General features: G+C 38.8%; 1 pseudogene; it reads left to right on the top strand.

Moving 5' to 3' along the window:
- The first annotated feature begins 40791 nt into the window (after window positions 1–40791).
- Window positions 40792–101525, top strand: LOC149770725 (all-trans-retinol 13,14-reductase-like; annotated as a pseudogene).
- The last annotated feature ends 3448 nt before the right edge of the window (window positions 101526–104973 follow it).

The raw sequence follows: 104973 nt of genomic DNA, 5'->3' as shown, positions 1-104973 counted from the left end.
CACACGCAGACTAGAGCTGGGTACTATGGAGTACTGATATTAGTACCCCTACTTCGTGGACGGGGCACTAATATGAGCATATGCATATCAACAGAAGTAGTGAAAGGGGACAATATAGGGTCTATGGGAATTAGCATTACAGACCCCCCCCCCCCGGGACACTATAGGGTCTATGTAAATTTAACATGGAGAAAAACCCTGGGACACTATAGGGTCTAGGGGAATTAGCATTACAGACCTTTCCTGGGACTGTATAGGGTCTATGTAAATTTAACATTAACACCCCCTGGGACTGTATAGGGTTTATGTAAATTTAACATTAACACCCCCTGGGACTGTATATGGTCTATGTAAAATTGAAACAGGAAGGGGTCTCTATTTTTTTATTTAAAATAAATAGAAAAAAAAATAAAAAAAAAATAAAAAATAGAAATAGGGTAGGCAACGGAAAGTCAATCACTTTTCGAGACCTATGAGTGGCCCTGAAAAGGGTCTTTGGGTTTCTTCTTCTTCTTCTATTTCCTCCACTTCTTCATCCATCCCCTTATCTTGTCTAATAATCCTTTCTTCTTCTTTTTTATATCTGACTCTGGTAACCAGTCAGGATGACCCAACTCTCTAAACTTGGTCTGTATCTTCATCCAATTGTTGTTAAGTCTCTCAAACTCTTCCTTTTTCTTTTTTCATTTCCTCATCTTTTCTTTCTTCCCTCCATCTCTCCTTAATCTTCTCTACTTCTTCCTCCATTACTTTTCTCATCAGATCTTCCCCTTTCTTCATCTTGTCCAACCCCCATTTTACATTCCTCCACTCTGTCCAGTACAATATCTTTTCTAGGAAGCACCGGACTTGGATGACATGATCCAGTGCTTCCTTCAAACTTCCCACTCTGAAGTAAGGTGGGTTAATGAAGCCTCTTGACTTATTGACTTCTTCTTCTATCATCCCTGCTATGATATCTCTTGCTTTCTTTAGGCCTTGAACTTGACTGGTTACCAAGTCTTTCATATCTCCATGCCTCCATTCCTCTTCTATTCTTCCTACAACATATTCTACATCCATTATCCAAATATAGATGTCTCTCAATAGATTAAATAAAACTGTTACTTGAGTCATTTTGTCTCAGTTATTCCTTAGAATGGTGCGAACGACGAACTTTGTGGGTTCTTATAGCTAAAGCGCGGACGTGATGGAAAACATCCCCCAAAACAAAATTGATATTACCTAGATTATCACTTAAAACGCGCGGACGTGAAGGAAAACATCCCCTACTTTTCTCATTTCATATGATCTACTATTCACTTACGTGAAACAGCAATAAACAATTCCCAAATCTACTATACACACACGCAAAGCATTAAAATGAAACCCAAATCTACTATTCACACTAACCAGCGCTTACAAACACAAACACACACACACACACGCACACACACACATAAAAACACACACTCACACAAATAAAAAGAGTCAGTGTTTATATTCACACTACTCTACATACACACACACACACACACACACACACACACATTGGCAAATTGATTACTATTTCTTTTCTAAAGGTTTGGGTAGCCCTGAAAAGGGCTGTTTGTTTTTGAACTCCAGGACACCTGGTTAATGCTGGCACCTTCCTGGCCTGGCACCACACACACATCTTCTACTCCAATCTTTCCAGTTGAGTCGTTTGACTGGGAGCGCAGAGGGAGGATGATTAGCTTCATTACCCCAGTCCTCTGTCTCTGGTATCTTGTAAGCCATCCTCTCTCCTATTTTCTTTTCCTCCTCTTCCTTTTGTCTTCTCTCCTCCTCTTCTTTCTTTATCCTTGCCTCTTCTACTATGGCCTCCGCGGCCAGTTCATTTACTATGCGCTTGGCATAGTCCAGGTGCATCTGGAGTTCTAGCAGTTTCACAATTCTGGTATTCATAGTTTTGTCAACGAATGAACAGGGTAGCTAGACTGCCCAGTGATTTTCAATTTATAGTAAAAGCGCGGACGTGATTGAAAACATCCCTAAAACAAAATTTATATTACCTAGCTCATGACCAAACAACGCGCGGACCTAAAAGAAACACTCACTCACTTTTTTACTATCCATTACTAATTTAAAAATGTTCATTAATCACTTCAATATACTATTCACATACGCAAAGCAATCCAATCAAACCCCAAATCTACTCTCCACGCACGTCAAAAAAAACATGATCATAATCTACTATCCACACAAACCTACTTGAGCACTTACAAACACACAATCATATACACAAACACATACACTCACACTATAAAAAAGAGTCAGTGTTTATATTCACACTACTCTACCTACACACATTGGCAAATCGATTGTTATTTCTTTTCTAGAGTTTGGGGTAGCCCTGAAAATGGCTGTTTTTTTTGTTTGCTATGGCAATCTTTTAGTTTCTAAGAATGCGACGTCCTCTGAGGATAGACTTTCTGACGATAGGTCTGCTTCTTCGGAAAGAGAAGAAGAACTCTTTGGTGTCGATACGACAATCGACAAAGCCTCTGTCAGGTTCAGGTTCCTGCTGCTGCTGCTGCTTTTGTTGCTGCTGCTGTCTCTGAAGTCTGTACTTCTCTGTCCATTCTTCTTTCTCCCTGTTCACTTCTTCTCTGAAGAGCTCTTCTATCAGGTCTACAGTGACTTTTAACATTCTCACATTCTCTATCTCTTCAGCTTTCGGTATAAGACTGTGTCTGACCCTATGCAAATTCACGTAGGCTTCGTTTAGCTTAGCTAGTTTGGAACACATCTTCGTAGCAGGATGAGTCGACAATGGATGGTTTGACTGGAAACTGCCCCGGTTCTTAAAGTCAAAGCGCGGACGTGAAGGAAAACATCCCTCCATGGTTTTCGAGCCGGAACGATCAATGAGTGTCATGAGAGAGATAGAGAGAAGTCAAAGAGCATGAATCAACATTCTTATAGATAAACAAAAGACAAAGGCATTTTTTCAAAACACAACATTTTTTATTCAAAAATCACTTAACACTAACAAACAACTCTAACATTTTTTAACAATAATCCAACAATATAACATCAAACATTTTTTTTCAAATGACAAACATTTTTTTCAAATAACACACTACTTTAAACAGGGCTGACAACGTTGTGAATGAAATTGTGATTTCCACTGATGGAAGTCATTAAGCCATTGATGGACACTACGTTTCCTAGCTTGAGACAAAAGATAAGCATAATGGTCACAAAACCATCGATCTACTTTCACACATCGTTTCTAGAAGAAGAACGAGGACCAAAATGAGTCACTAAATGATCTAAGGAATAGCCCAGGCTGCGATGATGCAGAAAATACACACAATATTGTCCACACACCAAGGAATCTGTGCCTTGTAATTTCACATTATTGAATCGGGTAGTCTGAGCATTTCTTCTCATAAAGTCGATGATATCGTCTTCCAAAGGGGTCAATCCGTACAAATCAAAATATTCCACACATCCTTCTTGAGGAAAGTAGACGGCTACCCAGTGAGTTCCTGGGAGATGACTGTCGTCCGTGTTGATCACATAAGCTAGATGGTCTTGAGGTTTGCGATGAGGGAGATCATCTTTAGCACAGACGACAGGATTCCAAGAAGACGTGTACGAACTGTGGTTCAAAAGGTAATAAAGTTCCCAGGTATCCATGTTTTGTTCTTTTTTCTTCTTCACAGGTAATAATAAGTCATCAAGTCGATCCTGACTTTTTGCTTGAAAATGTCTGACAAGTAAAAGGCATTTAGCTTCGTCTCCCCACTCTGATTCAGGACAGCTTCGATACGATGAATCTCTTGAGTGGTTAATGGTGGACAAGAATGTTCACGCAAGTCTTTATACATCTGATGCAACACGACTTCGTCCGAGATAAGACTCCAAGCTTCGTCCAGATACTCGTCCAATTTTTCTTCTTGACTCAGCATCAGGCATTTATCGTGTTGAATTTGACTGTGAGGATCGTTTTGACATCCATAGCAATCTTTCTTGATCAATTCCGTCATTTTTTTCGACCAAGTGTTTGGCAAAACAGGAGACTAAATGGGCTTCTTGTTCTGGCCATCTTGACTTCATCATGATAACTTCTTCTTCTTTCACAGTCTCCTCACATTCCATGTCTAAAGTTTCTCCACTAGGTAAAGAGGGATAACAGTCTTCCATGGTTTCTAGTAATCTAGAATGACTTCTCTCAAACTGTTGATTTCTATCGTATTATCGAATTCTGCATACAGGATGACGTTCACCGTTTCATCAAGGACTCGGTTTGCAAACTGAATTTCCACACGAATCTGGCCGGATTTTATAGGGTGGAAATGTCCCTCGTCGCTGCCTTGGTCAGGAGTGAAATCGAAAGCCCACAAAGCATAGCCGCCTGCATAATCCTCGTACCAAATACCGTGACTGGTGTTGGTTCCTAACTGTCCCGTGGCTTCGTACAGGGACAAGTACGATCTCAAGTAGTTGTTCTGGGTAAAGTTAGGATCGAAAGGTCGGGTACACAAGGTCTTGCCATCGCGACTGACTTCAATCTTGGACACGCCAAAGTGTCGAAAGTTGAAAGGATTTTTATCGACAATTCTGTTGAAGGCTGTATTCTCGACGATACCAAGGATCAAACGTTTGGGTAGCTGTCCTTGGAACAGATGATCTTCGATCATGGATCGCTGTCCCCTAGGAATGGTGAAGGTTTTCACTTCCACTCGTCGGATCGGATACTTGGCGGTCGTTCTGCTCAACGTCTGACTGATGTCGTTACCTACTTTAGGTAACACTTCCACACGTCGCACGTAGAGTCTGGCTTCTTGGATGACAGTTTTGTAATCGTTAGCATTAGACAACAGATGGAAAGCGGCACTGCTGCGATTGAGTCTCAGGCGGACATCCACTCCGTTCAGCAAATACTTTTCTTGCAACCACATGTCCAAATGTAAACGATCCATCAGTTCTAAACTACGACTTAGTGCAATTTTCTTTCTTCGTTCTATAAATCCCGATACATTTTGACCATCCCCATCAATTGTAGTGCTGTCGAACTTTGCACCTAATGGGTCAGGCTTCCATACCACGCAAGCATCCAGATGAGTGTTTTTGGCTTCTTTTCCGTACGTCAAGAGATTTTCCAGGTAGGCACGATAAGGGTAAGTATCCATGCTGCTGACCAGTTTGTTATTCAAATACAAGTCCACTCCACTGAACAAGGAATGCATGAAATTGTTGACGGGAGCTACTCTGGACGTATCAATGAGAGGGTCACCGTCCACTTCGGTTACTTTGACTTTCAAGTACAAGTAACTGCTATTCAGATCGATGTAATCTTCGGGCTGTCCTTTGATTTCAAACTCGATGGGAGCGGAATCCGTCAAAGAGGAGACGGGATGAAATTCCACCCATTGGGATTCTTGCATCGTCATCATGGTGGGGGGCATGGCAAACAGATCCAGTTCCGACTTGGAACAGGCGCAAGACTCTCGGTGCATCATTTTTTCCGTGTCTCAATACTTTAATAATCGAAAACGTCTAAGTCTCGAACGGTTCTTCTTTTCTTTGTCTTTCTAGCTCTAGAAGTGTGAAGTCTGGCGAAAGGGTGTTTTCTTCGTTGTCTCTTTCTGCCTTGTCCTTTCTGTGGCGTCAGGGAAGTAGGAATGCCTGACTCGGTAGCGTGCAGGGCATTTATAGGTGTGTCTCGTCGGCCCAAAAGGTCTTTGCCCGTTTGCAACCAGACATTTTTGCCTGCCCTCATGAAGGCTTCTTTGGGGTTTTGTTTGTCGATGATGAGATTTTGGAGAAATTCTTTGCTTTGCGTCAGTGCCGCATCTTTCAAGACGTGCAATCCTCGTGTCACCATCGGTTTCAACACCGGGGCCTCCGAACGAAAGGCCGATTTCAACATATCTCCTAAACCGTGTCCTCGCTCTCGAGCAACCTCTTGGTACACTGGATACATGACTTACGAGTCGTGAGAGAACCGTTTTCGAAAATGGAGTTTCACCGTGACTTTTCCTTTGGTGAATGAAATATTTTGTCCCAGATCTCCTTTTATAGCAATGTTGACCGTGTCCAAATAAGACTTACTGACAGGCAAATAGTGAGGATGTACAAATTCGCGGTGGACGTGATAAGTGTTTCCACCTTCCTCGTCAGCGTTCGTGGCAGAATCCACTTTGAAAGGAATGACACGCAGTAACGGCACAGAGGTGTGTCCCACCACGTTGTACTCCACCACATCAGAATACACGAACATCAAATTCAGTCCTTGGTTCAGTTCTACCGGGGCACGAAATAACTTGCTAAAAGACTCGTTGTCGTAAATGATTGGTAATTCCTTTTTCTTGATCATGGCCATTCTCATGTCCATGTCTCCGCCCAACATGTCAAACAATTCAGGACAAAATAAAATGGACAGGATTTTACTCCCGTCAAATTTCATCAAGAAGCGACGAGCTACTTTGTGGTATTCCATGGTGACACTTTTTTTGACACTTTCCAAAGCTTTAAGAAACACAACATTAAACCTGGAGGCTATGGTGCTGACCAAATGTTGACCACTAAAATAATAGCCTGGAGGAATGAACAAGTGATAGGTGGTCCACTTTTGATTTTTTGTGCCAGGGGTTTTCTTGTCATATTTGCCATAGGTATCCAAGTACTGTTGCAATGGTTCGTCATGAACTTCCACATCAAAAAAATTTTGATTGGGAAGGGCATTGAGGACTTGGGTCGGGTGAATGATTTCTACTAAAGCCACTTCCCAATGGGCTTCGTGATCTAATGGGATGGCCTGAGGTAATTTGGCCGTGTAACAGCACAACGTGTTGTTGGGAAACACCTCCATGGAACTGTCACTGGGTAAGGTTAAGTAAAATTGGTTTTGGTGACTCATAATTCCAGAGTTCTGTGGCTGTCCGAGGGGTTACTGGACGTCAGAGGCGTGTCTCCGCCTAAAATGGGGTCGTTGTTATTGTTATTGGAGTGGTGACTGGCACTGGCACTGGACACAAGGTTCCCCTGGTTCCCGTTCGAGGAGAATTTCAGGGAGGGATTGGGAAGCAGGTAACCGATGCAACTGCTCAATAAAATGGTCCGCAATTGTTTGTCTCCTTGTTGCAAACTCAAATTGGCAATGGCTGCCCCGATGACACAATACACCACGAAGATTTGGCAGAAAAAGACGATTTGCGTTTTAGGCACACGTTCTCCGCACCACACCCACAAGGTTTGTTTTTGCAAATCTTGCAGAGAAGAACTGGGTGAAGGATTGGTAGCGTAGTAGCTGCGTCTGTGTGAAAGGGCATGATGGTCACTTCTTTTTATAGTCGATGACTTGCGAAGCGTCGATCCAAGAATCAAAACTGGGTGAATATCCTTTCCAACGTACTTTGACTTCTTTGACACGTCGTTTGCCCACTTTACGGGTTCTGCGTTCGAGAATGCTTTCGATGTCGTACACGTCGTCTTCTTTTTTGGTGACACGTTGTAACTCGGGTAAGTAAAACGTTCCTTTGAGCACTTCTCCGTTCATGTCTTCCAATTTATAGATGGCAAGATGACGGCCATGCACTCGTCCAGTGACACAAAACAATTCGGTCGTCCAGTTAGGTAAGTAACCTTTATCGAAAGTGCGTTTGGTTTTGCCAATGCGCACCCAATCTCCTACGGCCAACATTCCACTTTCTTGGGGACAGGTCTCGTCGGGGACGTACCAAACAGGCGCTCAAACACCAACACTTCGTTCTCGGGAGTCACTTATTGCGGGGCACTTCCGATGCTTCGATGGTAAGATTGGTTGTACGCTTGCACCAGGTGCGGTAAGATGTCGATGTACTTCAGAGTGTGGTGATGCGTAAAATATTTCCACATGCGTTCTTTCAAAGTGCGTTGAAAACGTTCCACGATGCCGGCTTTGGTTTCAGGATTCTCGGTGGTAAAAAAAATGAATGTCACGTTTCTTTAATTCTTTTTGGAAAGCTTGGTTCAGAAATTTGGTACCTTTGTCCGTTTGCCATCGAAGAGGGTGACGATCACTTTGTTTCAACACCCGTTGCAGGGCTCGCACTAACTCGCTGCTCGATTTGGAAGTCAAGGGCACGATCCAGGCAAATTTGGAAAAGACGTCGATGACACAAAACAAATATTTGTAGTCACGATTGTAGCTGGCCAAATGAGAGACATCGGCTAAATCGGCTTGCCATTGATGATCGATGCCTTCCACTTGGGTGCGACTTCTGGAAAACTTGCGTCGAATGGGTTTGTGTAAAGTGTAGGTAGCTTGTTCTTGTAACCATCGTTGCACTTGAGGTAAATGGAGACTTTTCAGTGGAGTTTTGGCAGCACGATACAATTTTTGAACTCCTGCGTAACCTGCTGGATGGGAGGGATCGTAGTAAATGCTGGCTAAGACTTTTTCCATTTTTTGTATTTATTTGTGTGTTAATAAGTCACCCACTCTTCGGTGATGCTACTTTGGGTGGGTCGAAAGGGTGGTTTAGAAACGGATTTACGTGTCCGATGGGCTACGGGAGTAGAAGTCGAAGGTAGTGGTGGTGGAGGTGGCAATGGAATGGCTTTGGTCTTCTTTTCTTTTTTCACTTCTGGTTTCCCTTCTTTTTTCACTTCTGTCGAAGGAGGAGTGGACATCATCTTTTTAACCCAAGCTTTCATTTCTTCTCGTTGGGGTGTGAGGGACGGGGTCGACAAGGATGCTGCAATCTTACTTGAAATGGGATCTGCTGACGGTGTTTGAAACACTTCTCGCATCTCTTCTTCCTCAGGTCTTCGTGGGGTAGCATCTCTGGTGACCCCTGGGGATGGTAGTAGTGGTGGTGGTGGTGGTAGTGATGATGGTGCTGGACTTTTTATCAAGGTCTTAAAATCTTTCAGAGTGGGTAGAGCTGTTTCGTCTAAAGCTTTCTGGTGAAAGAGTTGCAGTCGTTGCAAGAGTTGACCGTACTTTTGCGATTTTTCTGTTTTGGACAAATCTTGGCGATCCATCAAGGACTGCAATTCGTGTTGTAACTGGGACATCTCGCTCAAATTGGGACTGGGAGGTAAATGCGGGGTGCGTTGTTCTTGCCAACGATGGTATTCCATCCATCGTTTGTAAGGCACTAAAGGTAGTTTTCGTCCTTCCATGGGGTTGTCAGGGGTCGATTCTGAGATCTTGGGACTTCCGAGGGCCTTTTTATCTTGCTCCCACCAGTCCTCGCAACATGGTTCCCAAGACTCCTTTCAGTAAGGGGCCTAACAAGAGGGGTAAAATGCCTCCACGTTGGACCAACATCTTCTTCTTTTGACGAATGGGAATTTTCTTTTGAACCATTTGGCGAAGAACGTGACGATATTTGCCTAAGCATTGTTTCTGGTGTTTGGACAAAGGGATCGTGCCTTTCAAGACGTTCAAACAACATTCACATACGGTATCGATGACCTTTTTGGAGGCCGATTGAATGAGTTTTTTCGTAGCGGTGGAGAAGCTTTGGACAGGACAGATAACATGTCCCCATGTTTGACTAAACGAGTAGGCAGTCCTTTCCTTTTCTTTCCTTGTGGTTGTTTAGAAGAGGGATGTTTTCTGGAGGGTGACATCTTTGAGTCTTCAGCACCAAAAACACTGATACCCCGACTTGGTCACACACCTTTTTTACACTGGAACGCGTCGCCACTGATTGTCTTTACGTCGTATCAACTTCAGGACAGGCATAACACGTCGTGCAGGGGTGCGCAACGGACTGAATCGAGCCAGTTCTTGCTTGGACTAATCCAGTAAACCTTGTAACATGCCCGATCTTTCTTGAACTTTAATTTTGCAAGAAGGTACTTTGTGAGCAGCAGCCACTGCCACTAAATTGGAGGGTCCTGCCACTGGGGATGTTCTTGGGGTCATCAACGGAGAAGTTCTTGGTGTGATCAACGTCTCCAAGTACTCTTCAGTTCTTGGTGTCATCAACGGAGAAGTGGATGAACGTGAGGCTGCCGGAGACGCGGTCACAGCCTTTGCAGGTCGTGGTTTGCGAGTGTAAGGTTGCGTCCTGGCCGAAGTGCCTCTCTTGCGACTAGTTTTCTTCTGTGGACTTTTCTTTTTCTGGGGACTTTTTCTCTGTTTCTTTTGCTGAGGGCCTCTTTTCTTTTTCCGTGGTGGTGTCTGGTAAGAGGAGGGTCCCGCCACTGGAGAAGTTCTCCTTGGGGACCTGGTGTTTGTCTTCTTCTTGGAGCTTCGTTTGACTTTTTTCTTGGGGAGAAGTTTGGGGGCATTAGGATCCCGTCTTAAGAGAGAGCGAATGATGACCCCTCCTAGAGTACCGCTCCCTCCAGGTTTCAAAATGATTTGTTTTTTGGTTTGAGTGTCGATGCTGAGATCGGCCAGTTGGTTCAAAGCGACTTTGTTTCGATCAAAAAAGCGTTTGGTGTGATGAGGAATCTGAATGATCCCTTGGAGTAATTGACGTGCTGTCACCGTGAACCATCGTAAGACTTCATTGAGACTAGCTTCTAAGACACGAGCTCGTGTTTGTGGATTTTTTTCTCGACTGATGACATACAAGGCACGAATCAATTTGACGGGAAGATGCGACTGAAGGGACGTCATGTTCAAAATGTGTGTGAGACAGACGAAAATGGTCTGAGGTTTTTATAGATTTTTTGTGGAGTGAAATTAAGTCGAGGACGGAGACGTGTACAGGACAGACCCTCCGTCTTGGCACCAGTGATGAAACAAGTGGGTACGAAATCGCAAATCCTCGGGGTCGTATGTTTCAAATCGACGAGCAAATAGGCGTGTGGAGTTTGAGTGGCATCGTCGTACGCCTGAGTCAGCCAAGGCGTTCCTAACTGTTTGGCTTGCACTTGCGATTTATCTCGAGGGCTTTTAAACAAGACCACGTAATGCGCATTGAGACTGATGGTGCGATGGGCTTTACTTTGCTGAAACAAATTTTGGGTGATGTAAACGACACTGGCATTACGGTGATGCTCTTTGCGCGTGAACCACAGTTTAATTTCTTCTTCGTCTTCTCCTAACATGTCGTCAAAAATGACCAAATGGGTTTGACGGAAGTCAGAGACGATGCCGTCGTCTTCTTTAGGAATGCCTTCCACAAACACGATGGAATCGCCTTGACTTTCTCGCAAGAGGCTGTACGCCGATTGCCACTCTTTGTAACACCACACGATCCGCTGAGGTGGCCGATCGATCAAATGATGTTTATGCTCGATCAAAATTTTGACGAATTCGGTTTTGCCTGAACCGCTAGGTCCAGCAATGAGCATGTTAAAGGGATGGGGAAGATACAAAGCCTCCCAACTGGCACGATCTATGTGTTCGTCGATGACTTTGACAGTAGAGGAAGAGGGAGCAGAGACAGCAGAGGTAGCCATAGTGTTAGGAATGTCACTTGTGACACGAAAACAAACAAGGCAAGAGTTTATATACTTTTTCAGAACACGTTTATTGAATGTTTTAAACATGAATACGAAAGACAAAAATACATAAAAGCCAAAGGCTTAAGTACAATGATAAAAGGCACATGATAACCATCAACGTGGAATAAACACAAGTGTCTGTAGAACATGTTTTGGGTAATGTTCTGACCAGTTCTATAGGGGGTAAGGTCACACAAGTGTCCTCCCGAAAGGGTCTTTCAGGCCTGTCCACGACAGTCCTGTCCTGGGTGACGGGTTCTTCTGGCACAGTCACTAACACAGGTTGAAAAGTAACTTTTTTCCTTGAACAGCTCTCGTGCATACTGGGCCACTTCCTGGGTCCAAGCCTCAAAATCCCATTCTTTCCAGGCACGGACATCTGTCCAATGGGGGTGTAAGTCACAAGCTACACACACATCGTCATACACGTCTTGGGTAGCTAAAAGTTGACGAATCTATTTTTCCCGTAGAGGTCGAGAAGTATCCAGATGAAAACGCAAGGCTTTGAGCAAAAGGAGTCTTTCGTGACCATTTAAGGCCATTGGGGTGGTAAGTACTGTTCGTAAAGAGTCCACAAAGAATCGGCTGGTAAACGAAATCCCAGAAAACAAGTCACTAAGACACACACCACTTGTCGACCCAAATTGAATGGATACAGTTCCTGTAATAATCGATGGTAATGATCCACGGTTTGAATATGGTCATTGAATTCCTTCCACGGAATCTGCTCAATAACATGTGACATAATCCGTGGCATGGTAGCCTGATTTTATAGTCTCTTTGTTTCGGAAGCAATAAAGGTAATTTCTAACTAGACATCTTCATTCTCCAGTAGGGAATCTAAGTCTTGAATACTGTAACCGAAACGTCAGAGTTTGTCTAGATGTTTCGTCTTCCGCTAAGCAGATTCCACGTAAAATATGTTGGTAATCCTTTAACGCGTATTCCTTAATGCGTTGCAGTAGGTGAATCTCGAAGTAACCAAAATTACGAACGTTTAGTTCATTCACTAACTGAAAGTGTTCAGCAAGGTCTGACCACTGAAACAATTTCTGACGAATCAGTCCTCTTATACCATTCAGGTACCAGTGGTTAAAGATCTGGTGACGTAACGGATGCAATTGTTCTTTACGTTTGACTTGTATTTTGACCAGCTCTCGGTAAATGCGTTCTCTCAACTCCACAGGCAAGCCCAAAATGTTCTCTTGTAAAGTATCCATAAGTATATACACTGTTTTTGGAATCCTTGGGTGGTGGCCAATAGCTTCGTTTACCTTTGTGGCTGATGTAATATCCACTCATAATCAGTCTTCTTATACTTTGGAACAGAGCATAATTTAAAAACGGACGAATAACTTTGCGTTTGCGTTTCACTTGTATTTTGATCAGTTCTCGGTAAATGCGTTCTCTCAACTCCACAGGCAAAGCACGAATGTTCTCTAGCAAAGTATCCATGAATAGGTCAGTCCGTACAATTCACAATCTTCTCCTAGAGCAAAAGTAATCCACATAGTGAGTAATTTCTGGCCACTGCCATTCAGGGTAACGTCCAAGAATCTCATTGAACTCTTTTGATGTAAACGGTCTAGAGTGATATAATAGGACGAATGCACACTTGACCCAGAGAAATCTAACACACTGATTGACTTTTTTCACTTTCCTCTTGTGAATTTCTCGGCACAAAAGTTCTACAGTTACCCATTGAGATTTCACTCTGGCAAATCCCTGCCAAACTTCCTTGTAAATCTTCTCTTGCAGTTCTTTAGGTAATGATTCAATATCGTTTTTGAAATGAAGTTTAAATACTGGTCTCGGTGATGTCCAACATTTGATTACTAACCAATCTGGTTTCTTCTTCTTCAACGACATGGTAAGTTACTTCAATGTCTCGGTCCCACTAAGGGTAAGTAATGACAATTCGGTGACCATCGAGTATGTTCTACGTAGGCCGAATCTTGTGGTTCCCAGTGGTGAAGTGACACACCGCAACTGAAGCACTTGACTTTATCTCCTTCGCCCAAGTAGAACAATCCGGCTCTGGCTAATTCTTCCGGGGTCGGTCCTCCCAGATACTTAGGCCATTTTCCTTTGAACGATTGAAGACGATTTTCAAAGTCGCAGTATTCCGACAAACGCACAGGAAACGATTATTCGTCTTTCACATGTTCGTTTCGATGAGGGTTGGGTGACATGGACAGGAGTTTGCTCAGGGCTGGATGACATCCGTAGGGAGGTAAACGTGAAGGTCTACATTCTCCTTTAAAACGAAACCCAGTAAAATGTCCAAGAGGACGAGTGGCATCGCTTTCGCATCCCTCAGGTTTGACACGCACAGCATCACTTTCCATGATAGAGGGAGTGAGAACAAAGTTCCCACGATGCTTTACGGCATCGCTAAGGTCACAGCGTACAGCATCGTTCCCATCGCAAGGCTCACAATCGCACTCGTCTGCAAAACATCGTTACGCAGTTACAATGGTAACCACATGGACAATCGCAGTTTCCTTCCGGACATTTTTCGTCGCAATGCCTGGGTCTTATCCATCCAATATTAGTCACACTAGAGGAAGATACAACTTTTTTTACAATCCCCAAACTGGAATGATGGGTCTTTCAAAGTATTCATCTTGTTCGCTTGGTCTTGGTAGTCACAATGAACTATCGATCTTGCCTAGAGTTACTTTTTATATACAGACCAATACCGACGTGTCCATACGGTAAAGTGAAATGATTGGGAAGTCGCACTCGCTTCTGGTACACGATTTGATAGACTTTTTCCAAGGGTCGACTGACGATGTGGTGAGTGGGTAAACGTACAATCTTGTTGGGTTGATAGGTGGTCACTTTAAAGTGTTCGTCTTCTCCAGATTGCAAGGCTTCTTTCAATACCCCAAAGTTGACCACACGACTGGTACGATAATTCAGAGTCAATCCTTTCACTTTACACGTCGTGTGCACTTCTCCTTGTGGGTCCCGGTATTCGTAGCCGTAATTTTTTGACCGCCACTGACGAAACTTAGAATCTTGTCGTCGGGATGTTCGTCTATCCAGGCTCCTAAACGGTCTCCTTCGATGTTAGGGTGCTGTTGACTCGGGTGATTGATGTAAATGCAACTGTCCGTGTCAAAGTACAGGACGCGTTCCCCTAACAGTTCTAAAGCTTCGTACAATTTTAAGCGAGCATGAGCTGTTACGTAAGCCGCAATGATGACATTTCCAAAAGGGTCGTCTTGTACAAAGTCCAGATCTTCTTCGTAATTGACCAAGATCAAATTCTCTCGAACGACGTCCACGTGTTTCATGAATTTGGTTTTGTCATGAATCATCTGGAAATAGCGGGAAGGTTCTGTCAAATATTCCGTCTTGGGTAAACACGGTCGTTGTGCCATTTTACCCCACTATCAATTTAACATCACTTTGTCAAACGATCGCCTGCCTTCGTTTTTCTCGATGTGATCTAAAGTAATGCCTTCTTGTCCCGGTATTTCTCTTTGAATGTCTTTTGGTCTTCGGGAGTGTGATACCAGGAAGAATAGCCGCTGGCCTCTTGCTTCAGTTTCAAAAAGGCATCCACGTAGTCTGCAAAAATGCCTTTCTGAGTGGGGTCACCCTTGTGGTATTGTTGTGTCTTGGGAAAGTGGCAAATTTCGTACACTTCTAACAGTTGGTATCCCATGTCCAGAGCTTTGAACAATTCTACGCTGACCCAGGTTCTCGTCAAGGCCCGTTCTTCCTGGGTGTGCTGGCAAGGTTGATCTTGGTTGCACGTTTCGGCACGAGTACGGCACAAAGGAAACATCAGTTTGCCTTGACAATGGTGAGGTAAGACGGGATGGTAGAGGTTCGTGGGAGGCAAAACTTTACACTTGATCAAGCCTTCGTATTGTCGAATGTTTTTCAGGTCAATGTGTTCCGTGAACAACTGCGGTTGCCCTGTAGGAAAGCGACGATATTTGCACACGTAGGGATACAGCAAACACACGTCCAAGTATTTGATTTCTTCTCCTTTCTCTTCGTCGGCTTGGTACAGCAAACAGGTGGCATTGGTTCTTCCTCCGTACAAACTATCCCTCGGGTTCAGCGGGTCCATGAACTGATAACTTTCCACGAGGCGTTTAAACTCGGGATCGGTTTTCAAACGGTGATCGTACTCGTGTTCCCACATTTCCACCACTCGGTATCCTTCCTGTTCTAACTTTAGGCGTAGCTGACAAGTGTCCTGGTACAAGTCTTCCATGGTTCGTTGTAAAAACTGATTTTTAGTGTCGCGGTCAGGGTAACAGACGGGACATCCGTGAAATAAGCAACCGTTAAACTCTTACACGATCTTGGGGTTTTCTAAGTCCCAACCATCGACCGAATGCGTTCCGATGGTCTTTTCGCCTCCTCCGTTGCGGGCATGCTGAATCCATTTGTCTTCCTTGTCGCACAAATAATGTAACCAGCGTAGGGCTTTGACCGAGTATTGACGTTTGACATAGTTGGTCGTTTGAGGACTGATGACAGCCACGGTGTTTTCAGGCATGAGTCGTTGCCGGTACACTAAGGAACACGCTTTGGCAATGGTGCAAGCGTAGAAAGCTTCTCGTTGTTCGGTACGCATGTTGTCGGGGTCGTAATAGTGAGCCTCAGGCAAATGGGGTAGAACGGCGTGTTGATTGGCTTCCGTATTGAAAAAGTATGAAAAGTACCCTTTAGCCATTTCTGTCATTCCAAACGTTTTAGACATTCGACTCAAAGGCATGGCCAAATAGCTCATCGAATCTTTAAACTGTACTTGTCCCGCTTGCATGAAAATGATTTTGGCTTCGTTCAAAGTCACTTTGGGACGTTCGGTGCCTTGTTCAGGATATTGTATCTGAGAAGAAACTGTCCATCGTATCCGGAGAAATTGTGAGCCATCACTGTGGCATGACGATGACAGTCTCCGTAACGTTCGATATCCTCTTGGCTCCACGTGTTGTCGATGGGGTCTAAGACCCATTGTGCAAAATCGGCTAGCGTGTTCGGTCCCCGAAAGATTTTTTCACGCCCTCCGGGAATCTTGCTGCAGTGAGGGCAATGACTGAAGTTAGGTTCCTGAATGCACTTCTCGCCCGCTCGATGAGCCACGCAGAAATTAGGAATGTGAATGCCGGTCTCTTGCATGCATTCGAAATCGAAAAAGATGAAATCGCCTTTCTTCTTGTGACCATCCTCTTTCTCTGGTGGGGGTTGGTATTTTTGTACGTAGCATTGGTGTTCCAAGTCCACAATGTGGTGACAAATGTGACATTTTTTCTTTCCTGAACATAAGTGTGCCTTGGTATTATTGGTACGTATGCCTTGTCCACACGTAGGGCACAATCTCAGGAGATGACGAGCACATTTCTGCTGTGAACCTTGCGTCTTCAGATGTTGTTGGTAACAGGTAGGACTGACAAACGTGCGCAGACAAGCTGGACAATGCACTGGTTTTTGCCCTTCGTTCAGACAGGGTGGAGAGGCCAACATCCTGGGCATCTCGATCCGCAATGTTTGTGTTGCTCTCGATTGTTATAGCCATAGTCACATTTCTCTCAGTAATAACCGTATCCCAGGAATGTAGTGATACCGGTAATGGTATCGAAATGTTCATCGTGATAATAGACATGAATGTATTTTCCGTCCTTAAAGTCTTGGCCTCGAAACAACAGAGGTCCGCTCACGTTTTGAGGGTGTACTTTCAAGGTGTAGCGTGGAGCTAGGGCATCTTGCAATTTTTGCATCTCAGGAATGCCGCAGGGTGTGTCTTTGGATAGGCTAGCTTGTTGTAATAGGAGTTCTGCTTCACTTCGTTGTTTGGCTCGGTCCTATTGTCGAATGTTCTCCCAGGCTCTTTTCCATTCTACCGTGTCGTTCTTGTTGGCATAGATTCGTCCCACCACGATGGCTCGGGCTAAACACATCTGGTCATGAGAATTGTGAATTTGGACGAGGCTACGCTTAATGCTGCGAAGGTCGTTCACCAATAAGACCTTATTACGTTGTCCGGTCCCTTGAGGAGGAGAGACGTGGGTCATGTCCAGTGTGGCTTTTCCATCGGTGATGTCAAACTGGTCATTGGATTGTTGTACGTGTTGAATTTTGTCCATGACTTTGGAAGCGGTCAATTCTGCAGGGGTGCTAAACTCGATCCAAACAGGGGATTTCAAGCCGTCGTGTTGTATGGAGAGTCTCAAGCGATCGTCTTCTTTGGGTTGACACTGTCGCTTGAGTGTAGTGAGCAAAGAATCCCACACCCCGGTGATGAACCCTTCTGCTTTCTCTAACGGTACTTCGGCCTTGAAATCTTTAAACTTCACCGTGTATTTGTAAGCCATGGTTCTAAATTTTCTAGAAGAGCGCTTTTCGGTCTCTCGAATGGAATAGTATTTTTCAGGGTTGACTAAGGTTGGTGAACTTTGTTTAGAGGGTTTGGATTCTGGTTCATTCATGTCCTCTTCAAAATCACTTGCATGAATTTGTGCCAAGACTTCAGCTCTGATACGAGGCGATAGATCACGTTTCTGCCTCTTACTTTCTTCTTCTTTCTTCTCAAACGAATTGGATCGTTTCATCTTGAGTGTAAAACGTCAAATGACTCAAGTTTAAACACCATAGACTAATTTATAGTCATGACATACCAGGGTATATAAAAGGGTGTGTGTCTTGTCCTTTCACTATTCATTCACTCTCTAACTGAGCACAACGATGGAAGAGACTACCAAATCGAACGTTTCGTCAGAGCTTTGCGAGGGGTCATTAGAAAATTTTCTTCAGACCAGCCGACGGACTATTCTCCTTTCTTTCGAGATAAAAGTCAAGATACTTGCTATATCTGTCAGAAGAAAGGGCATTGGTCTTCAGAGTGTCCAGACCGTCAAAAAAGAAAAACAGAGGCTAGAAAAGACAAAAGTCAAGATACTTGTTATTATTGTCAAGAAAAAGGACATCGGTCTCCAGATTGCCCAAAAAAGAAACAAGAGGAGTCAAAAGAAGAGAGGGAGTCTTCAGAGGAAGAAGAGAAGGAAGATAGCAGACAGGTGAAGGAAAAGAAACAGGAGAAGAAAAGAAGAAGGGAAGAAAGTGAGGAGGAAGTAGAGGAAAAGACTGTGACAGTGAAGAAATTGAAAAAACAGAGAGACTTAACAGTGAGATAGAAGAAGTCTATGAACTTTTTAAAGTGCTCTGTTGTGAATTGTGAATTGGATTGTAACTATTGATAAAAGAATAAATTAAATATATAAGGTAAGTGTCTTTGGGTTTTGATTTTAAAATAAGAACGTACACTCACGCACTCATACACAGACACGTACTATAGGGGTAAAATGGTTCTTTTTCTTTTTTTGAGTTATTGGCAATTGAAAGTCGATCTCATTTCGAGAGACGTGGGTGGCATGGAAAAGGGCCTTTTGTTGGTGCAGGGGTGAGTTTAAGCAATCAACTTTAACTGCCTTAAGCCTTTGCCACGGCCAAGGCTACTTCTGGACTGCGTACTGTTGATGATGATGATTTGGTTGAAATCACTAAGGGTGGTACGGCAGGCTTAGTCACAGGGTTGACGTGTTTAGCTCGGGAAGGTCGTATTCTCTTCGGTCGTAATAAAGAAGTCTGATACATTTGTTTCAGACTCCTTAACTCCGCTAAAATGTCCAACAGTACCGTGACCGTTTGATTTTCACCCTCTTGTTTCTTTGCTGCTACTTCTTCTTGTTGTTGTTTTTCTCTTACCTCTTCTTCTTGCTGCTGTTGCTGTAGGAGAAAAGCTTGTTCCGCTTCCTTTTGTCGTTGTATAAATTTCTCCAATTCTTCTTTCTGTCTCTGTCTAAAATTCTCCACTTGCGGTAATGAAGGTGACGAAGATTCCGGAACAAATTCTTGTGAGGTAAGAAAATCCACAAAATCACAATTTACCTCTTCTGAAAGTAAGTCCGGGTTCCCTTGGGCGGTCTCCACTGCTTGTGCACCCCAATGGATCATTTTCTGAGTTTCCGTCATGTTGAATCACTGTCGCATAGATTGACTGCACACAGGCGCTAGCGAATCTATATAGACCACGTGACGTCACAGACTGCTCTCTTCGGTTTGGATGCGGGGTGACTGAATTGTGTAACGCGTGTTTGGATTGGTCAACAAACTCAATCCGTTTCAATCCTACCTCTACCTATAAATAAGCGCAGTTCACTGAATTGATTCACCTGTTCTCGGCGCCTCAAGATGATGACCGATGTGCAATCTTCTACGCTTGTGTCTTCAATGATGTTCCGGACGGACATACCCATGTATGTCCGATCCAAGTGGACAGTTGTCCACAGGACAGACACCAGTCTGTGGATACGTAGGATCTACGTAGAAAGACAAAGATGCCTCAAAAGAGTCCTGATTTACGGTCCTACAGTGAGACGCAGCCTAAGGACAAGAAGAAGACCAATGCGGTGCCCTTTATGTTAATGGATACATTAACATAAAACCCAAAGGCCCTTTTCAGGGCCACTCATAGGTCTCGAAAAGAGATTGACTTTTCGTTGCCTACCCTATTTCTATTTTTTATTTTTTAAAATTTTTTTCCTATTTTTTTTTTTAAATAAAAAAATATAGAGACCCCTTCCTGTTTCAATTTTACATAGACCCTATACAGTCCCAGGGGGTGTTAATGTTAAATTTACATAGACCCTATACAGTCCCAGGAAAGGTCTGTAATGTTAATTCCCCTAGACCCTATAGTGTCCCAGGGTTTTTCTCTATGTTAAATTTACATAGACCCTATAGTATCCCGGGGGGGGGGTCTGTAATGCTAATTCACTCCCGACGCTTTTTCAGCCTACTATCTAATTTTTTGAACATGTCCTTACATATGCTGAAAGACGTTAAATAGTTCAATTATTTCATAACCGCATTGCTGCATATCATTGTAAAAACGCCTGTAAACTATTGTTTACTTTCTTTATCCGATACTTTATTTTAGATCGTCCACCATGTTAGTTAAACTGATAACTACTTCCGTTTCAGCCTCCTTTTTCGTGTGCCATATAAAGATATATCATCTTTATTTGGCAATGTAAATGGATCGTATTAAACATAGGATAACCTATCGTAGAATATCCGTATATGGCATAACACGCCTTGTTTGGAAACGAATTACCGTGAGCTTGTTTGGAAACGAATTACAGCGAGCAGCTCGTGTTATCTATCATGGTGGACAAACAAACGTCGCAAGTTCCGTTTTTTTATATATATAAAAAAACCGATCACTTCTATTTAGGCATTATGCAATTGCGAACTGCAAGCCAGATTTACTTACCTCCGAAAATGAAGAGCTTAACAACGAGGAAAACTACGCACCTCCGAAAATGAAGATTTTACAATCGAAGTGCTCCAATAAGCATCGTCAATTTTAGGCTTTGCAAACAACCATATTAATACACCTTTTTGAAAGAGTTGTGATTAGTTCAGAATTTCATTCAAGAGATTATTGGATTAACTTGAGTAAGTCATGAAAATTAACAAAGTAATGGGACTTGACGTTTGGAACTAATTTGTTGCTTTTAACATACAGACGTGACCTCATAGTTGTGGCATGGAGATAATATTACAGATTGGAAAGTATAACGGTACCAATTGTAATTAACAAAGTAATGGGACCACACGTTTGGAACTAATTTGTTGCTTTTAACATACAGACGTGACCTCATAGTTGTGGCATGGAGATAATATTACAGATTGGAAAGTATAAAGGTACCAATTGTACAACCACAGGTGGGCGGAGCTTAAGGTGGAGGAAACACTGTAATCAGAAATAAACAACAAAACTATCTGTGATTATAAGATTTGTACTTTCTGTTAGGCTTAAAAAAGTTGAGCCTCTTGGCGATATGTGAGATTATGTTAATTCATATCTAGATTATATTTTGTATTTTGTATGATTTTTTTTTTAAAATGTGGTGCACATGACTGAAAATGTGTCTGGTGTGACTAGATAACTCTTACCCCTGTTTAATTCCAGCAGAGTTATCTGTCTTAAATGCAGCGGAGTAGCTAGTTCCGTCCTTGTCAAATTGACAATCTAACATTGGTCTCTATGACAGTGTGTGACATGCATGCTGAGGTAGGATATAATGTATATTTATTTCACAAAACATTAGCATTGACGTCTATGGAAAAGCAATTGATACCGTGATACCTATAGGGAAGAACAGCCTCAAAGTGTATCCATAAAAACACATAAACGTGGGCGGTATTTATGAACTGTACTAGTTTGATGAATGCTGAACATGTTTGATCAAATATTGAGTCTTTCAGGAATAAAATGTATGAAATCTACAGAAAATAGTACAAGTTGACTTTGGATGGGGGCTTTTGATAACTGTAGCTATGACAGACATATACTTGTATCAGGCTTTATGTCTGTGTAGTCAGCACCAAGACTGGCAAACATGAAACAAAATGAGTTATGTAAACATAATATAGCTTATTTTGGTCAAATATTGACAAATGTACCAGCTTTAAACAATGATAAATCACGTATAAAACAACAACTATGTTGTTTTCGTAAGGCATGTCATCAACCAGGATAGAGAACACTCCAGGTTCACTTGTAGATAGATCACTTGTATCATATATTTATTTAGTTAAGTTCTCTTGCACTCCCTTTTGTTGAAGCAGCAGGGAATACCAACAGACAAGAGCAGTTTCTTTAAGTCAGCATTTCCTATTGACATTTGTTCAGGTCCAATTATAACCTACTACTGACTTTCAATTAAATATATTTATTTCTGTCCATGTGTTTCTTGTGGAATTTAGGTCAAACATTACTGTGTGATAACCATTTTAGTCACATATTGCCCATTCTTTCCATTCAAGTCCACACTGTTCTTCAAACTTTGCATCCCATCGCAAGAATCCAAATTGGCATTGGATCATATCTGCGTCTTTGTGGAAGGCTGCACTCCACATGCTAGCATTGTAGAGAACATGAACTTTGTGAAATAAAACAGCCGACTTATCACAAAAAAAAAAAAAAAAAAAAAAAAAAAAAAATACATCGCTCTTGAATTATAGGATCTCACTTTATCAAAAATGTATTTTTGGATCATTTAATTGCATTGAAGTTAATGCATGTCGTTCATGAACTCATCTATGTTACATGGATAATATATTGGAGGAAATGAAAATACCACACCTTATGCATATCATTCAGTTATATCCCTTACACCAGACAAAACATTTCAAGCAAAAAAAAAAAACTCACATTTTCAGTGATTGATTATTTAAAAAAGGGAAGGTTTGTGAAATATTAAATTAGCCCTCAATCTTGATGCAAATGTAATTAGAAGCAATTTAATAATTTCTCACAGTAAAGTTTACAAGTTTAAAAACTGATAAAGTATGTGATGTTTGGTTTAGATATTTTCTGCCCAACTGAGGCCCATTAATGTTAATTTCTTATGTAGAAGAAATATAAATTATGTGCATCTATATTATCAGAATTATTCATCCTTTATATCGGATGGGAATGAACACCACTTCACCTGAAAGTTTGGTGCCTGTAAGGGATGTTATAGCACAGGTGTCTTCGGACTGTCCTTGGACCTATGAGGCACTGCCTCCATATATTTGCCCAAGGTAAGGTCATCAAACTTTTATTTCTCATTTTTCTCGTTGCTGCTTTTGTCTTCTTTAATTCCTTTATCATAAGATACATCTCCTTTTTAGATACACACTTTTCTCCTGTTTTTAACTCTATTTGACACACTGTACTTATTGTTTATCTTTGGCATTTTTCTGTATTTTATTCCCCAAATTTCACCTCCAATCTACCATAACCACTTAGAAGCGGTGATCTTTTTGGTGACATATTGGCTTATTGCATCAATTTTATTCACAAAGGAGGGAAGCTTTCTATTTGTGTTACAAAGAGGATGGGCAAGTTGACTTTTGTGTGAGGACTGGGGGTTAGTACATCTGCAGATAGAGTAAAGTGTTCAAAGCTTATACTTTATATTAAGATTGGGTCATATCCACCTGTCTCTGATGTTAAGTTCTGCATGTACCAAACAAATATTAAGTCATTTATATTAGGTGAATTGTACTTTATGAAGTTGAAGAGGTACATACTATTTGGTATATTGACCTTTGACCTTATAAAGTTCAATAAATGCCACTATGAATAAAACATAACTCATAGTTAAAACAATTCATTTTATTCCCAAAATGTAATTTGGTAGTAAAGCACAAATATGAAAATGGCAGCTGAAATAGTTCAAAGACCATTGCATACACATTAATATAAGACACAGCTTGGTACCTCATAAAATTGTTTTTGATAAGCGAGACAAAGTACACTTGTTACTTGTACAGTCCCAAGCTATATCACAGATTATTAAAATAATTAGGATTGGCTGTAGGTATAACGGCACCACTTGTACAACCCCAGGTGGGCGGAGCTTAAGGTGTAGGGAAAATTGTATTCAAAAATAAACAACAATAATTGGTGCATTATGTAAGTGTTGTACTTTCTGTTAGGCTTAAAAAAGTTGAGCCTCTTCGCATTAAGTGAGATTATATTAATTCATATCTAGATCATATTTTGAATTTTTGTGATTTTTTTTTAATGTGGTACACGTAACTGAAATTGCGTCTGGTGTGACTAGATAACTCTTACCCATGTCTAGTTCCAGAGTTATCTTTTGTTAAATGCAGTCAAGTACCTAGTTCTGCCTTTGTCACATTGACAATCGAACATTGTTCTCCATGACAGTGTGTGACATTTATGCTGAGGTAGGACATACAGTATATTTATTTCACAAAAGATTGGTATTGGTGTCGATGGAAAAACAATTGATACCGTGATACGAGTAAATCGGAAGAGAGTCGAGTTGCTTTTTTATAGACTGCGGCGCAGAGTGGAAGGACAAAGTGCTGTTAGCTTAAATATACTAATATAATTTATCTGATATTGGCCTGATAACTATATAATTGGCCAAACTTGAAAAACATAATTCTACTTAGGTATTAGATTAACTAGAGTCATCTACCATAAACAAAATAAAGGGAATTAAAGGTTATTTGAGCAATATCTCAGATGTACAAGGTCTTTTTAAATAGTTAGTAAAACCAGTGGGAAAACCGGGACATTTTTATTTATTAAAATTTCAAACCCTATGCAAAATACGAAACTGTTGAGCGTCACCTATACTGGCCGCCATATATAACATATCATGTGCTAAAAATGTCCGGGTGGCCGATTGGTCTAAAGCGTTCGCCATTACAGACCAATAGCATCTCATATCTGTCCGCGTGGGTTCGTATCTCAGGCTCAGTCAACGTGGGTATGTGAAAGCTTGCCGGTAACATACCGTGGGTTGGTGATTCTACCCGGGTTCTTCCTCCTCCTTGAGTATACATGTCTTGCCATATGTGTCTGATAACGCTCGAGTCTTGATCTCAATGAAAATGAAAGTTATTTGTACATTAAATGTATACTTTTAAAGCCAAGGATAGGTTTAAATATTGTTTAAAATGACCTATATGTTATTTCAAAAGTCTATTATATCGTTTGTATGTTTGATAGTTTTTATATACCTCTGATAGAACCACACTCATATAACAAAAGTTGGTCACCTTGACCTATAGTTTGTGTTTTACTATCTTAGGTTATGTTTTATATTTAGTGCATGACCATGTAGCTTTTATCACCAGCATACACACTTTTATACCTAAATTTACAAAACCTGGCGACTTATGCATCTTGACGAGTACAGTACCATCAACATAAAATTATGCAAACATGACCCATTTGTCACTGCTTTGTTGACTGGTTAAATTCTATTTTTTGAGATTATGTATTGAACTCTGTTCATGCAAGAATCATCAAACTAGATGAATAGATGTAATTCTATAAGTACTCACCCGTGCAAGAAATAAATTTAACTTTCATCTATATTTTACATTTGACTTGGTTAGGTTAAAATTTTACTTTTTGTTCATTGTCAACTAGGTTTTATGCTCCCTGAACATTTAATCTTGTTCTTACAATGAAGAAACTGAGTGGAGAAATAGATTTCGATAAGCACTACACATTCACTACAAAAGAAGGTCAATGTGATCCATATTTAACATTTCACTGACTTGAACCTTAATTTCATGCATTGGTGATGCCATAATCATCAAACTAGATGAGAGCATCCAGCTCTGGTATTACCACACAACAAAGATTTGGTTTGGATTTTTTTAACGTAGCTTTAACAATGTTTCAGTCATACAGCTACGATGTCTGCAGGAAGGCAGTTTATAGTGATGTCTAGCATTGGGGCATCATGCCGCAGACATGTAGCATGATGTTCCACCCAGTCACATTATTCTGACACCATGCCAACCATTCCTAACACTTGCCACTTAATGCTGAGCGCCAAGCGAGGCAGCTGTTAGTACCATTTTTGTATGACTTTGGTTTGATTCGGTCGGGGATCGAACCCACGAACTCTCGCATCCGAGGCAGACGCTCTAACCAATGGGCCACCGGAACGGTACCACACAACAAAGAGGTTCACACTGACACATGTTTCATCTATTACTGCTTAGGTGCCATTTATTTATCAATATTTTGAATGCATTTATATCCAATGAAAAACGAAACAGTGACAGTGCTGATCAGAGCTAATAACCCGACATACCGGACAACTAAGTTTTTGAAGTCAGACAAGTAACATTTTCCAGGGGAAAAGTACTTTTTCCGTATTTCAAAATAAGTAGTGCAAGCCTTAAGTTAAATTTTGTATCTACCTATGTCTGGCAAACCATGCCCTCCCGGCATTCTGAATGTTCACATTTAACCTCTGTTCCTTTATCCATTCACGCCATGTGATTCTACGGAGAGTGGTCATTGACACCTGTCCAGTGTGCCCAAACTCTTTTATTGCTATTTTTGCTTGACTGTATATTGAGCCATATGAACAAATTATCAAAGTACTTCAAGCAAAACAAATCTGGCTCTATTAATTAAAGGTGTTTTAAATTACCTTGTATATACGCAACGCAGATATGCTCGAATGGATCACCATGTGATATCAATTCAACCAGTTCATGCAATGAAATGCAATTATTGAAAGCCATTTTACCGACACTAGTGTCCATTTCCTTTATGAACTGAATTTAAATTGATTATGCAGAAGATGAAGTTCTATGTATGGTAATGTGTTTGAAGCGAATATGCTAATTAAACTGTGTGTGTGTGTTTTTTGTGTGTGTGTGTAATTTAGACTTTTAACGTAGCCCTAACAATTTTAGTCATATTGCTAAGATGTCCGCAGTTTATAGTGATGTCTAGCACTTGGGCATCATGCAGTAGATATGTTGCATCATGTCCCACCAGTCACACCATGCTGACACCTGGCCAACCAGACCTGACACTAACAGCGTAATGCTGAGCGCCTAGCGAGGCAGACGCTTGTACCATTTTTATAAGGCTTTAGAAAGACTTGACTGGGGTTCGAACACGCGACCTTCCACATCCGAGGCAAACGCTCCAAACACTTTGGCCACAGGAGCAGTCGTTAATTAAGGAAAGGTTGGGTTTGAATTTAAATAATCAAATGCATGTTATGATCACTATAGTAGAAGTAGTTGTCAAATGGGATGATCTTTTCTATTTTAGATAAAATGAGTTTACGCAATTATTTTTGCAAGGATGGTCATAAGGAAAATGTACGGAAAGGACAATTTATGGAAAAACAGAGACTAAACGTAATACAGTTTGAGGTAACTATTTCTCCAAAGAAACATAAGCCAGACTCTCTGGTAGCAAAAACAAAGAAAATACGAATTTTTCATTGGGTTGGTAATTAACCATGGCATTGTTTCACTGACTAAGAAGGGAAGATGTTTTATAGCTATTTTCGGTAATAGTCACATTCACAAATTTTATCTACAGTAGGGCTAAAGCCAGAATGAGCTTAGACACAGTGAACATATGATTAGCATTCTGTAAATTCCCATACCTGATCAAGGTAAATACATAAATTATGACACACACACACACACATACATCAATGTATGTATGTATGTATGTATGTATGTATGTATGTATGTATGTATGTATGTATATGTATGCGCAGCGAAACAATGTTTTCTTTTTCATAACAATTCCAGCAGTCTGATTGGCGAGAACATTTTGAATTCCATTGGTTCACAACTGTATATTTTATTTGCTTTAATCGAGTATGTATTTATCATCCGTGGACTTCATTTTGTTTAAATTGACTTAAACTGCCTGATAGATGCCGTATATATGGTGAATTCATTTAAGAGTACATGTATTCAATGTAAAGCCGCCACTCTGAGATGACTTTGTCTTAAGAGACATAAACAAGACTTAATGGCAGCAAAACATGTCAAATACTATACAACTAAGAGTCAAAGAATCTTCAGACACATTGGGTTGGTAATTATCAATAACTTAGTTCTGCTGATTCTGAAAGAAAGATGTTTTGCAGCTAATGCAAACAATATCCCAAACTGATATGAGTTAGATATTCGACTAGCGTATTTGTGAATGGAACATAAATGCAGGATTTAATCAAGCAGGTTTCACGACAGCTTTGGGCCTCATAAAGGCGTTGATGCACAGTATCAGCATGACACCAGTTAGCACGTGCAGAAAATCCCTAGAGATGTTAAAACTCCTCTAGGAAAGGACATCTTAAAATTAAATTAGAATAAAAATGAAAAATAAAATTAAAAGAGAACTCCTTTTAACACAATATACAATGCAGGTCAAAATGGAAAACCATTTCTTGATATAGAAATAATGTTTGCCCTCCACCAGGAGAATATCATTAAAATGTGTGCTAATTATAATTATATATTATATAATTATAACAGAATGAGTGCAAGAAACACTCTATAAATGTATAAAGTCTCGAATGACGAAGTTAGAGAACGTCTAAATTCCAGTATATGAACTTTAAGTTCTTTCTAATGGAATTGTGCATGCTGCCATATTTGACCAAGAAATTGTTTCTGTAAGATGTCCTGACAATAAAAGTTAAGCCATTTGAAGAAACACATTTGTTACGTTTTTCTATGGATTAAAAGCATATATATATCATCAAAACTGGGTAGGAGAATGAACTGTTGAGACAAGTGAAAATGTTGATCGGACAAGTGCAATTTATGAAAACAGCTTGTTCTGGACAAATTGGTGAGACAAAACTTCGATCAGCCTTGGGTGATCACAGTAAATGTATTGAATGCATTTTGTAAGTGAATTACCTTTATTCAGTAAATTGAAGTGTACAATTGATTTGTAAGAAACCTTAAGTAATTCTGAGGTTACCAAGAGGTTTGATGTAAAATAAATCTACTAAGAATTTATAACAATATCACTTACGTGGCTAAAATAAACACAATATGTTGTTAGTTTGAATTTGCTTTTCATATTTATCCCTAGATGAGTTTTGTTACTGTTTGTTTAATGTTATTTGTTGCTGAAATGAGTGTCTAATAATATATATTTTTAACGTGTATGTTTCCCACACAGGAGGTTATTGTCAGAAATATTTTCATGGAATGACAACTATTTAACTCTACCATCATATATTTTATTTATAAAATTTTATTTGCAAAGTTTTCTTGTTTACCTTCTCCTCTTTTGGTTAGACTTTATGCAAAGTAAACAGTAATTTACACATGAGTATGATATCTTTGAATATTCTCTATATATACTTGTTCATTTTCTTTTGACCTCAATCAGTCAAGGACATTGTGGGAAAATTAGTAACTACGGTTCTTATGCTTGTTATTTTACTATTGTTTTCTGCATCATAGAGGAATAATACGATTTACGATGTTACTGTTGTGGGTTTAATACCATTTTTCAGCACATGATAGGATAGATACGGTGGCTATTGCAACTGAAGGACGATGAATCCAAGAAATCCCCAGTAAGAACCACCAACCCACTGAAAGGCACTACCTAACTTTCTCACATATCCACATCGGCCGAGCCTGAGACTCAAACCCAAGTGGACAGAGGTGAGATGGCAGTGAACGGTAGATGCAAGAGCTTTAGACTATTAGGCCATCAGGGAACACACAAAATGTATGATCAATAAAAGTGAATAATTAATTTTATATAATGAATTACAATTATGAGGGTCCATGGGATCTTGCGATTTATTGCTCCAACTCAGGCCCTCTGCGTTGAAGTTAGGTCTACTAAGCAGCTCCTAACCTGATGGTATATATGGCTGACTACAGTACAGAGGATCTTGTTCAATCCTCAAACGTGGCAATGCTTTGTCCTTCCTTGTTAAATAATCTTAGAGTATGATGAGAACAAAAAGGCATCAAGATCAGAACATGGCATCAGTCCATAACATTTTAGTTTGAAATCTTGCCATGGTAATCTCCTTTGACCTTGTAGATCGTTTCTTTGTGTCATTGGGTGTTGTGCGATATATCAGGATTGTGTCAGAAGTGACCTTTACATTTCCAGCATGCACACATTTAAATAAGACACTCGTACACAGGTCTGGATAATGTCATACAATTGTGAAGACATGGTTAGTAAATATATCCGAAGAAACAACTGTTAAATGGTGTAGAGGGGGATGACATTAATTTAATTGGATATAAATGTTTAGCTGAACAATATGTGCCTCATTTTCATCTCAGAAAATTGAAGTCTGCAGATAAACAGATTTTGCATCATAGATCACCTGGCCATAAGTTCAAGTGAGCCAGTGGTATGGTCTTTCAACCCTTCTGCATCATCCATGTATTGTCTCTCACATGTTGTCTGCTCGCGGCAGATATTTGCAGATTTCTCTCAAAAACAACTCACCAGAATTCAAAGCAAATGTGAAAAGAGCGTCTGACATAAGGCTCTGTCCGATTTGTTCCATCTGCTTTACTATAGAATAAAGAAAAAAGGTTGTAAGAGACTTCTAAGAAACAGATTATTAGTATGCATCAAACTTTATAGGAATCATCTTGGCTTATAGGGCTTCAAACCTTTTACAACCACAAGAAATTCTGCTTTGTTATCAAATGTGGCAATGATTACTAACTTATAGAAACGCCTTTGAAAGACTGCTCAAATATTCGATGAACACAATTTGATTATATTTTACAGAAAATATTAGGAGCCCCGAGTGACCGAGTGGTCTAAAGCGCTCTCCGTTACGGATCACTGCCATCTCACCTCCGTCTGCGTGGGTTCGAGTCTCAGATTCAGCCAATGTGAGTATGTGAGAAAGCTTGCCATTAGCTTCTCGTGGGTCGGTGGTTCTTTCCGGGGTTTTCCCGGGTTCTTCCTCCACCATTAATACTGGCCACCATGTATAGCCTATCGTGTGCTGAAAATGGCATTAAACCCTACAACAACAACAGAAAATATATATCCGGGCATCAAGCCCTTTATATCTGTACAAACTGTGCTGATCCACCACTATATAAGGCAACAAATAAAAAATAATAATATAAAAACCTTGATTTTGAACAAGTTTTTGTCATGAACTATATTGGTTTAAGGTTATTTCAGCTTTGAACAAATGATTATGATGTATCATCAAATACGGATGAAACAACTAAAAATAGAATCTTTACACAAATTGTTTTGGCGATATGTACAGTCAACAGCACTGAAAGACATTTCAACATAAAGCAACCTACAGGTCCTGATTTCATCAGCCAAAGAGCTTCAAGGTTTCGTATTAATAAATCGTTCTTTTCGATAAACGGAGTTATCATTTTGAAATATATAGCCACGCCACCTCCAATTCCATTACGATCAAGTCTGTATTTAGAAATGTTCTGTTAGAATTAATCCATCTAACCACATCTCACCGACAGTAATAATATAGAATTTATTTAACTATATATTTCTTAATAATAGCTTGTGTTCCAAACTGTACGTGACAAATAGTGAGGCCTCTTTGTGAATTAGGGTCGATGACTGGACCTGGATTATTTTCAATATCTTGAGCAAGTAAAGGTAACGAGCGTAAAAAAAGGCTATACCCCCCTTAATAATTCTGTAACTTCTGCTCATGCAGTCTTGTTCTGTCGTTGATAAAAACTGTGAAAAGAACAACTTGCTACATGTGGCAATATGTACGAAGAGGACGATAAAAATAATATATTAGTAAAAGACAAATTATTTCATGACATCTGATCATCATTTTACTCATCAGCCTTGCATGGTAACACCTAACCAGAACTCTATACTGCTTTAGAAAAGTATTCATGGATCAGGTGACAAAGGTGAGAATTTATGGTTGGCTTGGTAGAGTGCTGTATCGATTTATGATAAGCGAGGAGACTCGGTGCAGTCTAGAGGTTAAATATTTTAAAAGTCCAATTAGGATTAAATTCATATTTTCACCGACCAGTTTATATATACGTAATCACACTTCAAAAAAGAACGTATCCAGCCCAAGCCAGAAAGATCAGTAAACATCCCTGTTAACCTAGGCAGAAGCTATGAGAAGGTAATTATTATTATATTAATAATTAATAATTTGTACGTGCATTCCTGCTGCAAGTATAATTGAGGAAAAAGAAGCGCATGAAATAAATTAAATCCTGGTGAGTATTACTTATGTAATCGAACCATAGGATGATAAATGCCTGGTAAAGAAAAAAAAATATCCGTACACGACTGAATATATCGAGTTCAAATTAGTGTCTTTTATAATATTGGCATTCATTAATGATGTTAAAATGGATTAGGTTGTGGTGAACAGGACTTTATAATCAAGGATTTGGACGTATATGCTACACATGAACAAGAATACATACATTCACGACCAGATCACACAAATATGCAAGCTCACAATGTTCAGTGTATGTCCTGTACCAGGGGTCCCGAAAATACAAGCTCACGAACGGCGTGGAAATAAGGCGTAAAGTTAAGGATAATAAACGAACATCAGATAACACAAAACTGGAACAAAAATACTTATGAAGAAAAGCAGAATCCTGGCTATGTTATGGGCAGATTTTTCTCCTAATTTGTATGCAATGATTTGGGCCGGTAATTTCAGGCACATTGTGATGATTGATGGTAAGAGTCCTCTTCATCATGTCCAGTTTTTTGTCGGGCACTATTAAATAGATAGAGATAACAAACAGTTCGAGCCTCCTTTACGAAAAGTGTCACTGCTGACGACAAGGACGCTAGTTTACATCGTTGAGCTGAGGAGCGAGAGGTACTGGGTTCGAACTGTAAAGAAAAGGCAAGCTATTTGTCAAGAAGTTCAACGGATCACTGTTTTTACTGAAATTATCGAACAACGTGTAAAAAATCACAATCCGAATATAGAAATAAGTATATATGTGTTACATTTTACATATAAATATACAGCTAAAATTTAAATATCCCTTCAAACTTTCCATTTTCATACAAATCTACGATTTCTGTCTTTTAAAATATGATGTAAATAAAAAATGAAAAATTAACGATAGCCACAATGCTTAAAAATACAATATTTCAGACTAATACGAGTTTCACTTTGTAGAAAAGTACTTTACTGAATGTTTTAATACGAGAATATTATGTTCTGTAACTTAAAGAATGTTTTATATCTAAATTATTACTCAGTATGATGTTCGTAGCGAACTCGTCTTAATATAGTCTATTCTATGATTACAAATACATTTTGAAACAATCCATTACATGCAGAATTTAAAGATTCATATTTCATTAAGAAAATACAACAAAAAAATGTGTCAAAGCTTCGAACAAGACTTGAATCCGATTGTCTCCAAACATTTAAATCTGCAACATTGCTATCCTAAAGAAAATGTTTAAAATATAGTGTGTGACGCTGTTCTTACCTGTGAAGAAAATGTTTAAAATCTAGTGTGTAGCTCTGTTCTTGCCTGTAAAATAAATGTTTAAAATATTGCGTGTTTCTCTGTTCTTACCTATAACAAAATGTTTAAAATATAGCGTGTAGCTCTGTTCTTACCTTTAAGAAAATGTTTAAAATCTAGTGTGTAGCTCTGTTCTTACCTGTAAAGAAAAAATTTAAATTTAATTTGTAGCTCTGTTCTTACCTGTAACAAAATGTTTAAAATATAGCGTGTAGCTCTGTTCTTACCTGTGTAGAAAATGTTTAAAATATAGTGTGTAGCTCTGTTCTTACCTGTAAGGAAAATGTTTAAAATATAGCGTGTAGCTCTGTTCTTACCTTTAAGAAAATGTTTAACATATAGTGTGTAGCTCTGTTCTTTCCTGTCACAAAATGTTTAAAATATTCTTACCTGTGAAGAAAATGTTTAAAATATAGTATGTAGCTCTGTTCTAACCTGCAAGGAAAATGTTTCAAATATAGCGTGTAGCTCTGTTCTTACCTTTAAGAAAATGTTTAAAATCTAGTGTGTAGCTCTGTTCTCACCTTTAAGAAAATGTTTAAAATCTAGAGTGTAGCTCTGTTCTTACCTGGAAAGAAATGTTTAAAATATTGTGTGTAGCTCTGTTCTTACCTGTATAAAATGTTTAAAATATTGTGTGTAGCTCTGTTCTTACCTTTAAGAAAATGTTTAAAATATAGTGTGTAGCTCTGTTCTTACCTGTAACAAAATGTTTAAAATATACCGTGTAGCTCTGTTCTTACCTTTAAGAAAATGTTTAAAATCTAGTGTGTAGCTCTGTTTTTACATGTAAAGAAAATGCTTAAAATATAGCGTGTAGCTCTGTTCTTACCTGTAAAACAATGTTTAAAATATTGTATGTAGCTCTGTTTTTACCTGTAAAAATGTTTAATATATAGCGTAGCTCTGCTCTTTTCTTACCTGTAAATAAAATGTTTATAATATAGATTGTGTAGTTTTGTTCTTACCTGTGCATAAAACGTTTAAAATATAGTGTGTAGTTCTATTCTTACCTTTAAGAAAATGTTTTAAATATAGCGTGTAACTCTGTTCTTACCTGTAAAAAATGTTTAAAATATAGTGTGTAGCTCTGTTCTTACCTTTAAGAAAATGTTGTTCAATTATTCAAGTAATGATTGAACAACTATTGCATTATTCAAAAGCAAAAGCAACAAGCCACTTGAAATGTACCGTACAGGAAAATGAGCCAGCACCACAAAAGCCTGCTATATCTAAGCCAAACCGTAAGCGGACCCTTACCCAAGCCCACCCCAATCCAACAAACCAGCTGACAATAGGACCACCCACCCACGCCATCAAGCAATAATAAGAAACAGGTATAACACAAATTAAAACAAGACATTAATGATAATGGTAACACTATCAACCCAACTAAATCTAATATATATACCAGCGTTCGGGAGGTTCGAAATCAACCAAAAACAGAAAATGCAGACCCACCATTATCGAGCAATGCAAGTAACAAGGGCGTAAGCAATGAAGGTAACATAAGTGCGCCCCTACACGAGGAATTCTCACATGCCACCATTACCCACTACCTAAAAGACCTCATGATGGTGGGAATCACAGACATCTCTCAAAATTATCACAGACCTTGTATTCCATTCTTTAAATTACTATCTGACTTATTGGAAAAACACATTGAAACGAAACGCTTATTTGACCTTTATAATCTACTAGAATCAAATAATTATAACACCAAGAATGGATAAAACCAGGAAAAAGAATCTTATAATCTGGCAATGGAATAGCCGGGGATTAAATATGAATAAACCGGAACTAATGATTAAACTACAACAATCCAAACTCAAGGTCGTGCAGTATTTACATCCGAAAAAACTCGTTCATATTTTCCCATACAATAACCTATAAGTAATAGACAATTCTTATTAGGGATTCGTCAAAATATATACAGATGAGTCTAAATCAAACAACCCAGACAGAACAGCTGCAGCACTCACTATCCAGGAATTGAATAAGGAAATATGAAGCAGACTCCCGGATAAATGTTCAATATACGCAGCAGAATTCTAGGCCATAAGTGAAGCAGTGAAGACAACATATCAACAGAAATTCCAAAAAGCATTAATAATAAGCGACTCATTGAGTGTGCCTAAAACGTAGACGGATGTGGGAAGGCAGTGATGCGAAAACGGTGAGCGCCTTAGACCACTCGCCACTTGGGGCCCCGTAAAATAATGCTAGAATGGAACTGATACACTCGCATTGCAGTGTCACGAAATTAACACATTCACAATCACGATACTGCATGCTCTTGTTCAGATGTATATATCAAAGCTAATCCGAAGCTCTGTACCTTTCATAACGGATGTGTACCACTAATATTTCAGAATATATTGTAAATTGTGACATACGTATGACAAATATATAAATTTATAGCAACTCTTAAACCCGGGAAACGTGATCTAGTATCACATATCGCTTGATAAATTAATGCTCATAAATTACCACTTGTTTCAATGGAAATATTGGCATGAATGGTATAAATGGTGATTTTTTTTTTTTATCTTCTAAATTTAATGTACATAACCTGAATTGCCAGGTCACATGTTACTGCTTGAATTCTTGATATTTAGCAGATCGTGAAACCACTAGTGAAAATATGAAAGGCTAAACCCAAATAGCCGAGTGGGTAATTAAGCAACACTGTGATTAACTCTCGGTATAAAATAGACGCATGCAAGGTTCACACTTCGCTGAATATAGCCTAAACAATGACATTTTATATGATCAATAGAGGCAGGGTGTGTGTTTATACCAAGCGCTTCGCTTTCCCTTACGAAAGTTGAGATAAAGATGAATATATCAGTATTGGAGATGTGCCACTATTTCAAAGCGCAAAAATAAGTGTAAAGGACTGCATGATGATAAAGTGCTGAGGCTTAAATATAACGAAGATAACGAATAATCAATGTAATACCTGTATATCACCCCCACCCCTAACCCATGACCCCATCTCTCAGCCCCACTCCCACCAAACTCCGTAGAATGGCAGAAAACGGTGCACATTACATTGTCAAACTAGATATGCAAGGAGTCTATCTTTGTCGTGTCAAGTCTGCTTCGAACGGAAGATAGTTGTATTCGCATGCTCTTTCCCATTCGCACATATACATTCAAAAACATACACACATTAACGCAGACTAAGGTCAGGTATCTCTGGCCAGGTGTATAAATAGGTGGACAAAACTGATTAAGTAGTATGACCAGGCTCGACGGAGTTTCATTAAACCAAACGGCCCGCTGACCAAGGGACTGGTCATTTAACTTCCTTTGGGTGGGAGATTTATGATTTATTTTAGTTTATAGCCTGGATATTTTGCCTCAGGATTCATTTTGTCCTTAAATCCGAGGAAGAACTATTTTTTCAAGATATTTAAGGGTTAGATGTTTTTTTTCCAGAAAAATCTCAGCATGCCATCCCTATCCATACCTATACCCCATCAGAAAATTAAATGGTCGATCTCAAACAATAGAGATAATTTTGCCGTTGTCAGTATATGAGCTTACTGCTATTGAAAACGGGCATTAATTTTAAAAAGGGCAGTCTTTACATTGCCACTTAACGTTGGACAAGAAAGAAGATATTTAAGGTTATGTCCGAATACAACTATGCTCCACCCCCACAAAGAAAGACGCTTCTTAGAATGACGGGTAATGGTGCAAGTTTCAGTGTCAGACTATGTGCAGAGATCACAGTCGTGTAAAGTTAGTCCGAAAACTCTTCTTTCCCCCTCACCCAGGTAAGCGTGAACACAAGTAACGACAAAATAATTGATAAGTGGATATATCGTAACTATTTCCATGATGGGTTACCGCTTCATGTGAAAGATGCTTCCTGCCATATTATATAACTGAATTCACATGCGTAGATTGATGCGGAGACCGGTTTTAGAATAGCTATCCTGAAGTCTGAGCGACATGGAACTTAAAGCTTCTACTACCTAGAAGTGAACGAGTCTCGGAATGCACAAGGAGAAATAGTTCCATATGCACTACCAAGCAGAGGCAAAGAGAGGAGAAAAAGTACGGTGATGACCAGAAATGTGGAGAGAGAGAGAGAGAGAGAGAGAGAGAGAGAGGGAGAGAGAGTTGGGGGGAATATGTCGACTCGTAACCTGTCACCAACATTGAATTTGGAAGGACCGGCAAGCAACCAGTTTATGTAAGCATGCTGGACAATTTTAGTTCTATCATTCGCGAGATTCCATTATGAAATTTGCTTTATTGATACAAACAGAAAGCTTAAGTGCACTTTAAAAAATAAATTTCGTAAATTTTATTTCTATGAGAAAGTGTAGGCCTACCATTCAGATATCATGTTCAACTTAATTTTGTTTATAACTGATTAAATTGTTAGATCTGCATGCGGAGGCTCATGTTATATTTTATATCTATACTCAGGTCTCTGATTATTCCACCCATTGATTTCCAGTTTTATTTGTATTATTTACTCGATCCTGGCAATACTAGGTAAAGATAACCAAACCACCACGTAGTACTCTTGGAATCGGGTCGCAATTAATACTTCCAGTTCAGTACCCACGAATGTAGTTCTAGTCTATTTTTAGAACATTTTTCCCTCTCTCATTTTGGTGGTGGTAGAAGAGTTTTATTTATGCCTTTTTGGTAGGGATTTAAAGGTAATTGTTTATTCTTGAGAATATGAGCTCAGGGTATTGTTGTCTGTGTGTATTTCGGCGACAGTGCACAGTGAGTAATAAGACCTTGGTGATGATCCGGAAGTGAAATCTGTGTTCTGTTTACATGCTGCTATGTTGACAGTCCACCATCTAAAAAATGAGCAGGTCAACCTTTGACGAGAACTTCACCGTGAAGTCATCTTTGAAGGTATTTTAGATTAACGTATGATTTGTATTGATTGTCACACAGTGGAAAGGTCAGTACTGAGAAACAAATGTAGAGAACATATAGTAAAATTGTGTTCTATGTCCTCTTGTGCAACTGCCGGTCCGTCTGTATATGCGCATGTCCAATTATCTATACACGTGACACACACGATTTTGAAACAATAGGTTTCCACAATTACCATCTCACCGACCCTAGCAATGTTAACTATATTCGTATGAAAATATTCATTAATTTGACAAAACGCACGGATTGAAATATATGTACAATCGAAATTTTCAAAACCATGCTGTGCTAAAATTGTAGTTAAATTTCGTCGTCCAAATCAACTCGATTGGTTAATAAGCGGACACACACACATGCTTATAATTTGTCGGAGAAAACTGCCACTGACCGTATCACTATTATCAAACTGGGTGACAACCTTTTTTCGAATTTTACATTTGAGGTCAAAACGCAGTGGTCTCCGCAATAAAACGCAGGAGACACAATGTGCGGATAGACTTCTTGGTTTAGTTGATAAATGTCTTTAAAGGACCCGAACTTCTAATTCAGTTCCCATAGTAAACCTATGCAAACACCATATTAAAATGTCCATAACTTAAAATTGAATGCGCATGATGAAAACTATATTTATTAGAATAGACACATCCTTGGTGACATCTGTGTTAAGAAAACCATATGATCACAATGTGTTAGAAACACGCGCTTTCATTAGCACACACAAGAGTCAGGTGCTGATTTATTAATCAGTCGTCCAAACTCTGGTCTGTAAATGGACTGAAATTCTATAAAATACTGTCTTTGGGGTTTTCCCAGTTACAGTTCGGATAAGCTATCAAAAGATTCTTTTTACTAAAATCTTTTAGTATCAACCAATCCTGGCCAGCCAAACCCGTATATATATATATATATATATATATATATATATATATATATATATATATATATATATATATTCTACCTTATCGTCACCCTTCCTAGACTTTGTCTCATTCTTTAATATCATTAGTCCCGTAAGTCGTAATGTACGAATCTCTCTCTCTCTCTGGGCCCCGAGTGGCCGAGTGGTCTAAAGCGCTCTCTGTCACGGATCACTGCCATCTCACTTCTGTCTGCGTGGGTTCGAGTCTCGGGCTCGGCCAATGTGGATATGTGAGAAAGCTTACCGGTAGCTTCTCGTGGGTCGGTGGTTCTTTCTGGGGTTTTCCCGGGTTTTTCCTCCACCATAAATACTGGCCGCCATGTATAGCCTATCTTGTGCTGAAAAATGGCGTTAAACCCTATAACAACAACAACAACAACTCTCTCTCTCTCTCCACCAATTTGCATTTAACTCGGTCTTTCTATCTGATGGTGTTCCCGCAAAATCTGTATGTTTGTATGACGCAATGTAAATTTCGCTATGCCTGTCTGCACGCATATCTTTCCCTTCTCTCTACTACTCGTACGTCAATCATTCTATCATTTTCGTATGGGACATACACGTATATTCTTTATTGTTTTCGTCGTCAGACAGATTGTATGTACTGTAATCGCAAGAATTATTAAATGAAAAACGTGTTGCATTTAATTTGTGTTACATGTATAGTATAGTACGCAGAATACATGTTGTGTGTGATCTCCACAAGAGAATTGGATAATGATTAATTTTTTTTATATAAAATATATATTGGTAAAGAAACTCTATTATCACTTTAACTGTCGGCCTCCGTTAGAGATTCACCGTGACGTTGAGATATCAGCTGCATTGGTTATTCTTGTTACTTTTAAGTCAGACAGTTTTAATGTTGAAACTAAAAATAGAAACTGATGATTATAATTTTCGCATGACTTATTTACTTTCATACGATAGTTCCTGCTACCACATGATCACATTCATCGTGTTCACTCGGTTGGAAATCGTTACAAACTCAGGTCCTCGTTGGCAAGAAAAAAGTCACAGTGGGATTAAAGGCAAAAACACTCGAAGATTAGTTTAGTTAAATATTTGATTTTGTTTCGAAGTGTACATAGCATTGCAGTGAACACGCATCGGTCTCGTGACGCATCCTCCGATGCTTTTGCCATTCTTACATTTTATCTCTGCATTATGGCAGTACCGAAAACGCTGTAGAAACGCGGGATTTTAAGACGTTTCAACTAAACTTATTTCAATGAGCACGGGATTTTCCGAATTTTATTTGCATTTCCCTTTTTAATGAATTTAACATTTGTGAAGCTTTTCACAAGCTTTCCTACACGAAAACAAGCGAAAAAGGTCTGACAATGTGCTAATTTGATACCTCTCTCATACTATCCAAAATATTTGTTCTTACCATACTTCCAGATAAGAGACTCAATTATCTTGACGATTACGATTTTTGGAGACAACCTACATAAATAGGACAAATTCTTACAGAGGACATTTTCATACCGAACAACTGCACTGAGAGGAGGTCATCTTCACAGAGAGAACAACTGCACTGAGAGGAGGTCATCTTCATACAGAGAACAACTGCTAAGAAAAAAAGCAACATCATTAGAGGAGTAACTACGTAAACAGGACACCTGCACGGAGTTGCTGATAGGAAAGAAATGGTCTTGATACACATCCAGTATCTGTTGGACAATCCACTACTGTGGGTATGTCTACTAGTGGGCATTTTAATCTACCTCCTGTCGTTGATAGTTGGAAATCCATGGCGAGAACCGGTAATCTTTTCTAAGGATTTTGTGAGGCCTCCACAACCTCTCGTCACAGACCATGCAGCGCGGAAGAGGGTTCTTAAGCAACGTAAGTTTTCTATCATGCCCTTCACACAGATGTCTGTTGAACTGAGAGAGAGAGAGAGAGAGAGAGAGAGAGAGAGAGAGAGAGAGAATAATGGCAACATCGAAAAAGAAACTCTTTCTTTCTTTCTCTCTCTCTCTCTCTCTCTCTCTCTCTCTCTCTCTCTCTCTCTCTCTCTCTGTGACGTTTTTGTGATGACAATGTGAACAAATGTGTAGATTAGTAGTTATGTGAGGATGGATATGTAATTGGTCCGTACAAGATAAACTCCATCCAGGAAATCAGTTCGTTCTTAGAGAATCCCTTGTGTTAGGAAATGGGGAGGTGGGGTGGGGTGGGGGTGGTGTAGGGGTGGTGTGGGGGACTTAGCGATACTAATACAGCTACCGTAAAGTCTCGCCAGTTCTTAACATTATGATGTCTGGGCCTAGAAAGTGGCTAATTAATCTGAAAAATATTTTCCCAACACCGACTTGCTTTAAACAAAAAAATAATTAATAAAATCTAACAAAGCTATAAGCAGATAAATAAATACAAATATCACATACCCTAGATTTATTACAATATAATAACTTATGTAGTCGGTGTATTAAATTAGTCCCCACTACGAAAATGAATGTATTGATTTTATTTATTACATGCCCATTTAAAATGACATAGTTATTCTAGCGCTTTATTAAGATGTTCGATCCCTTTTTTAGTATCACATACCCACCCCATATGTACTGTTTATGTATTTTTACTGACGTTCGCGGGTCAATATTTTATACATAGCGAATCGAACTTTTTTAAATTCCGATTCTCTTTTTATTTCATTCACACTGCAAATGTAATTATGTTTGGAAAGTAACCAAATACGTAATAAATAGAAAACCAATCTCTGTTCCCAGTCGGGGGAAAGAAATCGTTTGAGATGGCTTGACGGCTTCAGACTCCCTGCGTCATATTAAACTCGTTGTTTCCGCATACTCTATGTTCATATCATAAACACTACTTACGTTATTATATTATATCATAGGGTTTAATGCGAGACGAGTTCCCGAAAACCTGGACGCCGTTATTATAGGGAGTGGTGTCGGAGCTCTGACGACAGTGTCCTTCTTGGCCGAGAGGGGAAGAAGGTTTTGGTGCTAGAGCAACATGACCAGGCAGGAGGGTGCTGTCACACCTTTGTGGAGAAAGGATTCGAGTTCGACACAGGTAAGTTGAAGATATATAGAAAGTATACTATGAAATTATCTTTCCCTAATGGTATTCCAACTTCGTTTGTCATGCTTATTGCACGGATTGCAATTCTCGTTGCAATCATCATTATGGTTTCGAGCGATTTTTCTCATCGTTATATCCAGTTTTCCGATGTATCGATTTGGGAATTATATTTGGCACAGTTTATATCTCATATTAGACTGCACGCATCAACAAATTCAGCACCCTAAAACAATTTGTCTTTAAATTTTGAGAGAGCACATTAATCAGCAACTAGTCGTTTGTTTCCTAAGGACGTGGATGTGGGTCATAGCGAGATAGATTGATAATGGAGTATAGTGGCGTGGAGTGGAGTGGGTGCGATGGGGAGCGTTATATGTATTATGGAAATAATAAAGGAGGAATCTTGCCAGCACGATATATTCTATGCAATCTGATTAAATTCAGATCTCCACTGTCTTACGTGAAGATCTGACAGCGACCGCTTAGGGTCACGTTCAGGCGACCTATGCTATTACCAACATCGTTAATTTTATCAGCCAGTCAGATGAAGCCTTATATCTTCAGATTTGGGAGACTGAGCAGTATAGCTGAAGAGCATCTGTATTTGATTATCGATTGATTAACTTTCAAATTTCTGAAAGCTGCATTTCCGTTGGCTAACTCAAAGGTCACCAGAACATGACCCCTAAGCGGTCGCTGTCAGATCTTCACACAGGACAGCGGAGATCTGATTTTAATCAGATCGTATTCTATGTATATTCAAGCGTCAGTAACAAAAAGTTCGCTTTCAAGAACCTGGCAAGACATCATTTTCACCAACTGATTTGTCTATCTATTCCACTCGCTAACATCTGAATCAGGTATGTAAGGTTTAGTATTTACCTTATTACTCCGAGTTGACTTCCGGTACTTAAGTTTCAGCATGCCCGCAAATAAGCTCCAGTCACAGCTAATCCGACTGGTCAGTTAAATGATTAATAAGTAGTCTTTACTGTTAAAAGTCGCCAAGAAAAGACGTAAAATCATACATTTTTGGAAATATTTTAACATGATTCTTTCATTGTTTAGCTCGTTTGCTTTTTGTAACCGGTAAATCAGATTAGATGTGGGCGATGCTCTGATGTGGGCGTGCTTGACCGCGCATGCTACACGAAGATTACAACAGGTTCGCCTAAGAGGCGCCGTAACGGACAATAGCTGTCCAATGAGAGCTCTGCAGTTGAAAGTTAAATGTCATATGTCGAGAATTACAATTTTACGTGTTGAATCAAATTGCGTATCCTGAAAGTTCCATCTTCTAGGTCGAGATTTTAGATTGTATGTGTTGAATTGTGCAGCGGTGGTTGAAATTTCAATGTCCTATGTCTAGAATTCCACACGTTGAATCTAACGGTTGGTAATGAAAGTTCCATTTGATACGTCGAGTATTTAGATTTCAACTGTTGAATTACACGGGGTTGGTTGAAACTTGGGTATCAGATGCTGACTTTTTAACATTTAATCTAAGCTGGTCCAATGAGAACTTTGCAGTTGGAATTTCAATGTCGTATGTCGGGAAATCAAATTTCACATGTTTTATCGAACTGTTTTTCCTTAAAATTCCGTTGTCTAGGTCGAGATTTTAGATTTTATCAGTTGGATTGTACAGCGGTGGCTGGAAGTGTTATTTCATATGTCGAGTATTTAGATTTCATCTAATGAATTACACGTTGTCGATTGAAACTTCTATGTATAATGTAGAGCTTTTACATTTTAGCGGTTGATACAACCTGAAATCTCGATCTAGACAATAAAATGGAACTTTAATGACAAGCATTTTGATTCAACACGTGAAATTGGAATTCTCGACATGAGATTAACATTCCAACAACCGCTGTGTAATTCAAAAGGTATATTCTTAAAACTCAACATTGGATATCAAATTTTCAACAAACGCTGTGTAATTGAGCAAATGAAATCTCAGTACTCGACATATCAAATCGAACTTTCAACACAAACAGTTTGATTCAACAAGTGAATTTAGAATTCTTGACCTATGACATTGAAATTTCAACCGCTAATGTGTAATTCAAACAAAACAATCTAAAGTCTCAATCTGCAAAATAAAATAGAACTTTAAGGACAAGTAATTTGATTCAACATGTGAAATTGGAATCTCGACATATGATATTAAAATTTAAACTCCAACGTTCTGAGTGGAGCAGCTTTTGTCCGCTACAGCGTCTCATAGTCGCGTTTATAACCTTAAAAAACTGGCCTTTTTACGAAGTTTTCTGTAGACACCACATCTGATCAGTTTTCTCGTGCAAACCGAAGTATGTACACTGGCCGAACACATGAAAATAGAAGTGATTTGTCATCAGGAAATTTGTTTTCTTGAGTGTTGTCTCTTCAAGAAAGAATCACAAGTATTCTTAAAGACTAACTTTTTTCTTGAAGCATTTTTTTTCGTGAAGAGTTAACTTTTTCACAACAAATGTAGCTTACATGCTTTAAAACTTGCACTGACGAGGAAATGCACTTTTTGTGAATAAAGTGACATTTTCGTGAAAATTACATCTTTTTGTGAAAGGCTTGCACTGACATGCACTTTTAAGATGTGACATTCTTGAATATCATCATTTTTTCTCGATAAAAGATATTATTTTTCGAGAAAAAGTATAGTTGTCATGAATAATCCCCAAATTAATGAAACATGTGTCTTATGCCATCGATGCAAAATGTTAAAAAAAGAAACAAAATTTCATGAAAAGGTCTTTCTTTCGTGGACAAAAGTCAATTTTTCGTAAACAAAGTGCAGTTTTCACGAAGGCTGTAACTTTCTTTCAGGGAAACAGTGCCCAAAGAAAGTGAAGCTGTTCGTGAAAGGGTGTTATCTTCTTAAGAAAACGTATATTTTTCACAATGGAAGTTTTAATTTTCATCAAGATTGGTGATATTTTTCGCGAATGAAGGACTCTTCAGAGCATGTTTCTTTAGATGATAACATATTCTTTAAGAAATGAAAGACCTTTGATAATTTTACTATTGTTAACTAGTAAAATCTCATGTTTATTGAGACTCGTACGTATGTCGAACTTCATAAAACAGTCAGGTGTTATGTATATCTACATTTTTGTAACTCTTAGTACAAGATTATGTCTATAGAATGTGTAGCTTGTATTCATGATTACAATTTGTAATGATCATCTTTAATCAAGATATTAGATAACTTTTATACAGAGGTATACAATTCTGCTTTAAGATATTAAGATTGTAGATTGCGATTGATCTATAAATAGTTATTGGCCTATGTGTTTTCGAGAAATAATAATAATACTATGTTACGTGCATAGGCTCTCATAAACAGTAACAAGAAATGCGTGAGGACAACAAGCTTTGTAAAATTTAACAAGGTAAAAATGAGGAACAGAACTTGCGGTTTTAAGAATCAAATCCAAAAATAATCCAAGAATAATCCAAGAATTAAAACTAAGAAGTCCTAGTAATAAAATGTTTTAATGAATTTGAGTTCGAATCCCTACGAAAATCCAAAATGGAAGGTGATGACGTATACTGTATCCAGTATAGGACTGATGTGTCAACAGTTCTTTGTTGAAGCACAGAATATAATCCGATGTTTGAATTCCGAATATAATTTCAGTAAATGTCTTTGTCTAAGAATTCTGTATGAGCACTTAAACATATTTTCCAGGGAAACAATTAATCTTTTAGAATCCAAATAATCTGAAATTTGTTTAAAATATAACTCCAACTGGTCACAACAGATAGAAACAAACACTTTAAAGTCGAAGTCTTTGAAACCCCAACTCCGATTATTTTTCAAAACATCGGTATCAAACCTAGCTACTGCACAAAACGGATGCCGGTATGGAGGTCACGTGATCACTTTCCAGAAACAAATAGAAGCTTTAAATCACGTACTTCCAGTAAGCATCGATCTCACTCTTATCAATCCCATATTACGAATGAATTAAAAAAAGAAGTTGTTTACTTGAAGGTCAGGAACTAGGTCAGCATAAATATACAGAGCTCTATTATTAAGCGTTTACGAAAATAACAGTCAGGTCAAACTAATTTCTGGAAAATATAAAATTCCAGTAAATAAAATTGCATTACTATAATATGTAATGGAATAAAGCAATTAAAACTTTCAAACAATTCGATGAAATCAAATATAAATTAAATCAAATATACATAACAATTATGAAGAAAATACCTGTTTACTAATTTGGGATTATTTCCCACTGGATGGGTCATGTCAGGTGGGTCTTTGGAAGAATTAAGTAATTTCCCATTTGATGGGTTACATCACATGAATATATATTTTGAAATATTAGATTGAGTAGTAAGATCTGTCACGTGGGGAACAGTGCGATATGTAATCGTAATATACTCTTCAAGCTGTATATTTAGGAGAGAACAGGGCAATCAGATTCATTCATATTTTGGATTCATACCTATTTTGGATTATTATTTTTTGTGTTCTTATTGTAACAACCAGTCTGCAGACGTAGTTTATGCTGTATTTAGATATTATTTGAGAGGAAAGTTTTGTTTGGATTATTCATTGGAAATAGAATGTACTCATTGCATTAAAATATGATTCTGGGACCATTGTGAAGTACTCAAAGGAGTTTGGACAGCGCCATTTTGACACGTCAGGATTGTTGGCGGATCTTAACATTATACGGAACGTTCCATTCTTTGGGACCTAATAAATTTTTTTAGGATTATTTGGGATTCAATTAATAATACTCTAAGTTCATATTAAATTTTCATTTAATAACAGTCATAATTAAATTGTTTGTAAAGTTTCACAAAACTTGTTGGATTTGCTTCTGTTTGTTGCTTAGTTTATGACCATAGATTCGTAACACATGGACTTCACTAATTGCCATCCATTCCATGCTGTTGCTCGCATAGTTAGCATAAACATTCGGGTCCAAGGTTTTGCCAAAGCAACATGAACGAGAATCGGCCATTGACGGGCGGTCAAAGTATATTTACCCCCGAGACATTTGCACATAGTGTCAAACTAATTAAGTTTTTTTTTGGTCCAATTATTCGCCGCAAACACATAATGTTGCTAATTGTGAACTTTTTTTCAGTTGATTAAAGAAGCCTATTTGGATTGGGGGGTGGGGGCTATACATATCTCTGGATCGTAATACATTAATTGCTGCTAAAGCTATTATCTCCCCTCTGTCACTGCTGTCAATCCAAACCAACAATACAAATCAAAATTATTAACAGGAGTACTCGGCGTGTTGTGCCCACTTCGTTAAAATATGGATTCTAATGTAGGTCAGAAATTATGATTGATTATTGGTACTATTAGAATCGCAATTATCTTGTGCTCATTGGATATCCGGCTTTGGTCGGTGCCGTTTTAGCATGTATGGGTAATCAATGTCAGTGTCGGAACTGGAATATTGCGTTGTAGCATCAGATTTACTAACGTATACGTTCTTTTTGTCCGATGTTTGGACATTAAGTTAATATTTCTTTTTTAAACAATGGCGTTGCAACGAATGATAGCTACACTAGTTTTTGCAGCAATTATGTTCTGAAGTTTCCACGTATCTTGACCGTATGACTTCGAATCAGCAAAGCAAAAACTAAGTTGGAATTAATTCTACATGCAAGGAGTATTGAAATTATATTTTGCTAATTCCTAATAGACAAAATATATACTAAACTTCCTGGGGCACAACCATTCTAACCTTTGCTAATTTGTAAAACTTCACCAACACTCAAATTCAGGTTTGAACTGACCACTTCAACATGTTGTTCTACAGATGAGGTTAGTCACCCATAACATCAGCGACCACTATGGTCTGTCTACATGACCACTATAATATGAAGGTATTTGTGCATTGACACTGGTGTTTCAAAACATTGTCAACATGTTTTGGACTTGACAATTTTAAGTGAAGCTTCACACTGTTATCTCCCCTAAGAACGCATCTCGCGAGAATGAAAACTTACGTTGCATTTGCATTCATCCTGTGAATTTCGTTGAGTAAACGAGTAGAATTAATTAATAAACGTTTCAAACAAATGTTTTTGTTAAAAAATGCAACGAAATGGAGATTACTGGATGAAATAAATTGTTCAAGTGAAATTATATTTAAACCAGCAATTATGCGATCAAAATCAGTTTTTAAAAATACAGTTTTATATTTTTCACCTACTTAGGTTTAACTGAGATAATCATTTTTCATCTCCTCTTAACATAAAATAAGGTTTAAAAAAATCACGAACTACTCATCTGATGATCGGTATGACTACTCCTACAGAAAACTTTAAGCAAATTCTGCTTTTGTTTTGAATACTTATTGCATGTATAAGAAAATGTCTTAAGAACGTTTGACCATATTGCCTTCCATGCTTGAATAAGGAATATTTTAAAAGTCACGCGACCACGATTTGCAGTAGATTAATATTCTTCAAAGAGAATAATAAAGCCTCCCTAAATATAAATAAAATATAACATTTTTTAATAATCTTCAGCAATTTGTTGATGACGGCCATCTAATTAAGATCACGACGTAATGTTTTAAGACTTTTCTGGCGATTTGTTTTTGAGACGTCCATTAATCTAGATAATTTTGTTTCCGATCTTCGCAAGTCAGTTAAATAATTAAAAATAATATGCAAAGTAAAAAGACATAAACGAAGTAGATGCAGATAGGTGAATAAGTAAAGAATAAATGTAAGAATGAATGAATGAATTAAGGAATGGTTTTGTTTTGTGATTTTAATGGCAATTTTAACACATTACTAGTATTAGCCATATGATGCCGAGGAAATGGAATCAAAGAGACTTTCCTAAGGGATATAACAAAACAGCTGACTAGGGCTCGCCTGGATGCATGGCAAACCCGCCTTTGGGATAAGAATTCGATGCACTGCAAACGAACGAAAAGTAACACAAATATAATATTTATGAAATAGGCGACTTTACACACGAATGTTAATAAACGAGAGGACAAATAAATGACCTTTACAAGATTGTAAGATAGCAAGATTATACGGAAAACTTTCCTTACCCACATTGACATGTGCAAATCTTCATAATTTATTTAAATCATTGACAATTCTCAGATGACAAAAAAATAGCTATTTTGGGTTAAAGCTACCTTCGATAAATCAAAACTTATTTATCCATTATAAATTTATTTTTGTGGATCTATATTCTTATTTATATATTCGGACGAAATAAAACGTGTTGCTGTCTAAATCATAAGATTAAGACGTTGCAAACTTCCATTGTCCTTCGCTAACAATGTTATAGGGTAGTTGACAAGTTTGCCCCTTTAAGTAAAATCCCTCAAGTTCTCGCATCACTTAAAGGATTCTAGGAATGCGCACAGACCAGTGCCGGATTAAGGCCTTCCAGGGCCTAAAGCACTGAAAATATTACGGTGCCTCCCCCCATGTGACCCCACCCCCAAATAAAATAAAAACAACAACAAACAAACCAGTATCAAAAACTAAAAAGGTAGTAAAATACCAGTGTTGCCATCATTCCAAATCAAAATACTCGTACGTGCAGATCGAAATGGTCAAATGTAATTCATTTGATTTTATCATCAGTAATTAATTTGACTTTTTTTCAGGTGCCCCTGTTGTGCCGGTGCCCTAAGCACGTGCGTAGCGTGCTTAATGGGTAATCTGGCACTAGTACAGCCATTATTGAACTCTTTTATTAAAATACGTCAGCATATACTTGAATAGTTGCTGGGTACCCTATCCCTCTAAACTATTCTTACTTCAAACAATAATTCAGTGGGATTGAGTACCGTGCAATGGTACAGAGTTACCTCTATAACTAACTGTTCATGTACTGCAGGAATTCACTATGTCGGAGAAATGGGGAACGGAGAGGATCCCAGGGTATTAATAGATCAAGTTACAGAGGGCCAAGTCGTCTGGATTCCCATGGACGAAGCCTATGATACGGTAGGTCTAAGAGTTTCCTTTGTATACAGTAGGCAAAATGTGTATGAATTGCGATTTGCCAATCAACTGATCTTACATTGTTAGAAAACAACGCTACTTATTCATTTTTCTCTTGCTGAAAATAATTTTGAGGTAATATTGACTTCATAAAAAGTGGCACGGGCACTAGAATGAAAAGAAAATGTAAACTTTTCACTATATATAAGTACTATTACTTGTACCGTTTATACTCCCACACAAGTCGGATTCAAATGCATACAAGACTGACAGAGATCACGTTATGTGATGGCAGATCTGGGTCGACGTCGTGGGTTTGGAATAATCAGTAGAACCAACAGACCATGATCTACATTCAAATTATGCGTCGGAATATCAGGGTCTATGTCATTTGCAGGTGCATCTGACTTGCATGCGTGTGTATATATATATATATATATATATATATATATATATATATATATATATATATATATATATGGCTTTTCTTTTTTCCTCCTTTGACTGGTTTGCGAAACGCCTCATAGATGCACAATGATGCACAATTCACAATTTTGAAAATGTCTTTGTTTTCTTTCCACCGATTCTACCGTTGCAAAATTCACAACTGTATTGTGAGTCAAGTTACGATATAAATTATGTAAAGTCACAAATTATGGAGAATTTGTTCTGTATTATGTGCATTTGTTATTTTAATTTTTGCGAATCTTGTGTCTTCTTGTAAATAGGTAGCCGTAGGTTCTCCTTCATACACTAAGCGCTACCCGATGGTTGCTGGGAAACGTAATTATTTTCAGAAGTTGATGGAGATGTTCCCACAAGAAAAAGCCGCTATAGACAAATATACTAAATTTCTGGAGGTATGTTTTGTTTTAGAAATCCATGAATCTTCTTCTTAAATTTTAATCCACTCTGTAAAGGTCTTTCTTTTCTGAAGAAACAGAAAATCTGATAAAAACGTAGATAGATGGTGATGGAATGAGCGATGCTTTTAGACATGGTAGGTTAAACATCCTGGAAATATGCTTCATGGGAATATGTGATTACTAACGTTTCAAAAATTTAAAATTGTTATTAACATTTTTTTTGTGGCTGTAACAATGTCATCTCACGACCGAAATGACACGTGTTTAAATTGTACCATTGTGCCAGGCGGGGTCAGATACCGTGGAGTACCATCTGACAACGCATTTTACTCTATTTGCCTCGAACTAAATAACCTACCTGTCTTACTGTGCCGTGAAACTAAACCATCGCTAAATAATCAATCAATCAATCAATCAATCAGTCAGTCAATCAATCAATGTTTCGTTTTCAGGGAAATAAATGGACCTGTGTGGGAACAATGGCCCTTAAAATACTTCCCGAGTCCGTTACTATGTTCCTCGTAAGAAGCGGCATTCATGGACTTATTTTTCAGAGATATAACAAACATTGATAGACTAGCGTGACGGAATTCCTGAACAGTATATCGGACAACACAGAACTAAAGGCTGTTCTTGCTTACGCCTTTGGAGACTCTGGTACAGTACCAATTCTTTGTTCTTGTGCTGATTATGTGATCAATGCTGCGTACATTTCCTATTTTCCTATTTCTTCAATATTACACAAACTTCGATCGCGAATTTTCCAGTTTCTTTTCTTATTTATTTATGTATCGATTGATAAATAATAGCCTCAGTAACTTGGTATATGATATTTTAGCTATGCAATATTACAGTAGATACTATTGGGACATTTATTACTAATGAATCAACAGTCGCCTTTAATACACCATTCTATAACACATTTAAAATGAACTTGTTTGGAGCGGTAGAATTAGTTCTTGATAACACACTGTCGATATGCGTAGAAAAAAATAGCTGTATAGTATATTGTACTTTGTACTCTGCATTATTTTTATTATTTTTAAACTGTTTTCACGGTATTGCCATCGTCTTGTTGCCTTCCAATTAACAACGATATTTCATACTTATATGTTCGTAAAAGATACTTTTATATCTGAATTCCAGGTGTACCACCAAGTCAAATGAGCATCTTAGAATACGGAATAATAATAAACCATTATATGGGAGGGGCATACTACCCTCTGGGAGGGTCTAGTGAGATTGCCTTTCAAATGATCCCCATTATTGAGCGATATGGGGGCAAGGTGCTTGTAGACTGTCCTTTATCAGAAATACTCATAGATAATGCAGGAAGAGCAACGGGTGAGTAGAGAAAAGCATTATTGTACCCAGGGAAGAGTGCACACGTGGAGAAAAATGTTAAAGTTACAAACATTGACTTTTCTCTGTCCTTGTTTGCACATTGATTTGAGCCCTCTGTTTCGAGACTAATACAAATTTAACACACTGTGCAGCTCCTTTTGCCACGTAGATAGCACCATATGTTTGTGTTTTTGAAGTGTTAGTACCACATTACTGAATGGTCTTGATTAGTTTTCATCAGCCCCTTATGCACAAACTTTATAAGTATCAAACTGAAGATCTGACCCCAAACCCCAGATCTGGAAATGATGCTTCATTACTGTCATTTGTGGGAGCCCTGTTTGGCTGAATAGCCTAAAACGCTCGCTTTTACCGATCACTGCCATCTAACTTCTGTTCGCGTACGTTCGAGTCCTGGCTCTACCAATGTGGGTTTGTGCGAAAGCTTTTCCAGTAGGTACCCGATGGTTCTTACTGGGGTTTTCGATGTTTCTTCTTCCATCTGTTATATTGACCGCCACGTATAGCCTATCATGCGTTGAATAATGGTGTTGCACTCAAACAACAACGTTATTATTGACCTGTCACATGTTGATGGAAGAACCAAAATTACGCAAATCGCGAATGTTCGTTCACTATAACTTTATTCTCGACAAGCCTAAAGAAGTTACTGTTATTGTTGCTTTTTGTTTTAATTTGAACACGAACTTGAGTTTCGTGTGCAGCAGGTTTTCAGAATTTCGAGTCTAACGTTGTGGACTCGAATCTAAACGAAATAGTGTTTGTTCCACAACAACGTATTGAATTAAATAACTGGTAATACTGCAAATTTTAGGATAATGAAACTGAGACCTTATTTTTGTTAAAATCGAGTTCCGAGATCCTCAAAAAGGAAACAAACAAAATCAAGCTGCATTTCTTTTGTACTTTATTTGAACACTGAATTTTTAGTTATAGGTTTTGCGCTTCGAGGTCAAAATTGACATTTATGAAGCTGTATTATCTGTAATGCAGGCTTGCCTGAGAATTGCTCCATGTGTGCTATTTTTAGATGATCTTTAGAAAACGTAATGCTAGGTTTATATCTGGCATACATAAGAAATAAGGAATGTATCTCGAACAGAGTTTCTTCTGTATGTAAAAACTATCCTCAAAAATATTTACTTGTTTATATTTATCAATGCCTCATTGTCACTTTTCATTATCTTTATTTTAGGTGTCCAGATCCACAAGAACAGTGGCGATATAATCATTCATGCGAAATACATCATATCTAATACAGGCGTTCATAATACATTTAAATATTTACTTCCAAAGAAGGTAGCTGCTAAATCAGGTAAATTTAATTCTGGTCATATATCCTTAGACATTTTAAAATAAAACCCTTTTCAGGGGAAAGCATTTCTCAAGGACACCTAACGGCTAAAATATAAATATACCCACTGACCAAGATGCTTTCGAACTATAAAAAATATAAAAACCATTAACACTCCTTACATTTACTCGTTTAACACGCAAGCCATGTATCAATATGCGTTTTGAAACACATCTTGATCACTGTAGGAATTCTTTTCTAAAAATCAGAAAGATCTGGAATCATATTAATTAACTTAAATTATAGACAAGTGAAATTATGCATTCGGGTTTTGAAAAGCAATCTCTGCATTTGGATTTATCTGATATTGTTTTGTTTTTTGTTTTTTTTTTGTTTAGCCTATTATCCATTGGTGGAAGAAGTTGGCAGTAGCATATCATATATAACAACGTTCATTGGCCTAGATGGATCTACAGAAGAGCTTGGCCTGAAGGCAGGCAATACTTGGGCAGCTCATAGGTAAACTCTAATTTATGCTTACTATTGGTACATACTTTCGGATGTAACGATTATCTACCTTTGGTCATCGAATACACAATATCAATATCAAATTTACCTATAATGTAAAAGGTCATTATAGTTAGGGACTCCTGTCCGTAAAATGACACAAAGTTCTTGCGTCTAAAATTTCATACATGTGCATCTAAGCTAACGACCTTACATGTACATACCGTGTGTCACAAACAAGTGTACTACATGTACATACCGTGTGTCACAAACAAGTGTACTACATGTACATACCGTGTGTCACAAACAAGTGTACTACATGTACATACTGTGTGGCAAAAACGAGTATACTATATCAACATGCTGTGACAGAAACGAGTTTATTATATGTATATACTGTCTGACACAAACAAGTACTATATGTACATTCTTTGTGACAAAAATGAGTATATTGTATGTATTTACTGTGTGACACAAACAAGTATACAATATGTACATACTGTGTGACCCAACCAAGTATATCCTCTGTCTGTTTGGACAATAACTGAAAAGTTAATGATATTAACCATTTATACCATGTATCAACGTATCACTTCATCAATGTACCGCCAGTCTCTCTGTCTGTCTGTTTCTCATTTATAGCGTGGCGTTTACAAAAGGATACATATGACGACTCATTGGATTTTCATAATAAAATTAACTCTTTCTTTAGTATTAAGATTTTAAAACTTCAAGTACTGTTAGATTTAATGGAATTATCCATTTATTTGTCGTGAAGTGATATTTGCTTGAAATAGCTCCAATATATATATATATATATATATATATATATATATATATATATATATATATATATATATATATATATATATATATATATATAAGCATGTTTGTGACCATGTTAACAGGCGTTGCAAAATGGGAGGTAATTATGTTGTCTTTTGGCTTGGGGGGTATGCAGATCTAGATTGCCTCAATTCAATATTAAGCATGATATTTGTATTTTGAACAGTCTTGAACTTGAACAAATACTGGAGGAATACTTTGCTCCGAGTGTGGAGGAGGCAGCCGACTTGGAAGTGCCATACTGTTTTATTTCGTTTCCTTCGGCCAAAGATCCAAGTTGGGAGTACAGGTATCCAGGTGAGTCTGTTTATACAACGGTACATGAATTTGCATGTGATTTATAGCATCCCATGTATGCTGTAGTGTGCCCATCTAATAAAAGTTGCATTTTCCCATTTCGATTACTGAGTAATACACCACCTCACAATAAAAGCGCAAGAGACGCACTCTGGTGACAGGTCACTTGCGTTCCAACAACTATCGATTGTTACATTTTATCGTGAAAGATCTATTCAATTACGAATCAGTAAGAAACATCACTTGAGACTGTAGTGGAAATAATATATCATATGTATTTAAAAGCGAAAACAGCAACACTTGATTTTATTCATGATAACACGGAGAAATGATCAATTTGTCTCCTCGGTCAACATATGCATGCATTTTATCGGACCACGCATTTGTTTCACAGGCAGAGAACTAGTACTTGTTGGAGGGAAAATACGGTTCTACATATTTCGAGATGCAACCATTGGCTAGTAAATTAATTTAATTTTCTGTCCATTATACATTTCATAAACTTCAGTCTATCTACTAGGCTTGACACTTCTATTTGCACATCCTATATTTGATTTCCTACTGACAAAGTAGGAAATGGTCTGTTAGTGTGAGGCTATGATATTATGTGCAGATCAGGACATCCACCATGTTTAGGAGCACAAGGCTGATAACATTGCTAGAAATTACTATATTTCAAGGCGGAAACAGATCCTCTAGCTCTAATGATTTAAAGTATACATGATCTGTAGACCCACCTAATGCTGAAATTATTTTTATTCAAATATATTGACATGTTCTTTGGGAATTGAATTAGTAATTGGGTCCCTTTAACGTGTATTGCGTAACGTATCAAGGATATATACACTTAACATGCAAGACATCTGATATCCATCAAGTCATTATCGATGGAAAGGAAAAATCTTTACATAATTGACATTAGTCGTCTTGCAGAGCTTTGTATGGTAACTATAAAAAAGTAAAAAAGGGTGACATTTTGAGTGATAACATCTTCTATGTCAACGGCACCATTGCCGAATAAATAGTTGTATGATACATTATCGTGAGTCCATTGAGAAATGTTGTGCTGGTACACTGCATCTAATCATTGTAGTGAGTTTAGAACGCAAGAGTTTCCGATTGAAACAACTTGTACATATTTAACAAAAATATAATGAGAATAACAATGATAATAATTAGAAATTGATTTTCTGGTTTTTACTTCTTTTCTACTCTTTTTATCATTTTATTTGTTTTAATATCCTAAAACACCCTTTAGACCAGTGTTAATGAATCTTACTTAATAATGTCGATAGAAAAGTTACTGAACTAAAAGAAAACTACAGTGTTAAGAAGTTTAACTATAGTTATCGTGTGTCATACAGGCTGATGGGACAACTGTTTGAACGACTAATGGACACATTGATGGAATGGTCTGTCGATTCTTTCTGTGATTCTTGCTATCTTGGTTCAAAGAGTTTTTCATTGTTAACAATTAGAAAAGGTTACAAATTCTTTATTTCTTTTGGAGGGCTCATTCAAACTTGAAGTTATCATTTTTGTCCTTAGTCCTCTGCCTTCAGGTAAATCGGCAGCATTAATAATCGCCCTTTGTCCGTATGAATGGTTCTCAGCTTGGGAGGAGCAGAGGTGTCAGCACCGTGGAAAGGACTACGTGGACCCGAAGGAAAGAATCGGTAGAAAAATGTGGCTTCAGTGTCAACAAGTTTTTCCTCAACTGGCCGGAAAGGTTAAAACCGTACATCTATACTGAGCAAAATGAATTAACCTTTGATAATGGCACTAATATATTATTTGTCAATTGTACAATAAGTTTTGACAACATACTGTCATCTGTTACAATGCTAGCAAGAATGACCTCATTTGGAAAACTTGTCTTTTAGGCTATAATAACTGGACAGGTCAGAATATGGAGACGACTAAAACTGGCACTGAGGTGCAAGGCCAACGCGCTATTCTTTTAGCGTTACATGGGCATATGGTGGTCTGCTTAAACCTTATTTTGCAAAGACTTTTGGCCTGTTTTAAACCCATTTTTCTGACCTCATATTTCATAATTCGTCGGCATTGAAGATGACCATGAGCTTTGAAACACTTTTCTTTCTTTTTTTGTAACTTGGAGGATTCTCAGACGAATGAATTGTTTAAACATTTATGAATATGAATTTACGGTCCAATATAAAAACCCTGATAACGTAATGACCCATAACTTTATGACTTTATCCTGGAATCAAATTTCATATTCATTCAAGTTGAAGCAATTCACTACTTTTTGAAAAAATAATTAATTGTTGTACAGTTTGCTTTCTCTGATTCTTATCATTATTAGATCCAAATCGCGACATCATAAAGGTGCATACTGTTTTCATATCCATCCAGTCTAACAAAAACTGATACGATATATTCCATACTTTATGGCCTTTTATTGGAACTGAATTTCAGATTCATTTATGTTCTGAGCAGTTATTGTTGGTACGTTTGTTTTCTCAGAATTCTCTTTACATTATTAGATCCACATTGCCACGTCATAGAGGAGATTACTGCTTTAATATTCATCCCTCTGTCCGTCCGTCTCAAAAGCCATTTAGCGCGATAGCACAAAATATTGCACCTGTGGTCATGACATTTTATACACTTCATCATGTTCTTATGAAGCTAGCCCGATTCACATTTCACGTGACTCAACAATGTTTCACATTTCGGAACTTTCTGGACTGTAGTGTCTACATTGAGGGCAGACGCTTTGCAAACAAACGTAGTTCCTCATCTATATATTTCATGTCCGAGATCCTTTAACTCTGACTGTGCAACCTTTTGTATCCATCATTATTACAAATGCCGTCATCGTTGAATTGTTGATGAATCGGCAAACAATTACCTTTAACAAGACTGATCGATGCGTGTTTTCCCTTCTAAATTACAACACCTTTGACAAATCTAGCTTCTTTAATATTTTTATTAGAACAATCCGTTGAAAATGTCACATGCGAGGAAGAAGGTAAATCTTTGTTTATGACCAGCCATTATATTTCTTTTCCAGATGGAATATATTGAAGTGGGAACACCCATAACGAATCGGCATTATCTTGGATACCCCAAGGGGGAAATCTGTGGACTTGACCATAAATTAAATAGATTTAGTCCGGAAATTTTCACCAAAATGCGAGCAAAGACAGATATTCCAGGTCTTTATCTTACAGGTAAGAAAATGAATTGTATCGCCTCTCAGAGAACGTGATTTAAACCTCTCCTTCCTTTTTGATATGCACGAATATTTCCTTCTAAATCCCTCAATATTATCATATCTGATTTAGACATCACTTGCACGTGATATTGTTTAAACATTATAAGTACTTGATCGCTCAATAATTATATAAACTCGTGTAAAACGTTTTCCTTTCATCTTGCTTGGAATTTGAGTGTACGTTTATTCTTATTTTGAAGTGATCGGAGTAAAATACAGTAGCTTAGTGTTTTGTTTTCAATTTGTTCGTCCTGTCTCTGACACTGTTAACTTTCATATTGTGTAAGTTATTTTTACAATGACACATATGCCGTTCAACTGCCGTATTGACATATTTCTATCAATTCCATATATGATTTCCTAACCGTTTCTTTCTTTGTGCGCAATCTGATTAAAACCAGATCTCGACTGTTCTACGTGAAGCACTGATATCGACCGGTTAGAGGTAATATTATGTTGACCTTTTAATTAGCCAATGGAAATGCAGCTTTCAGAGACCTGCAAGTGAATAAAAGTCGTTAAGCACACATTGGCACTCTTCAGCTTTACCGGTTAGTTCCCCAAATGCGAGGTAATGAGACTTCATCTGATTGGCTGATAAAATTAGCGATTATGGTAATAACATAGGTCAGAAATTATGACTCCTAAGCCGTTGATGTAAGATCATCATGTAAGACAATGGAGATCTGATTTTAATCAGATTATTTTTGTGCATTACCACCCTTTAACACACGCTTTCCCGCAATATAAAAAGGTCTCTTTCCGTAGCTGGCTACTTGAAAGCCGCGTACCCTGGCCTCCCATTATGCTCCACACACGAAACAAGGTACATCGTAACTAACAAAATATTATTTGCCTAAACGAGATAGATAGAAATGGCAAATTGTAATGAGCCGAAAATAGCATCGCAAACATAGGAATCTATTTCGTTACAAGACTAAGCCCACCCTCCATGACCACAGTATATGTTTATTCAATGCATTTTAAAATACGAGTACACTCCATGATAGAAAACTCGATATATTCGAAAATGTTGGAACTTAATGTAAAATAACGGTAAAACACAATCGATGAAACTTTCATTTAAATAAAGCATTCCGGACTCCTTTAACACACAACCATACAATATTGCAATCTATCACATTACCCTCACCCCAGATCAAACATATTGTCTGAAAATGACAGTACTGCATAGTACCACTTTAAACAAACATTCCATAAATCTTTTATTGACATAGTAAAAAAAATGCCGGTGGCGACAAAATTGGAAGTAGCTGATTTAATAATATTTCTTTATTGCCAAAGAATTTTTATATTACTTCCTCCGTCTTGAATTTATCCACTGATATGGGCCATTCAATGGTGCGTTTCTCATGTGCGGAGCATCATGGGAGGCCAGGGTACACGGCTAGCTACTTGGACGAGGTTGAACTGGCGAACCTTAAACACCTTTTAATTAAATATATAAAAAACTGGATTGTTTACACATGCAAATCGTTTATGGTCACATGCTTAAACAATGTTAGCAATGTACAAGGTTTGTATATTTTCTCTTCACAGGTCAAGATGTTGTGACTGGAGGATTTGTTAGTTCTCTTCATTCAGGTGTGTTCACTGCCTCAGCCATCCTCAACAGAAACTTACTGATTAATCTTCACTTGGCCACGAGGGAGATCAAAGCTAGAAAGAAAATCGTATGACAATTGCCTAAATACCTAACACGGATATTTAATGTTCTTTCTTCTATATGCCTTTTTCGGAAACTAGGTTGCTCCGCTTGAGCTGGAACTCTTCTGTCCGTTCAGTGCACATACCCTACTTGCCACGTCAACTTTCGGGGACTATTACTCCAAATAACGCAGTCTGGCAGCTTGTTATAGTAAGCAGTTGAAAAACCTGAAATGACCGATTTAAAGCAACCCCAACACGTTGAAATTCAGAAAGTTATTGTTTTAGCTATGTAAATAAGCAGATAATATTGTTTTCGTAATATGTAACTATTCATTGCTGGTTTTAGATTAAGTTTCTTTCATGTATTCACCAAAGACGGATAGCATAATCTAAAAAAACATCTTGTCCGCTGACATACCCTTTGATGTTGAGACCGTTTAAATAATTTTTGGTCAACACGCTTTGTTATGATAATTAGCATCCTGACAAAAAATCAAAGCAATACAAGTGAACAAGTTATTGTATTGACATCATCGTGCGTACTCAGAAAATTTTCCCACTCAACGGCGATAAATCAGTTTTCGAAAAGGCCCATTTGACCCATATCGGAATCGGTCAAACTATCCCACAAGAGACATTTCATTGGACCTCTGACCATTAAGATCAGCCGGCTAGGTGTGAATATTTACCTGGACTCCACATGTTTAGCTTCATGAAGCGGTCGGACAGAGCCCAGTGGGTGACTCGTGCATTTTGTCCATTAAAATGTAAGCCATTCCAAATCTTTATAAACTCAATATTACAAGTCCACTTTTCATAAAATTTTGACCACATACTTAGAAGTAATGTCACTTACAATGTTTTTTCCTAATGGCTAACGAACAAAAGGGAGATAATTAAGCTTACACCCTGTGAACGACATTAGCTGATATAAATAAGAAGTGTTGATGCTGAGGCCTACAATATACAGTCTACACTATTTATATTATAAGCAGAAAAACCTAGAGTTGGATACTAGCATCCGGATTATATATTAATCCGAGAGATCCAGTAAACATAAACCACACTTACTCCGCAGACTAGAAAATATTTAATAGACTCGATAAATTACATAAAATTCAAACAGAAAACAGCTGCCCTTTTGTAAAAGATTGGACGATTCACAGTCTTGCAAAAGAAAAGATGTATTTGACACAATTGCATACGCTAGTAAATAACTAAAAAATGTTTCATCAATTCAAATTTTTCCCAAAGGTTGGGTCTGGGCCAAAGTCTTTCACAATATTCCATTTGGTCACCACGTTGGTGTTCGTGACGCGTGTCAACATGCGATTAACGAATCATAAATATTTGCGACATTCAAATTTAATTTGCGACAAAAACAAAGTTTTTGTAATTTTTGTATTTTCCTTTGAACAATGAAAAAAAATCTTGTTAATAACATTACATTCATAACAAGATTACTCAGAGATTTCTGTACAATCCTTACTGACGGAAACACGGAACTACCGGCACAGTACACAAATACCACGGAAAGCTGGTATATCGATAATACTGCGTATCTCTAATGCAAACTTTATTTTTTTTTAAATGTTGGAATGTTTCACATTTTGCGACCAATTGCTGGTTCGAGTATCCAACGCTATCTAAAACAAGCGGTACTCAAACGGTGCGTGGCAAGGTTTGCATGGAGTTGTAATTTTACATTTGATAAGGCAGGCCATAGCTACGTCCATTCAGATATATAGTGTCTAAAGATCTCACAGTAAATTTTATATAATCATGTATTGCATGTTGAAAGTCTGGAATAAAGCTGTGCACTCCTCATTGCAAATATTTTACCCGTGATATTTTTTCTTCGTCAGCTTGTAATAATCTCTTGCGGCAACAATTGGGGGAGATGTTTAGGAGTGAATTTACATTACTGTTTGATAATTTTAGCTATGCCTTAGAAACATTTACAATGGAGGAGCTCCTTGGTGTTTCGCCGTCTGGGTCCCCACCCTGGGAATTTTTCTCAGAGACCTAATGTTTATTCGTTTAGTCCACCCCAGCTTCCCGCAAACAAACATATTCCTAGGTCCACCCATGCTAAGGTTAGTCTAGAATATATATCGACTGAATCTATCCATACACGTTATAATAGCTGCACTATGCATCCTTCCAGTTAGATATTTCGTTTTTTTGTTTTATGATATAGTCAAACGGCTTGTTGAAAAGCACATTGGTCCTTGGTTTAATAATAATAATAAAGATTTTATTTTATGACGGTGACACAATTAGTACAGAAACTAATCTCCCTTCATGCCCTATATTATCTACATATGTACATACACATATATAACTTACAACTTGGAAACAAACATCATACAAAAAGGTATAATGGATTGGTGCACACTAGAGCAGCTAAGTATGTATTCTGCGCACAGAGCATTGTGTATTGCAACATGCATGATTAAAAGACACGCACATACACACGTGTGACACTAAGAGACATTTGATATAGTATATACAAATACCAACACACCCAAAAGCTGGCCATAACCTGTTAAAGACATTATCTGGATGGCGTATATTTCAAATACCTGTAATGAGGAAAAGATGCTGATGATGCTTCTTTAACATCTTTAGGTTGACAGTTCCAGATGATTGGACCCGAGAAAATCGGACTATATTTATACAATTTCGTGTTGGACTTTGGAAGAAGAAAGTTATTGGATGGCATATAATCGATAGACTGGAGTGTTCTGTATTGATATTATTTGACCTTTTGCTGACCATATCATTTATTTAGTTGGCACAGAACTATTTGAAACTTTATACATAAATTTAACCTTTCTTAAACTTATTCTTTCACAGATTGTCATGCTTTTCAAAATATTTCATACATTCGTGGACATCATCAGCTCTGTTGTGGATAATTCTGATGGCTCTTGTTAAATGGCGTTCCACTCTCCAGGTTTGTGGTTTGGTTCTTTCTAGTTTAGTGCTTACTTTGTAGTTTTCCTTGTATAGCTGAATTCTAGTGGACATTACAGGCACCCACTGGTGTTCCAATTCAAATGTTCGCACAGTAAAACGTGCACGGGCCTTAAAGTTTGGTAATTATTGACTTACATTGCTCAGCTATTTTTAAGTTTTGTTTTTACATGGATCATCCAGTCACCTAAACGCAAAATGTTTGAATTTATGTTTGGAGGTATGCCAGGCAAAACAGCAAACTTCATTAATAAAGTAATATTAAGGATTATGGATTATAGATAAACTGTCAACTTGTTATGGATTACGTCGAGGTTAGCATCGATTACAATATCGTCAGATTATAAGGTGTGATGGAAATTATAGTTATTGTCCTATTTTTAAAAAAGTGTACTCTTCATGGAATTGTAATGTGATATGAATGTACTTCGAAACCATGTTTCCACCTGGACAATAAATGTATATAGAACTGTGTTTGGATTAATAATGGTCATTTCACATAAACATAGTTCCAAAAGGAACGAAACAAAACAATTTCTTCATTAATTTTTCCATATTATTTTCCACACACACACACACACACACACACACACACACACACATATATATATATATATATATATATATATATATATATATATATATATATATATATATATATATATATATATAATAATAATAATAATAATAATAATAATAACATGGCTTTAAAGTGTTGGTGTAAAGCAATCTGATATACCGATACTATTGGTATATCATATTGTTATCCGCCCATGGCGTAATAATACGAATATGTAAACAGTCTTGGAACTTTGTACTGTCGGTTCAATTCCTATACGTTGGTGAATTCCAGTTTTTTAAATTAATTTAATATGGTACACAATTTCATCGCGGTCCATTCTTTTTCCTTTCCCCCCTCCCCTCTCATGCATAAGAGACTAAATACGCAGAAATCTGGATTGAGAAAAAAACGAATTTAGGCTGCATAAAAACCTTAAACCTGATTTTGCACCAAGTAACCTACAAGAAATACGTTTTGTCGTAACGGTATGTATACACTTCTATTGGGTTATATCTACAGTGTTCATATAATCAATGATACTAACGCAATAGCCTGTCTTGGTTACGGGGCACACGTAATGTATTTAATGCATTGTTGTTGTTGTTTCTTAAACCTATTATACGGTTCTAAAAATAGATTATTATGAATTAAATATGCAAATGTCCAAAGGCCGCACCCCTGTCTCACTCACTGTGTTTATTGAACATCGTAGCATTCTTTTGACCTTCGTAACATTATGTTGACCTTCGTAGCATTCTGCTGGCCTTCGTAGCAAGATCCGGGCGAAAATCCATGCTAATGACGGAGCGTTCAGTGTTCAAGCGTAACGATGTGTTTTTGTAGTACTCTACTTACTTCATTAAAACCATCTTTCATGTATAAATCTTAAGTCTCTTATATTGATTTAATCAATGTGATTAACGATATAAACTAGAAAAAGAAAACAATCAACTTATCAATATTCAGTGGTAATTGTGAACAGCTAAAAATGACATAGAACTACATTTTGTAGCGGACACACTCGGCAGGGATGCGAGTGCACTCAGTCAATACACAGTTGCCCACAGTCAGTCTTAACTTCGCACACAGGCAAATATGTGTATTTTTATGTGATATAAGTAAAATATATGTATAGTATGTACGCTGTATCAATGATATACCACCGGCTGTGAATATTTTTCCAAAAAAAAGGAGCTAGGCAGGCCTGGTTTCTTTTTAAAGTAAAATGTATACATCTCCTGGCATATTATTGATACATCGAACAACACACACACACACACACACACACACACACACACACACACACACATGTATATATATATGTATATGTATATATATATATATATATATATATATATATATATATATATATATATATATATATATATATATATATATATATATGTGCATGCATGTATGTATATATGTACGTGCATATGTATATATAAGTGTATATATGAGTAAATATATGTGTATATGTATATGTATAAATATATGTATGTGTCTATGCACATATGTATATGCATGCATGTATATATATATATATATATATATATATATATATATATATATATATATATATATATATATATATCGACAGATATGTGTATATATATGTATATATATATATGTATTTATAGATAGATATGTATGTATGCATGTATGTATGTATGTATGCATGTGTATATGTATGTATGTATGTATGTATGTATGTATGCATGTATGTATGTATGTATGTATGTATGTATTTTTATTGAGAGAGACAGGGACAGAAAGAGAGATATGTGCGTATGTATGTATATATATGTATATATATATATATATATATATATATATATATATATATATATATATATATATATATATATATATATATATATATATATATATAAGTAGTGAAGTGGGGCGATCTAGGGCTATGGGACTTACCATTAAAAACAGGGTCGCGGCCCTCTGGGGACTATGTAAATTTAACATGGGGAAAATTCTCGCGGCCCTTTGGGGACAATGGGAATTTAACATGGGAATATATTCTTGGGCCTGTCTAGGGACAAGGGGAATGGAACAAGGGAATATAGTTTGGGCCTGTCTAGGGACAAGGGGAATGGGACAGGGGAATATAGTTTGGGCCTGTCTAGGGACAAGGGAAATGGAACAGGGGAGAGGGATAAAACACAAACAATAGACAACAGACATTTTAAAAAAAGAAAATGAGGCAAGAAAAGTCAATGTCTTTTTGAGTCATAGGAGTGGCCCTGAAAAGGGCATTTGGTTTTCTTCTTGTTCTTGTTCTTCTTCTTCTATTTCCTCCAGTTCTTCATCCACCCCCTTATCTTTCCTAATAATCCTTTCTTCTTCTTCTTTATTTCTGACTCTGGTAACCAGTAAGGATGGCCCAACGCTCTGAACTTGGTTTGTATCTTCATCCAATTCTGATTGAGCCTCTCAAACTCTGCCTGTTTCTTTATGTTTTCCTGATCTTTTCTTTCTTTACTCCATGTCTTTTCTCTTCTTCTATTTCTAATTCTAGGATGAGTTGGCATCCTCACCTCCTGTTGTGGTTGTGGCTGTGGTGCAGCTACAGGCTGGGGAGGTGTCATTGCCTCAGGTGTCACCTTGCACACAGGGTTCATCATAGGGTGACACCTGATCTCTCTATATTTTTCTTTCTCTTCTTTCTGTCTTCTCTCTTCCTCTTTCATTCTTCCCTCTTCCAGAGTGGCCTCCGCGGCCAGTTCATTCAATAGGCGCCTGGCATATTCCAGTTGCATCTGGAGTTAAAAAAGTTTTGCTAGCTTGCTACTCATTTTCTTTCTTCACCAGTCAACAAGTGTAGCCAGACTGTCGAGCTTTCTCCAATTTATATGAAAAGCGCGGACGTGAAGGAAAACATCTCCTTAAGATCCAAAACTTATATTACCTAGATCATGACCAAAAAAAAAAAAAACGCGCGGACCTAAAAGAAACACTTTTTTATACTACCCATTTTGACAAGTCACTTAAATAAAATACTTACACACACACACACACACACACACACACACACACACACACACACACACACACACACACACACACAGAGGCTCACTTTCTAATCAAGATAAAGAATTCATGTGCTTATACACGCACTTCTATTTTTTTTCTAACTTATTATAGGCAATGGATTGTTATTTCTTTTCGAGAGATTGGGAAAGCCCTGAAAAGGGCTGGTTTTTGTGTGAACTTGAAACAATGGCCATCTTTTAGGTTCTAAGATGGCGGACTCCTCTGACGACAGACTTTCTCACTGGATAAGGTCGGCTTCTTCGGAAAGAGAAGAACTCTGGTATCGACACGACAGTCGACAAAGCCTCTGTCAGGTTCAGGTTCCTGCTGATGTTGTTGTTGTTGTTGTTGCTGCTCTCTCTGCTGTTTCTGAAGTCTGTACTTCTCCGTCCATTCTTCTTTCTCCCTGTTAATTTCTTCTCTAAAGAGCTATCAGGTCTTCAGTGACTTTCAACATTCTAACATTCTCTATCTCTTCCGGGTTTGGTATCAGACTGTGTCTGACCCTATGCAAATTTACGTAGGCTTCGTTTAGTTTGGCTAGTCTTGAGCACATCTTCGTAGGAGGATGAGTCGATCATGGATGGTTAGACAGGAGACGTCAAAGCGCGGACGTGAAGGAAAACATCCCTACACGGTTTTCGAGTCGGAACGTTCAATGAGTGTCATGGGAGGGATAGAGAGAAGTCAAAGAGCATGAATCAGGATACCTATAGCCAAACAAACCACTAAGACATTTTTTCTTCAAAACACAACATTTTTATTCAAAATCACTTAACACTAAAAAGTAACTATAACATTTTAACAATAACTATTCAATTTAACAATAACTATTCAATTTAACAATAACTATTCAATTTAACATTAAACATTTTTTCAAATAACAAACATTTGTTCTCAAATCACTAACACTATTTTGGACAGGGCTGACAACGTTGTGAATGAAATTGATGAATTGTGATTTCCACTGTTGGAAGTCATTAGGCCATTGATGGACAGTACGTTTCCTAGCTTGAGACAAAAGATAAGCATAATGGTCACAAAACCATCGATCTACTTTCACATCGTTTCTAGAAGAAGAACGAGGATCAAAATGAGTCACTAAATGTTCTAAGGAATAGCCCAGGCTGCGATGATGCAGATAATACACACAGTACTGTCCACACACCAAGGAATCTGTGCCTTGTATTTTCACATTATTGAATCGGGTGGTCTTAGCATTTCTTCTCATAAAGTCAATGATATCGTCTTCCAAAGGAGGCAATCCATACGAATCAAAATATTCCACACATCCTTCTTGAGGAAAGTAGACAGCTACCCAGTGGGTTCTTGGGAGATGACTGTCGTCCGTGTTGATCACATAAGCTTGATGGTCTTGAGGTTTGCGATGAGGGAGTTCATCTTTAGCAAATACGACAGGATTCCAAGAAGCAGTATACGAACTGTGGTTCAAAAGATAATACAGTTCCCAGGTATCCATGTTTTGTGTGGGTTTTTTCTTCACAGATAATGATAAGTGATCAATTCGATCCTGACTTTTTGCTTGAAAATGTCTGACAAGTAACCGTTTCTTCGCCTCGTCTCCCAACTCTGATCCAAGAGAGCTTCGATGCGATCGATCTCTTGAGTTGTTAATGGAGGACAAGAATGTTCACGCAAGCCTTTATACCACTGGTGCAACACGTCTTCTTCCGAGATGAGACTCCAAGCTTCGTCCAGATACTTGTCCAATTTTTCTTCTTGACTCAACATCAGACATTTATCGTGTTGAATTTGACTGGGATGATCGTTGCGACACCCATAGTAATCTTCCTTGATCAATTCCTTCATTGTTTCTGCCAGGACTGTAGCAAAACAGGAGACTAAATGTACTTCTTGTTCTGGCCATCTCGACTTGATCATAACTTCGTCGTCTTTGTCTTGAGATTCTTCTTTCATGGTCTCCTCAAATTCCATGTCGAAAGTTTCTCCACTAGGTAAAGAGGGATAACAGTCTTCCATGACTTCTAATATTCTAGAATAACTTCTCTCAAACTGTTGATTTCTATCGGATTGTCAAATTCTGCATACAGGAGGACGTTCACTGTGTCAGGTAGAGGATTAGTAAATTGAAGTTCCACACGAATCTGACCGGATTTTATAGGGTGGAAATGTCCCTCCTCGCTGCCTTGGTCTGGAGTGAAATCAAACGCCCACAAACCGTAGCCTCCTGTATAATCCTCGTACGATATGCCGTGACTGGTGTTAGTTCCTAACTGTCCGGTGGCTTCGTACTGGGACAAGTACGACCTCAAGTAATTCCTGTCACCAAACTTAGGCTCAAAGGGTCGGGTACACAATGTCTTGCCATCGCGACTGACTTCGATCTTGGCTACGTTGTAATGATGAAACAGGAAAGGATTTTCGTTGTGGACTCCGTTGAAGGCTGAATTCTTGACGATACCGATAATCAAACGCTTGGGTAACTGTCCTTGGAACAGATGATCTTCGATCATGGGTCGCTGTCTAGCAGGAATGGTTTACGTTTTTACTTCCACGCGTCGTATCGGATACTTGGTGGTCGTTCTGCTCAACGTGTGACTGATGTCGTTTCCCACTTTCGGTAACACTTCCACGCGTCGCACGTAGAGCCTGGCTTCTTGGATGATGGTTTTGTACTCGTTAGCATGGTCCATCAAATGGAAAGCGGTACTGCTACGATTCAGTCTCAGGCGAATATCCACCCCGTTCAGTAAATACTTTTCTTGTAACCACATGTCCAAATGCAAACAATCCATCAGTTCTAAACTACGTCCTTGCAGAATTTTGTTTCTACGTGTGTTAAACCCCACATTGTGAGGATCGTCATCTGCTGTGAGGGCTGTATCGTTAAGCGTGTTATCACCCACTGTGTCAGGTTTCCATACCACGCAAGCATCCAGATGAGTATTCTTGGCTTCTTTTCCGTACGTCAAGAGATTTTCCAGCTAGGCACGATAAGGGTAAGTATCCATGCTGCTGCTGACCAGTTTGTTATTCAAGTACAAGTCCACTTCGCTGAACAAGGAATGCATGAAATTGTTGATAGGAGCTACTCTAGCATCGCCTCCTGGATTGGTGTTGTCTGTTTTGATCACTTTGACTTTCAAATACAGGTAACTGCTATTCAGATCGATGTAATCTTCGGGCTGACCTTTGGTATCAAATTTGATGGGAGCTGAATCCGTCAAAGAGGAGACGGGATGAAATTCCACCCATTGGGATTCTTGCATCGTCATCATGGTGGGTGGCATGGCAAACATATCCAGTTCCGACTTGGAACAGACGCAAGACTCTCGGTGCATCATTTTTTTCTGTTTCTCAATACTTTAATAATCGAAAACGTCTAAGTCTCGAACAGTTCTTCTTTTCTTTGTCTTTCTAGCTTTAGAAGTGTGAAGTCTGGTGAAAGGGTGTTTTCTTCGTCGTCTCTTTCTACCTTGTCCTTGCTGTGGTGTCAGGGAAGTAGGAATGCCTGACTCGGTAGCGTGCAGGGCATTTATAGGTGTTTCTCGTCGGCCCAAAATGTCTTTACCCGTTTGCAGCAAGACATTTTTGCCTGCCCTCAAGAAGGCTTCTTTTGGGTTTTGTTTGTCGATGATGAGATTTTGGAGAAATTCTTTGCCTTGTGTCAGTGCGGCATCTTTCAAGGCATGCAATCCGCGTGTCACCATCGGTTTCAACACGGGAGCCACCGAACGAAAAGACGATTTTAGCATATCTCCTAAACCATGTCCTCACTGTCGAGCAACGCCTCGGTACACTGGATACATGACTTACAAGTCGTTAGAGAACCGTTTTCGAAAATGGAGTTTCACCGTGACTTTTCCTTTGGTGAATGGAATATTTTGTCCCAGATCTCCTTTTATAGCAATGTTGACCGTGTCCAAATAAGACTTGCTGACAGGCAAATAGTGAGGATGTACAAATTCGCGGTGAACGTGATAAGTGTTTCCATCTTCCTCGTCAGCGTTGGTGGCAGAATCCACTTTGAAAGGAATGACACGCAGTAACGGTACGGAGGTGTGTCCCACCACGTTATACTCCACCATATCGGAGTACACAATGATCAAATTCAGTCCTTGGTTCAGTTCTACCGGGGCACGAAAAAACTTGGCAAAAGAATCGTTGTCGTAAATGACTGGTAATTAGTTTTTCTTGAGCATGACCATCCTCATCTCCATGTCCCGGCCCAACATGTCAAACAATTCAGGACAAAATAAAATGTACATGATTTTACCCCCCTCAGGAATTTTCATCAGGAAGCGACGAGCTACTTTATGGTACTCAGGGTGACACATTTTTTGACACTCTCCAAAGCTTTAAGAAACACGACATTAAACCTGGAGGCTATGGTGCTCACCAAATGTTGACCACTAAAATAATATCCTGGGGGTATGAACAAGTGATAGGTGGTCCACTTTTGATTTTTTGTGCCAGGGGTTTTCTTGTCATATTTGACATGGGTATCCAAGTACTGTTGCAATTGTTCGTCATGAACTTCCACCGTAAAAGAATTTTGATTAGGAAGGACATTGAAGACTTGGGTCGGGTGAATGATTTCCACTAAAGCCACTTCCCAATGGGCTTCGTGATCTATTTGGATGGCTTGAGGTAATTTGGCCGTGTAACAGCACAAAGTGTTGTTGGGAAACACCTCCATGGAACTGTCACTGGGTAAGGTTAAGTAAAATTGGTTAGGGTGACTCATAATAATTCCAAAGTTTTTGGGCTGTTCGAGGGGTTACTGGAAGTCAGAGGAGTGTCTCCACCCAAAATGGGGTGGTTGTTATTGTTGTTGTTGGAGTGGTGACTGGCACTAGCACTGGACACAAAGTTCCTGTTGTTCCCGTTCGAGGAGAATTTCAGGGAGGGATTGGGAAGCAGGTAACCGATGCAACTGCTCAATAAAATGGTCCACAACTGTTTGTCTCCCCTATTCCAAACTCAAATTGGCAATGGCTGCACCGATTACACAATACACCACAAAGATTTGGCAGAAAAAGACGATTTGCATTTTAGCACACGTCCTCCACACCATACCCACAAGGGTTGTTTCTGAAATCTTGCAGAGAAGAACTGGGTGAAGGAGTGGTCCCAGTAGCGGAGTCTATGTGAAAGGGCATGATGGTCACTTCTTTTTATAGTCGATGACTTGCGAAGTGTCGATCCAAGAATCAAAACGGGGTGGATATCCTTTCCAACGTACTTTAACTTCTTTGACACGTCGTTTGCCCACTTTACGGGTTCTGCGCTCAAGAATGCTTTCGATGTTGTACACGTCGTCTTCTTTTTGGTGACACGTTGTAACTCGGGTAAGTAAAACGTTTCTTTTAACACTTCTCCGTTCATGTCTTCCAATTTATAGACGGCAGGATGGCGACCATGCACTCGTTCAGTGACACGAAACAATTCGGTAGTCCAGTTAAGTAAGTAACCTTTGTCGAAAGTGCGTTTGGTTTTGCCAATGCGCACCCAATCTCCTACGGCCAACACTCCACTTTTCTTGGGGACAGCCCTCGTCGGGGACCTACTGAACAGGCGATCAGGCACAAGCACTTCGTTGTCGGGAGTCACTTCTTGTGAGGCACGTCCAATGCTTCGATGGTAAGATTGGTTGTACGCTTGCACCAGGTGCGGTAAGATGTCGATGTACTTCAGAGTGTGGTGATGCGTAAAATATTTCCACATGCGTTCTTTCAATGTGCGTTAAAAACGTTCCACGATGCTGGCCTTGGTTTCAGAATTCTCGGTAGTAAAAAAATGAATGTCACGTTTCTTTAATTCTTTTTGGAAAGTTTGGTTTAGAAATTCGGTACCTTTGTTCGTTTGCCATCGAAGAGGGTGACGACCACTTTCTTTCAACACCTGTTGCAGGGCTCGCACTAACTCACTGCTCGATTTGGAAGTCAATGGTACGACCCAGGCAAATTTGGAAAAGACGTCGATGACACAAAACAAATATTTGTAGCCGCGATTGTAGCTGGCCAAATGACAGACATCGGCTAAATCGGCTTGCCATTGATGATCGATGCCTTCCACTTGGGTGCGACTTCTGGAAAACTTGCGTCGAATGGGTTTGTGTAAAGTGTAAGTAGCTTGTTCTTGTAACCGTCGTTGCACTTGAGGTAAACGGAGACTTTTCAGTCGCGTTTTGGCAGCACGATACATTTGTTGAACTCCTCCGTAACCTGCAGGATGGGATGAATCGTAGTAAATGCTGGCTAACACCTTTTCCATTTTGTTTGTTAATAAGGCACCCACTCTTGGAGGATGCTACTCTTTTTTCTCGTGGGGTATTTTCTTGGTTTGTAATGCTTTACGTGTGCGACCAGAGATAGGTGTCGAAGAGGAGGATGTCTGAACAGGGGATATCGGTTCTTATTTCACTTCTGTCTTCACCTTCTTTTTCTCTTCTGATGAAGAAGAGGTGGTCATCATCTTTTTAATCCATCCAATTCTGGAGGTAGGTGGTATTGTTAACTTGCGTACTTTTTCTGGTTGAGTTTGAAACCCTTCTTCTTCTTCTCCCTTTTCTGTCTTGGTCACTGGTAGTGGTGGTGGTAGTGGTGATGTTGCTGCACTTTTCATCAAGGTCTTAAAATCTTTCAGAGTGGGAAGAGCTGTTTCGTCTAAAGCTTTTTGGTGAAAGAGTTACAGTCGTTGCAAGAGTTGACCGTACTTTTGCGATTTTTCTGTTTCGGACAAATCTTGGCGATCCATCAAGGACTACAATTCGTGTTGTAACTGGAACATCTCGCTCAAATTGGGATAGGGAGGTAAATGCGGGGTCCGTTGTTCTTGCCAACGATGATATTCCATCCATCGTTTGTAAGGCACTAAAGCTAGTTTTCGTCCTTCCATTGGATGTCAAGGGTCAATTCTGAGATCTTGGGACTTCCGACGTCCTTTTTATCTTGCTCCCACAAGTCCTCCCAACATGGTTCCCAAGACTCCTTTCAGCAATGAGCCTAACAAGAGGGGTAAAATTCCTCCACGTTGGACCAACATCTTCTTCTTTTGGCGAAGGGGGATTTTCTTTTGAACCATTTGGCGAAGAACGTGACGATGTTTGCCTAAGCATTGTTTCTGGTGTTTGGACAAAGGGATCGTGCCTTTCAAAACGTTCAAACAACATTCGCACAAGGTATCGATGACCTCTTTGGAGGCTGTTTGAATGTGTTTTTTTCGTAGGGGTGGAGAAGCTTTGGACAGGACAGATAACATGTCCCCATGTTTGACTAAACGAGGAGGCAGTCCTTTCCTTTTCTTTCCTTGGGGCTTAGAAGAGGGATGTTTTCTGGAGGGTGACATCTTTGAGTCTTCAGGAGCACCAAATCACTGATACCCTACTTTGTCACAGACCTTTTTTATATTGGAACGCGTCGCCACTGATTGTCTTTGCGTCGTATTAACTTGAGGACAGGCATGAAACGTCGTGCAGGGGTACGTAACGGACTAAATCTAGCCATTTCTTGCTTGGACAAATCCAGTAAACTTTGTAACATGCCCGATCTCTCTTGGACTTTGATTTTGGGAGAAGGTACTTTGTGAACAGCGGCCACTGCCGCTAAAGAGGAGGGTCCCGCCACTGGAGAAGTTCTTGATGTCATCAACAAAGAAGTTCTTGATGTTATCAGCGTCTCCAAGTACTTCTCAGTTCTTGGTGTCATCAACGGAGAAGTGAATGAACCTGAGGCTACCGGAGACGCGGTCACCGTCCTTGCAGGTCGTGGTTTGCGTGTGTAAGGTTGTGTCCTGGCCGAAGTGCCTCTCTTGCGACTAGTTTTCTGTGGGCTTTTCTTTTTCTGGGGACTTTTTCTCTGTTTCTTTTTTTGGGAGCTTTTCGTTTTCCGGGGTGGTGATCGGAAAGAGGAGGGTCCCGCCACTGGAGAAGTTTTTGGAGACACGGGTCTCCTTGGGGACCTGGTCTTGACACCGTGGCTCTTTTTCTTCTTGAAGCTTCGTTTGGCTTTTTTCTTGGGGAGAACTTTGGGAGCATTAGGATCCCATCTTAAGAGAGAGCGAATGATGACACCTCCTAGAGTACCGCTCCCTCCAGGTTTCAAAATGATTTGTTTTTTGGTTTGAGTGTCGATGCGGGGATCGGCCAGTTGGGTCAAAACGACTTTGTTTCGATCAAAAAAGCGTTTGGTTTGATGAGGAATCTGAATGATCTCTTGCAGTAATTGACTTGCTGTCACCGTGAACCATCGTAAGACTTCTTTGAGACTGGCTTCTAAGACACGAGCCCGTATTTGTGGATTTTTTTCGCGACTGATGTCATACAAGGCACGAATCAATTTGACGGGAAGATGCGACTGATGGGACGTCATGTTGAGACTGTGAGACAGACGAAAAGTGTCTGAGGTTTTTATAGATGTTTTAGAATTAAGTCGAGGACGGAGACGTGTACAGGACAGGCCCTCCGTCTTGACACCAGTGGTGAAACAATTGGGTACGAAATCGCAAATCATCAGGGGTAGTAGGTTTCAAATCGACGAGTAAATAGGTGTGTGGAGTTTGAGTGGCATCGTCGTACGCCTGAGTGAGCCAAGGTGTTCCTAACTGTTTAGCTAAGACATGCACTTGCGATTTATCTCGACGGCTTTTAAACAAGACCACGTAATGAGCATTAAGACTGATGGTGCGATGGGCTTTACTTTGTTGAAACAAATTTTGAGTGCTGTAAATGACACTGGCATTACTATGATGCCCTTTGTGCGTAAACCAAAGTTTAATTTCTTCTTTGTCTTCTCCTAACATGTCGTCGAAAATGACCAAATGGGTTTGACGGGAGTCAGACACTATTCCATCGTCTTCTTTAGGAATGTCTTCCACAAACACGATGGAATCGCCTTGACTTTCTCGAAAGAGGTGTTACGCCAATTGCCACTCTTTGTAACACCACACGATGCGTTGATGTGGCCGATCGATCAAATGATGTTTATGTTCGATCAAACGTTTGACAAATTCGGTTTTGCCTGAACCGCTAGGTCCAGCAATGAGCATGTTAAATGGATGGCGAAGATACAAAGCCTCCCAACTGGCACGATCTAAATGTTCGTCGATGACTTTGACAGTGGAGAAAGAGGGAGCAGAGACAGCAGAGGTAGCCACAGTGTTAGGAATGTCACTTGTGACACGAAAACAGACAAGACAAGAGTTTTTATACTTTTTTCAGGACACGTTTATTGAATGTTTTAAACATGAACACGAAATACTGAAATACATAAAAGCCAAAGGCTTAAGTACAACGATAAAAGGCACATGAAAACGATCAACGTGGGATAAAAACAAGTTTCTGTACGACATGTTTTGGGTAATGTTCTGACAAGTTCAACAAAGGGTAAGGTCACACAAGTGTCCTCCCGAAAGGGTCTTTCAGGAATTTCCACGACAGTCCTGTCGTGAGTGACGAGTTCTTCTTCTGGTACTGTCACTAACAAAGTGACTTTTTCCTTTGGACGATGAAAGGAAGGATCACAACTCTCGAGCATACTGGGCCACTTCTTGGGTCCAAGCCTCAAAACCCCCTTTTTCCAGGCATATACATCTGTCCAATGGGGGTGTAAGTCACAAGCGACACACACATCGGCATACACGTCTTCGGTAGCTAAAAGTTGACGAATCTTTTTTTCCTGTAGAGGTCGAGAAGTATCCAGATGAAAACGCAAGGCTTTGAGCAAAATGAGTCTTTCGTGAACATTTAAGTCCATTTGGGTGGTAAGTACTGTTCGTATAGAGTCCACAAGGAATCGGCTGGTAAACGAAATCCCAGAAAACAAGTCACCAAGACACACACTATGCGTCGACCCAAATTGAATGGATATAGTTCTTGTACTAAGTGTTGGTAATCTTCCACGGTTTGAATATGGTCATTGAGTTCCTTCCACGGAATCTGTTCAATCACATGTGATAAAAGCCTTGGCATGACAGCCTATTTTTATATTCTCTTTTTTTTGTTGGATGTAATAAAGGTACTTTATAGCTAGAGATCTTCGTTCTCCAGTTGGAAATTTAAATGTTGCATACTGTAGCCTACACTTCAGAGTTCGTTTAGAAGTTTCCTCTTTCTCTAAGCAGATTCCAAGTAAAGTATGTTGCTAATCCTTTAACTTGTCTTCCTCAATTCGTTGCACTAGGTGAATCTCGAAGTAATCAAAATTATGAACATGTCGATCATTGGCGACCTCAAAGTGTTGAACAATGTCTGACCACTGAAACAATTTCTGACGAATCAGTTCTCTTATAGCATTCAGGTACCAGTGGTTAAACATCTGGTGACGTAACGGATGCAATTGTTCTTTACGTTTGATTTGTATTTTGACCAGTTTTCGGTAAATTCGTTCTCTCAACTCCACCGGCAAGCCACGAATGTTCTCTTGTAAAGTATCCATAAATGGGTCATACTAAAACTCTCTTTTTTCGGAGGTAATAAGTGAATTTTCTGTACAAATCTGATTGTACTCCAGTAGCTGAACCAAATGTTCTAGTCTCTAGTTCACACACTACACATCGCAGAGAATTTTCCTCTGGAGACAAAATTCGATCAGGTAAAAGATTATGGTAATCCATTAACTCTTCCTCAGGTACTCGTTGTAGAATAGTTAACATGTAAGTAGTTGGATGAGTAGACACCAAAGACTTACTGTCCTTGTCCAGTTCAACAATATCTTTCCACTGAAACATTTTCAACTCAATCAGTCCTCTTATAGCATTCAGGTACCAGTGGTTCAAAGACTGGTGACGTAACGGATGTAATTGTTCTTTACGTTTCACTTGTATTTTGACCAGTTCTCTGTAAATGTGTTTTCTCAACTCCATAGGGAAGCCACGAATGTTCTTTTGTAAAGTATCCATGAATAGGTCATACGAAATCCTCTTTTGTCTGACACAAGAAATGTACCGTTTGCACAGACATGGTTTTACTTCAGTGTCGAATTTAAATCGTTTTGTCACTAATTTACACATTAAAATTCGTTCAGAAGTTTCCTCTTTCACTAAATTGACATTGTGTAAAAGATGTTGGTAAGTCTTTAACTCTTCCTCTGGAATTTGATGCAGTAAGTTTACAATGTAGTACATAGAATTATCAATAGCAAACCAATCCTGTTTAAAACCATGGGGTCGTTCATGAATGTCTGTCCAATGGAACACTTTCAACTGAATCAGTCCTTGTATAGCATTCAGGTACCAGTGGTTAAAACACCGGTGACGTAACGGATGCAACTGTTCTTTACGTTTCACTTGTATTTTGTCCAGTTCTCGGTAAATGCGTTCTCTCAACTCTGCAAGCAATGCACGAATGTTCTCTTGCAAAGTATCCATGAATAGGTCAGTCAGTACAATTGAATTTACAATCTTCTCATAGAGCAAAAGTAATCCACATAGTAAGTTATTTCTGACCACTGCCATTCAGGGTAACGTCCAAGAATGTCACTGAAATCTTTTGATGTAAACGGTCTAAAGCGGTATAATAGGATGAACGCACCCTTGATCCAGAGAAATCTAACACATTGGTTGACTTTTTTCACTTTCCTCTTGTGAATTTCTCGACACAAAAGTTCTACAGTTACCCATTGAGATTTCACTCTGGCAAGTCCTTGCCAAACTTCCTTGTAGATCTTCTCTTGCAGTTCTTTAGGTAATGATTCAATATCATTTTTGAAATGGAGTTTAAATACTGGTCTCGGTGATGTCCAACATTTGACTCCTAGCCAATCTGGTTTCTTCAACGACATGGTAAGTTATTTCAATGTCTCGGTCCCACTAAGGGTAAGTAATGACAATTCGGTGACCATCGAGCATGTTCCAGGTAGGCCGAATCTTGTGGTTCCCAGTGGTGAAGTGACACACCGCAACTGAAGCACTTGACTTTATCCCCTTCGCCCAAATAGAAAATCCGGCTCTGGCTAATTCTTCGGGGGTTGGTCCTCCAAGATACTTAGGCCATTTTCCTTTGAACGATTGAAGACGATTTTCAAAGTCGCAGTATTCAGGCAAACGCACAGGAAACGAATATTCGTCTTTTACAGGATCTCGATGAGGGTAGGGTGACATCAATAGGAGTTTGCTCAGGGCTGGATGACATCTGTAGGGTGGTAGACGTGAAGGTTGACATCCACATTTAAAATGAAACCCAGTAAAGTGTCCAAGATGACGAGTGGTATCGCTTTCGCATCCATCAGGTTTGACACGCACAGCATCACTTTCCATGATAGGGGTAGTGAGAACCAAGTTCCCATGATGCTTCACGGCATCGCTAAGGTCACAACGTACAGCATCGCTCACATCGCATGGCTCACAATCGCACTCGTCTGCAAACTCCGTTACGCAATTACAATGGTAACCGCATGGACACTTGCAGTTTCCGTCCGGACATTTCTCGTCGCAATGCATGGGTCTTATCCATCCAATATTAGTCACACTAGGGGAAGGTAAAACTTTTTTACAATCCCCAAACTGGAACGATGTCTCTTTCGAAGGATTCATCTTGTTCGCTTGGTCTTGGTAGTCACAATACACTATCGATCTTGGACATTGTCCCTTTTTATATACAGACCAATACCAACATGTCCATACGGCAAAGTAAAGTGATTGGGAAGTCGCACTCGCTTCTGGTACACGATTTGATAGACTTTTTCCAAGGGTCGACTGACGATGTGGTGAGTGGGTAAACGTACAAACTTGTTTGGCTGGTAGGTAGTTACTTTAAAGTTGTCATCTTTTCCAGACTGCAAGACTTCTTTCAATACGCCAAAGTTCACCACTTGACTGGTACGATAATTCAGAGTCAATCCTTTCACTTTACACTTCGTGTGCACTTCTCCTTGTGGGTCTCGGTATTGGTAGCCGTAATTTTTAGGACCGCCACTCGCGAAACTTAGAATATTGTCGTCGGGGTGCTCGTCTGTCCAGGCTCCTAAACGGTCTCCTTCGATGTCAGGGTGCTGTTGACTCGGGTGATCGATGTAGTTGCAACTGTCTGTGTCAAAGTACAGGACACGTTCCCCTAACAGTTCTAAAGCTTTGTACAATATTAAGCGAGCATGAGCTGTCACGTAAGCAGCAATGATGATATTTCCTAATTCGTCGGCTTCTACAAAGTCTAGATCTTCTTCGTAACTGACTAAGATCAAATCCTCGCTAACGACGTCCACGTGTTTCATGAATTTGGTTTTGTTGTGAATCATCTGGAAGTAGCGGGAAGGTTCTGTCAAATATTCCGTCTTGGGTAAACACGGTCGTTGTGCCATTTTACCCCACAAGCAGTTTAGCATCACTTTGGCAAACGATCTCCTGCCTTCGTTTTTCTCGATGTGATCTAAAGTAATGCCTTCTTGTGCCCAGTATTTCTCTTTGAATGTCTTTTGGTCTTCGGGAGTGTGATACCAGGAAGGATAGCCACTGGCTTCTTGTTTCAGTTTCAAAAAGGCATCCACGTAGTCTGCGAAAATGCCTTTCTGACTGGGGTCACCCTTGTGGTATTATTGTGTCTTGGGAAAGTGACAAATTTCGTACACTTCTAACAGTTGGTATCCCATGTCCAGAGCTTTGAACAATTCTACGCTGACCCACGTCCCCGTCATGGCACGTTCTTCCCGGGTGTGCTGACAAGGATGGTCTTGATTGCACGTTTCGGCACATGTACGACGTAAAGGAAACATCAGTTTGTCTTGACAATGGTGAGGTAAAACGGGATGGTACAAGTCCGTGGGAGGCAAAACTTTGCACTTGATCAAACCTTCGCATTGCCGAATGTGGTCCAGGTCGATCTCTTCCGTTAACAATTGCGGGTGCCCTGCAGGAAAGCGACAATATTTGCAAACGTAAGGATACAGAGAACACACGTCCAAGTATTTGATTTCTTCTCCTTTCTCTTCGTCGGCTTGGTACAGCAAACAGGTGGCATTGGTTCTTCCTCCGTACAAACTATCCCTCGGGTTCAGGGGGTCCATGAACTGGTAACTTTCTACGATGCGTTTAAACTCGGGATCGATTTTCAAACGATGATCGTATTCGTGTTCCCACATTTCCACCACTTGGTATCCTTGCTGTTCTAACTTTAGGCGTCGCTGACGAATGTCCTGGTACAAGTCTTCCATGGTTCTTTGTAAAAACTGATTTTTAGTGCCACGGTCAGGGTAACAGACGGGACATCCATGAAATAAGCAACCGTTAAACACGTACACAATCTTGGGGTTTTCTAAGTCCCAACCATCGACCGAATACGTTCCGATGGTCTTTTCGCCCCCTCCTTTGCGGGCATGCTGAATCCATTTGTCTTCCTTGTCGCACAAGTAATGTAACCAGCGTAGGGCTTTGACCGAGTATTGACGTTTGACATAGTTGGTCGTTTGAGGACTGATGACAGTCACGGTGTTTTCAGGCATGAATCGTTGTCGGTACACTAAAGAACATGCTTTGGCAATGGTACAAGCTTCTTTCAAAGGATCGACCCCTCCCTGTTCCATGAACAGTTCTCGAAATTTTCCACAGCAACGTCGTAAAATGTCCACGTCGGAACGACAATACTTTAGCATTTCTTCCTGAAAGTCAAAAGGGTCCGAGGCGTGAGCCTGGTACCAAGCGTAGAAAGCTTCTCGTTGTTCGGTACGCATGTTGTCGGGATCGTAATAGTGAGCCTCAGGCAAATAGGGTAGAACGGCATGTTGATTAGCTTCCGTAGTGAAAAAGTGTGGAAAGTACCCTTTAGCCATTTCTGTCATTCCAAACGTTTTAGGCATTCGACTCAAAGGCATGGCCAAGTAACTCATCGAATCTTTAAACTGTACTTGTCCCACTTGCATGAAAATGATTTTGGCTCCGTTCAAAGTGACTTTAGGACGTTCGGTGCCATGTTCCGTATAGTATCTGAGAAGAAACTGTCCATCGTATCCGGAGAAATTGTGAGCCATCACTGTGGCATGACGATGACAATCTCCGTAACGTTCGATGTCCTCTTGGCTCCACGTCTTGTCGATGGGGTCTAAGATCCATTGAACGAAATCGGCTAGCGTGTTCGGTCCCCGAAAGATTTTTCACGTCCTCCAGGAATCTTACTGCAGTGAGGGCAATGACTGAAGATAGGTTCTTGAATGCACTTTCCGCACGCTCGATGAGCCACGCAGAAATTAGGAATGTGAATGCCGGTCTCTTGCATGCATTCAAAATCGAAAAAGATGAAATCCCTTTGTTCTTGTGACCATCCTCTTTCTCTTGTTGGGGCTGGTATTTCTGCATGTAGTATTGATGTTCCAAGTCCACGATTCGGTGACAAATGTGACATTTTTTCTTTCCTCGACATACGTGTGTCTTGGCATTATTGGTAAGTATACCCTGTCCACACGTGGGGCACAATCTCAGCAGTTGACAAGCACATTTCTTCTGTGAACCTTGCGTCTTCAAATGTTGTTGGTAACAGGTAGGACTGACAAAAGTGCGCAGACAAGCAGGACAATGCACTCGTTCTTGTCCTTTGTCCAGACAGGGTTGAGAAGCCAAACATCCTGAGCATTTAGATCCACAATGCTTGTGTTACTCTCTATTGTTATACCTATAGTCACATTTCTCACAGTAATAACTGTATCCCAGGAATGCGCTGATACTGGTAATGGTATCGAAATGTTCATCGTGATGATAGACATGAATGTATTTTCCATCCTTAAAGTCTTGGCCTCGAAACAACAGAGGCCCGCGCTCTTCTTGAGGGTACACTTTCAAGGTGTAGCGTGGAGCTAGGACATCTTGCAATTTTTTCATTTCAGGAATGCCACAGGGTATGTCTTTGGACAGAACGGCTTGTTGTAACAGGAGTTCTGCTTCATTTCGTTGTTTGGCTCGGTCCGATTTTCGAATGTTCTCCCAGACCCTTTTCCATTCTGCCGTGTCGTTTTTGTCAGCATAGGTTCGTCCCACCACAATAGCCCTGGCTAAACACATCTGGTCTTGAGAATTGTGAATTTGGACGAGGCTTGTTTTGGTGCTGCGAAGACCGTTCACCAATAAGACCTTTTTGCGTTGTCCGGTCCCTTGAGGAGGAGAGACGTGGGTCATGTCCAGTGTGGCTTTTCCATGGGTGATGTCAAACTGGTCATTAGATTGTTGCACGTGTTGAATCTTGTCCATGACTTTGGAAGCGGTCAATTCTGCGGGACTGCTAACTCGATCCAAACAGGGGATTTCAAGCGGTCGTGTTGTATGGAAAGTCTCAAGCGATCGTATTCTTTGGGTTGACATTGGTGTTTGAATGTGGTGAGCAAAGAATCCCACATCTCGGTGATGAACCCTTCTGCTTTCTCCAAAGGTACTTCGGACTTGAAATCTTTAAACTTCACCGTGTATGTGTAAGCCGTGGTTCTAAATTTTCTAGTAGGACGCTTTTCCGTCTCTCGAATGGAATAGTACTTTTCAGGGTTGACTAAGGGTGGTGAACTTGGACTAGATGCAGACTCTCTGGGTTTGGATTCTGGTTCGCTCATGTCCTCTTCAAAATCACTGGCATGAATTTGTGCCAAGACTTCAGCCATGGCACGAGGCGATAGATCACGTTTCTGTCTCTTACTTTCTTCTTCTCTTTTCTTCTCGATTGGATTGGATCGTTTCATCTTGACTGCAAAAAGTCAAATGACTAAAGTTTAAACACCATGGGTTACTTTATAGCCATGACAGACCGGCGTATATAAAGGGTGTTTGTCTTGTCCTTCCACTATTCATTTCACTCTCAAACCGAACACAACAATGGAAGAGACTACACAGATCGAACTTTTCAGCAGAGCTTTGCGAGGGGTCATCTGCAAATTTTCTTCAGACCAGCCGACGGACTACTCACTGTCCTTTCGAGATAAAAGTCAAGATACTTGCTATATCTCTCAGAAGAAAGGGCATTGGTCTTCAGAGTGTCCAGACCGTCAAAAAAGCAAAACGGGTTAAAAGAGACAAAAGTCAAGATACCTGTTATCATTGTCAAGAAAAAGGAGATTGGTCTCCAGATTGCCCTACGAAACAACAGGAGCAAGAAGAAGAGGGGAGTTATGGAGAGGAAGAAGAGGAAGAAAGAAGAAAGATGAAGAAAAATAAACAGGAGCAAAAAATAGAAGGGAAGAAAGTGAGGATGAAGAGGAGGAAAAAGCTGTGAAAGTGAAGACATTTATAAAAACAGAGAGTGAACACAGACACAGAAGAAGCCTATGAACCTTTTAATGTGTTATGTGGTGTTGTGAATTGGATTGTAAAATTTGTACCAGAATAGACAGTCTATAAAACGTAAGTGTCTTTTGGTTTTGATTTTCAGAATAAGAATCTACACTCACGCACTCACACATTCACACGTACACTAGGGTAAAAAAGGGGTTTTGAGTTTTAATTGATGTTGGCTATTAAAATATTATTTATTTTCGAGAGACATTGGTGGCCCTGAAAAGCGCCTTTGGGTCTTGGTGAATTTTAAACAAAAAACCTTAGGAAGCAATCAACTTTAACTGCCTTAAGCCTTTGCCACGGCCAAGGCCTACTTCTGGACTGCGTACTGTCGATGATAATGATTTGGTAGAAATCACTAAGGGTGGTAGGGTAGGTGTTGTGAAAGGGTTGGGTTGTTTAGCTCGGGAAGGCCTTTTTCTCTTCGGTCGTAATAAAGAAGTCTGATACATTTGTTTCAGACTTCTTAACTCCGCTAAAATATCTAACAGTACCGTCACCGTTTGACTTTCACCCTCTTGTTTCTTGGCTGCTTCTTCTTCTTGTTTCTTTCTTACCTCTTCTTCTTGCTGCTGTTGCTGTAGGAGAAAAGCTTGTTCCGCTTCCTTTTGCTGTTGTATAAATTTCTCCAATTCTTCTTTCTGTCTCTGTTTAAAATTCTCCACGTGTGGTAAAGAAGGAGAAGGTGGCGAAGGTACTAGTTCCGGAACAAATTCTTGTGAAAGAAAATCCACAAAATTCCAATTCACCTCTTCTGGAAGTAAGTCCGGGTTCCCTTGAGTAGTCTCTACTGTCGGTGCACCCCAATTCATGGTCTTCTGAGTTTGCGCCATGTTTATGCTGACTGTGTCGCATGGATTGACTGCGCACAAACGCTAGTGCCTCTATATAGGGAATGTGACGTCACGGACTACTCTTTTCCGATTGGACGAAGGGTGACTGAATTTTGTAACGCGTGTTTGGATTGGTCAATGAACTCAATCCGTTTCAATCCTCCCTCTCCCTATAAATAACCGCCGTTCGCTGCATTCCTTCACCTGTTCTCGTCACCAAGATGTGGACCGACGTAGCATCATTTACTCTCGTCTCTTCCATGATGTTTATAACTGATTTACCCATGTACGTCCGATCGTCGTGGATCATTGTGAAGAGGACGGATACCTGTGTGTGGAAAAGAAGAATCTACGTCGAAAAACAAGGTTGCTTAAAGAGGGTCTTGATTTATGGCCTAGAAGTAAGACAGAGTTTAAGGACAAGAAGGAGACCTCAACGATGCCCTCTATGTTAACAGTATGGTATGTTAACATAAAACCAAATGCCCTTTTCAGGGCCACTCCTATGCCTTGAAAAGACATTGATTTTTCTTGCCTCACATTTTTTTAAATGTCAGATATTGAAATTTCAATTGAAAACCAACCCACAAATGCATCTCTCTCTCTCTCTCTCTCTCTCTCTCTCTCTCTCTCTCAATGTGAGTATTCGTTCTAATTAATTAATTACAGTTAGCCAAGCCCGAGATTCGAACCATCGCAAAAAGAGGTGAGATGTCAGTGATTGGTAAAGACAAGCGCTGTAGACCATTCAGTCATTTAGTATTAAAATGTGTTTATAATATAACTTGTAGGTAAATTATACTTTTAGCATTTATTTCAACCTTTTAAACCATCCCGTATGCATTTAGCATCGTTGGCCTTGTTGCTGTGAAAGCACACATGCTTACCTGATAACTGGCGATGAGAAGATGGGGCTTAAATGTATTCTAAGTTACAAATCATTGAAGCTGGAGTACGAACTGTAGGCTTTGTTTGGTAAAGACATGCGCTTTAGACCACATGGCCAACGGGGCTTGCTTTTCATAATTAACTTCTTACGAATTCAGCAATTTAAAGCGGGCTCATAATTAAAGAAAACTTTAGTGGCGTGTACTGCAAACGATTTCAAGCGATCTCATTATCAATCATAAATTAATAATAATAATAATAATAATAATAATAATAATAATAATAATAATAATAATAATAATAATAATTAGTAGTAGTAGTAGTAGTATTAGCATTAGTATTTGTATTAGTATTACAACGATAACAACGCTGACGATAAATATGACTACAGTGACAGCTGCTTCGGTTAGACACGAGACGATAAACAATGATGTCATGAGTCAAAAAATGTTTGTTGAGATAAATTAATAAGCAATAGAGAAATTTGAAAAAACGTTTCTGTCTTGTTTTTTAATTTTATTGCAAGACCTTTCTTCATTTTGTAAATGCAATATGAGATTAAAATAAAAAGACAGACAAATAGACGGATATTAAGAAGAAAAAAAAAACAGAAAAAAAAAAACAATGGGGCTTACGTGCATAATAATGCCAAATAACAAACACATCTGGAAAAAGAGGAAAACAAGTTTGAAACGAATACCTTTCACTTACATAATATCTTTGGATATAAGGATCCTTTGTTTCCCAGCTCTCCTCATAAGCCTTCCGGTCATTGACAGTATAGGTGCTGAACGATGACTGTCATATATATGATATAAATGAAAAGTAGATGAAATATTTACCCAAAAGATGCGAACTATGTAACAATTTAGTGTCTTTTTAAAATCGCTCGTTCTTTATATCCCTTTGATCTGGGCTTTGTGATCCCTCTTATTCTGGCTTGCAAAGATGCGAACTATCTATCTACTTTAAACATTCGTTTGTTTTGAGCCCATGACAAGCAAGCCACTTGTATTCGAAAGCTTTGTCTTCAATTAAAAATTCATATTTTAGATTATGATAAAAGCTTTACTAATTGTTTCCGTCTGTAATACTAGTTAGAGGTGTAATTATTACCATGGGAGTTCAGTGTGCAATTTATACACAAATATATTGATTTGGCTTTTTACTCATTCCTCTTATTATGGCTTCTCCTTACCCACACCCACACCCAAGAATTTGTGGGGCCTATTAATTATAGCAAAGCTGGTAAAGCAGCAATGCATTCGGTATACAACCCCTCCGGTTCCTGGTTCGAGTGACGTTCTGGCAGAACGTTGTAGAAATATAGAAATACGGGTTCATGGAATTAGTGGGTGAGGTTGGTCTATGACACAGATTAGACGTATCCTAAGATTGGTGCCTTGTATTTACTCGTGAGTAGCCCACACTTAAATATAAAGGTCAAAGACAGATCTGCCGTCGAATAATGCGCAACTGATTGGACTCTTGTTTTTCGCTTCAATGCCGGAATTGACAAACGAGCGGGTGGGAATAGAAAATGCGTGCAGCAAATACTATACAGAAGCTGAGATCTGTCAAAGTAGGTAGAGTTAGATAGTTAACTACCGGAATCAAACAATAGGCAATTATTATTATTATTAATATCATTATTATTATTATTATTATTATTATTATTATTATTATTGGCTTTAAGTTAGATTGTATTCAAGATCGTAAGTCTGTGCACGTTATTTAGACAGTTTTGTCTATGTATATATCTACCTTATTTAATATTCAGTCGGTTTCAGCGACAAAATAGCTAACTGATCATATTGTGTCCTACTAGAAAATGGATCTTTTGCCATACGCTGTTCCAAATGTGACAAACGTTGATATAGGCGAAATGCTAAACAATACTATCTATCGACGACAAGGTGTGAGACAGTATGTAATGACATCAACAAAGATCATGCAAACATTAGCTCTGCACTAAAGTTGCTACTACAAGATAACTAGTACAAATTCAAATCTTCATAAATTTATATTTCGTATTATCCTCTTGAAATTCTGTCCACCACATGACATAGCCAATAATGTGTTAAAAGCGCTGTTGAAATCCACAAGTACAATTACTCCGACAATATGTTCAAATTTAACAAAAAAAGCAATTGAATTTTGTGAAACTTAAAGTCATGGTTACCTTGTCTATGACGAATCCTAAATCATTACCCAACGAAGCGGAAAAAACAACAACGCGATGATATTGTTTGAGTGCGTTTATCTAAGCTATTTAAGTATTATAAACATATAGTTTTTCACCATCCTTAGAATTATTACGATATTATAAAAATACCAAAGTCAAAAAAAAAAAAAAAAACACCAAATATAATCGATTGATGAAGAAGAAAAAAATGCAAAAAAGAAAATTAAACAGCAAATATAAGAAAGAAAATGTCAATATGAGAAACAAATACTGACTAAAGTTGTTAAGTTTGCCAAAATTCTTTTCATTTATGTAAATAAAATAGCCTTGCCACCCTGATCCAGGCGCGTACCGACCATATAGAAAGACTATGCAGAGCATAGGGGCCCACGAATTATATTTGGTACACTATTGATTAGGCAGCGATCCATCGATAAGCTTTGCAACTGGGCCCACATATGGTCCCAAATATCTTAGATACGCCACTTCGCTGATTCTTACCTGCAAATAATAACTATAACTCTCCGCCCAGCCGGCGAAAACGCAAAACAAATGTAACTCGGATTTATCACTGTTTTGATAGCGTGAATACAAGCCCTCTTTCAGTGACGGTAGCTAGGGTAACGCGTAATGTCATGTGACTACGATATATTAGTATGTTGCGTCATGCGACAACATGACGTCAATAATATGTACACGCACATATTAATGGCGCCTTTGCTTTATGATTTTCCACATTTTTTCTATATTTATAAACGAGAAATATACAATGTCTGTTTCTAAATTCTTTTCAGTTTTGATCAGACGATTTCACAAATATATTTGGAACAGTTCAAATTATATTAAATTATTTCTTTTTAATTTCACTGTATTAGCATCATACATTTTGCAAAGTCGCGAACATTAAAGCTGTTGATTGATTGATTGATTATTTGGATTTACTTCTTGTGCGCCCAAAAGGGCATGTGCCACCGGTTTATTCCCGCACAGCGGGATGCTAAATGTTCCTGGGTGAAGGAATTAGTTTCACATCCCCCCAGGCGTTTATGTGCTCAAGGAGCACTGCTAATGTAGCCTTCAGGTCGTAGGACTATATGTCTCTAACGACCTGAATAAAGGGCTTTCATGAGTGGGAATTGGCCCAACACACACTCATGTTAACAAAGAGTTGATGTCAGTCCTTTATTGGCTGTACTAGGTGTCCACCCAAGCAGTATGTAACGCTCGTTGCGATTGGTCGTAACGGTAACGTCACATCGGGCCACCCAGCTTTGGGCGGGTGGAAATCGTTCCACATCTCCGCAGTTATATGATGTCCGAGAGAGGCAAGAGGGCAAGGAACTCGGCAAGCCAGCCATGGATGTCGTGCACTCCCAAGAACGCCAGCCAGTACTTAGTCAAATTTAGTCTAGTTGTACTAATGGACAATATAAAATGCCAATAATGTCTTATCCACCTGTGCAATTAGGTCAAATAGAAAAACAAGTTGTAAAAAAGTTTTATGTCCTAAAAATCATGAAAGTTCTAGTACATAGTGTACGTTGTAGATGCTCTACACATTTTTAATAATATGTCTGAGCGACATATAAAAAGTTTGGTCACTGTTAGGTCATAAAAGGTTTGAATTTTGAAGCGATGGATTGAAGGATCAAGTTAGTGTACATAGCTTTATCGAAACGGGATATCAAGCCAAAATAGTTCCCTGGATAAGAGACAATATTGGTGACCATTAGAAGGGCCTTTTAAGCAAAAGTTCCCCGTTTTTCTTCTGTTATTTACATTTCAATGCAGTCCTTTTTCCTCTCCGGTAATTTCGGAGAAATAGTAGCTGTGTAGCGCACAAATGTAGTTAGCCGCTTCTGCTAGCTGTTGAACTGGCCAGTTCTTGTAGGCCTCTTGATAGAATTGTGTAAGGATTCTGACAACATATTGCCACTCGCTATTCATTTATGTTTGCTTTTATTTATGTTAGGTGTTTTATGCGCGCGTTGCACGCTTATTTGTGCCCGACTGAGGCAAGCGAGGTAGTGACCAGGAAGGCAGCAAGCGACCTTCTGCAGGCAGGAGTCCGCTCGTTCCATGGTACTGGTCGCAATGGATGTACTTGCACGAATTTTGAGTTATGGTTGTTGTGTTTGAAATTGTTCTAAAGATGAGCTAGATTGCCTTGGATGGAAAAATGTGTGCTGCTTTAGTTTAATATGGTCTGTATCACAGAAGTAGGCCGCAGTATTGCCTTGGCTGTCTTTCATGTTAGGACTAGGAAGAGAACAGAGAAGATGATTTTTATTTTTAATATTTTTGTTGACCCCCAAGGAAATTAAAGCTGTCATTTTTCGTTCAATTTGGAAATGTTTTTTTTTTTTATTATATCACAAAGAATCTTGATAAAAACAATGCATGATTGGCATGGGAAATTGTAAGTAAAAATAACATAAAATCAGCAACAATGTAACTAATTAAATAAGCGAATCGAATCAGTTGGTACGTAATCTAGTCAGACAGTAAGCTCTATAGTCAAACGAGGGACGTAGAAAGTATAAGTTAGAGTTATGAATATTTTCATAATTGTGAAGTCAATTTATAGTTTCTCGTCAGTCAAATTGCTGGATTATAGTCCTTTCTTGTTGTTGTTTTTTAACGATGTTTAACTAGTTATCGACTATAATGTAATAAAGAGACCCTTAGAAAGGGCAGGTTCGATGGATGGATGGATGGATGGATGCATACATACATACAAACATATATACATACATACATAAATACATACATGTATGCATGCATAGATACACACATACATGCTCGTAAAGACGAGTTAGGTTGAGAAGGGCGCAGTTAGCTGAATTTGTATAAGCGAAGTGTTAACGAAAACAAAGAACAACAAGTGTCAAAGCGAGAAAAGGAAATAGAATGACAAGCAGCGGAGCGAGAGTAGGAAAACGAAAGACAAGCAGCACAGGAAGAGCTTGAGTTCGCCACACTGCAAGGCGAGGAAGGAGCCAGGTAACAACAAAACATGCGTTATCAATGGGGAATCTGATGATCGAAGCCGAATCAAGAAGGTGTGAAAGCCCGAATGAACGTTCAGCATCCACAAATAAGCAACCTCAAGGCAGACGACTAATACAGATTTCCATCATCATGTTCAATGACAAGGAATAAATCGTTGACATATTTTTGAAGCAGATCCAAAAAGTTGGCACTGCTTCATCAGATACCCAAAGACCAGTGTGCTATCAATGTCTCAGCGTTCTTGGTGGGAGCCGCAAAAGACGTCTACCATAAAATGACGCCAAATTGACGTAGACGTAGACGACAACGGCTTACTGAAGAAAACGCTGGGACAGCGCTATAAGCTGTCGTCTGTAATTTCCCGAAAACTCGTCAGAGTCATCAAAAAGAACTACAGAAATGCACGTTCAGTTTCATGCACGCGTACGGATAATTTTTTATAAGTGGATCAAAATGGTGGGTAGAGCGTTAATGTATGAGGGTATATATATATCCTGTCTCTATGGATTTCGTACGTACAATCATGTTGAAGAGTGCACCAAAGTCATGTGAACTTGATCCAATTCCAACATCACTGCTGCTTGAGTGCTTAGATCCAGTATTGCCTTCACTAACTGATGTTATTAATACCTCTCTCTCATCTGGGGAATTCCCATCATTTTTCAAAACTGCCATTGTAAAGCCTCTGCTGAAGAAACCAACACTAGACCATAACGATTTAAACAACTACCGACCAGTTTCTAATCTCCCATTCATATAAAAAATCTTAGAAAAGGTTGTTCTATCCCAGCTTGTATCTCATCTAAATTCAAACAGTCTTTTTAGCAATGTACAATCTGCATATCACCCTTGCCACAGTACTGAAACTACTCTTTTAAAAGTAGTTAATGACATTCTCTCTGCATTGGATAGTGGAAAGATTACAGTCCTCACCCTCCTTGATTTGTCTGCAGCATTTGACACAATAGACCATGATATATTACTTCACCGTCTCCAGCATGTATTTGGCATTCATGATACAGCCTTACTGTGGTTCAAGTCCTACTTAGTCAACAGGACACAAATTGTATCTGCAAATGGAATACACTGCAACCAGTTGATCTATGTTGTGGTGTTCAACAGGGGTCTCTTCTTGGACCTGTTCTCTTCATTCTGTACACTCAGTCGCTCTCAAATGTCATAGATCATCATCCAGTGTCTCATTAATTGTACGTTGATGACACGCAAATATACAAAACTAGCCACCCAACTGAAGTTGATGCTACCATCCAAGGCGTAGAGAGGTGCATTTCTGATGTGAAATCATGGATGACTTGTAACAAGCTGCAGATGAATGATGATAAAACTGAGGCCATTCTGATCACAACACAAAGACTTTCTCATTCACATCCTTTATCTAAAACAATAAATATCAGCAACGCCAACATTAAATTTACACAATCAGTACGAAACCTAGGTGTTACTCTGGACAGTACTCTCACATTGCACCAACATGTCATGAACATATGCATATGAACATATCTTGAACTGAGACGCATCAGCTCAATTCGCAAATATCTTTCAGTTGATGCCACTAAAACACTTGTGTGTTCATTAGTACTTTCAAGACTGGACTAATGTAACTCAATTCTGTCTGGTTCATCTCAATATCTACTCCAGAAACTTCATTAAGTTCAAAACACAGCTGCTCGGATCATACCTAGAGTACTACGATCAGAGCACACCTCCCCGCTGCTCTGTACCCTACACTGGCTATCCATTCGATCCAGAATCAAACACAAAATTTGTTCTCTGTGCTACATTTCACTGTCGGACTCTAGTCCAACATACCTATTTGACCTCAATCATGTGTACACACCAGCAAGATCCTTACGCCCCTCTTCTGACAATCGTATACTCATTATTCCAAGTATGAAAACAAAGTCATATGGACAGCGTTCGTTTGCATACCAGGGCCCAGCAACGTGGAATGAATTGCCCACTGAACTTAGACACAAAGACACAGTGCTCACATTCAAGAGGGCTCTCAAATCTCACTTATTTCGACAGCAAGAGCAAACTTAATGACCTAATAATGTTTGCTACCTGAAATATTCTCAGCATGTTTTTTTTATTTTTTTTTTAATGTTTTTATAATTTCATGTTGTTTGTTTTTGTAATAATATTATTATGTTTCTCATCTTATAGGTGTTGTCTAAAGTTGTAAAGCGCTTAGAGCTTCTAAAGATTAGGCGCTATACAAAGTCCTCATTATTATTATTATTATTACACTGGACAACAAATTTTTACAAAAGTCAAGTTACTGAAATAAAATTAGTCAATTCTTATCAATTTTTATGTGCTGAACACGAATATGACAGTCAAATTGCAAAATTGGCTCTAGTTTTTTTGTAATCTGCAAGAAATTAATGTTTACATAACGAAATGCATTCCAATAGTAAAAGGTCAACTGTAATAGCCTACCTATAAAAAATCAAGTCATTGACTACATCTTAGATTTCTTCGCCTGTCTCTTGTACAGCTGTTCGGGAGCATCTCTGAGGTGTGTCCAGCAGTAGTCAGCCAGCATTGTAGTGGACCATTTTCCCTGGTATCTTTGTTCCATTGTTGCGATATCTTGATGAAAACGTTCGCCGTGTTCATCACTAACAATACCACAGTTGCTAGGAAAGAAATCCAAATGGGAATGAAGGAAGTGAATCTTTAGAGACATATTGCAGCCAAGTTTCTTATACTTCATCAACATGTCTTCTACTAGTTCCTTATAGTTTTCTGCCCTAACATTTCCGAGGAAGTTTGTAGAAACTAGGCGAAAAGCATTCCATGCTTGTTTCGCGTCACCTTCCAGCAAGTTGTTGAACCGGTCATCTTTGAAAAGCTCTCGAATCTGAGGACCCACAAAAACTCCCTCTTTAATCTTTGCTTCGCTGAGTCGAGGGAATTTTTCATGCAGGTATCGGAATGCTGGCAAAGTCCGGTCAATGGCTTTCACGAAGTTCTTCATCAAACCTAGTTTGATGTGAAGGGGTGGTAGCAAGATTTTCTGAGCCTCAACCAGAGCTGGGTGTTGGATATTCTTCTCTCCAATGGCTACATTCTGCCTGTGAGTCCATTCCTTCCTCATGTAGTGCATTTCCCTTGCTCGGCTATCCCACTCGCATAAGAAACACATGTATTTTGTATATCCTTGCTGCAGTCCCATTAAAAGGGCAACTACCTTCAAATCACCACAGAGGTGCCAGCTGTACTTGTTATACTCAATGGAATTCAGTAGCTGCCTTAAGTTATCGTATGTCTCTTTCATGTGGACAGCATACGCTACTGGAATAGATGGAAGAATGTTTCCATTGTGCAAAAGCACAGCCTTGAGACTCAGTTTCGAAGAGTCCACAAATAGTCTCCATTCTTGTGGGTCATGAGTGATTTTTAAAGCATTCATGAGGCCCTCAATATCGGAACAGAATATCAGATTACTTTCCTTTCTGAAGAAAGGCTCCAATTGCTGGTGGCGCTTTCGATATGCAGTAATTGTGACATCTTCTTCTAGAAGATTCCATTGTTGGAGTCTTGATCCTAGCAATTCTGCCTTGTTCTTTGATAAGTCCAAATCACGAATCAGGTCATTTAGTTCTTCCTGTGTTATTCTGTGTGGGGTTGATGATGCACCACAGTGAAAATCTGGATCACTGCATGCTGATGGACCAGGAGAAGAACAGGTCGACTCACCTTTGTCTTCGTCAGATGAATCAAGAGAATATTCTGCTGGAGGTTCTGGAATAGGAAGTCCCTCACCATGTGGAACTGGTCTCAATGCAGACGGAATGTTTGGGTAGACTATTCTCGACTTCTTTCGCTTCGTTATTCCGCCGGAAAGAGGAGGAACCAAGCAGAAGTAACAGTCATTTAGGTGGTTGCTTGGCTCTCTCCACACCATTGGGACTGCAAACGGCATTGATGACCTTTTGCAATTCAACCACTGTGAAAGCTGTGTTGTACATGTAGCACAGCATATATGCGGAGCCCAAGGCTTGTCTTGGTCACCAACCTTGCATCCGAAGTAAAGATGATATGCCTTCTTCACTTGAGAATTGATACTTTTCTTCTGGTTGGCAAATGTCACTTCCCCACAAATATAGCAAAAATTGTCCGCGGTATTAACACACTTTCGAGGCTTTACTGTTCTTTATTGTACGTAAATGGATAAAAAAATAAGTTTTATGTAACAGTAGCTTGAACTGTCTCGCACAACGTCTAAAATATTTTAAATGCTGAACCTGTCTGATTGGGCTTTATATAGTACACTGCTTACGTCAGCTTCAGCAGCCGCCTGGCATTAGTATAATAGGCCTACACATGTATAGTACACTGCTGACGTCAACTTACTTCAGCAGCCGCATGGCATTAGTATTGCATTGCATCAGAAAATGATGCAATCAACTGTGGATGATGTGAGCATGATGGTATTATGCAATGTTACATCATTATTCCGGATGTTGCTGCAGTCCTACTGGAGAAATTTACACAGTGAAACATAGAAAATGAGGTATATGAATATCTTCAAAACGAGAGCCAATACAAATTTTTCACGGTTATATTCGTGTTCGGCACACCAAAATACTACAGATTAGGGCCTTTTCAAGTCAGTAATGATTTCACTGTTGACCAGTGTTATTATTATACGCTACGAGATATCGAAAGAACACGTTTTCAGTACGTATCGTATTTAATTGTTTTCCTAGCGGAACGCCAGCCCTTGATCTAGGAAGATATCAGCTGATGGCCACGCCTTGGGAGAGTGCGCACTCGTGTGCAACCACTTCGGGTGGAAGGGATCGACCCGACATCAGCGAACCGAGGACAAACCACCGCTGTGAGGCTAGAGGCCAGTATTCCCAACTGTGATCATATTCGTTAGACTCAGGTATAAAGATCTATGTTACGGATGCTGCAAGCCAGGTCATGTCTTTAAAACCTGTAGAAAGTATAGTTTAAGAACGATTAATTTGATAACTCTGTGTACTGTTAGACGTAAAAAGACAATAAGGGCGATAAACATTGTGGTAGCTACAGTAAATGGCAACCGTGCTGTATGATACCGGCTGTCGTTATCCGGCTTCGGTCGATGGTAAATATGTTAAGCCTGGAGATAATACAGACGACACGGTAGAAGTCCAGTTTGCTAACAAATCTAAAGATTCGAATCCGGTCGTAAACACTGACCTAGACTTGCCATATGTGAAAGGACAATATTTGAAGCAGCATGCTTGTCGGGGTTGTTTCATGATGTGATTCGAAGTTAGGTGTATATAACTGTTATCACGGTCTAACATGTGACATATACGCCTGTGCACGTGGAGTCTGCTGAGAGGAGGTCTGTGAGCGAAAGTCAGGTGGAAGCCAATGAGACCAACGACTTCACCCATAGACAGTTTTCTACCTTTCGAGTTTTGAAAAAACTTAAAGAGGATGGATTTTCCCTCAGCAAGGTACACACGTGCGCAAGAGAAGGGTCCATACGAAAATCACCAGACGGAGAAGAGACGTTCGTATATAAACAGGGTATCTGGCACCGGTACGCCAGGAAAGGGTCAACAACGTTTAAACATGTTATTGTGCCAAGCACTAAGTGAGAAGTGCTTAGGCTGGTACATGAGGGTCTACTTGGAAACCACATGGAAGTGGCGAAGACGAGAGATAGGCTAGTCTGTGAGTTCTATTGGCCAGGTGTGTATGGGATGTGCGGAGGTTTTCTTTTGTCGTGTGATAAGTGAAAGCGGGAGTAACATAAGATCGTCCATCACCCACTGCCACAAGGAACCACCCCAATGATTGATGAACTTTTCTCTACAGTGACTTTAGATCTGACTGGTCCGATAAAGCCTGCGTCGGAGAATGGAAATCGTTGCTACATTAACGATAGTTGAATACGCCACCCGATACACTGTAACCGTTGCATTAAAAAAACTGACTTGGTTATGGTGGCTGAGGCCTTATTAGGATTTTGCTGTTGTTGGTGTTCATAAAGAGTACTAACTAACCCAGCGTTGTAGTCTGTGAGCCAGGTGATGCACGAGGTAAACCGATTACTGTTCATTAGACACCTACCATCTACTCCCTATCACCCGCAGTGCTATGGTCAAGTAGCGAGTTTTATTGGGACCCTGAAACAAGCTCTCAGAAAGCTTTGTGAAACTCGACCAAGAGGTTGGGATCGGCTTGTCTCCGCAATACCTTTCGCATACCGCGAAGTAGCACAGGCTAGTTTCGGAGTTTCACCTTTCTAATTAGTTTACGGGAAGACAATAAGGGGACTGAAGGCTGTATTGAAGCAGTTATTGTTGTAGTTGTTGTAGGGTTTAACGCCATTTTTTAGCACACGATAGGCTATACATGGCGGCCAGTATTAATGGTGGAGGAAGAACCCGGGTAAACCCCAGAAAGAACCACCGACTTACGAGAAGCTACTGGCAAGCTTTCTCACATACCCACATTGGCTCACTCCGAGACTCGAACCCACGCAGACAGAGGTGAGATGGCTGTGGTCCGTAACGGAGAGCGCTTTAGACCACTCTGCCACTCGGGGCCCCCGAAACAGTTATTGACGAATGAACATGCAGCCGAGGTAATGCACAAAATATGTCAGCATGTTATCGATATCCGCAACAACCTTGAGGGGGGCCCCGAGTGGGTACGTCAAGCCAAGTATTACAACAGATAGACGAAGGAACGTCAGTTCGAGGTGGCCGACAATGTGTTGCTGTTGTTGCCGTATTGTTTCAGGGTCCCAATAAAACCCTACAACAACTACAACAATAACTGCTTCAATACAGCCTTCTCTCTCTCTCTCTCTCTCTCTCTCTCTCTCTCTCTCTCTCTCTCTCGGATTCAGCCAATGTGGGTATGTGATAAAGATTGCCAGTAGCTTCTCGTGGGTCGGTGGTTCTTTCAGAGGTTTTTCCGGCTTCTTCCTCTACCATTAATACTGGCCACCATGTATAGCCTATCGCGTGCTGAAATATGGCGTTAAACTCTACAACAACAACAACAACCGTCTAGTTTGCTTGCATTTTCTCATCCATTCCATATTCAACCAGCTGACATTTTCAAGCCCTACAACAACTACAACAATAACTGCTTCAATACAGCCTTCTCTCTCTCTCTCTCTCTCTCTCTCTCTCTGATTCAGCCAATGTGGGTATGTGATAAAGATTGCCAGTAGCTTCTCGTGGGTCGGTGGTTCTTTCAGGGGTTTTTCCGGCTTCTTCCTCTACCATTAATACTGGCCACCATGTATAGCCTATCGCGTGCTGAAATATGGCGTTAAACTCTACAACAACAACAACAACCGTCTAGTTTGCTTGCATTTTCTCATCCATTCCATATTCAACCAGCTGACATTTTCAAGCGAAATCTGAACCACTCACGGAATGTCCCTTTCGAAATATAATCTGTGACATGGTCAAACGACACATTTTGTTTGCGATGGTGTGTTGTACAACAAACGTTTTTTTATTATTCATATGTTGTTGATTGTTGTCATATTTCAATAAACATGAAACTGTAACCGACATTTCACTAGGAAAATTCAGAAATTGTATTATGTTAAAAACCGCTTAATTCCAATCTCGTTATGTATCCTTAAATTCTTCCTCCCATGATGCATTATTATTATTATTATTATTATTATTATTATTATTGCAATGCTGACAATGACTGTCAATAAATATGACAAAGTCAAAATTATGCATCTTTTCCGGAGAAATTTGCATAATAAATTTACAGATCCAATCACTAGATGTTTTAATGCCATTAATGACATCTACACGTCCATCATATTAAAGTATTTGAAACGAATTTCTCAATCAAAATTATGCACCTTTAGCGGCGATATAAAAACCGTGGACGATCTTTATTCGAATGTAAACTTGTCTATCCCCTAAAACAGTCAGCTGTAAAATGGTTGAAGAAACTAACTGGAAACCTTATCAATACATTCTATACTTTCCTTGACTTCGGCCTTTTTTCCAATCAATGCCTCGTTCTGGAAACCTGAATTCGAGGACCCGTGCATCCTATTATGCGTTATAAACAATATGGTTCAAACGTACAAATGCATACGATCATAAAGAAGTGGTAACTAGTAATACCATGTTATCCTTCTTTTAAATATACTCGAATGTAGCATATGGACTGATTTGTAAAGATAAAACCCTGTTCATTACACTGATACATGGTGTTTGCTCGAATTATTTGATTCCTAATATAACTTGACATGGTTATTTTTATTAGTCAATAACAAAAATCATACCTTACCATTCATTTTTTAATCCATGTGTCTCAAAAGGTTAGGTAACATATAATCGTTTTGTCCATGTCCTATCCTTGGAAATTCATTGTATACTACCAAATGATGAATAATACCTTTATGTTTCACTGTCTGCACACGTCTTACGAACCATCCTAGATTGCACGTGCCAAAATCATTTTTTCCTCTTCAAGTCCAAATTCACCTTTTGCGGTAATACATATAATTCCAGCTACATATAACATTAATTTCCCCTTTTCCAGTTGTTTTTTACAAGTTAAATTCTCAGTCACTTTACATATATTCCCATATGTATTTCCATTGCATCTATCTGTCTACATGTAGATCGCATGATAATTTCTGGCATGCAAGTGCTGGAGGTGATTTCGTCCTTAGAAATTGACATTACATTTACTGTCGATTTCACGTATGCATGTTTTGCATTGTATTCTATACTTTACTAGATTGTTTAAATCCTGTTGCTTGTCGTTCAAGCTTAACAAAGTTCTACAAGTGTCAACGTATATGTTCTGTGCTTTGCATGTTGGAACACGTGTTTGTACCATTTGTATGCTGGTTTGCAGTTTTTATCATGCATATATACACAAATAAAATTGTATGAAAAACAATATAGGGTAGACAGTATTCCGCAAGCTTTAAAATTTACTGAATCCGCTATAGATGACAGTGTCATAAATGATACATGAAATTGTTTTCTTTTGTAAGTTATGTTCAAACAATTACTTTAATGCTCTAACACAGTGGTGATGTCAGATTGTCTTGAACATTCCTCTACTCTGACTTCTCCAAAGTCTATGGGCTGATACATTGAGTGTGTGGTGGAGATTGTTGTGCCTTTAAGATCTTTTTATTTCCCATCCATACTATCTCTATTAAATTAGCTATTTAGTTTTGTTTCCATATTTTGGGGTTTCCTTTTCACAATATCTACCTAGTGACAATTGCACAATTGGGTTTTATTAACTTCAGGAATATAGCCACAGAAAAGAAGTCTTATTTTGTGTCATAACTATAACCTAAGTAATACTCGAATTTCTCAATGAGGTGTGTAAATACTACAGACAATTGTGATATAACATGTAATGGATTTCACAAGCCATATCAAAATGACAAGTTCCGCATTATTTAATTTAACCCCATCATCAAGCAACGTGCAACTGTAGGGCTAAACTGTATAATACTTGTGTTCAGTTCTTTTCAAATAATAATAATAATAACAATAATGACAATAATAATTATAGAAATATTAATAAAAAGAACAATACGAACAAATACGATTCTTCTTCTTATTATTATTATCATTATTATTATTATTATTATTATTATCATTTAGACGGAAGTGACATTAAATTTCACTGGCCATTTATAAGTTTGATTTATACAAGCCATATAAAATCGACACCATGCGCTTTATTTAGTTTAAACCCAGAAGATGGCAACGTCCACATGCAAGGTTAAATTGGATTATTTTCTATTTAATTTAATTCCATTAGTAAGCAGCATAAACCTGCAGGGTTAAATTGGATTATAATTGCACTCTGTTCTGTCCAACTTTAAATAAAATAATAATAATAGTAAAAATTATCAATCTTATTATTATTATTATTTTTATTATTTTTATTATTTATTAACCAATACACCAGTCAAAATGCAAGGCTGCATAGGGAAAAGTCTATGATACCTATACCTTTACAGACTCGCCCAGAGTAGGTGAATCCAAAGACGGACAGCCGAAGAATTCGCCCATCGCCGCACTGGTTGATCGCCTATTAAAGTAAATGGATTTTCCTTACTTATTACCTTCTGTAAATCTTGTTGTCTCTTTTTTACTTCCGATAACTTCAAGTATGCATTTACTTCCTGTTCAAAACAAATTTAAGCTTATTAGAGGCACACTGGTGTGGAAATGGAATATTCTGTTTATGATAGCAAGCAAAGAAAAGAACATTCCTATAAATGAAGATGAAATACGTGTAGCCTGTTTTAGATGGTCGGACAAATATTCTGTACGGAACCCGACAATGAGTGAACGATTTTGCTGAGCATTTGTATTCATACTTTACAGGGACGTAAGGAACGTATGTTATCCTCCAAGAACAGGACCAAAGGCAACAACAAAACAACAGGAAGGTGGCAGAGAAAACTAAAGAAGGGCGACCAAAGGCTTCAAGTCTGTTTGAAACAGTCGAGAAAAGCTCCAGAACTAGAAGGAGACTATACCTAAAGGCAAAAAAAGAGAAAAAGGAGATGGAGGTTACAAATGAGATTAGCTTCCTCATGTTGGATCTCACTGTGTGATGTTGAAGATAATATTTTTATTGTAAAGGATTGTTATTTTGGCTATGAAAATTAGCAGAATAATTTGAAATAAATATATAATATAAAGATATAAATAATTTGTGTTTTCATTGCATTCAAACATTAATTTATATAAAATGCTTAATAGATAGTTTCATATCTAATCCTAAACTCTACCCAAGAATTATGACGACTGCCACTTCATGGAGCATCCGCCTCCGATGTGGGAGGCCGCGGGTTCTAACTCCGGTCGAATCTGACAAAAGACTTATAAAAGTGGTACTAAAAACTACCTCTCTTGGCGCTTAGCATGAATAAGTTAAGTGTCATGACTGGTCGACCTGGTGCCATGATCGTGTCACTAGGTGAGACATGATGTTACATGTCAGCAGCATTATGCCCCATTGTGAAACAGTGAGAAACAAGTTACAAATTCAACTCTCTCTCTCTCTCTCTCTCTCTCTCTCTCTCTCTCTCTCTCTCTCGCACACAAACACATGAGTTTATAATTATTCGCGATATTGACAGTTACATTCCATGTAACAATCACTGATATTTACAATTGGAACACTCAGTTAATTCTAACATACAACCCACATGATTAGCCCTTAATGAGCAATGGTGCTACAAGCTATTAAGAACAGCGCACGTTAGTTGAATATAAGTAGCTTCAGTGTCGTTCGATCTCCATACTATATAGCCTGTGACGTAGATGTTATATACATTATCGGGGACTGAACATTTTATTTTTGCTAAGGGGTTTATGCCAACTGGAGTTTTACTTTATTCTTTCGTTACAAAAATAAAAAAGTTAAATTAATCCGAAGAAAGAATTAAAGCAGGACATTTATTATTAAACGTTTTAAGAATAATTCAGCCTTCCTCGCCACCTTTTATATTTAAATGGGTTGTCTCTAATTGTGGCATGAATTCGGTTTATATACATAAATTAAAACGGCAGCATCACATTTTCAAGGTACGCGTGTGTGTGGGTAGAACCATTTTACCAGAGCGAGCCTGTGTATGTGTGGGAGGAAGGCAAGGCCAAAAATCAGAGGTCAATCGGTCTCAGGCAGCACATTTTCAGTGACAGCTCATGAGCAGATTCTCTCCTCTATATGTCTCCTTGGTGGTACTAGCAAAAGCAACAAGTTTATTAAAATTCAACCAATTTATTTCCCCGGAATCCAAAGTGTCAATTTTAAAGGAACTTACAGTATTGTGCAAGAAATCCAAAATAACCATAAAAAGTCTATCAAACTCCAAAATATAATGTGTTCCGAATAAATTCCAGTATAGAATGGGCGAATAGTCTTGTATCACTATATAATTAAGAAAGTCATTGAATGAATTCACAATAGTTCCAAAGTGATTTTATTCGAATTTGAATGAATATTTTTTAAATTACAAATTGCATATGAAAACAACCGCAATGACTCGTGAGCAGAGCATGAAGTCGGAATGGAATAATTATCTTTTTCGTAAACTTATATACAATTATGAGACAATAAAATGAACAGGATGTGGGCCTAAACTCCTCCTGCACATGGGTATAAATTTATAGAAGAAAAAAAATAGACCTTGAACTAAAATATTAGCAAACAAGATATTTAAAATTTAATACAAGAAAAACGTACACTTTCATCTGGTACCTTCTAAGTTAAGCCATTTCAAAATCCTTACAATGTCTAATCTAAAATCTTGTACAAAGTTGAGCACACGGTATATATGGACACAATTCAAGCACACAATATGGATGTTCATAACACGCACTATATCGAAGTTTCACTCTAAGATGCGATCTTGAACAATACTACGCACCCTCCACCAAAAAAAAAAAAAAAAGAACGTGTTGCTCTATGTATAAATTCGATATAGTTTGTTCATATTTGCAATAAATTGATGTTATCCAAAAATCACAAATTACATCCAACCTCAGTGTTTGCATGAAATGCATTATTAATTACAACTTAAGCGATTATGTACCAAAGATACTACAATCAATAATACCAATGTTGATATTAACTTTGGAAACAAAACAACCGGTTGCCATTCATTTGAAAACAAATTAGTGATGATAAGTTAAGAACTCCTTGTCATATTATACGATAAGGCGTAACACATGGTGATTGGAAGATAAACTGAAAATATCTCCTTGTCAGTAAAACTACCAATAGTCTTTCGCGCAGCTATAACAGTCTTATTATAATGACACTATCTGGAACACAGAACTGAGATGAAACCTGGGATGTGTACTGGACAACTACAACTTATTGCTAGTATAAACTATATAAATAGTAGATTCCGTAGGTTATCGTCAAATTTGAAAAAGAGGCTTTCAAAATAGCCAGTGAATTATGAGATAATCTGCCCTTGCTTTCATGATTACGAAGAAAACTCTTTTACCCATATGATTGTATCGATATTCCTGATTGAATTGAATTGATAAATGTGCGTTGCTATAAGAAAGGCCTTTCCCTCAGTTCCAACAAATATCCATGCATCAAATTCAGATTATGGATATGCTAAAACTGTGAGATACTCGTAATATGACAGTAGGTGGGAACTCAATGACTCGTATTTAAAGACAGGTCTATACATGTAATACCGTTATGTTTAACTGTCTGTAAACGTCATAAAAACTATCCTACGTTGCACGTGCCAACATTATGTTTTCCTCTTCAAGTACAGATTCACATTTTGCGGTAATACATATTAATTCAGCTACACGTAATGTTACTTTCCCCTTTTGTCAGTCATTTAAAACTTGTTGTTTACTTTTAAGTTACATACTCAAGTCACTTTACATATCTTCCCACACGTATTGCCATTGCACATGTCTGTCTACACGTCGATCGCATAATACTTGGGCTGCACGTGCTGGAATCGATATGGTCCCTAGCATTGACGTTACATTTACTATTGATTTCCCGTATACATGTTTTGCATTGTATTTCATACTTTACTAGATTGTTTAAATCCTGTTGTTTGTCGTTCACTCTTACAAAGTTGTACAATTGTCAACACACGTGTTCTGTATTTTACATACTTGAACACGTGTCTGTACCCTTGTTATGGTGGTTTCCAGCTTTTCACGTGCATATATACACAAATAAAATTGTACGGAAAAGAAAAGTGTAAATTTATTCAGCAAACTTTCAACTTTACTGAATTTACATGTAGATTACAGCCTTATAAATGATACATCAAAATGTTTTCTTTAATACTGTTCAAACAAAAATGTTACTACCCTAACTGATAGTGGCGATAATGTCAGATTGTCTTAAGCATTCTTCTACTTTGAATTCTCCAAAGTCTTTGAGGGTGTTGTTGAAGTTGTTGTGTCTTTACCATCGTTTGATTTTCCCTCCATG

Source organism: Sinohyriopsis cumingii, unplaced genomic scaffold (genome assembly GCF_028554795.1).
Source record: "Sinohyriopsis cumingii isolate HCF-2022 unplaced genomic scaffold, ASM2855479v2 utg002447l, whole genome shotgun sequence".
Taxonomy (NCBI): Eukaryota; Metazoa; Mollusca; class Bivalvia; order Unionida; family Unionidae; genus Sinohyriopsis; species Sinohyriopsis cumingii.
The sequence above is the reverse complement of the archived record's forward strand: the minus strand, read 5'-3'. Positions and strand labels throughout refer to the sequence as shown.